Here is a 144179-nt window from a genome sequence, read left to right on the forward strand (position 1 = left end):
CATACCCTGCTGTATTCTCCATATATTATAATTCACCCCATAGTTCTCCATATATTATACTGCACCACATAGTCCCCAATGTTTTATAATGCACCCCCATAGTCCATGTACAAGTTAGCCTCCATAGTCCTCCATATATTATAATGTAGCCCCCATAGTCTTATATGTATTATAACGCAACCCCATAAAACTTCATATTGCATTATGCAGCCCCATACTCCTCCATGCATAAGGCACCCCTATATTCCATGTATAAGGTGTCCTTCATTTTGTATTATGCAGCCCCCCCAGACCTCCATATATAATAATGCAGCCAGCCTCTCCAGGCCTCCATGTATAATAATGCAGCCAGCCTCCTCAGGCCTCCATGTATAATGTAGCAGCCAGCTTCTCCAGGCCTCCATGTATAACAATGCACCCAGTCTCCTCAGGCCTCCATGTATAATATAGCACCCAATCTCTCCAGACCACCTCCATGTATAACAATGCACCCAGCCTCCTCAGGCCTCCATGTATAATATAGCAGCCAGCCTCTCCAGGCCTCCATGTATAACAAGGCACCCAGCCTCCTCAGGCCTCCATGTATAATGCAGTATCTCTAGGCCTCCATGTATAATGCAGTATCTCCAGGCCTCCATGTATAATAATGCAGCTTCCCCAGACCTCCATGTATAAAGCAGCCTCTCCAGGCCTCCATGTATAATAATGCAGCCACCCCAGACCTCCATGTATAAAGCAGCCTCTACAGGCCTCCATGTATAAAGCAGCCTCTCCAGGCCTCCATATATAATGCAGCCTCCTAAGACCTCCATGTATAAAGCAGCCTCTCCAGGCCTCCATATATAATGCAGCCTCTTCAGACATCCATGTATAAAGCAGCCTCTCCAGGCCTCCATGTATAAAAATGCAGCTACCCCAGACCTCCACATATAATGCAGCCTCCTTAGACCTCCATGTATAAAGCAGCCTCTCCAGGCTTCCATATACAATAATGCAGCTTCCCCAGAACTGCCTTCCCAAGCCTCTAGCCACCGGTTACTCACTTATATTAAAAAAAACCCCAAGTACTCACCTTCTCTCTTCCTTCCACCACTGCTGTCTTCCCCGCTGATCGTTCTCCCTGTGCTGCGGTCGGCGTCCTCCTGTCCTGCACTCTGTGCACTCAGCACAGCAGTCGCTCGGGAGTGACGTCATCGCACAGGGGGAGAATGATGATGCATAGCGCGGCACCGGCCGCGCTATGCTTCATCATTACTGTGCGCGGTGATGGGGGAGAAGCTGCAGCCGCTGACACCAGGCAGGGGGCCCCGGTGCCGCCGCTGAATCAGGCAGGGGGGCCCGGTGTCGGCGGCGGCAGCGGGTCAAATAGCAGCCGCGAGGTCTGTGACAGATCAGCGCAGCTCCTCTCACACTGACAGGAGCTGGCTGCTGATCTGCCTGGCGGCCGCCGGGCTCCTAACCTCGCGGGCCCGGTTGCGATCGCGACCGCTGCGACCGCGGTAGTTACACCACTGTATAGAACATACTATATATGGTGAGACACACTCAGATGCAAGAACTTTGCTACTTTTTGTGGTGAGGAAACAGAATGATTAGTTTCAATTTCATGCACATCCACAGCAGGTGAAGGCTACTTGTAGACGAACTATGGGGTTTGAAGCAATGTAAAGACAAGTAGCAATGATAAGTTGGTGTGCCTGATATAAAAAGGGGGCATTTCTGAAATTGGATACCATATGAGATGTGTGTTCATTTTACCTAATTTTTAGGTTTCGTTATTTTTTTTTTTATTTTGCTAAACCTTTTAAGTAAAAGTATTTACACTGCAGTCAATATTACTTCTAGAGATGAGCAAATTGATTGAATACTAATCAATTTTGCTATGCATTTTGAGAAATTACTGTAACTGAAATTGGTAAATCGACAGACTTTACAATATTCTGTCCTTGTGTGAATTGTTAGTCCAAGAGCAAAGATAAGAAAAAAAGAAGGATAAACAACATTGAATGACATTGGGTGCTGTTCCCCATATTATCTTGCGGTTACAGCACAGAAGCCAATCAGGAAAGGTCACAGCCACTATTAAAGTCAAAGCAGGAGATGATGAAGCCATTATGTGGGGTAGGTGAATAAGAGAGTACCTCAGAGCTCAGTCCTATAGATTGATTAGAGATATAATACACAAAATATACTGTATACAGATAGTGTGTGACAGCAGGGTGTCATAGTGTAACATGTGAGGAGAATTTAAAGAGTTTAGCCACTACTTTAACTTGATGGCCTGTCCTTCGGATAGGTCATCAATGTCTGATAAGCCGGGGTATGATACTCAAGTGAAATGATCAGTTCTGAAGATGTCAAAAGTGACGGCAGCATCAATCTGGCTGTAGCTGAAGGAAACCCTCTCTCTGCTCTGATTGTGTTGTGCTGATGGTGTCCTTAGTGACCCTTGGTCAAATATTAACAGCGGTAGTCACCCAGATATGGGGGCCTGTAAATCTGTGTCTTGAGTAGAGGTGAGCGATGTTCGAGGTTTGCCAATTTCATGTTCGAGTGATTTTGGGGGGTGTTCGAGCTTGAACTCGAGCTTTTTGCTAAAAGTTCGACAGTTCGAGTTAGGTTCGAGAACGTTTCGATCAACAAAAACGTGGCTTTTCACAGTAAGGCTATGCGCACACGTTGCTATCTGCATGCATCCTGCGTCCCCAGCACAATCCCTCTATCTTTCCTACACACCGATCACGGGTGTCTCGCTGCATGGCTTTCAGAAATCTGCGGCGTCTTTTCCTCTTTAGAAAATGGCTGCCGCTTCATTATTCAATCAGGTATGCCGTGCTTTCCCCGCCCACCGGCGCCCATGATTGGTTGCAGTCAGACACGCCCCAACTATGAGTGATAGCTGTCTCACTGCAACCAATCACAGTCGGCGGGATTATATCGGGTAGTAAAATAAATAAATAAATAAATATTTTTTAAAAAAATAAACAAAAAATGCGGTTCCTCCCATATTTGATACCAGCCAGGATAAAGCCACATGGCTGGAAGCTGGTACTGTCAGGATGGAGAGCACCACATTATGGGGAGCCCACCACCCTAACAATATCACCCAGCAGCCGCCCGGAATTGCCGCATCGATTAGATGCGACAGTCCCGGGACTCCACCCAGCTCATCTCAAATTGCCCTGGTGCGGTAGCAATCGGGGTAATAATGAGTTAATCATGCCAGGCGTCTCCCCGAGATACCGTGCATCCATGCTTAAACTGTAAATGAAAGTAAAGAATTACACACAACGAAAAATCCTTTATTTGTAATAAAAGACAAAAAAAATCCTCTTTCACCATTTTATTAATCCCAAAACAACAATCCAGGTCCGAAGTAATCCACACGACACTGTCAGCTCTGCTAGCTCTGCTACATGAAGATGACAGGGAGCGTTCTGTGTCCTCTCCACATAGCACATGAAGAGAATCGCGCTGTAATCTGAGATTTCAGTCTGCAATGCAGAAGTCAAGATTACCAAATCTGCCCATGTAATTCATTAGAGCCAGTAGCTCAATGGTTAGAGCACACGCATCAGAAGCATTAGTTCACAAGTTCTAGCCCCGGCCATCCCGGTAAAAAATTAAATTTAAATTAGAATTAATTATTTATAATTCTAATTTAATTTAATTATGCACTGAGGGGAGGAACCGGACATCAGCTGTGAGCCGCACCTCTAAAATCGGAGCAGTTCACAGAATGAGGCTGCATTGCTCTATCTCTTTCTCTCAGTCAGTCAGTCTCAGTCAGTCAGTCAGTCAGTCTCAGTCAGAGTCAGTCTCAGTCAGTCAGTCAGTCAGTCTCAGTCAGTCAGTTTCAGTCAGTCAGTCTCTCTCCTCTCTCTCTCCTCTCTCTCTCCTCTCTCTCTTCTCTCCTCTTCTCTGTCTCTCTCCTCTCTCTTCTCTCTCTCCTCTCTCTCCTCTCTCTTTCCCTATCTCTCTTCTCTCCTCTTCTCTCTCTCTCTCAATCTCTCTCTTCTCTTTTCTCTTTCTTTTCTCTCACTTTTCTCATTTTTTTCTCTCTCTCTTTACTCTCTCTTTTCTCTCTCTCTTCTTTCTCTCTCTCTCTCTCAGATCTAGCGATGATCAGCTGATGTGGTCACCTGACGGATTCAGCTGACACTATAAGTTGAGCGGTGAGGCCGGCTTTTTACTGCCCGGCCGGCTAAACTATCAGCTGATGCTGTCGGACAGGAGTCTGCACAGAAGTTTGTAGTTTTTTGGGGGGTTTTTTGCACTGATGCATCATCTGATTGTATAAAAGCCATTTATACAATCAACTGCTGTGTCATGTGATTCAGGCCCTTGAACCTGACAAATCATCTGATCGCTTTGTCTTCCAGCAAACCGATCAGATGACATTGGATCCGGATTGGACGGCGCGGGACCCTTGACCCAGGATTACTGCAGAGGGGGGTTCTTTATTTCAATAAAGATGGAGTCACTAATTGTGTTGTGTTTTATTTCTAATAAAAATATTTTTATGTGTTGTGGTTTTTTTATCTGTACTAGAAATTCATGGTGGCCATGTCTAATATTGGCGTGACACCACGAATTTCAGGCTTAGGACCAGTTGATATTATACAGCTAGCCCTAACCCCATTATTACCCAGCGAGCAACCCGTCACCAGGGCAGCTGGAGAAGTTGGATACAGCGCCAGAAGATGGCACTTCTATGAAAGCGCCCTTTTCTGGGGTGGCTGCGGACTGCAATTCACAGCAGGGGTGCCCAAAAAGCTTGGGCACCCTGAGCTGCGGATTCCAATCCCCAGCTGCCTAGTTGTACCTGGCTAGACACAAAAATTGGGCGAAGCCCACGTCATTTTTTTTAAAAAATTATTTCATGAAATTCACGATTTAATTAAAAAAAAAAGGTCTTCCCTATATATTTTGTTCCCAGCCGGGTAAAAATAGGCAGCTGGGGGTTAAGTGCAGCCCGTAGCTGCCTGCTGTACCTGGCTAGCATTCAAAAATATGGCGAAGCCCACGTAATTTTTTGGGGGGGCAAAAGACTCCTGCATACAGTCCTGGATGGATAGTAAAAAAGTTTTTTACCCAGCTCACCTGTGCAATGGAAGCCAAAAACCTGGGCTGTGCACGGAGAAAAGGTTTGGAGAGCCAGTCCATGTGCATAGAGAGTAGTTGAGGGATTTCACCAGCACAAAACTCCAGGCATCATATTCTTTAAAATAAAACTTCTTTATTTCTTGTCATTAAAAAGTCCATGCTATAGTGGTTAAGCCCACGTCTAACATGGGCTTAACCACTATAGCATGGACTTTTTAATGACAAGAAATAAAGAAGTTTTATTTTAAAGAATATGATGCCTGGAGTTTTGTGCTGGTGAAATCCCTCAACTATAGTCCTGGATGGAGTATGCTGAGCCTTGTAGCTCTGCAGCTGCAGTCTGTCTGGATGGAGGAGAGCAGACAGCAGCTGCAGAACTACAAGGCTCAGCATGCTCCATTCACTAGTGTATGCAGGAGAGCAGACAGCAGCTGCAGAACTAGAAGACTCAGCATACTCCATCCAGGACTGTATGCAGGAGTTTTTTGCCCACCAAAAAAATGACGTGGGCTTCGCCATATTTTTGTATGCTAGCCAGGTAAAGCAGGCAGGTACGGCTGCCCCCAACCCCTAGCTGCCTATTTGTACCCGGCTGGGAACAAAAAAAATAGGGAAGCCCTTTTTGTTAATTATTTCATAAATTTCATGAAATAATTAAAAAAAAAATCAACATGAGCTTCGCCACATTTTTGTGTCCAGCCAGGTACAACTAGGTAGCTGGGGATTGGAATCCGCAGCACAGGTTGGCCTGAGCTTTCTGGGCCCCTCTGCTGAAAATTGCAGTCCGCAGCCGCCCCAGAAAATGGCGCTTTCATAGATGCGCCATCATCTGGCGCTGTATACAACTCTTTCAGCTGCCCTGAAGCCGGGTGGCTTGCTGGGTAATAATGAGTTAATACTAGCTTTGTTTTACTAGCTAGTATTAAGTCAGAGATTCTTAATGTCAGACAAGTTTGACCCGGCCATTAAGAATCTCCAATAAAGGGTTAAAAAAAAGACACCACACAGAGAAAAAAAACTTTAATAGAAATAAATACACAGACACATTAGAGACTCCATGTTTATTAATCCCTCTTATCCCTCCACGATCCACTATCTTTTGTCTTCTTTCTCCTTCAACCCATGCAGCTCTGCTACATCAGACAGCGCTGCATGGGAGGAAGGACGTTGCTGCTCCCCGTGCACTGCAATCTATTCACTCAGTCAGTGAGTAGCAGAGGCTGCAGGCTCTAAGCGGTGACGTTACCGCTGACAGGCGGGTTCCTATAGCAACGGTGATCTCCGTTATTAACCGGCTGTGGCAGCCGTTGAATGATGGAGTGGGGAAGCGGAACGTATGTGAGGGTACTGAGAATGTAGAGTCCCTATGGGTGGAGATAAGGGGGGGAGAATGAATAATAAAATACTGATAGGGGTGTGTTATAAGACGCCGAATATTATGGAAGAGGTAGAGAATCTCCTCATAAAGCAAATTGATAAAGCAGCGAGTCTCGGAGAGGTAATTATTATGGGGGACTTTAACTATCCTGATATAAATTGGGGAACAGAAACTTGCAGTTCCAGCAAAGGAAATAGATTTTTGATAACAATGAAAGATAATTACCTTTCACAAATGGTACAGGACCCCACAAGAGGGGGAGCATTACTAGACCTTGTACTAACCAATAGGCCAGACCGCATATCAAATATACAAGTTGGGGGTTACTTGGGGAATAGTGATCACAAAATAATAAGTTTTCATGTATTCTTTAGTAAGATGTTGTCAGGGCAGGGAGGACTGGTAAGCCCAGGAGGTGGATCCACTGGACCGAGTATCCCACCGGAGGGCAGGGTACACGGCAGCCGGAGCACTGGCGTGGCCGGGACAGGTATAACCAGGTCAGCAGAGTCACAAAGTTCTTCAGGACGGTAAGGAAGACAGGCACAGGTACCAGGGAGCAAAGACAAGAAGTCTACAGGACACGGCACCAGGGGGGCCTGAGCACCTAGCACAAAAGACAAAGCTTCTAGACACGTTGATCAGGCCACGCCCCTATGGAAAGGCCAGTCTTATATATCCAGCACAGCCGTATGTCACATCCTGCTTCAGGTGTGCTGGGTCCATAAAACCAGGAGAGTGGGCGCGGCCTGGTCCTATACAGAGGCATGAGGCTAATACTCAGAGTCAGACTCATGAGACCAGGAGCAGGACACAGGAGAGCACGAGCGGCAGCCATGACCGGTGGACACGTGGAGTGGATCAGTGGGTAAGGAGCAGTGCAATGACGGTGAGGCCGGATCGGTGGGTACGGAGCGGTGGTGCGATGCAGGTGCGACTGGATCAGTGGGTACAGAGCGGTGGTGCAATGCAGGTACGACTGGATCAGTGGGTATGGAGCGGTGGTGCGATGCAGGTGCGACTGGATCAGTGGGTACAGAGCGGTGGTGCAATGCAGGTGCGACTGGATCAGTGGGTACAGAGCGGTGGTGCAATGCAGGTACGACTGGATCAGTGGGTACAGAGCGGTGGTGCAATGCAGGTACGACTGGATCAGTGGGTATGGAGCGGTGGTGCGATGCAGGAACCGGCTCAGTGGGTAAGGAGGGCTGCTGGGACACCGGGAGCGTGACAGATGTATAGTAGAGGGGCTACAAGGACACTAAACTTCAGGAAAGCAAATTTTAAACGGTTGAGAGATGATCTTAGTGCAATAAACTGGGATGATGTACTAAGTAATAAAAGTACACAAAGCAAATGGGAGACTTTTATGAGCATCCTGAATAGGGCTTGTGCAGAAAATATACCCTATGGGAACAAACATGCTAGAAATAGGAGGAAACCCCTATGGCTAAATAGAGCTGTAAGGGAAGCAATAAAAGAAAAACAGAAAGCCTTAAAAGAATTAAAGAGGGTAGGTAGTGATGAGGCATTATATAATTATAGAAAATTAAATAAAATATGTAAAAAGCAAATTAAGTTAGCGAAGTTTGAGACAGAGAGACTCATTGCGAGAGAAAGTAAAAATAATCCTAAAATATTCTTTAACTACATAAACAGTAAAAAACTGAAAAGCGATAGTGTTGGCCCCCTTAAAAATAGTCTTGGTGAAATGGTGGAAGGGGATGAGGGTAAAGCCAACCTGCTGAATGACTTTTTTTCTACGGTTTTTATACAAGAAAATGCCATGGCAGATGACATGACCAGTGATGCCATAAATTCACCCTTGAATATTACCTGCTTAACCCAGCAGGAAGTACGCCGCCACCTCGAAATCACTAAGGTTGACAAATCTCCGGGCCCGGATGGCATACACCCCAGAGTACTACATGAATTGTGTTCTGTGATAGATAGACCATTATTTTTAATCTTCTCAGATTCCTTAATAACAGGGTCGGTACCGCAGGACTGGCGCATAGCAAATGTGGTGCCAATATTCAAAAAGGGGACAAAAACTGAGCCGGGAAATTATAGGCCGGTAAGTTTAACCTCTACGGTTGGTAAAATCCTTGAGGGTTTCTTGAGAGATGCTATACTGGAGTATCTCAAGAAAAATAACCTTATGACAGAGTATCAACATGGGTTTATGAGGGATCGATCCTGTCAAACTAATTTGATCAGCTTCTATGAAGAGGTAAGTTCAAGCCTGGACCAGGGAAATGCAGTGGATGTTGTGTATATGGACTTTTCAAAAGCTTTTGATACGGTGCCACACAAAAGGTTGGTACATAAAATGAGAATAATGGGGATAGGGGAAAATATGTGTAACTGGGTTAAAAACTGGCTCAGTGATAGGAAACAAAGGGTGGTTATTAATGGTACGTACTCGGACTGGGTCTCAGTTCATAGTGGGGTACCACAGGGGTCAGTATTGGGCCCGCTTCTTTTCAACATATTTATAAATGACCTTGTTGGGGGCATGCGGAGTAGAATTTCAATATTTGCAGATGATACTAAACTCTGCAGGGTAATCAATACAGAGGAGGATAATTTTATATTACAGGGAGATTTATGTAAATTGGAGGATTGGGCTGAGAAGTGGCAATTGAAGTTTAATGTAGATAAATGTAAGGTCATGCACTTGGGTAGAGGAAATAACATTTATGATTATGTACTTAATTGTAGAACACTGGGTAAAACAGACACAGAAAAAGACTTGGGTGTATGGGTGGATGGTAAACTTCACTTTAGTGGACAGTGTCAGGCAGCTGCTGCCAGGGCTAATAAAATAATGGGATGTATTAAAAGAGGTATAAGTGTTCATGAAAAAAATTCAAATTGTCTCTCCAGTAAAGGAGACAAACTCTAGCACAGCGCCACCTATTGGAAGTGAAAAAAATATAGTTCTACCTCTGTACAAGTCACTAGTGCGACCGCACGTAGAATACTGTGTACAATTCTGGTCACCGATATATAAGAAGGACATAGCTGAACTGGAGAGGGTGCAAAGAAGAGCGACCAAGATTATTAGAGGAATGGGGGGGCTGCAATACGAAGACAGGTTATTAAACTTGGGGTTATTTAGTCTGGAAAAACGAAGGCTTAGGGGAGATCTAATCACAATGTATAAATATATGAGGGGACAGTACAGAGACCTTTCCAAAGATCTATTTACACCTAGGCCTGCGACTGGAACACGGGGGCATCCGCTACGTCTTGAGGAAAGAAGGTTTAATCATAATCACAGACGAGGATTCTTTACTGTACGAGCAGTGAGACTATGGAATTCTCTGCCGCATGATGTTGTAATGAGTGATTCACTACTAACATTTAAGCAGAGCCTGGATGCCTTTCTTGAAAAATTTAATATAACCAGTTATGTATATTAGATTTTATGACAGGGTATTGATCCAGGGAACTAGTCTGATTGCCGGATGTGGAGTCAGGAAGGAAATTTTTTCCCCATTGGAACTTGTTTGCCACATTGGGGTTTTTTGCCTTCCTCTGGATCAACATGTTAGGCTACGGGTTGAACTAGATGGACTTAGAGTCTCCCTGCAACCTTAAAACTATGATACTATGATGATACTATGATACTATGAACGGGGAGTCGACCATGTGCCAGAGCATTTTGCCGGTATACGGAGATGCTGGAACGATCACCGCGTACTGGAGAGTGCAATATCAGGACCTAGCATGACATCATAGCCATGTGACTAGTCTGTAGCCAATGAGATAATAGACACGTGACTGGTCACATGCTTTTTTTGATGTCACGAAAGGTCCTATCACGAAAGGTCCTATCATCAGTGCTGGTTACCGAGAGAACGCAGCGATTATCGGAAGGAAAAGCGGCGGGAGACAGAGTGCAGGATGCTTCGCGGGGACCTGTAAGTGTTATGGCAATGTTTATTAACTGTATATGTACATTTATAATGTGTTTTTATGTGTTTGCCTCCCATTTATTTCAATGGGTTTGAGAGGTTCGTCAAATGGTTCGACGAACCGAACTCGAACGCGGCCTCCGTTCAACGAACAAAACCGAACTCAAGCCTTTAGAGGCTGGCGCATCTCTTGTCTTGAGCAGGAGCTGATATGCTTCCTTGTGTTTCAGTCACTGATTTAATGCCCTACAATGAAGAAACATTGTAGAGTATTAAAAAGCTATTCGTATCACACTAAAAAAAGTTGATGTACCATCCTGGGACTAGTTAAAAAAGTTACAAAAAATGGTTACAATTTTTTAAAAAATCTAAAAAAACCCCACAAAATTGTGAAAAAAAGAAAAACATTTTAAACCACTAAAATCACATTTTTCTGTAAAAACAAAAATAAACAATAAAAGCACACATATTTGATATCAACGCATTTAAAATGACTTTCTCTAAAAAACTGTCACAATAGTTAACCTCTTCAGTAAACAGTGTAAAAAAAATATGGCAAAAAAGAATGCTTTTTCATTTGACCACCCCGCAAAAAAGTGGAATAAAACGCAATCAAAAAGTTGCATGTAGATAAAAATAGTATAGCGGAAAACTACCTCTTATCACACAAAAATAAGCTTCAAAGAAGGTCCATCGGCTGAAAAATAAAAAAAATCTATAGCTCTCAGAATATAGTGATGCAAAAACAACTATATTTTCTATAAAATAGTTTTTTTTACGTAACAGTGGCAAAAAAACCCATAAATGTGCTATCATTGTAGTTGTACTGACCCAAAGAATAAACCTGTCTAATTAAATTTACCACACAGTGAACAACATAAAAATCATCACAAAAACAAGTCCTTAATTGCTGTTTTATGTTCATTCCAACTCCCAAAAATCTGAATAGAAAGTGCACAAAAAACATTATGTACCCAAAAATGGTACAAAAAAAATTCAACATGTCCCACAAAAACAAGTCCTCACATGACTCTGTTGGCAAAAATGCAGAAAAATTATAGCTTTAAAAATATAGTGATAAAAAAACCTTTTTTGGTAAAAAAATTAATTTTTTTTAGTGTGTGATAGTAGCCAAACATAATATATAATAAAATATTTATTCATTTATATAGCGCTATTAATTCCACAGCGCTTTACACACATTGAAAATACTGTCCCCATTGGGTCTCACAGTCTAGAGTCCCTACCTGTATGTTTTTGGAATGTGAGTGATAACTGGAGGAAACCCACGCAAACATGGGGACAACATACAAACTGCTTGCAGATGTTGTCCTTGGTGGGATTTGAACCCAGGACCCCAGTGCTAACCACCAAGCCACCATACCGCATATAAATATATATATAGTCATATGAAAAAGTTTGGGCACCCCTATTAATGTTAACCTTTTTTCTTTATAACAATTTGGGTTTTTGCAACAGCTATTTCAGTTTCATATATCTAATAACTGATGGACTGAGTAATATTTCTGGATTGAAATGAGATGTATTGTACTAACAGAAAATATGCAATCCGCATTTAAACAAAATTTGACCGGTGCAAAAGTATGGGCACCTCAACATAAAAGTGACATTAATATTTTGTAGATCCTCCTTTTGCAAAAATCACAGCCTCTAGTCGCTTCCTGTAGCTTTTAATGAGTTCCTGGATCCTGGATGAAGGTATATTTGACTATTGCTGTTTACAAAACAATTCCAGTTCAGTTAAGTTTGATGGTCGCCGAGCATGGACAGCACGCTTCAAATCATCCCACAGATTTTCAATGATATTCAGGTCTGTGGTCTGGGATGGCCATTCCAGAACATTGTAATTGTTCCTCTGCATGAATGCCTGAGTAGATTTGGAGCGGTGCTTTGGATCATTGTCTTGCTAAAATATCCATCCCCTGCGTAACTTCAACTTCGTCACTGAATCTTGAACATTATTGTCAAGAAGCTGCTGATATTGAGTTAAATCCATGCGATCCTCAACTTTAACAAGATTCCCGGTGCCGGCATTGGCCACACAGCCCCAAAGCAGGATGGAACCTCCACCAAATTTTACTGTGGGTAGCAAGTGCATTTTTTGGAATGCTGTGTTTTTTTGCCTCCATGCATAACGCCTTTTTGTATGACCAAACCACTCAATCTTTGTTTCATCAGTCCATAGGACCTTCTTCCAAAATGTAACTGGCTTGTCCAAATGTGCTTTTGCATACCTCAGGCGACTCTGTTTGTGGCGTGCTTGCAGAAACAGCTTCTTTCACATCACTCTTCCATACAGCTTCTCCTTGTGCAACGTGCGCTGTATTGTTGACCGATGCACATTGACACCATCTGCAGCAAGTCTGTGGATTGTCCTTGACTGTTCTCACCATTCTTCTTCTCTGCCTTTCTGATATTTTTCTTGGCCTGCCACTTCTGGGCTTAACAAGAACCGTACCTGTGTTCTTCCATTTCCTTACTATGTTCCATACAGTGGAAACTGACAGTTTAAATCTCTGAGACAACTTTTTGCATCCTTTCCCTGAACAACTATGTTGAATAATCTTTGTTTTCAGATCATTTGAGAGTTGTTTTGAGGAGCCCATGATGCCACTCTTCATAGGAGATTCCAATAGGAGAACAACTTGCAAGTGGCCACCTTAAATACCTTTTCTCATGATTGGATACACCTGCCTATGAAGTTCAAAGCTCAATGAGGTTACAAAACCAATTTAGTGCTTTAGTAAGTCAGTAAAAAGTAGTTAGGAGTGTTCAAATCAAGAAATTGATAAGGGTGCCCATACTTTTGCACCTGTCAAATTTTGTTTAAATGCGGATAGCACATTTTCTGTTAGTAAAATAAACCTCATTTCAATCCAGAAATATTACTCAGTTCTTCAGTTATTAGATATATGAAACTGAAATAGCTGTTGCAAAAACCCAAATTGTTATAAAGAAGACACAGGTTAACATTAATAGGGGTGCCCAAACTTTTTCATATGACTGTATATATATATATATATATATATATATATATGTATGTATATATATATATATATATATATATATATATATATATATATATATATATATATAATGTGTGTATATAATATATATATATATATTTTTTTCATATCCTTGTAATCACACCAATTCAAAGAATGAAGCTCTGATCACTTTTACTGCATGATGAAAGGCAATAAAATGAAATAAAACCAATTCTTGACAGACTACTGATTTGTTCATTCGTCTCCCCCAAAGATCGCAATAATGCTCAGCTGTCATTTTTCCTGTGCCCCGCGCTGAGTGCTTACATTGAGGTTTACGTGTAAATCACTGAAATACATGATTTTGACAGTACCACTGATGGAAGATTCCCTATAATAAGGAACCTTGGACTCAGTCTGTTATATGATCCAGCAGTGTCTCTCTTTTCAGTGAGGCATAAAAGGTGGTTGACCACAGTTTTGTGCAGTTTTAAAAAGGACAACGCTGAACAGAGGCCAGAAAAAGTCCAGAGTAACTCTGCTGCCTCAGTAGAGTAAACGGATCCCTCAGGAGTTTCATCCGAATCATATGGGTCACTACAGCAGGACGCTGCTCCTAGCAACCAGGAAAACAACTGCTGTAGGAAGGAGGGAAATAGGAGTGCAGCAAAGCCCAGACAGATGTTAGTGGTAGGGGACTCTATAATTAGGAGGACAGACAGTGTCATCTGTCGCCGAGACCGTGAATGCCGAACAGTGTAATGTCTGCCGGGTGCTCGGGTTCGGCATATTGTGGATCGGATAGACAGATTGCTGGGTGGGGCTGGGGAAAACCCAGAGGTCATGGTGCACATTGGTACTAATGACAAAGTTAGAGGCAGGTGGAAGGTCCTTAAAAATGATTACAGGGAACTAGGAGAGAAGCTGAAGTCCAGGACCTCCAAGGTGGTGTTTTCAGAAATACTACCGGTGCCACGAGCGTCACTAGAAAGACAGCGGGAGCTTAGGGAGATAAACACGTGGCTTAGAAATTGGTGCAGGAAGGAAGGGTTTGGGTTCATGGAGAACTGGGGTGACTACTCAGTCGGCTACAGGCTCTACGGTAGGGACGGGCTGCACCTCAATGGGGAAGGTGCAGCTGTGCTGGGGGAGAAAATGGTCAGACGGATGGAGGAGCTTTTAAACTAGGATCTGGGGGGAGGGAGGGTAGTGGAGCAAAAAAGGGAATAGATAGAGCAGATAGAGACAGTGAGATGGTAGGGGTCAATGAAGGATTAGGGGGGATGGGACATGCAAGGAACGTAGGGAGGCTAGGAGTAATAAAGGTGTTAATAGGATTAAATGTCTACTGGCAAATGCAAGAAGTCTTGCAAACAAAATGAATGAATTGGAGACTCTTATGTCAACCATGGATTATGATGTGGTGGGTATTACGGAAACCTGGCTGGATGAAAGCCATGACTGGGTGACAAACATACAGGGTTATAGTACATTTAGGAGGGACAGGAAAGACAAAAAAGGTGGTGGGGTGTGTATATTTATCAAATCTAACCTAAAACCTGTGTTGAATGATGACATTGGGGGGAACTGCAACAATGTAGAGTCAGTATGGGTAAATGTACATGGGGAGGAGAATAATGGAAAAATGCTAATTGGAGTTTGATATAAGCCTCCTAACATACTTGAACAAATAGAGGGTGAAATGCTGGAACAAATTGAAAAGGCAGCTAATAATAATAATCGGGTTCTTATTATGGGGGATTTCAACTATCCAGACATACAGTGGGACATAGAATCTTCTGGTTGTGCTAAAAGCTGTAAATTCTTATCTACCATTCAAGACCATTTCCTCTCTCAGATGGTAGATGAACCGACGAGGGGAGATAATTTGCTAGATTTGGTCCTGTCAAATAGACCGGATACAATTTCAGATCTACAGGTCCGGGAGCACTTGGGAACCAGCGATCATAATATGGTAAGCTTCAACGTAATATTCAATAGAACATTTCAAAGGGGAAATGCTAAAACCTGGAATTTTAGGAAAGCTGATTTCAACAAATTAAGTCAAGAGCTTAAATGTGTAGATTGGGACAAAGTCATGGTAACTGGGGATACTGAACATAAATGGGGAAAGTTTAAGGATATATTGCTAGAGTCCTGTAAAAAACTTATACCCTATGGTAATAAAACGTCCCGGAATAAAAAGAAACCACTATGGATAAATAAGACTGTACAAAGTATAATAAAACAAAAACAAAGGGCGTTTAAAATCTTGAAGGCTGAGAATACAGAAATAGCATTGCAGGAGTATAAAGATATCAATAGGCAATGCAAAAAAGAAATCAAACAAGCAAAACTAGCTACTGAAACAAAAATCGCCAATCACATTAAAATAAATCCCAAAATCTTTTATAAATACATTAATGCCAAAAGGAAAACAAAGGATAGTATTGGCCCCTTAAAATATAATAACAAGTTAGTTATAGAGGACAAACAAAAGACTGAGATATTAAATAGGCATTTCTCATCTGTGTTCACCAAGGAACTGACTGTACCAGGCATCATTCAACAAGTGAAAAATCAAAGTTCCCCACCAGATATAATCAATTTAACACAAGAAGAAGTACGCCTACGTCTGAGAAAATTAAACATTGACAAATCCCCAGGGCCAGATGGCATTCATCCACAAATATTGAGGGAATTGAGCTCCATAATTGACAGACCGCTGTATCTCATATTTTTAGACTCGCTTGTAACAGGGTTGGTGCCTCAGGATTGGAGGATTGCTGATGTGGTACCGATATTTAAGAAAGGTAAGAGGGTAGATCCAGGCAACTACCGTCCAGTAAGCCTGACATCAGTAGTATGCAAAGTTTTTGAGGGCATTTTAAGGGATGACATGCAAAAATATGTTGCAGAAAATAATATAATAACTGACAGACAGCATGGATTCATGAAAGATAAGTCGTGTCTAACCAACCTGTTGGGGTTCTATGAGGGGGTAAGTGCAAACCTGGATATTGGTAATGCGGTTGATGTGATTTATTTGGACTTTGCAAAGGCATTTGATACTGTACCACATAATAGGCTTATACTAAAGCTCCAGAAGCAAGGACTGGGGAAAACTATATGCAACTGGGTAAGGAATTGGCTAAAAGATAGGAAACAAAGAGTAGTCATAAATGGAACATTCTCTAAATGGGCCATAGTCAGCAATGGGGTGCCGCAGGGATCTGTGCTAGGACCAATTCTTTTTAATCTCTTTATTAATGACCTTGTGGATGGGATTGATAGTAAAGTGTCAGTCTTTGCTGATGACACCAAACTATGTAGGATATTAAAAACTGACCTTGATAGTATAATATTACAAAAGGATCTGGATAAGATGTCAGAATGGGCAGATACTTGGCAAATGAGATTTAATGTTGATAAATGTAAAGTAATGCACCTAGGACGGAGTAATCCTATAACTGCGTATACATTAAATGGAAGTAAACTCGGGACTACAGAACAGGAGAAGGACTTGGGTATTCTCATTACAAATAAGCTGAGCAGAAGCACTCAATGTCAAGCAGCAGCTGCAAAAGCAAACAAGATTCTAGGGTGTATAAAAAGAGAGATTAGATCCCGCGATCCCAACGTATTATTACCCCTCTATAAATCACTTGTAAGGCCACATCTGGAATATGGGATCCAGTTTTGGACTCCACATTTTAAAAAGGACATTCAGAAGTTAGAGTCAGTTCAAAGGCAGGCAACTAGACTACTACAAGGAATGGAAGGCCTCCCATATGATGACAGGTTGAAAAAGTTAGATATGTTTAGCTTAGAAAAAAGACGTCTCAGAGATCTCATTTATATGTATAAATATATGTGTGGTCAATATAAAGGACTGGCACATGACTTATTTCTTCTGAAGACAATACTAAGGACCAGGGGGCACTCACTGCGAGTGGAAGAAAAGCGATTCCGACAGCTAAATAGGAAAGGGTTCTTTACAGTTAGAGCAGTCAGACTGTGGAATACCCTACCACAAGAGGTAGTAATGGCAGATACTATAACAGCTTTCAAAAAAGAGCTGGATTATTTCCTCAGTACACACAACATTGTTGGTTATAAATGACTTAGTGACCAAATGTAGAACTGATGGAGGAAGGTTGAACTAGATAGACCTAGGTCTTTTTTCAACCTTAGTTACTATGTAACTATATAATTTAGAGATTTAGATGGAAACTACGATGCTTTTTTGTCATGTCAAAGGCTTTTCAAATGTGACATGGTGTCCGCAATTGATTTAAATCATAAAATGTAAGAGTTGGATGAGGCCTTCAGGGTCATCAGGCCCAACCTATTGCTCAATGCAGGATTCATTAAATCATCTCAGAAACATATCTGACCAGCTTTGGTTTCAAGCCTTCCAATGAGGAAGAACTAACCACGACTCATGGCAGGCTTTTCCAGTCATTGATCACAAAGCTACCTAGCGCTAGAGGGGAAATACAGTCATATATAGTTAAAATGACCATTCATAGCCCAAAAATACCAGTTCTGGGGTGACTGAGGGCTTGTAATTTTTAGCTGTGAGGGGGCCAAATAACCATGGGCCCTTCCAGCCTGATAATACCATCCCCTAGCTGTTAGCTTTACCTTGGCTGGTTCTTAAAAATAGGTGGGACTCTACTGCATTTTTTAAATTATTTATTTGAATATGTTCACACACTGCCTTTTTTACTGCATTTTTGGTGCATTTTTGAAGTCACAAAGATGCACCAAAATGAATGCATTTCCTTCCCACAGCAAAATCTATTAGGTTTCTATTTTGCCGTCCACACAGTGCATCTTTTTTAGGCTGTGTTTTTGAAGATGCAGCCAAGATGCAAAATGTCAATTCTTTTTGCATTTTTTTGCCAGTGTTTTTGAGCTTTTCCAGTCAATAGATTTGACTTAAAAATTGCATTGGGCAAAATGCGGTAAAAATGCGTAAAAAATGCATGCTTTTTTATGAGTTTTTGCCGCAGGTGCATTTTTTTGGGGCCAAAAAATCTGCATCTTTGTGGTTAAGAAAAGATGCAGTGTGTGAACATAGCCTTATAATGATTTCAAAAAGCAGCTCTGGGTCCTTTCTAGTTTAAAAAACTAGCCAAGATAACGGTCAACAGCTAATGGTTGCAGCCCCCAGCTGCCTGCTTCATCTGTACTGGTTATCAAAATAAGCTGGGAGCACAAGCCATTGTTTTTTTTCTTTGCTGATCACAGCAACATGTAGGCTATTGCCGCATGCAATAAATTTAGTTGATTGGCTGCGTTCCAGTCTTTCAACACTCTTTGTTAACAAACGAACAGTATTCAAACACCAAACTTGGACACATATTTTTTAAAATGTTTATGTTCAAATCCGATACCTTGACACCCAGTATCGGTACGAACCCCTAACTTTACAGTTTGGGTTTGCTGATCCATAGCTGTCACCTCCACGTCAACAGTAGTGGTAGTCTTCTCAGGTTTTTCCTGAGCAGGAAGGAGAGGGAGATATACATCTATTAGACCTACTAGGCTGCATGCTTGCATCTAGAGAGGCTGTCTAATAAGCCTAAGCTATAGTACCAGACATAATACATGGACAAACTGTGCACAGTTTCTGGAAAAAAGGATACCCTTTCCTTCTATCTTCTTCAATCCACTTATTGAATGTTTTGATTGGAAAGAATGTACATAAAAGTCGTGATCTATGACTTTGACACAGAAAACGTATATATTTTTCACTTTTAATCTATTATTATGCCACAAATATACAGTACTTACTACAAAGGTATGAAAAATATGAATGTTATGCAATACATGAAATCCTATAAATCTGCATAGTTAACAGACATTATAATCAGCAAGCCATAACATACACATTACATTTCTTAAGATGTCTCTATAACTGTTAGAAGATTTGCTTTCCCTAGAGAGACATTTAATAAATAGGAATTTGAGAAAAGAGAGGTTCCTGATATAAATCTATTTGTCATTAGAATAGAAATTGCCATCTCGATGAACAATGACATGATTCACTGTAGCTGAAATTAAGCTTTTAAAAAGCCAGACACAGTTCTTCATTTAAATGGGATGAATTCTGTTAAAAATAATATGAGAAAATGAGAAAAAACCCTTTCAATATGTATGCAAATGTTCATATTTTAATTTACTGGACAAATACATTGTGAAAAAGAAAGAAATATACTGTGGCTAGGTTTTCATTAAAGACTTAAGCTTGTGGAAGATTGCATTGAGGTAAACGTCCATAGTACTGTATACAATTTCCTGATCAAGAGAAAGATGTTTGTCTCTATTAATAATATAATAAAAACCCCAGGCTCACAAAATGTAAACTGGAGTCATATACCATTGATGCCTGCAGTGCAGTTTTACTAAATCTGAAGGGTGAGTATACAAATCAGTTAATATACAACACTTTGCCTAGCATGGTCGATATTAAGGATATTTATATGAGAAAAATCATCAGAACATAAAACATACAGCAGTATATGAAAATTGTGCAACAAATACAGAACATATGTGCAAAATATACAAAAAAGACAGATATAATGCCCAGGGGAGGGATTAAAATATTCAACTAAAGGTTCCCTGTTTGTCTTTAGAAATCACATTCATCTTAACCCCTTCACCCCTGAGCCCGTTTTCCCCTCAAAGACCAGGCCATTTTTTCTAATTCTGACCAGTGTCACTTTGACAGGTTAAAACTCAGAAACGCTTTAACAGATTCTGGTAATTCTGAGAATGTTTTTTTTCATGACATATTGTACTTCATGATAGTTGTAAATTTGGCCAGATAATTTTTGTGTTTATTTGTGAAAATATCAGAAATTTGGTAAAAATTTAGCAATTTTAAATTTTTTTTGAATTTTTATGCCCTTAAACCAGAGAGATTTGTCACATAAAATAGTTGCTACATAACATTTCCCACATGTCTACTTCACATCAGCAAAATTTTTGAAAGATAACTTTTTTGTTAGGAAGTTAGAAGGGTTCACATTATATCAGCAATTTCTCATTTTTGAAACAAAATTTACAAAACAATTTACACACGTGGTGAAAATTGTTGGTACCCCTTGTTTAATGAAAGAAAAACTCACAATGGTTACAGAAATAACTTGAATCTGACAAAAGTAATAATACATAAAAAATCTATGAAAATGAAAAAATGAAAGTCAGATATTGCTTTTCAACCATGCTTCCACAGAATTTAAAAAAAAAATAAAACTCATGAAGCAGGCCTGGACATAAATGATAGTACCCCTGAAAATAATGCAACAAAAGGGACATGTTAAATCAAGGTGAGTCAACTAATTAGCATCACAGGTGGCTACAATCTTGTAATCAGTCAGTGTTTATAGGGCTACAGATACTCACTCTGCTGTTTGGTGACATAGTGTGTACCACACTCAACATAGACCAAAGGAATTGAAGGAAAGAGTTGCCTCAGGAGATTAGAAATAAAATTATAGACAAGCATGTTAAAAGTAAAGGTTATGAGACCATCTCCAAACAGCTTGATATTCCTGTGACTACAGTTGCACATATTATTCAGAAGTTTAAGATCCATGGGACTGTAGCCAACCAGACTGTAGCAGGAGCAAAATTGATGACAAATCAAAGAGACGGAAAATACAAATGGTAACAAAAGAGCTCAGAAAAACTTCTAAAGAAATTAAAGGTGAACTTCAAGCTCAAGGAACATTAATGTCCGATCGCACTATTGTTTGAGCCAAAGTGGACTTCATGGGAGACGACCAAGGAGGACACCATGGTTGTAAAAATATCATAAAAAAAGCCAGATTGGAAATTTCCAAACAACATGTTGATAAGCCACAATGGTTCTGAGAGAATGTCCTATGGACAGATCAGACAAAACTGGAACTTTTAGCAAGGCACATCAGCTCTATGTTCACAGATGGAAAAATGAAGCATATCAAGAAAAGAACACTGTCCCAACTGTGAAACATGGAGCAGGTTCTGTTATGTTCTGGGGCTTCTTTGCTGCATTTGGCAAAGGGTGTCTTGAATATGTGCAGGGTACAATGAAATCCCAAGACAATCAAGGGATTATAGAGAGAAATGTTCTGCCCAGTGTCCGAAAGCTTGGTCTCAGTCGCAGGTCATGGGTCTTGCAACAGGATAATGACCCAAAACACACAGCTAAAAACACCCAAGAATGGCTAATAGGAAAACATTCGGCTATTCTGAAGTGGCCTTCTATGAGCCCTGACATAAATCCTATTGCACATATTTGGAAAGAGCTGAAACATGCCGTGTGGAAAAGGCAATATTCAAACACGAGACAACTAAAGCTGTTTGCTCTTGAGGAGTGGCCAAAATACCTGTCGAGAGGTGCAGAAGTCTCATTGACAGTTAAGGAAATTGTTTGATTGCAGTAATTGCATCAAAAGGTTATGCAACAAAATAATAAGTTAAGGTTACCATAATTTCTGTCCAGGCCTATTTCATGAGTTTTATTTTTAAAACAATTCTGTGGAAGCAGAAAAGCAGCAATGTCTGATTTTCATTTGTTCATTTTCATAGATTTTTAATTTATTTTTTTACTTGTGTCAGATTCAAGTTATTTCTGTGACCATTGTGTGTTTTTCTTTTATTAAACGAGTGGTACCAACAATTTTGACGACGTGTGTATTTAGAGACTACATCACATATGAAGTGACTTTGAGCAGACTAGGTGACAGAAAATACTCAAATGTGACACCATTCTAAAAACTGCATTCCTCAAAGTGCTCAAAACCACATCCAAGAAGTTTATTAAACCATTAGGTGCTTCCCAGGAACTAAAGTACTGTGGAATGAAAAATTGAAAATTTACCTTTTTCCTACAGAAATGTTATTTTAGTCATAAAATTTTGCATTTTCACAAGGGTAACATGAGAAAATGAAACATAGATTTTTTTTTTTGTGTAATTTCTCCTGAATATGCAGATACTTCACATTTGGTGGAAATCAACTGTTTGGGTGCACAGCAGGGTTTGGGAGAGAATGAGTGCCATTTGAATTTTTAAACTCAAAATTAGCTGGACCCAATAGCAGACACCATGTCATGTTTGGAAAGCCCCTGATGTGCCTAAACAGTGGAGCTTCCCAACATGTTACCCCATATTGGAATCTATACCCCTTAAGGAAGTTATTAAGATGTTTGGTGAGCATCTTTATCCTTCACTGTCTATATCATGGTTGTTTACATCTAGTTCCATAACTATTTTTTATGAATTTTCAATAAAGACTTTTTAATCTACTCACCTGTGCCTTCAGTGGATGCTAAAGACATCCCCTTTCTTTCTTCTCTGCAAGATTTTGTCCGAAGTCAGGGTGGTTCCATGCACTATGACATTCTCCGTTGAAGTGGGTGAGCTGATTTTTTTAAGTTTTCATAACATTGATTCTGGGTCCGATCGTTAGCTCTCATACAATTTTACGGCTTTCGTCACCAACCATCAGTCCTGGCATCTGTAATTGGTTGTAATAAGACCATGCCCCTACTTTCTGGAACAGTGTCTGTGATTGGTTGGATCCACACACGCTATCTGCGTCCCTATAGTGGTGTAAAAATAAATAAATACATTTTTAAAAATTGACAGAAAAGCCCTTGTATATTGATACGCAGCAACCCAGCACAGATAAAACTGCAGCCCCCAGCAGTGCACATTATTTATCTTGACTGTGCATAAAAATACAAGAGACCCCATGAGACTTTTTTAAATTATTTAAATAAATAATTTTAAAAAATGACATGCTGTCTCTCCAATTTTGATAAAGCCAACAGCTGGTGGCTGGTACTCCCCAGGTGGGGAGGCCCATGGATATTGGGCCCTCCATCCTAAAAATAGCAGCTTGCAGCAGCCCAGAATTGTTACATGCCATAGATAGAGATAAGGAGTTAATAACATCTGGGGTTTATCAAAAATCAGAGCTGCCAACAAACCCTGTAAGTAACAAGAAATAAACAAAAAACACCCAGATAAATCCTTTATTTAAAAACACCCTCTTTCTCCATTTTATTATTAGTCAAAATAATAATAATAATAATAATCATCATCTTTATTTCTATAGCGCCAACATATTTTGCAATGCTTTACAATTCAAAGGTTCATATACAAGCAAACATAAGTAACAGTTATAGAAGATACAATACAATAAGTAAAGCAAAAGTAAAGACAACCATGCTCGTAAGAGCTCACAATCTACAATAGAGTGAGGTTACACATAATTCAAGTGCTTGTTTACAATGATGGTCTAGCCATCACCAAAAACATGGGGATAGATAAAGGCTGTATGAACCCATCTTCACCCAATCTTGTAATTTTTTGTTTATTTTATTACTTTATTTTTTGAGCAGTAAATATGAATTGATATTGTTTAGGGAGGAACATCTGAAGCTGTGCAAGTTTTGGATCCTCCTATTTTCTTAGGGTAGAGCATTCCAGAGGATTGGGGCAGGTCAGGAGAAGCCTTGCAACCAGGAGTGGAAGGTTCAGATTAGTGTGGATGTTAGTCAAAGGTCATTTGCAGAGTGTGGAGAATTGGTAGGGTAGGGTGATAGACAGAGATGGGGTAGAGATGTAGGGGGGTGCAACATTGTGAAGAGCTTTTTGGATGAGAAAAGCACTTAAAATTGGATCTTATAATGTATGGGCAGCAAATGCAATGACTGGCACAGAGCGTAAGCGTCCGAATAACGATTAGACAGGTAGGTGACCCTGGACGCAGCATTAATGATGGACTGGAGATGAGAAGTCTAGTGAAGGGGAGGCCAATTAGTAGAGAATTAGGGTAACCAAGGTGGGAATGGATTGGTGCCACAGTGAGGTTTTTGTTATTTCTATTATGAGAAAGGGGTGAAGGAAAGATTGGTGTCAAGCATATCACATAGATAGCGGGCCTGTGGCCTTGGCGTTATCGTGGTACCGCACATGAGAGAGAGATGTCAGATTTAGGGAGGTTAGTACACTGTGTGCAGAATTATTAGGCAAATGAGTATTTTGATCACATAATACTTTTTATACATGTTGTCTTACTCCAAGCTGTATAGGCTTGAGAGCCAACAACCAATTAAGTAAATTAGGTGATGTGCATCTCTATAATGAAGATTAATGTGGTGTAATGACATTAACACCCTATATAAGGTGTGCTTAATTATTAGGCAACTTCCTTTCCTTTGGCAAAATGGGTCAGAAGAGAGATTTGACGGGCTCTGAAAAGTCCAAAATTGTGAGATGTTTTGCAGAGGGATGCAGTAGTCTTGACATTGCCAAACTTTTGAAGCGTGATCAATGAACAATCAAGCGCTTCATGGCAAATAGCCAACAGGGTTGCAAGAAGCGTGTTGGGCAAAAAAGGTGCAAAATAACTGCCCATTGAGGAAAATCAAGCGTGAAGCTACCAAGATGCCATTTGCCATCGGTTTGGCCATATTTCAGAGCTGCAATGTTACTGGAGTATCAAAAAGCACAAAGTGTGCCATACTCAGGGACATGGCCAAGGTAAGGAAGGCTGAAAAACGACCACCTTTGAACAAGAAACATAAGATAAAACATCAAGACTGGGCCAAGAAATACAGTGCCTACATGTAGTATTCAACCCCCTGCAGATTTAGCAGGTTTGATAAGATGCAAATAAGTTAGAGCCTGCAAACTTCAAACAAGAGGAGGATTTATTAACAGATGCATAAATCTTACAAACCAACAAGTTATGTTGCTCAGTTAAATTTTAATAAATTTTCAACATAAAAGTGTGGGTCAATTATTATTCAACCCCTAGGTTTAACCCCTTCAGCCCCCAGCCTGTTTTCACCTTAAAGACCCGGCCATTTTTTGCAATTTTGACCAGTGTCACTTTGACAGGTTATAACTCTGGAACACTTCAACGGATCCTGGCGATTCTGAGATTGTTTTTTCGTGACATATTGTACTTCATGTCAGTGGTAAATTTAGGCCGATATGTTTTGCGTTTATTTGTGAAAATTTCGGAAATTTAGCGAAAATTTTGAAAATTTTGCAATTTTCAAAATTTTAAATTTTATGCCCATAAATCTGAGAGATATGTCACACAAAAAAGTTACTAAATAACATTTCCCACATGTCTACTTTACACCAGCGCAATTTTTGAAAAAAAAAAATTTCCGTTAGGAAGTTAGAAGGGTTCAAAGTTCATCACCAATTTCTCATTTTTCCAACAAAATTTACAAAAAAAAATTGTTTAGGTACCACATCACATTTGGAGTGATTTGAGAAACCTAGGCGACAGAAAATACCCAAAAGTGACCCAGTTCTAAAATCTGCACCCCTCACTCTGCTCAAAACCATATCCAAGAAGTTTATTAACCCTTTAGGAGCTTCACAGCAACCAAAGCAATGTAGACGAAAAAATGAAAATTTTACTTTTTTAACACAAAAATGTTACTTTAGCTATAAAAATTAGTATTTTCACAAGGGTATCAGGAAAAATGCATCATAAAATGTATCGTGCATTTTCTCCTGAGTACGCAGATACCCCATATGTGGTGGTAATCAAATGATTGGGCACACAGCAGGACTCGGAAGGCAAGGAGCGCCATTTGAATTTTTGAGTGCAAAATTAGCTGCACTCATTAGCGGACGCCATGTCGGGTTTGAAGACTCCCCGAGGTGCCTAAACAATAGAGCTCCCCCACAAATGACCCCATTTTGGAAACTAGAGCCCTCAAATATTTTTTCTAGATGTTTGATGTGCACTTTGAACCCCTGGGGGCTTCACAGAAGTTTATAACGTTGAGCCGTGAAAAGAAAAAAAAAAATTTTTACCACAAAACTGTTGCTTCAACCAGGTAGCTTTTTTTATCACAAGGGTATCAGGAAAAAATGCACCATAAAATTTATGGTGCATTTTCTCCTGAGTACGCAGATACCCCATATGTGGTGGAAATCAAATGTTTGGGCGCACGGCAGGACTCGGAAGGCAAGGAGCGCCATTTCACAGCAAAATTGGTTGGAATTATTAGCGGACGCCATGTTTCATTTGGAGACCCCCTGAAGTGCCTAAACAATGGAGCTCCCCCACAATTGACCCCATTTTGGAAACTAGACCCCTCATGGAATTTATCTAGCTGTTTAGTGAGCACTTTGAACCCCTGGAGGCTTCACAAACGTTTGTAATGTTCAGCCGTGAAAATATTTTATTCTTTTTTTTACCACAAAATTGTTTTTTCAAACAGGTAGCTTTTTTTTCCACAAGGGTATCAGAAAAAAATGCACCATAAAATGTATTGTGCAATTTCTCCTGAGTACGACGATACCTCATATGTGGTGGAAATCAATTGTTTGGGCGTACGGCGGGGCTCAGAAGAGAAGGAGCGCCATTTCACAGTAAAATTGATTGGAATTATTAGCAGACGCCATGTTTCATTTGGAGACCCCCTGAGGTGCCTAAACAATGGAGCTCCCCCACATGTGATCCCATTTTGGAAACTAGACCACCCCCATACAAAAAAAATTAGTTTGGCGAAATAAAAAATACAGACATCAGTAAAAAAAAAAAAAAAAAAAAAAAAAAGAGCGCCTGCCACTAAGACCAGTGCCAAACGTGAGAGCAATGCACGAGTCTCGCATCGCATCATCCACTGCAGTCTGGAAGCGAGCAACTGCGCTGGATAATGCGATGCGAGAGGGCGGAGCGGCAGATGAGAAAGGGCGCAGCGGATGGAAGATGGGAAAGGGCGCAGCGGATGGAGGAGCGGCAGAGGATGGGAAAGGGCGCAGCGGATGGATGATGGGAAATGGCGCAGCGGATGGATGGGAAATGGCGCAGCGGATGGATGGGAAATGGCGCAGTGGATGGAGGAGCGGCAGAGGATGGGGGGGGTGAGATGAGGATACCTACCTTACAGGATGGATCTAGGCAGCAGGATCACAGCAGACAGAAGAGGCAGCAGATGAAGGAGGCAACAGATCGAGGAGGGTGAGAGGGGGCAGTAGATGGAAAATGGGAGAGAGCAGGCAGCAGATCGGGGAGGGGGGCAGAGTCTGATGGGAGAGAGAGATGGCACATGTAGGGGAAGGGAGGGGGGCTTGCAGCACATGTAGGGGGAGGGAGGGGGGCTTGCAGCACATGTAGGGGAAGGGAGGGGGGCTTGCAGCACATGTAGAGGGAGGGAGGGGGGCTTGCAGCACATGTAGGGGGAGGGAGGGGGGCTTGCAGCACATGTAGGGGGAGGGTGGCTGGCTTGCAGCACATGTAGGGGGAGGGTGGCTTGCAGCACATGTGCTGCAAGCCAGCCACCCTCCCCCCACATGTGCTGCAAGCCAGCCACCCTCCCCCCACATGTGCTGCAAGCCAGCCAGCCACCCTCCCCCCACATGTGCTGCAAGCCAGCCAGCCACCCTCCCCCCACATGTGCTGCAAGCCAGCCACCCTCCCCCCACATGTGCTGCAAGCCACCCTCCCCCCACATGTGCTGCAAGCCACCCTCCCCCCACGTGGGGGGAGGGTGGCTTGCAGCACATGGAGGGATAGGTGGTGTGGCGATGGAGAAGGGGCAGCCGATGAAGGAGGGCAGCAGCGGCTGAAAAAGGTGGGTGCGACGGCGGCGAGGACAGTGGTGAGCATGGCGGCGGGGACGGCGGTGGATCGGGAGCGGCGGCGGGGACGGCGGTGGATCGGGAGCATGGCGGCGGGGACGGCGGTGGATCGGGAGCGGCGGCGGAGACAGCGGTGCAGCGGGAGCATGGCGGCGGAGATAGCGGTGGAGCGGGAGCATGGCGGCGGATCGGGAGCGGCGGCGGAGACAGCGGTGCAGCGGGAGCATGGCGGCGGGGACGGCAGTGCAGTGGGAGCATGGCGGCGGTGCAGCGGGAGCATGGCGGCGGGGACGGCGGTGCAGCGGGAGCGGCGGCGGAGACAGCGGTGCATCGGGAGCATGGCGGCGGGGACGGCGGTGCAGCAGGAGCATGGCGGCGGGGACGGCGGTGGATCGGGAGCGGCGGCGGAGACAGCGGTGCAGCGGGAGCATGGCGGCGGAGATAGCGGTGGAGCGGGAGCATGGCGGCGGGGACGGCGGTGGATCGGGAGCGGCGGCGGAGACAGCGGTGCAGCGGGAGCATGGCGGCGGGGACGGTGGTGCAGCGGGAGCATGGCGGCCGGGACGGCGGTGCAGCGGGAGCATGGCGGCGGGGACGGCGGTGCAGCGGGAGCGGCGGCGGAGACAGCGGTGCATCGGGAGCATGGCGGCGGGGACGGCGGTGCAGCGGGAGCATGGCGGCGGGGACGGCGGTGGATCGGGAGTGGCGGCGGAGACAGCAGTGCAGCGGGAGCATGGCGGCGGGGACGGCGGTGCAGCGGGAGCATGGCGGCGGGGACGGCGGTGCATCGGGAGCATGGCGGCGGAGACAGCGGTGCAGCGGGAGCATGGCGGCGGGGATGGCGGTGGATCGGGAGTGGCGGCGGAGACAGCAGTGCAGCGGGAGCATGGCGGCGGGGACAGCGGTGCATCGGGAGCATGGCGGCGGGGACAGCGGTGAAGCGGCAGCAGCGGCGGGGCGATCGGAGACAGCGGCAGCAGCGGCGGGGCGATCGGAGACAGCGGCGGGGACAGCGGTGAAGCGGGAGCAGCGGCGGGGACAGCGGTGAAGCGGGAGCAGCGGCGGGGCGATCGGAGACAGCGGCGGTGAAGCGGGAGCAGCGGCGGGGACAGCGGTGAAGCGGGAGCAGCGGCGGGGCGATCGGGGACAGGGGCGGGCGGCGGGGCGATCGGGGACAGGGGCGGGCGGCGGGGACAACAACTTACCGCTCTCCTCGGCTTCCAGGGACGGTCACAGGCCGCAGATCCACATTGATTGGAGAGAGCGGTCACAAGACCGGTCTCTCCAATCAGAGCTGGGGGCGGGTGAAGCATCGATCACCCAGCTCCAGCCAATGGCCAGTGCTACAGCAGCACTGATCAGGGCTGGATTTCAATGTCCCAGCCATTTTCAATGGCTGGAACATTACAGTGGCTGTAATTGGCTGAGCGGCATTCGTCAGCCAATCACAGCCTCTGTAGGTTCGGGGAGGAGGCACCACCCCTCCTGAGGTAAGGCAGAGGTCCCCTCCTTCCCGAATCTACCGTTTAAGTAAATAAATTTCACTCCCCGGGGCTCCGGGACCGCGATTTCGCCAGGACGTACTGAGTACGTCATGGGTCGTTTAGCAACATGTCACCATGACGTACTCAGTACGTCCAAGGTCGTTAAGGGGTTAATATTTTGTGGAATAACCCTTGTTTGCAATTACAGCTAATAATCGTCTTTTATAAGACCTGATCAGGCCAGCACAGGTCTCTGGAGTTATCTTGGCCCACTCCTCCATGCAGATCTTCTCCAAGTTATCTAGGTTCTTTGGGTGTCTCATGTGGACTTTAATCTTGAGCTCCTTCCACAAGTTTTCAATTGGGTTAAGGTCAGGAGACTGACTAGGCCACTGCAACACCTTGATTTTTTCCCTCTTGAACCAGGCCTTGGTTTTCTTGGCTGTGTGCTTTGGGTCGTTGTCTTGTTGGAAGATGAAATGACGACCCATCTTAAGATCCTTGATGGAGGAGCGGAGGTTCTTGGCCAAAATCTCCAGGTAGGCCGTGCTATCCATCTTCCCATGGATGCGGACCAGATGGCCAGGCCCCTTGGCTGAGAAACAGCCCCACAGCATGATGCTGCCACCACCATGCTTGACTGTAGGGATGGTATTCTTGGGGTCGTATGCAGTGCCATCCAGTCTCCAAATGTCACGTGTGTGGTTGGCACCAAAGATCTCGATCTTGGTCTCATCAGACCAGAGAACCTTGAACCAGTCTGTCTCAGAGTCCTCCAAGTGATCATGAGCAAACTGTAGACGAGCCTTGACATGATGCTTTGAAATTAAAGGTACATTACGGGCTCGTCTGGAACGGAGACCATTGCGGTGGAGTACGTTACTTATGGTATTGACTGAAACCAATGTCCCCACTGCCATGAGATCTTCCCGGAGCTCCTTCCTTGTTGTCCTTGGGTTAGCCTTGACTCTTCGGACAAGCCTGGCCCCGGCACGGGTGGAAACTTTCAAAAGCTGTCCAGGCAGTGGAAGGCTAACAGTAGTTCCATAAGCCTTCCACTTCCGGATGATGTTCCCAACAGTGGAGACAGGTAGGCCCAACTCCTTGGAAAGGGTTTTGTACCCCTTGCCAGCCTTGTGACCCTCCACGATCTTGTCTCTGATGGCCTTGGAATGCTCCTTTGTCTTTCCCATGTTGACAAAGTATGAGTGCTGTTCACAAGTTTGGGGAGGGTCATAATTAGTCAGAAAAGGCTGGAAAAAGAGATAATTAATCCAAACATGTGAAGCTCATTGTTCTTTGTGCCTGAAATACTTCTTAATACTTTAGGGGAACCAAACAGAATTCTGGTGGTTTGAGGGGTTGAATAATAAATGACCCTCTGAATAAACTTTTCACAATTTTAAAAAAAACTAAAAAAAGAAATAACATTCTTTTTTGCTGCAGTGCATTTCACACTTCCAGGCTGATCTACAGTCCAAATGTCACAATGCCAAGTTAATTCCGAATGTGTAAACCTGCTAAATCTGCAGGGGGTTGAATACTACTTGTAGGCACTGTATCTTTAAACTGATTTTTCAAAGGTTTTATTGACTGATGAAATGAGAGTGACTCTTGATGGGCCAGATGGATGGGCCAGAGGCTGGATCAATAAAGTGTAGGGAGCTCCACTCCGACTCAGACGCCAACAAGGTGGAGGATGGGGGGGTACTGGTATGGGCTGGTATCATCAAAGATGAAGTTGTGGGACCTTTTTGGCTTGAAGATGGAGTAAAGCTCAATTCCCAGACCTCCTGCCAGTTTCTGTAAGACAACGTCTTCAAGCAGTGGTGGAGGAAGAAGTTGGTATCGTTCAAGAAAAACATGATTTTCATGCAGGACAATTCTCCATCGCATGCATCCAACTACTTCACAGCGTAGCTGGCCAGTAAAGGCTTAAAAGATTAAATAATAATGACATGGACCTCTTGTTCACCTGATCTGAACCCCATAGAAAACCTGTGGTCCCTCATAAAATTTAAGATCTACAGGTAGGGAAAACAGTACACCTCTCGGAACAGTGTCTGGGAGGCTGTGGTGGCTGCTGCACGCAATGTTGATTGTAAACAGATCAAGCAAATTACAGAATCTTTGGATGGTAGGCTGTTGAGTGTCATCATAAAGAAAGGTGGCTATATTGGTCACAAATTTTTTGAGGTTTTGTTTTTGCATGTCAGAAATGTTTATTTCTAAATTTTAGATATTGGTTTATCTTATGTAAATAAAGACGTGAGATGGGATTATATTTGGTTCTTATTATGTTGCCTAATAAGTCTGCACAGTATTAGTTATCTGCACAAATAGATATCCTACTAAGATAACCAAATCTAAAAAAAAAAACCACTCCAACTTCCAAATATATTAAGCTTTTATATTTATTAGTCTCTTGGGTTGATTGAGAACATAGTTGTTGATCAATAAGGAAAAAAAGTCCTCTAAAATACAACTTGGCTAATAATTCTGCACACAGTGTAGTTGGAGGGAGTAGAAGCTCAATTTTGGAAAGGATAAGTTTCAGATAATAAGCAGATATGATGTTTGAAACTGTGGACAGACACTCATTGGTGTTCTGTAGTATAGTGGGGGTGAGGTCAGGGGATGAAGTGTATAGTTAATATATGTCTAATAATTGATATCGGTAATAAACTGTATTTACCCCCAAAACACCCAGGTCCGATGTAATCCACACCACAAACTCCCAAGACAATCCCAGCTCTGCTACACACTGAAGTTGCAGCATACTTTAGAGAACCTGACAGCTCGCTGCGGCTTCAGGCAGCCACTGACTGAGCTGCAGCTGTGAGCAGTGATGCCACTGAGTGTACCTGCAGTCACAGCTGGAGGTTCCTAATACCACACCTGTGACTGCTTTTAAACTCACCTCAGGTGAACTCATTGAACTTAATGAGACCTACATCAATACTGCATTTCTTGGCAAAAAAATCATCAAATGCAAAGCGGTTTTGATGTGTTTTTTGCCATAAGATGAAAATCTGATGCAGGAATTTGGTGTATAAATGCCAACATCAAATCTACATTTCCTGGCAGAAAACAGCACAAAAAATGTGGTTTTGACAACGTTTTGGTGCGATTTTCTGCCAGGAGATGCAAATTTGGTGCAGAACTCTTGTGCAGATGTTTTTGCATCTCCTGGAAGAAAACTGCACCAAAACTGCATTTTTTTTGCTAGGACATACAGCTTTGGTGCTGAAATTTATACACAAAAATATTGCACAAAATTTGCACTTACTGTCAAAAAAACGCTTCAAAACACAATATGGTTTTGATGCATTTTTTGGCCAGGAGATGCAAATTTGGTTCAGGAATTTGGTGCACAAATTTCAGCACCAAATATGCACCCCCTGGCAGAAAACCACTCAGAAAACACAGTTGTGACACAATTTCGGTTTTCTGCCAGGAGATGTAAATTTGACGCAGAAAACTGGTGCAGATATTTTTGCATGAAATTTGCATCTTTGCAGAAAACCACACCGAAACTGTGTTACTTTGCCAGAAGATGCAGATTTGTTGCTGAAATTTTTACACATCTTTTGGCAAAAAAATGTATCAAAACGCAATGCAGTTTTGATGCGGTATTTTGCCTGGATATTCAGGTCTCAATAAACTCAATGAGTTCACCTGTAGTGATGTCCCTGAGTTCAATGAGTTCACTTAAGGTGAGTTTACCTGTGGTCACAGGTGAGGTATCGGGGTGAACTCCAGCTGGGACCACAGGTATACTCAGGGATGTCACTGCTGGCAGCTGGGATGTCGTGGCATGGAAGTTGGACCTTGATGTTTTGAGGGTTAATAAATTGGAGAAATAAGTAAAGAATTTTTCTGTGTTTTCTTTGTTTATTTCTTTTTACTTACAAGATTAGTAATGGGCCAGAATTGTTGTACCTAATGGATGTGACAATTTTCGTTAGCTGCAGGCTGCTATTTTTAGGCTTTGAGGGGTCCCATTAACCATGGCCCTCCCCAGCCTGATAACATCAGCCACCAGATGTCGGTTTTATCTTGGGGTACTGCATGTCATTTTTTAAATTATTTATTTAAATAATTTACAAAAGCAGAATTGGGGTTCCTTGCATTTTTAAACACAGGTAATACACACAGCTGGGGTCTGCAACCTGTTGCCGTCTGCTTTATTTGCGCTGGGTATCAATATATGGGGGACCCAACATTATTTATTTATTTATTTATTTATTTTTATACTCCATTAGGGCACCTAGACAGCCTCTGTGAGGGCAAGCAGTCAGAGACACCAGCAGTCTTTCTACAATAAATCATAAACGCTGTCACAGATGGTTGGTGAGGAAGCAGTGACTATGCATGAGTTATAATGAATGGACATGGAAGCAAAGTGAAAGCCGCACAAGTGGAGACTGATAAGTAATCATCTCCCATCATCAAACGCCTCCCCTCTGCTCATCATACAGCATAACTATGTTTGCCAAAGTCATAACAAGGCAGAAGCATAGCATTAGTTCAAATGCGAAAATAACCAAAGAAAGGCCGAATTTTACTGATTTTGAGAAAAGTATTCATGAATCCAAATGCAAATGGGCAAGGCTCGTGTCAAATTTTAGATCTGCAAACTTTTTCGAACAGGTTCGCTCATTGCTCGTTATTATATCTCTCTTTACCTCCTTTTACTCCTGCCCGAAAAAAAGCTTGAAGTGGAGCTATGCTAATACATGTTTTTTGAACATAATATTCTGGTTTAGAAGTGGCAGCACATGTGATCACCCAGCTATCGGCATCCTGCAGCTGCTGGGTGATCGCATGCTAAAATTAAAGAGAACAATTATTATCAGCTCTCCATATCCATAATCCGTGGTATTTGGAGCAGCGACAATGTCGGCAGCGGACGCAGGTGTAAGTGGGTGCGCCAGGAAGTGATGTCATGCGCTGAGCCGCTAACACACTGAATCAGTTGCTAACATGCCAGCATCAGAGGAGGACACTGGGGGAGTGGAGTGAATGTGAGTATAATCGTTATTTTTTTTACTGAGTTCAGCATGATGGGAATCATATTTATTAGGATGAGGACATATGATACCAGGGTGGGGCCATATAATACCAGGATGGAGCCATATGATACCAGGATTGGGCTTTGTAATACCAGGATGAGGCCACATAATACCAGTATAGGGCCAAAGAATACCGGATAGGACTATACAATACCAGGATAAGGGCCACATAATAAGAGGATGGGGGCCATATAATACCAGAATGGTGGCAATATAATACCAGGATGCGGACACAAATACAAGGATGGGGAAAAAGATACAAGCATAGGATGGGAACGCTAGTTGCTGATGGAAAGAAGTTCTTTCCCTCACCACCCAGCTTTTGCATGCTGTTACGGTTCGGGATTCTCCTGAGCCTTGAGCCGCTCCTGCCCCATCCTCATCCCCTGCGGTGGTGTCGACTGACTCCCCTGTGCCACCTGTCCGCCGCTCTAGGTGCTGGGCTGCTAGGTAGAGTTGAGCGATTTTCAAGTCGAATGGTTCACCAATTTCAAATTCGAGTGATTTTGGGCGACGTTCGAGTCGTTCGACAAACTCAAAAGATTTGCTTCAAGTTCGGCAGTTCGATTTACCGTTCGATAACGGTTCAATCACCAAAAGTGTGGCTTTTCACAGTAAGGCTATGTGCGCATGTTGTGTATTTGTATGCGTCCTGCGTCCCCAGCACAATATCTCTCTCTTTCCTACTCACCGATCACGGGCGACTCGCTGCACGACTGTCACAAAACTCCGGTAGCTTTTCCTCTTTCGAAAATAGCTGCCGCTTCAGCATTCAATCAGCTATTCCCTGCTTTCCCCACCCACCGGTGCCCATGATTGATTGCAATCAGACACACCCTCATAATGAGTGACAGCTGTCTCACTGCAACCAATCACAGCCACCGGCGGGTGGGTCTAAATTGTGCAGTAAAATAAAAAAATAAATAATTAAAAAAAAAACTGCGGTTCCCCCCAATTTTGATACCAGCCAAGATAAAGCCACACGGCTGGAGGCTGGTATTGTTAGGATGGGGAGTGCCACGTTATGGGGAGCCCACCACCCTAACAATATCAGCCAGCATCCACCTGGAATTGCCGCATCCATTAGATGCGACAGTCCCAGGACGCTACCCAGCTCATCCCGAATTGCCCTGGTGCAGTGGCAATCGGGGTAATATGGAGTTAATCATGGCAGGCGTCTCCCCGAGATACCTTCCATGATTAACCTGTAAGTGAAAGTAAATAAACACACACAACGAAAAATTGGAATAAAAGACAAAAAAAACCTCATTTACCTCTTTATTAATCCCCAAACAACAATCCGGGTCCGAAATAATCCACACGACACTGTCAGCTCTGCTACATGAAGATGACAGGGAGCGATGTGGAACACGAGCGCTCTGTGTCCTCTCCACGCAGCAACTGAAGTGAGCCGCGCTGTCAACGGAGACTTCACTCTGCAATGCAGAGGTCAAGATTACCAAATCTTTGTATGCTCCTCATTAGAGGCAATGGCTCAATGGTTAGAGCTACTGCCTAAGGAGCAATAGTTCACGAGTTCAAGTCCCAGCCTCCCTGGTAAAGAATTTAATTTATTTTAAATTATTATTTATTTATAATTATAATTTAATTTAATTATGCACTGTGGGGAGGAGCCGGACATCAGCTGTGAGCCTCGGGACACACCTCTAAAATCGGAGCAGTTCACGGAATGAGGCAGCAATGCTCTCTCCTCTCTCTCTTCTCTCTCTCTTTGCTCTCTATTTTCTCTCTCTCTCTCATCTCTCTTTCTCTTTCTCTTTTTCTCTCTTTTTCTCTCTCTCTCTTGTTCTCTCTTTTTCTCTTTCTCTCTTTCTCTTTTTCTCTCTTTCTCTCTCCTTTTCTCTCTTTCTCCCTCTCTCTCTTTTTCTTTCTCTCTCTTTTTCTCTTTTTTTCTCTCTCTCTTTTTCCCCCTCTTTCTCTCTTTTCTCTCTTTCTTTCTCTCTCTTTCTCTCTCTTTTTCTTTCTTTTTCTCTCTTTTTCTCTCTTTTGCCCTCGCTCTCTCCTTTTTGTAGCTGAATAATCCACTTATGGATGCATCAATTTTCATTAGAGGCAGTGGCCCAATGGTTATAACTACTGCCTAGGGAGAATTAATTCAAGAGTTTGAGTCCCGGCCGCCCCAGTAAAGTATTTAATTTATTTTAAATTCTAATTATTATTTATTTACAATTATAATTTAATTGAATTATGCACTGAGGGGAGGAGCCGGACATCAGCTGTGAGCCGCGGAACACACCTCTAAAATCGGAGTTTACGGAATGAGGCTGCAATGCTCTCTCCTCTCTCTTCTCTCTCTCTCCTCTCTCTCCTCTCTCTCTCTTCCTTTCTCTTCTCTATCCTCTCTCTCTTCTCTCTCTCCTCTCTCCTCTCTCTCTTCTCTCTCTTCTCTCCTCTTTTCTCTCTCCTCTCTTCTCTCTCTTCTCTCTCCCTCTCTCTCTTCTCTTTTCTATCTCTTTACTCTCTCTTTTCTCTCTCCCTCTCTGTCAGCTGTCAGCTTCACGTAGCAGAGCTGAAAGCATCGTGTGTATTACTTCGGACCTGGATTGTTGTTTGGGGATTAATAAAGAGGTAAATGAGGGTTTTTTTTGTCTTTTATTCCAAATAAAGGATTTTTCATTGTGTGTGTTTATTTACTTTCACTTACACGTTAATCATGGAAGGTGTCTCGGGGAGACAACTGTCATGATTAACCTCTTATTACCCCGATTGCCACTGCACCAGGGCAATTCGGGATGAGCCGGGTAGAGTCCTGGGACTGTCACATCTAATGGATGCGGCAATTCCGGGCGGCTGCTGGGTGATATTGTTAGGGTCGTGGGCTCCCCATAATGTGGCGCACTCAATCCTGACAATACCAGCCTCCAGCCGTGTGGCTTTATCTTGGCTGGTATCAAAATTGGGGGGTACCGCAGATTTTTTTATTATTATTTATTCATTTATTTTACTGCACGATATATACCCAAGCGACTCACCAAGAGGATGTAGCATACGTACTAGGGTGGCTGCGCGAAAATGCACTCTATGCTAAGTTGGAGAAGTGCATTTTCGAGCAAGAGTCTATACCTTTCCTGAGTTATATCGTCTCCGGCTTGGGTTTGTCTATGGATCCTACAAAGGTGGAGGCTGTCATGAACTGGCCTGAACCCCGGTCGCTGAAGGCGATACAGTGTTTCTTGGTGATCGTGAATTACTATCGATGTTTCATACTACACTTCTCCACCTTAATTGCACCCCTAGCAGCCCTGACCAAGAAGGGTGCGAACCCCAATGCCTGGACGAAGGAAACATCTCATTCCTTCACCTCCCTTAAAGCCCTCTTCTCAGGTACTCCCATACTCCACCATACAAATGTGGATAAGCACTTCATCTTAGAAGTGGATGAAAGTGGATGCAGGGGTGGTCCTTTACCAAAAGGACCACCAGGGGTGAAAACATCCTTGTTTTTTCTTTTCTAAGACATTTTCCCCTGCTGAGAAGAACTACTCCACCAGAGATTGGGTGCTGCTGGCCATGAAGCTGGCATTCTCCGAGTGGAGGCATTTACTTGAGGGAGCTAAGCACCCTTTTTTTGGTGTACATAAGAATGTATTATATATGCAGTCCGCTGAGCGTTTAAACCCCAGAAAAGCTTGGTGGTCCCTCTTCTTCTTCCTATCGCGGATGTGCTTTCTAGATTCGTGTACACAGACGACGAGGAGCTTCACCTCATTATCCCCCCTGACAGCCTGAGGACGGTCTCTCCTGAGTCTCTTGACCAGGTACCCCCCAGGAAGACCTATGTGCCTCCTGAGAGGAAAGTGGAGGTGTTAGGTTAAGTTCACAAAGTGCATTTTTCGCAGCGTTTTTGCGCGTTTTTCGGGTGCATTTTTGCTCAGAAAACTGCATGACTTTGCTTCCCCAGCAAAGTCTGTGAGTTTTCATTTTTGCTGTCTGCACACAGCGGTTTTTTTTTAGCTGTGTTTTTGTGGTGCCTACAAAAACGCAGCATGTCAATTATTTTTACGTTTTTCACTGCGTTTTCCACCCATTGAGTTCAATGAGATGTTCAAAAACGCAATGAAAACCGCAAATTGCAAATATAGCTGTGTTTTAGTGCGTTTTTATGACTAAAAACGCAGCTATAAATGCAAGGGATGGGTAGAAAAGTGACATGTACAGGAAGAGGATTCCTTCTGTCAGTAAACACAGAAGCGTGAATCCTCCCAGTACCGCCACCGCTGCTTGCATTTCTTGCCCGGTGCCATGTCCGCTCCCATGCAGGAGGTGGGAGAGGCTGCTAAATCAAAAGTGAACAGTAGAAAAATGTCATACTCACCTGTCTGCAAACTCCCGGTGCCATGTCCGCTCCCAGCTCCTCTTCCCGATACCGCCACCCCCGCTCCGGCTGTGTTCCAGCTCCCAGGCACGTAAGATAGCTACAGGACCTGGGGGTGAGGACCTGGCGGTGACCACCTGATGCGGTCACCTGACGCATCAGCTGATCGTAAGTCTCGCGGTGACGCCGGCTTTTTACCGCCGGGCCAGCTATCAGCTGATGCCGTCGGGAGACTTCATCAGCTGATTACCGGCAGCACCTGCAGCGGTCGGACGCGGGAGTCAGCACGGACATGTGTAGTTTTTTTTTCTGCACTGATGCATCAGCCTAGACTGTACAGCGAGCGAGCGCTGAGTTACTGATTCCCCGGCGCTTTTAGTCAGTTCATGACAGCTGCAGACAGGCCGAGGTGATCTCTGGAGTTCAGGTGAGAGCACCGGAGATTAGCCCGGGATGTCTGCAGCTGTCATGAACTGAACCGCAGGTGTCGGGGAGTCAGTCACTCAGCGCTCGCTGTACAGTCCAGGCTGCACTCTGGAGCTCAGGTGAGAACTCCGGAGTGCAGTGCAGGTACCTGAATCCAGGCCCGGCATTACTGGAAATTACTCCGGTAGCCAGTCCAATGCTGCACAGAAGTGTGTTTTTTTTTTTTTTGCACTGATGCATCAGCTGATTGTATAAAAGCTGTTTATACAGTCAGCTGCTGTGTCATGTGATTCAGGCCCTTGAACCTGACACATCATCTGATCGCTCTGCCTTCCAGCAAACCAATCAGATGATATTGGATCCGGATTGGACTGCACGGGACCCTTGACCCAGGATTACTGCGGAGAGGGGTTCTTTATTTCAATAAAGATGGAGTCACTAATTGCGTTGCGTTTTATTTCTAATAATGAGTTGTGGTTTTTTTTATCTTTACTAGAAATTCATGGTGGCCATGTCTAATATTGGCGTGACACCATGAATTTCGAGCTTAGGACCAGTTGATAATACACAGCTATCCCTAACCCCATTATTACCCAGCGAGCCACCCGGCATCAGGGCAGCTGGAAGAGTTGGATACAGCGCCAGAAGATGGCGCTTCTATGAAAGCGCTATCTTCTGGGGTGGCTGCGGACTGCAATTCACAGTGGGGGTGCCCAGAAAGCTTGGGCACCCTGCATTGTGGATTACAATCCCCATCTGCCTAGTTGTACCTGGCTGGACACAAAAATTGGGCAAAGCCCACGTCATTTTTTTTTTAATTATTTCATGAAATTCATGAAATAATTTAAAAAAAGTACTTCCCTATATTTTTGGTTCCCAGCCTGGTACAAATAGGCAGCTGGGGGATGGGGGCAGCCCATATCTGCCTGCTGTACCTGGCTAGCATACAAAAATATGGCGAAGCCCATGTAATTTTTTTGGAGGGCAAAGAAATCCTGCATACAGTCCTGGAAGGAGGATGCTGAGCCTTGTAGTTCGGCAGCTGCTGTCTGCTCTCCTGCATACACTGTTGGATGGAGGATGCTGAGCTTTGTAGTTCTGCAGTTGCTGTCTGCTCGCCTGCATCCACTAGTGGATGGAGTATGCTGAGCCTTGTAGGTCTGCTCCCCCTGACTTTCCCTCCAGCATACAGTCCTGGATGGAGCATGCTGAGCCTTTTAGTTCTGCAGCTGTCTGCTCTCCGGCATACACTAGTGGAGAATGAAGAACATATTGAAGAAGGAAATGACATCAGACCTTTTTTCTTTTTTTTTTTCAACAATCTTTAATGACAATGTTCACTAATAAAAAACACATAAAAACGCAGTAAGCAAAAACACAGCAAAACGCAGCCAAAAACTCATGCGTTTTTTTTTTTGCGGCAAAAAAGCACAAAAACGCAGCGTTGAAAAAACGCAGTGTGGGAACTTAGCCTTAACTTGGACCCACACTTCCAAGCTAGGAGGTCACTTCAAAGCCAAGAGAACACAGGAACTCTTAGAGAGATTCTTTTGGTGGCCATGACTCGCACAGGACATGCAAGAATACGTCCAGGCATGTATGTCGTGTGCCACCAACCATCCTTACGGGCAGAGACCCGCAGGCCCGTTGCATCTAAACCCGGGTTCTGACTGCCCTTGGGAGATAGTGGGGATGGACTTAGTTGGGGACCTGCCCAAGTCCAAGGGCAATGAGATCATCTGGGTGGTGACTGACTCTTTTTCTAAGATGGTTCATTTTATCCATCTGCCACATTTACTGAGCTCTGGGGCACTGGCATCCCTATTCATCAAGGACATCTTCCGCTTGCATGGGATGCCAGACAAGATTGTTAGTGACCTCAGTTTGCCTCCTGGTTCTGGAGAGATGTCTGCTCCCTGTTGGAGATAGAGCTGAATCTCTCCACCTCCTACCATCCGGAGACTAACGGTCTTGTTGAAAGGATGAACCAATTAAAGCTAACTGGGCTGCACCAACTGACCCGGTCTGCACCCTATGCACATGGACGGTTTCCTGCAGGATTCCCTGTGCTGCTAACAGGAGAGATCCAGTACTCGGTGGTGTGCTGCTAACACCCCCGATTGTATTTTTGTTTTCCACTGAAGTTGTGCTTTCCGGCTGCTTGTCTATCTGTGGCAGTGCTATCTTCCCAGAGGACCTTGGGAGACAATAAAGCTGTTATTAGTTTTGCTCTAACTGTACTCCACATAACACATGCTCTGTTAGATATCTTTCTCTCAGCCCACAGCTTTTTCATCCTTTGATATGTGAAAGCTGCGTGCTGAGGGAAAGATGTATAGCAGAGTATGGGAAAGCTGGGTGCTGAGGGAAATATGTATAGCAGAGCATGGGAAAGACGGCTTCTGAAGGAAAGATGGATAGATAAGCATGGGAGAGCTGGGGGATGCGGGAAGTTGGATAGTGGAGCATGGGAAAGCTGAGTGCTGAGGCAAACATGTATAGCAAAATATAGGAAAGCTTGGAGGGCAGGTCCAAATGTTGTATTGGGGCCCACCGAGCTCTATTTACGCCACTACTCATCTCTACTACACTTATCAGTTATAGAAGACATTGCATTTTTTACTGCTTTCTCTTTCTTTCTCTGTTGCTGAGCTGTGACCTCTGATGTTCTCTCACTATCCTAAAATCAATGTATAATGGCTGCTACATTACCTGCTTAGGATTTTACACTGGGTATTATAGTCTCACCTGACTGGCTGCACTACATCATGTGATGTCATTAGCCAGAAGTCATTATAGCCTATACTAACTTTTGCGATCTTCTATAATGTGTATAAAGGAGGTGAGCATTCTTTTGTCAAGTTGCATGAATTGAATCGCAAATTGTTTGAATTCACTTGAACATTTGAATTGTATCTTCCACAATCTTTATCATCTTCTTGTCTTTTTAGAACATTTCTTAAATGTTGTACTCTTTTCTTACTCATTCCTTTATCATGCAGACTCTCATGAAGCAGACTCTGTGATCTGAAAACTTGCAAATATATTTTTCTGTTCGCCTAGAATACTTTTGTCTTTTTTAGCTATAAAATTCTTCCAGCAATAAAGTTCGACTCAAATTTGATATTCATTGACTCGATCATCTCTAGCTCCTACATCAAATTATGAATGGTGTAATGGAATTTTGTTGATGTTTCATGTTGGTAAGTGATTTATACAGGTTTGAAAGGACAGAACTAATATGGCCACCATATGTGTGGAGACAGTTTTAAACTGTTTTATAGAATTCTAAGTGTATCAATCTAATGGCTACTTATCAAATAATGAAAATATACTATAGATTTTATTTCCGATACTTGTTTGGTCATTTTCTAGTTTAATTTGTATTGTTACAAACTTACCTCACAATGCTTCAGCACCATCTGGATATGATGTCAGATCCCAAGAAATTATTAAGTGCATAGCGCTTAAATTGGAGGAGGAAGAGATAATTATAAATAAGACGTGCTCAAATGACATCACATGACCAATGGCAAGAAGGTCAGGAATACCATTTTCAGAGACCAATCACAGGGCTTGCTTCAGTTGATTCTTTCATTAGTTCTGTCTATATGGTTAAATCTAGACAACTATCTTCACTGCTTTCCTGTTTCTTAGTTAGGACATTAGTTTTGTCCTTCTAGTTTTTACCCTGCTGGTAATACCTGCTACGACTAACTCGCTCCATTGGCCGGCAAGTACTCTGTGAATGCATCTAAGGACCTTAGCAGCAGACAAGATACCTCTAAAGATTGAAAGAATTAATATCGGAATGTTCACAATAAAGTTGAGCGCGGTTCACGGTTCTCCAGTTCGCAGTTCGAGTGATTTTGGGGGGTGTTCTAGTTAGAACTCGAACTCGAGCTTTTTGCTAAAAGCTCGACAGTTCGAGTTACGTTCGAGAACGGTTCTAGCAGCAAAAGCAGGGCTTTTTACAGCTACAGTGTGCAGGGAGATATCGCTGGCAGCCTGCCAGAAGCTGGAAACCAAGATAAACATCGGGTATCCAAGCAAAGTGCTTTGTTTAGTAACCCGATATTTATCCTAGTTACATGTGCAGAAAGACAACACTTCCCCGCTCAGCTCGTTCCACCCCCCTCCTGCACGCGGCATGTACACATACATACACACACACACACACACTCACACTCACCTGTCCCCAGCCATGCAGTCCACGACACTGACGTCCTCAGCGCCACATGGCCCCGCTATACTCCACCCACTTCACACTCCGCCGCCCGCACACATGGCCCCGCTAGGCTCTGCCCACGTGGCACTCTGCACACATGGCCCCGCTAGGCTTCGCCCACCTGGCACTCTGCACACATTACCCCGCAAGGCACCGCCCACCTGGCACTCTGCACACATTACCCCGCTAGGCTCCGCCCACATGGCCCCGCTAGGATGCCACCACATGGCACTCTGCACACATGGCCACGCTAGGCTCCACCCACCTGGAACTCTGCACACATGGCCCCTATAGGCTCCGCCCACCCGGCACTCTGCACACATGGCCCGCTAAGCACCGCCCACCTGGAACTCTACACACATGACTGCTCCAGGCTCCGCCCACCTGGCACTTTGCAGACATGGTTTGCTAGGCTCCGCCCACCTGGCACTCTGCACACATGGCCCTGCTAGGCTCCACCCACCTGGAACTCTGCACACACTACCCTGCTAGGCTCTGCCCACCGGGCACTCTGCACATATTACCCTGCTAGGCTCCACCCACCTGGCACTCTGGACACATTACCCTGCTAGGCTCTGCCCACCTGGCACTCTGCACACATGGCACCACTAGGCTCCGCCCACCTGCACTCTGCACACATGGCCCACTAGGCTCTGCCCACCTGGCACTCTGCACACATTACCCCTCTAGGCTCCGCCCACCTAGCACTCTGGACACATTACCCCACTAGGCTCCACCCACCTGACACTCTGCACACATAGCCCCGCTAGGCTCCATCCTCCTGACACTCTGCACACATGGCCCCGCTAGGCTCCACTCACCTGGCACTCTGGACACATTACCCGGCTAGGCTCCGCCCACCTGGCACTCTGCACACATGGCCCCGCTAGGCTCTGCCCACCTGACACTCTACACACATGGCCCCAACAGGCTCCACCCACCTGGCACTTTGCACACATTACCCCTCTAGGCTCTGCCCATCTGGCACTCTGCACACATTGACCCTCTAGGCTCTGCCCATCTGGCACTCTGCACACATGGCCCCGCTAGCCTTTGCCCACCTGGCAATCTGCACACATGGCCCCGCTAGGCTCCGCCCACCTGGCACTCTGTACACATGGCCCCGCTAGCCTCCGCCCACCTGGCACTCTGCACACATTACCCCGCTAAGCTCCGCCCACCTGGCACTCTGCACACATCACCCCGCTAGGCTCCGCCCACCTGGCACTCTGCACACATTACCCCGCTAGGCTCCACCCACCTGGCACTCTGCACACATGGCCCCCCTAGGCTCCGCCCACCTGGCACTCTGCACACATTGATCCTCTAGGCTCTGCCCATCTGGCACTCTGCACACATGGCCCCGCTAGCCTTTGCCCACCTGGCAATCTGCACACATGGCCCCGCTAGGCTCCGCCCACCTGGCACTCTGTACACATGGCCCCGCTAGCCTCCGCCCACCTGGCACTCTGCACACATTACCCCGCTAGGCTCCGCCCACCTGGGACTCTGCACACATCACCCCGCTAGGCTCCGCCCACCTGGCACTCTGCACACATTACCCCGCTAGGCTCCACCCACCTGGCACTCTGCACACATGGCCCCCCTAGGCTCCGCCCACCTGGCACTCTGCACACATTACCCTGCTAAGCTACGCCCACCTGGTACACTGCACACATAGACCCACTAGGCTCCACCCACCTGGCACTCTGCACACATGGCCCCGCTAGGGTCTGCCCAGCTGGCAATCTGCACGCATGGCTCCGCTAGGCTCTGCCCACCTGGCACTCTGCATACATTACCCCGCTAGGCTCCGCCCACCTGGCACTCTGCACACATTACCCCGCTAGGCTCCACCCACCTGGCACTATGCACACATGGCACCGCTAGGCTCCACCCACCTGGCACTCCGCACACATGGCCCCGCTAGACTCCGCTCACCTGGCACTCTGCACACATGGCCCTGCTAGTCTCCGCCCACGTGGCACTCTGCACACATTGCCCCGCTAGGCTCCGCCCACCTGGCACTCCGCACACATTACCCCGCTCGGCTTACTTGCGGTGATGAAGTCCCGCCCTCCCGACCTCAGCGCTGTCACTGTCCTCCATGGCTGCCGCTTCACATCTGTCACTGCGGCCTGAGACTGTCACTAGCAGTGACGTCACAGGCTCTCGCGATACTTGGCTGTGTAGGTCATTGAACTCAGTGACAGGTCTGCTGTCAGCAGTGCAGGAGACCGTCACCGCAGGTAATGTACCTCGCTCCTGACAGCAGCACTTGTCATGCCCTGCAGTGACCTGGGCTGAACTATTGATGTTAGCTCAGGTCACTGCATTGCTCTCCCAGCCATTGGGGAACATTCTGTTCTTCATGGACTGTAACAGTGACTATGGTATGGATCGTCATGGGAACCCCTTATATTACAGCAGAACTGGATTTCAAGAGGGAATGTATTGGGGAGTGTTTTTTCAAATAAAAATGTGTTTGTCGTCTATTTTTTTTTTTATTACTGACTGGGTTGGTGATGTCGGGTATCTGATAGACGCCTGACCTCACCAACCCCAGGGCTTGATGCCAGGTGACATTTCACATCTGGTATTAACCCCATATATTACCCCGTTTGCCACCGCACCAGGGCACGGGATGAGCTGGGGCAAAGCACCAGGATTGGCACATCTAATGGATGCGCCACTTCTGGGGCGGCTGCAGCTGGCTATTTTTAGGCTGGGGAGAGTCCAATAACCATGGACCTCCCTAGTCTGAGAATATTAGACCCCAGCTGTCCGCTTTAGCTTGGCTGGTAATCCAATTTTGGGGGGCCCCCAAAGTGGTTTTTTTTTTATTATTTATTTAATTTAAAATAACAGCGTGGGGTGCCCTCAGTTTTGGATTACCAGCCAAGGTGAAGCTGCTGCTGTGGCCTGCAGGCTGCAGCTGTCTGCTTTACCCTAGTTGGCTACAAAAATAGAGGGAACCCAACGTTATTTTTTTTTTTAAATTTATTTATTTTTTTGGTAAATACAAGGCAAAGCACCCCTTAGTGCCACAAGAAAAGCACTAAAGGGTGCAAAATTACAAAATGCAGGAGAGTGGGACATTATGTGTCTTTCTGCCATTATAATGACAGAAAAGAATGATATGAAGTGTACAAATTTATGTATTTTCCCTCCTTGAGTTTTTTGGCAGTACGCAAAAGAAACGGAAGGTGCACGGATGACAAACGGATGACATATGGACCTTATACGTGTCATGCTCCCAATGCCTCGGCACCACTCCTTACCCACTGATCCGGTCGCACCTGCACAGCACCGCTCCTTACCCACTGATCCGGTCCATGTGTCCACCGGTCACGGCTGCCGCTCCCGCTCGTGCTTTCCTGTGTCCTGGCCCCAGTCTCATATGTCTGACTCATGCTTCTGTATAGGGTCGGGCCGCGCCCACTCCCCTTGTCTTATGGGCCCAGCACTGCTGCAGCAGGATATGACATGAGGCTGTGCTGGGTATATAAGACTGGTCTTGCCATGTGGGCGGGGCCTGATCAACGTGTCTTGTAAGCCTTGTCTTGAAAGCTAGGTGCTCAGGTTCCCCTTGTGCCGTGTCCTGTGATCAATACTATTGCCTGACATTCCTACCCGGCACCTGTGCCAGATTCCTGCACTGTCTCCAGGAACTTTGAAGCCCAAGTGACTGTTCTACCCATCCCCTGTGGGACGCAGTCCCTGCCATGCTAGTGCTCCGGCTACTGTGCACCCAGACCTCCGGTGGGGTGCACGGCCCAGTGGATCCACCACCCGGACCTAACAATACGGAACGGAAACGGATGCCACATGGATGCACCCGTGAAAAAAACAGACCATTTTTTGCGGACCGCAAAAACGGATCGGTTGTGTGAATGTAGCCTTATTCTAATCTGCCGTTTATAAACAGCAGGCAGAAATAAGTGAACAGTGCCCCCCAGCATCAGAAAATCTCTGGGGTTTTAGGGGTAGCTGAGACCCTGGAGATCATGATTCAGGCCGTTTTTTCCGATTCCCGCTGCAGAACTACAAGGCTCAGCGTACTCCATCCAGGACTGTATGCAGAAGTTTTTTGCTCCCTGAAAAAAAATTATGTGGGCTTCGCCATATTTTTGTATGCTAGCCAGGTACAGCAGGCAGCTACGGGCTGCCCTCAACCCCCAGCTGCCTATTTGTATCCGGATGGGATCCAAAAATAAAGGGAAGCCCTTTTTTTATTATTTCATGAATTTCATGAAATAATTAGAAAACAAATGACATAGGCTTCGCCATATTTTTGTGTCCAGCCAGGTACAACTAGGCAGCTGGGGATTGGAATCCGCAGCACAGGTTGGCCTGAGCTTTCTGTGCCCCTCTGCTGCGAATTGCAGTCTGCAGCCACCTCAGAAAATGGCACTTTCATAGAAGCGCCATCTTCTGGCGCTGTATCCAACTCTTCCAGCTGACCTGGTGAAGGGTGGTTCGCTGGGTAATAATGGGGTAAGGCCTAGCTGTATATTATCAACTGAAATCATTATTACCCAACAAGCCACCGGCATCAGGGCAGCTGGAAGAGTTGGATACAGCGCCAGATGATGGCGCTTCAATGAGAGCACCATTTTCTGGGGCGGCTGCGGACTGCAATTCGCAGCAGAGGGGCCCAGAAAGCTCGGGCTAACCTGTGCTGCGGATCCAATCCCCAGCTGCCTAGTTGTACCCGGCTAGACATAAAAATGGGTCGAAGCCTACATCGTTTTTTTTTTTTAATTATTTCATGGAATTCATGAAATAATTAAAAAAAGGACTTCCCTATATTTGTAGTTCCCAGCCGGGTACAAATAGGCAGCTGGGGTTTGTGGGCAGCTCGAAGGTGCCTGCTGTATCTGGCTAGCATACAAAAATATGGCGAAGCTCACATCATTTTTTTTGCAGTTTTTTGGCAACAAAAATAAAAAATGCTTCCCTGGATTTTCCATTGCCAGTGAAGGTAACACCAAGCAGTGGGGTTTAGCAGCCAGTAGCTGCTTTGATTACCCTTAGTTAGCAATACAAAAAATGCAGCGGGTGCCCATATATAAATTTTTTAATTATTTATTTAAATAACTAAAAAAAAGGGCTTCCGTGTATTTTGATTGCTGGACATGACAGTGCTGTAAAAAATATTCTTTAAAAAAAATGACGTAGCGCTCCGTGGTAGTATTGATTCTCAGCACAGATAAAGCAGACAGCTATGGGAAGGCACCCCCATCTGCCTGGCATTACCTTGGCTAGCAATCAAAATACAGGGAAGCCCTCTAATTTTTTTTATTTAAAAAAATAGTTGAAAAAAATGACGTTTGGTCCCCTTATTTTTGATAGCCAGCTAGGGTAAAGCAGACGGCTGTAGCCTGAAAACCACAGCTGGCAGCTTTACCGTGGTTGGGGATCCAATGTGGAGGTCACCCTAGGCTCTTTTTTTTATAATTATTTTATAAATATTAATAATTACAAAAAAAAGTAGGGTCCCCCCCAAATTGGATCACCAGTCAAGGTAAAGCGGACAGCTGTGGTCTGGTATTCTCAGGGTGGGAAGGTCCATAGTTATTGGGCCTTCACAGCCTAAAAATAGCAGGCCACAGGCACCCCAGACGTGGCGCATCCACTAGATGCGCCAATCCTGGCGCTTCACCCCAGCTCATCTCGTGCCCTGGTGCGGTGGCAAACGGGGTAATAAATGGGGTTGATACTAGCTGTAAAGTCACCTGACATCAAGCCCAGCAGTTTGTGATGTCCTTGCGTCTATCAGATACCCGACATCACAAACTGTCAGCACTAACAAAACAAATAGACAAAAAAAAATGTATTTGAAAAAACACTCCCCAAAGCATTCCCTCTTTCACCAATTTATTGTATGGAAAAAAAATAAGGGGGTACCACGATGACTCTGGACCGTCTAGAACAGACCTGGGCAATGGACGGCCCTCGGGCCACATCCGGCCTGCCTACTCTCTGTGACCGGCCCGCCTGTTTCAGGGCGTCCTTGCTGGCCGGTCAGTGATGAGAGCAATCTGACCTGTTGACGGAGCTCCAGGCTCCGGGGAGGTCCCTGGTCAGATCGCCGTCATCACAGGCTGCGTGCCATGCAGGGAACAGATCCTGCAGCGCTGCACAGTGCAGGCAGCGGAACACAGGAATCTGTCCTCTGTTCCCTGCTCGGCAGATGCTCTGTGTGACACATGTGCGCCCTGATGTCGTCAGTACGGCACGCGTGTGTCATTTGAAAAGTTCACACCCGGCAGGAAAAGAAGCTGCCGCAGCCAGGGCCTCCTAGGAATACAGCATCGGCGCAGCCTGGGCATGCAAAAGAGAAGCAGCTCAGCGGGGGGCACATACGGAGGTGCCTGAGGAGGGACAGTAAGAAGGGAGAGGTGTGTGGTTACTAATAACCTGCGGGGACAATGGGGGGAGGGGGGTCGCCCGGCTATCTGTCTCATTGGTGTGTGTGGCCGCTCCAGCCCTGAAGCTCCCTGTCTGCAGTGACAGGAGGCCGGCAGCTGCACACACAATGCTTTACGGAAGCTGCATTCAGCCTCTCATACGGAGCAGACCTGGGGGCGGGGCCAGAGCTTTACTTCAAAGAAGCTGATTCCTGAATTCCTGCTTCTGCTCTCCGCTGAGGCCGGCTCCACTGCATGTACAGACCCTTTTTTTTTAAGGTAAATACGTGGTTGTGTGTATGTGTGTGTGTGCGTGTATATATGTATGCATGTGTATAGGAGGCCTGGCTGTGTGTATGTATGTAGGAGGCCTGGCCTGTGTGTGTGTGTGTGTTTGTGTGTATGTAGGAGGGCTGTGTGTGTGTGTGTGTGTGTGTGTGTATATAGTGATGGGCAGTCCGGCCCTTTTTAGTGATCCGGTTCCCATGGCTCCGCTCACTAAAAAGAGCCGGATCTTTCAGATCGTTCTCGGCTCCTAATTAAATATGTGTTCACCCCAGGTGAACACATATTTAAGATTATAGTAACGCCACCAAAGCCCCGCCCACTTACAAGCAGCCAATTAGATTGCTGAGTAGGCGGAGTTTAGCCGCGGGTGGGCGGGGTTTTGACGGCGAAAAGAGCCATTTAGATATTTAAGTGGCTCACACCGGCGATCCGGCTCCTGTCGTTCACAGCAGGGAGCCGGATCTTCGTGTCGGATCGTTCGCGACCGACACATCACTAGTATGTACAGTGCCTACAAGTAGTCTTCAACCCCCTGCAGATTTAGCAGGTTTGATAAGATGCAAATAAGTTAGAGCCTGCAAACTTCAAACAAGAGCAGGATTTATTAACAAATGCATAAATCTTACAAACCAACAAGTTATGTTGCTCAGTTAAATTTTAATAAATTTTCAACATAAAAGTGTGGGTCAATTATTATTCAACCCTTAGGTTTAATATTTTGCGGAATAACCCTTGTTTGCAATTACAGCTAATAATCGTCTTTTATAAGACCTGATCAGGCCGACACAGGTCTCTGGAGTTATCTTGGCCCACTCCTCCATGCAGATCTTCTCCAAGTTATCTAGGTTCTTTGGGTGTCTCATGTGGACTTTAATCTTGAGCTCCTTCCACAAGTTTTCAATTGGGTTAAGGTCAGGAGACTGACTAGGCCACTGCAACACCTTGATTTTTTCCCTCTTGAACCAGGCCTTGGGTTTCTTGGCTGTGTGCTTTGGGTCATTGTCTTGTTGGAAGATGAAATGACGACCCATCTTAAGATCCTTGATGGAGGAGCGGAGGTTCTTGGCAAAAATCTCCAGGTAGGCCGTGCTATCCATCTTCCCATGGATGCGGACCAGATGGCCAGGCCCCTTGGCTGAGAAACAGCCCCACAGCATGATGCTGCCACCACCATGCTTGACTGTAGGGATGGTATTCTTGGGGTCGTATGCAGTGCCATCCAGTCTCCAAACGTCACGTGTGTGGTTGGCACCAAAGATCTCGATCTTGGTCTCATCAGACCAGAGAACCTTGAACCAGTCTGTCTCAGAGTCCTCCAAGTGATCATGAGCAAACGTGTAGATGAGCCTTGACATGACGCTTTGAAAATAAAGGTACCTTACGGGCTCGTCTGGAACGGAGACCATTGCGGTGGAGTACGTTACTTATGGTATTGACTGAAACCAATGTCCCCACTGCCATGAGATCTTCCCGGAGCTCCTTCCTTGTTGTCCTTGGGTTAGCCTTGACTCTTCGGACAAGCCTGGCCTCGGCACGGGTGGAAACTTTCAAAGGCTGTCCAGGCCGTGGAAGGCTAACAGTAGTTCCATAAGCCTTCCACTTCCGGATGATGCTCCCAACAGTGGAGACAGGTAGGCCCAACTCCTTGGAAAGGGTTTTGTACCCCTTGCCAGCCTTGTGACCCTCCACGATCTTGTCTCTGATGGCCTTGGAATGCTCCTTTGTCTTTCCCATGTTGACCAAGTATGAGTGCTGTTCACAAGTTTGGGGAGGGTCTTAATTAGTCAGAAAAGGCTGGAAAAAGAGATAATTATTCCAAACATGTGAAGCTCATTGTTCTTTGTGCCTGAAATACTTCTTAATACTTTAGGGGAACCAAACAGAATTCTGGTGGTTTGAGGGGTTGAATAATAAATGACCCTCTGAATAAACTTTTCACAATTTAAAAAAAAAAAAAAAAGAAATAACATTCTTTTTTGCTGCAGTGCATTTCACACTTCCAGGCTGATATACAGTCCAAATATCACAATGCCAAGTTAATTCCGAATGTGTAAACCTGCTAAATCTGCTGGGGGTTGAATACTACTTGTAGGCACTGTATGTAGGAGGGCTGTGTGTGTGTGTGTGTGTGTGAGTGTGTATGCATGTATGTATGTAGGAGGGCTGTGTGTGTGTGTGTGTGTGTGTGTGTGTGTGTGTGTGTGTATGTATGTATGTATGTATGTAGGAGGGCTGTGTGTGTGTGTATGTATGTATGTAGGAGGGCTGTGTGTGTGTGTGTGTGAGTGTGTGTGCACATGTCGGAGGCCTGGCTGTGTGTTTGTATATGTATGCATGTGTATAGGAGGCCTGGCTGTGTATGTGTGTGTGTATGTATGCATGTGTATAGGAGGACTGGCTGTGTGTGTGTGTGTGTGCGCATGTAGGAGGCCTGTCTGTGTGTGTGTGTGTGCATGTGTGCATGCGTGCTTGTATGTAGGTGGCCCAGCTGTGTGTGTGTATATACACACACACATATATACACACATGCATACACATACATACACACATTCATGCACACACATACACACACATACACACATACATATACATGCACATATACACACACACTTATACACACACACACATATATACATATATACATATATATATATATATATATATATATATATATATATATATTTACATACAGATATATACATATATATATATATATATATATATATATATACATACATACATATACACATATACATACACATATACATATATATATATATATATATATATATATATATATATATATATGATGTCGGACTACTATAACTAACTCGGTTCTACATCATTATATATATATATATATATATATATATATATATATATATAAATGATGTAGAACCGAGGTAATTATATTAGTCCTACCCTTTAAAACCATCCCAATTTCTTATGTGGCCCCATGGAAAAATTAATTGCCCACCCCTGGTCTAGAATATGGGGAGACACGCTCAGTATCCCCCATTTTGTAGGAGTGCAGACCCTCCATGTGAGGAGTGTGGGTGCAATGAATCTGCACCCACTCTCCCCGGATCCACAGCAGCAGAGTCCATGTCGTAACTGTTGCTACCAAAGCTGCAATGTCCTGCTCATGAGGTAAGGGCATGCCTAATCAGGAGAACAATTCTACATTTCCAAATATTGGTATTTGCTGATATTATTGCTATTCCACCTACTATATATTGGGGATAGGATCATGGAGATGGAATACCCCTTTAAGTCCAGTTATCCAGCTGAATGAATACTAAACAGAGCTCGCTATTTAGACATGTTTTCTTGTGGCGTATAACGGACTCTCATGTTTGGTAGTCGTTCAGCAGGGCAACAGAAATAGCAAATCCCTCCATTTGTAAATGTAGTATAACTCTCCTGATCAACTATGTTCCTTACCTCATGAGCAGGGCATTGCAGTAGCTTACAGAGGCATGGTTACCACCACTCACTGTGTCTGAACACAGGAAGCTGAGTTGACAGCTGCTCTGTGCATTTGGCAGCGTCTATTGTGAAGGATAGGGCCGCGGGGGATCAACGCTTTACAGGTACCGTGGGAAACCGGGGAACACCGGTGGGGTTATAGGGGGTGACCTTGCATGGCCTGGGGAGGAGTTTTCTGTCGCATGTGTCATGGCACATGCGACAGAAATCAGAGGAGTAGGGTGAATGCGGCCGGCGCGCTGCTGTGCGCGTGCCCATCTTGGATTTTCGGGAGGGTGTTGGGGGGGCACTTTGGCGACACCAGGGGACCGAAGGGGACCGAGGAGGAGATTTATCTCCCATCTGACATGTTTGTTCATGCCAGATTGGAGATAAATAACTTTTTACCGGCACTGTTATTTACTGTAACATGATCACTGGTATACGGTGTATACTGGTGATCACGTGAGTGGGGACCGGAAAAAACGGCCTGAATCATGATCTCCAGGGTCTCAGCTACCCCTAAAACCCCGGAAATCTTCTGACGCTGGGGGGCGTTATTCACTTATTTCTGCCTTCTGTTTATAAACGGCAGATTAGAATAAGGCTACATTCACACGACCGATCCTTTTTTGCGGTACGAAAAAAACGGTCTGTTTTTTCACGGGTGCATCCATACGGCATCCGTTTCCGTTCCGTATTGTTAGGTCCAGGTGGTGGATCCACTGGGCGGTGCACCCCACCGAAGGCCTGGGTGCATGGTAGCCGGAGCAGTAGCGTGGCAGGGACTGTGTCCCACAGGGGATGGGTAGAACAGTCACAGGGGCTTCAGAGGTCCTGGAGACAGTGCAAGGGTAGGAATGTCAGGCAATAGTATTGATCACAGGACACGGCACAAGGGGGACCTGAGCACCTAGCTTTCAAGACAAGGCTTACAAGACACGTTGATCAGGCCCCGCCCACATGGCAAGGCCAGTCTTATAAACCCAGATCACCATCATGTCATATCCTGCTGCAGCAGTGCTGGGCCCATAAGACCAGGTGAGTGGGTGCGGCCCGACCCTAAACAGAAGCATGAGTCAGACACATGAGACTGGGGACAGGACACAGGAAAGCACGAGCGGGAGCGGCAGCCGTGACAGGTGGATACGTGGACCAGATCAGTGGATAAGGAGCAGTGCCGGGGCATCGGGAGCTTGACACGTATACGGTCCGTATGTCATCCGTTTGTCATACGTGCGCCTTCCGTTTTTTTGGCGTACTGCCAAAAGACTGAGGGAGGGAAAATACATAAATTTGTGCACTTCATATCAGTCTTTTCTGTCATTATAATGGCAGAAAGACACATAATGTCCCACTCTCCTGCATTTTGTAATTTTGCACCCTTTGGTGCCTTTCATGTGGCACTAAGGGGTGCTTAGCCTTCTATTTACCAAAAAAATAAATACATTTTAAAAAAAAATGACGTGGGGTTCCCCCTATTTTTGTAGCCAGCTAGGGTAAAGCAGACATCTGCAGCCTGCAGACCACAGCTGGCAGCTTCACCTTGGCTGGTAATCCAAAACTGAGGGCACCCCACGCTGGTATTTTAAATTAAATAAATAATAATAAAAAAACATGCTGGGGTCCCCCCAAAATTGGATTACCTGCCAAGCTAAAGCGGACAGCTGGGGTCTGATATTCTCAGACTAGGGAGGTCCATGGTTAATGGACTCTCCCCAGCCTAAAAATAGCAGGCAGCAGCCACCCCAGAAGTGGTGCATCCATTAGATGTGCCAATCCTGGTGCTTTGCCCCAGCTCATCCCGTGCCCTGGTGTGGTGGCAAACGGGGTAATATATGGGGTTAATACCAGATGTGTAATGTCACCTGGCATAAAGCCCTGGGGTTGGTGAGGTCAGGCGTCTATCAGATACCAAATATCACCAACCCAGTCAGTAATAAAAAAAAATAGACAACAAACACATTTTTATTAGAAAAAACACTCCCCAATACATTCACTCTTTCACCAATTTATTAGGAAGAAAAACAAATCCAGGTCTGCTGTAATCCAAGGGGTTCCCATGACGATCCATACTATAGTCACTGTCTCAGTCCATGAAGAACAGAATGTTCCCCATTGGCTGGGAGAGCCATGCAGTGACCAGAGCTAACAACAATAGGTCAGCCCAGGTCACTGCAGGGCATGACAAGTGCTGCTGTCAGGAGCGAGGTACATTACCTGCGGTGACAATCTCCTGCACTGCTGACAGCAGACCTGTCACTGAGTTCAATGACCTTCCAAGCCAAGTATTGCGAGAGCCTGTGATGTCACTGCTAGTGACAGTCTCAGGCCGCAGTGACAAATGTGAAGCAGCGGTCATGGAAGACAGTGTCAGCGCTGAGGTCGGAAGGGCGGGACTTCATCACCGCAGGTAAGCCGAGCGGGATAATGTGCGGAATGTGAGGTGGGCGGAGCCTAGCGTGGTAATGTGTGCAGAGTGCCAGGTGGGCAGAGCCTAGCGGGGCCATGTGTGCAGATTGCCAGGTGGGCGGAGCCTGTTGGGGCCATGTGTGCAGAGTGCCAGGTGGGCGGAGCCTAGTGGGGCCATGTGTGCAAAGTTCAAGGTGGGCGGAGCCTAGTGGGGCAATGTGTGCAGAGTGCCAGGTGGGCGGAGTTTACAGGGGTGATGTGTGCAGAGTGCCAGGTGGGTGGAGCCTAGCGGGGCCATGTGTGCAGAGTGCCAGGTGGGCGGAGCCTAGCGGGGTAATGTGTGCAGAGTGCAAGGTGAGTGGAGCCTAGCGGGGCCATGTGTGCAGAGTTCCAGGTGGGCGGAGCCTAGTGGGGCCATGTGTGCGGGCGGCGGAGTGTGAAATGGGTGGAGCCTAGCAGGGCCATGTGGCGCTTAGGATGTCAGTGTTATGGACTGCATGGCTGGGGACAGGTGAGTGTGAGTGTGTGTGTGTGTATGTGTGTGTACATGCCGGGTGCAGGAGGGGGGCGGAGCAAGCTGAGCGGAGAAGTTTCGGCCTCCTGCACACGTAACTAGGATAAATATCGGGTTACTAACCAAAGCACTTTGCTTGAATACCCGATGTTTATCTTGGTCACCAGCTTACCGCAGGCTGCCAGCGATGGCTCCCTGCAAACTGTAGCTGTAAAAAGCCACGCTTTTGCTGATAGAACCGTAACTCGAACTGTCGAGCTTTTAACAAAAAGCTCGAGTTCGACTTCTAACTAGAACACCCCCCAAAATCACTCGAACCGCGAACTGGAGAACCGCAAACCGCGCTCAACTCTAGCCATGACACATGCGACAGAAAACTCCTCCCCAGGCCCTGCCAGGTCAGCCCCTATAACCCCACCGGTGTTCCCCGGTGTCCCACGGTACCTGTGCAGCGTTGATCCCCCGCGGCCCTCTCCTTCACAATAGACACTGCCGCATGCACAGAGCGGCTGTCAGCTCAGCTTTCTGTGCTCAGACACAGTGAGTGGTGGTAACTATGCATCTATAAGCTACTGCAATGCCCTGCTCATGAGGTAAGGAACATAGTTGATCAGGAGAGCTATACTACATTTACAAATGGAGGGATTTGCTATTTCTGTTGCCCTGCTGAACGACTACCAAACATGAGAATCCATTATACGCCACAAGAAAACATGTGTAAATAGCGATCTCTGTTTAGTATTCATTTAGCTGGATAACTGGACTTAAAGGGGTATTCCATCTCCAAGATCCTATCCCCAATATATAGTAGGTGGAATAGCAATAATATCAGCAAATACCAATATTTGGAAATGTAGAATAGTCCTCCTGATTAGGCATGCCCTTACATCATGAGCAGGGTATTGCAGCTTTGGTAGCAACAGTTACGACATGGACTCTGCTGCTGTGGACCCGGGGAGAGTGGGTGCAGATTCATTGCACCCACACTCCTCACTAGAGTTGAGCGCGGTTCGTGGTTCGTGGTTCTCCAGTTCTAGACTCGAGTGATTTTGGGGCATGTTCTAGATCGAACTAGAACTCGAGCTTTTTGCAAAAGCTCGATAGTTCTAGAAACGTTCGAGAACGGTTCTAGCAGCCAAAAAACAGCTAAATCTTAGCTTGGTTTCTGCTGTAATAGTGTAAGTCACTCTGTGAATCAAACTATTATCACATTTCAGTGTATAGTGTGCGTGAACAGCGCCTTCAGATCACTGCTGTTTCTATAATGGCGATCGCCATTTTTTTTTTTTTTTTTTCTTGTCTTCCTTCCCTAAGCGCGCGCGTCTTGTGGGGCTGGCCAGCATGTCAGCCAATCACAGACACACACACACCTAAGTGGACTTTGAGGCAGAGAAGCAACGGCATGTGTGATAGGATCTGCATGTCACATGTCCCTGCATTATAAAACCGGACATTTTCTTCACGATCGCCATTATCTGCCTTCTGCGTCTTTGGTGTCAGACATCACTGTCGCAGTTCCGTCCTTTGTCCTATCGCCGATACAGCTGTATGCGCTGCATACACAGCGTTAGACAGCTTAGGGAGAGCACATTCTAGCAGTCCTTTTAAGGGCTCGTACCGGCAGGGTCAGAGAGCCATAGGTGACAGGTCCTGCAAACAGCAACAGCGTCTGTGTAGCCAAGGTCAGGGATTTCCTCCCTGCATTTCACCATTAGGAGGGAATAGAAAGGCAGGCTTCCATTACTCTACCCAGAGCACCACAATCCTGCCACTGTACCCTCTTGTCCTCTGCACACTCCAACTCATTATAACTAAGCCATTATACTAGCAAACACTCAGTGTACCTAGTGGCATCCTATACGTGGCTATTGGACTTTGCTATAGTCCCACTAGTGCAAAGACATTTGCAGAGCACATCTGCCTGCATTGCACACTCCAAGTTTTTTAAACTAAGCAATTTTACTAGCAAACACTCAGTGTACCTAGTGGCATCCTATACGTGGCTATTGGACTTTGCTATAGTCCCACTAGTGCAAAGACATTAGCAGAGCGCATCTGCCTGCATTGCACACTCCAAGTTTTTTAAACTCAGCCATTATACTAGCAAACACTCAGTGTACCTAGTGGCATCCTATACGTGGCTATTGGACTTTGCTATAGTCCCACTAGGGCCAAGACATTTGCAGAGCGCATCTGCCTGCGTTGCACACTCCAACAAATTATAACGAAGCCATTATACTAGCAAACACTCAGTGTACCTAGTGGCATCCTATACGTGGCTATTGGACTTTGCTATAGTCCCACTAGTGCAAAGACATTAGCAGAGCACATCTGCCTGCATTGCACACTCCAAGTTTTTTAAACTCAGCCATTATACTAGCAAACACTCAGTGTACCTAGTGGCATCCTATACGTGGCTATTGGACTTTGCTATAGTCCCACTAGTGCCAAGACATTTGCAGAGCGCATCTGCCTGCGTTGCACACTCCAACTAATTATAACGAAGCCATTATACTAGCAAACACTCAGTGTACCTAGTGGCATCCTATACGTGGCTATTGGACTTTGCTATAGTCCCACTAGTGCCAAGACATTTGCAGAGCGCATCTGCCTGCGTTGCACACTCCAACAAATTATAACGAAGCCATTATACTAGCAAACACTCAGTGTACCTAGTGGCATCCTATACGTGGCTATTGGACTTTGCTATAGTCCCACTAGTGCCAAGACATTTGCAGAGCGCATCTGCCTGCGTTGCACACTCCAACTAATTATAACGAAGCCATTATACTAGCAAACACTCAGTGTACCTAGTGGCATCCTATACGTGGCTATTGGACTTTGCTATAGTCCCACTAGTGCCAAGACATTTGCAGAGCGCATCTGCCTGCGTTGCACACTCCCAACAAATTATAACGAAGCCATTATACTAGCAAACACTCAGTGTACCTAGTGGCATCCTATACGTGGCTATTGGACTTTGCTATAGTCCCACTAGTGCCAAGACATTTGCAGAGCGCATCTGCCTGCGTTGCACACTCCAACTCATTATAACTAAGCCATTATACTAGCAAACACTCAGTGTACCTAGTGGCATCCTATACGTGGCTATTGGACTTTGCTATAGTCCCACTAGTGCCAAGACATTTGCAGAGCGCATCTGCCTGCGTTGCACACTCCAACTCATTATAATTAAGCCATTATACTAGCAAACACTCAGTGTACCTAGTGGCATCCTATACGTGGCTATTGGACTTTGCTATAGTCCCACTAGGGCCAAGACATTTGCAGAGCGCATCTGCCTGCGTTGCACACTCCAACTAATTATAACGAAGCCATTATACTAGCAAACACTCAGTGTACCTAGTGGCATCCTATACGTGGCTATTGGACTTTGCTATAGTCCCACTAGTGCCAAGACATTTGCAGAGCGCATCTGCCTGTGTTGCACACTCCAACTAATTATAACGAAGCCATTATACTAGCAAACACTCAGTGTACCTAGTGGCATCCTATACGTGGCTATTGGACTTTGCTATAGTCCCACTAGTGCCAAGACATTTGCAGAGCGCATCTGCCTGCGTTGCACACTCCAACAAATTATAACGAAGCCATTATACTAGCAAACACTCAGTGTACCTAGTGGCATCCTATACGTGGCTATTGGACTTTGCTATAGTCCCACTAGTGCCAAGACATTTGCAGAGCGCATCTGCCTGCGTTGCACACTCCAACTCATTATAACTAAGCCATTATACTAGCAAACACTCAGTGTACCTAGTGGCATCCTATACGTGGCTATTGGACTTTGCTATAGTCCCACTAGTGCCAAGACATTTGCAGAGCGCATCTGCCTGCGTTGCACACTCCAACTAATTATAACGAAGCCATTATACTAGCAAACACTCAGTGTACCTAGTGGCATCCTATACGTGGCTATTGGACTTTGCTATAGTCCCACTAGTGCCAAGACATTTGCAGAGCGCATCTGCCTGCGTTGCACACTCCAACAAATTATAACGAAGCCATTATACTAGCAAACACTCAGTGTACCTAGTGGCATCCTATACGTGGCTATTGGACTTTGCTATAGTCCCACTAGTGCCAAGACATTTGCAGAGCGCATCTGCCTGCGTTGCACACTCCAACTAATTATAACGAAGCCATTATACTAGCAAACACTCAGTGTACCTAGTGGCATCCTATACGTGGCTATTGGACTTTGCTATAGTCCCACTAGTGCCAAGACATTTGCAGAGCGCATCTGCCTGCGTTGCACACTCCAACAAATTATAACGAAGCCATTATACTAGCAAACACTCAGTGTACCTAGTGGCATCCTATACGTGGCTATTGGACTTTGCTATAGTCCCACTAGTGCCAAGACATTTGCAGAGCGCATCTGCCTGCGTTGCACACTCCAACTCATTATAACTAAGCCATTATACTAGCAAACACTCAGTGTACCTAGTGGCATCCTATACGTGGCTATTGGACTTTGCTATAGTCCCACTAGTGCCAAGACATTTGCAGAGCGCATCTGCCTGCGTTGCACACTCCAACTCATTATAATTAAGCCATTATACTAGCAAACACTCAGTGTACCTAGTGGCATCCTATACGTGGCTATTGGACTTTGCTATAGTCCCACTAGGGCCAAGACATTTGCAGAGCGCATCTGCCTGCGTTGCACACTCCAACTAATTATAACGAAGCCATTATACTAGCAAACACTCAGTGTACCTAGTGGCATCCTATACGTGGCTATTGGACTTTGCTATAGTCCCACTAGTGCCAAGACATTTGCAGAGCGCATCTGCCTGTGTTGCACACTCCAACTAATTATAACGAAGCCATTATACTAGCAAACACTCAGTGTACCTAGTGGCATCCTATACGTGGCTATTGGACTTTGCTATAGTCCCACTAGTGCCAAGACATTTGCAGAGCGCATCTGCCTGCGTTGCACACTCCAACAAATTATAACGAAGCCATTATACTAGCAAACACTCAGTGTACCTAGTGGCATCCTATACGTGGCTATTGGACTTTGCTATAGTCCCACTAGTGCCAAGACATTTGCAGAGCGCATCTGCCTGCGTTGCACACTCCAACTCATTATAACTAAGCCATTATACTAGCAAACACTCAGTGTACCTAGTGGCATCCTATACGTGGCTATTGGACTTTGCTATAGTCCCACTAGTGCCAAGACATTTGCAGAGCGCATCTGCCTGCGTTGCACACTCCAACTAATTATAACGAAGCCATTATACTAGCAAACACTCAGTGTACCTAGTGGCATCCTATACGTGGCTATTGGACTTTGCTATAGTCCCACTAGTGCCAAGACATTTGCAGAGCGCATCTGCCTGCGTTGCACACTCCAACTAATTATAACGAAGCCATTATACTAGCAAACACTCAGTGTACCTAGTGGCATCCTATACGTGGCTATTGGACTTTGCTATAGTCCCACTAGTGCCAAGACATTTGCAGAGCGCATCTGCCTGCGTTGCACACTCCAACAAATTATAACGAAGCCATTATACTAGCAAACACTCAGTGTACCTAGTGGCATCCTATACGTGGCTATTGGACTTTGCTATAGTCCCACTAGTGCCAAGACATTTGCAGAGCGCATCTGCCTGCGTTGCACACTCCAACTCATTATAACTAAGCCATTATACTAGCAAACACTCAGTGTACCTAGTGGCATCCTATACGTGGCTATTGGACTTTGCTATAGTCCCACTAGTGCCAAGACATTTGCAGAGCGCATCTGCCTGCGTTGCACACTCCAACTCATTATAACTAAGCCATTATACTAGCAAACACTCAGTGTACCTAGTGGCATCCTATACGTGGCTATTGGACTTTGCTATAGTCCCACTAGGGCCAAGACATTTGCAGAGCGCATCTGCCTGCGTTACACACTCCAACTAATTATAACGAAGCCATTATACTAGCAAACACTCAGTGTACCTAGTGGCATCCTATACGTGGCTATTGGACTTTGCTATAGTCCCACTAGTGCCAAGACATTTGCAGAGCGCATCTGCCTGCGTTGCACACTCCAACTAATTATAACGAAGCCATTATACTAGCACACACTCATTGTACCTAGTGGCATCCTATACGTGGCTATTGGACTTTGCTATAGTCCCACTAGTGCTAAGACATTTGCAGAGCACATCTGCCTGCATTGCACACTCCAAGTTTTTTAAACTCAGCCATTATACTAGCAAACAGTCAGTGTACCTAGTGGCATCCTAAACGTGGCTATTGTACTTTTGTCAATTCACAGTATTGGAACGTTATTTGCAGCACGTCTGCCTGCATTGCACACTCTAACTTTTTTAAACTCAGCCATTATACTAGCAAACAGTCAGTGTACCTAGTGGCATCCTAAACGTGGCTATTGTACTTTTGTCAATTCACAGTATTGGAACGTTATTTGCAGCACGTCTGCCTGCATTGCACACTCTAACTTTTTTAAACTCAGCCATTATACTAGCAAACACTCACTGTACCTAGTGGCATCCTAAACGTGGCTATTGTACTTTTGTCAATTCACAGTATTGGAACGTTATTTGCAGCACGTCTGCCTGCATTGCACACTCTAACTTTTTTAAACTCAGCCATTATACTAGCAAACACTCACTGTACCTAGTTGTATCCTAAACGTGGCTATTGTACTTTTGTCAATTCACAGTATTGGAACGTTATTTGCAGCACGTCTGCCTGCATTGCACACTCTAACTTTTTTAAACTCAGCCATTATACTAGCAAACACTCACTGTACCTAGTTGTATCCTAAACGTGGCTATTGTACTTTTGTCAATTCACAGTATTGGAACGTTATTTGCAGCACGTCTGCCTGCATTGCACACTCTAACTTTTTTAAACTCAGCCATTATACTACCAAACAGTCAGTGTACCTAGTGGCATCCTAAACGTGGCTATTGTACTTTTGTCAATTCACAGTATTGGAACGTTATTTGCAGCACGTCTGCCTGCATTGCACACTCTAACTTTTTTAAACTCAGCCATTATACTACCAAACAGTCAGTGTACCTAGTGGCATCCTAAACGTGGCTATTGTACTTTTGTCAATTCACAGTATTGGAACGTTATTTGCAGCACGTCTGCCTGCATTGCACACTCTAACTTTTTTAAACTCAGCCATTATACTAGCAAACAGTCAGTGTACCTAGTGGCATCCTAAACGTGGCTATTGTACTTTTGTCAATTCACAGTATTGGAACGTTATTTGCAGCACGTCTGCCTGCATTGCACACTCTAACTTTTTTAAACTCAGCCATTATACTAGCAAACACTCACTGTACCTAGTTGTATCCTAAACGTGGCTATTGTACTTTTGTCAATTCACAGTATTGGAACGTTATTTGCAGCACGTCTGCCTGCATTGCACACTCTAACTTTTTTAAACTCAGCCATTATACTAGCAAACACTCACTGTACCTAGTTGTATCCTAAACGTGGCTATTGTACTTTTGTCAATTCACAGTATTGGAACGTTATTTGCAGCACGTCTGCCTGCATTGCACACTCTAACTTTTTTAAACTCAGCCATTATACTACCAAACAGTCAGTGTACCTAGTGGCATCCTAAACGTGGCTATTGTACTTTTGTCAATTCACAGTATTGGAACGTTATTTGCAGCACGTCTGCCTGCATTGCACACTCTAACTTTTTTAAACTCAGCCATTATACTAGCAAACAGTCAGTGTACCTAGTGGCATCCTAAACGTGGCTATTGTACTTTTGTCAATTCACAGTATTGGAACGTTATTTGCAGCACGTCTGCCTGCATTGCACACTCTAACTTTTTTAAACTCAGCCATTATTCTAGCAAACAGCCAGTGTACCTAGTGGCATCCTATACGTGGCTATTGTACTTTTGTCAATTCACAGTATTGGAACGTTATTTGCAGCACGTCTGCCTGCATTGCACACTCTAACTTTTTTAAACTCAGCCATTATACTAGCAAACAGTCAGTGTACCTAGTGGCATCCTATACGTGGCTATTGTACTTTTGTCAATTCACAGTATTGGAACGTTATTTGCAGCACGTCTGCCTGCATTGCACACTCTAACTTTTTTAAACTCAGCCATTATACTAGCAAACAGTCAGTGTACCTAGTGGCATCCTATACGTGGCTATTGGACTTTGCTATAGTCCCACTAGTGCCAAGACATTTGCAGAGCGCATCTGCCTGCGTTGCACACTCCAACAAATTATAACGAAGCCATTATACTAGCACACACTCAGTGTACCTAGTGGCATCCTATACGTGGCTATTGGACTTTGCTATAGTCCCACTAGTGCAAAGACATTTGCATAGCACGTCTGCCTGCATTGCACACTACAACTTTTTTAAACTAAGCAATTTTACTAGCAAACACTCACTGTACCTAGTTGTATCCTAAACGTGGCTATTGTACTTTTGTCAATTCACACTACTGCAAATCTATGTGCAGCACCTCTGCATGACAACCTCGTGCTCTGTTTTTAATAAGCTATAATGATAGCACAAAATACTGCCATTTTGTGGCATCATAGAACTGGCTGTTGTATTCCATTAGTGCCCCACTGGTGACAAGCTATTTCTAGCACCTCTACATCACACCCTCATGCACATTTTGCTACGCTAATGTTATAGCAAACTCATGGAATTCATTGCTGCATTTCATAATTCGGAGGGATAGAAAGTCAGGCTTCCTTTAGCTTTTCCTTCTGTTCATAGACAGCATCTCCAAGACAAATTTCCCCTCCACGTCTAAGTGTGGAGAGGCAGCTAGTGCGCATGCGTGTGCCGATGTACCCCAGCTGCAGCATAATTACAGTGTTTCGCCTAGTGAGTATGCTCAGCCTGACTGTGCCATTCCTGACGCTAAGTTTTCATTTCGGGATACAGCGCATGCTCCCACACTAAGTGTGAAAAGCCTCTTTGCACAGGTGCTTGCATTCCGTGCCGGGTCTAAGTCCTGTTTTGGGCATAGACACCATGCTAAAGCTGATAGTCTTTTTTCAGAGACTGTATTTCATGCTACTGAGCATGCTCAGGCACTTCCTGCATCAGAGACTAGGTCCGGTAATGAACTCTTTGGCCCTGGCCCTGATGTGGGGGTCCCATATAGACCACAGGGCATCAGGTGTCCTCCCAAATGGCTTGCAGAGGCCCACACCTATGACTTGTCACCGCATTATTGATGCTCAGACGATGACTGGTGAGGTGTTTGGGTCATGGCAGCCATGAGGTCATCATTGAAGTTGCGTTTCCAAATAGGACGCTAGTTATGCCACTCATGACGTGTCACTCTACTTTTGTCTCCAGGAGGTGCATTGTGGTTCACCCTGGTTTGGGGCGGACCCAGGTTATAAAAGGGGCTGGAGCCAACAAGGAGGTGCGCAGTCTTCTATTATGCTCCGAAAGAGCACACCTCCATGTGTTGAACCCATTGCGGCTTTAGGCCAGAGGTAGGCAGGGATCGGGTGGTGGATGCAGGCCACCACCACAGTTGGTAACGCAGAACGGTTAAGACCAGCTCCTGTCCTAACAGTCCTGCTTGTGCAGCCCAGTGGCATTAACAGGCCTGCTGCTGCTGATGCGCCTGCTGTCCACAGGTGTGGCCCCTACGCACACGGTCAGCGTACTCAATGGCCCCTGTGTTGTTAACAGGGAGTTCCTGGGCTGGGTGGGCATGTGGACCCTGTGACGCTAACAGGGCTCACAGTCTCCAGATCCGAATGGCGTCTAACTCGGTTCAGGCTACTATTAGTTTCATAGCCACACAGCTCTGTATCCTCCACCAAACCTTCAAGTTGCCAACCTCTCCTTTTCCAACTGGGAGCACGGTGGACACTGACTGCTGATGGGGATATATACCTTTCTCTTTCTTTTCTTATTAATTTTCGTTATATAGCGGTCACAGATTATATACCACTTTATCCAAATCTGCCAGTCCCACTGTAACAGATGTTGTTTCTGCAGCAAATGTTACAGTTGCTTAACCACCAAATCCACGGACCAAAACTTTTTTCCCCTTTCCAACACACCTGTTCCCCTTTCCAACAGCATCTGTCCTTTTTCAACTCATTTTGGGATATGACCAAAAGTGCAACTGTGCAGGGACACCGTACTCAACGCCATCTCAGCACAGCAGCCATCCCTCGGTCCCTCCGATGTGGACAAGTAAAAGACCATTTCCTCCTATCCATGACAAAGCGTTGAGATTCACTCTGTGCAGCACTGGTGTTTAGTGGACAAGTAGATCTAAGATTGCGTACCACATTCTGCAGATACTCCTGTATACGTGCGTCTATTTCTATGGCAGGAATTAGTTCGCCAAATTTTGTCTTGTACCGGGGATCTAACAGTGTGGCAACCCAGTATTCAGGATTAGTTCAAATTCATACAATCCGAGGGTCATGTAGGTAGTGCAGCAAGAAGGCGCTCATGTGTCTTGTGCATCCAGGAGGACCAAGTCCTTGGTGTGTTGGTGGCAGAGAGGTGAGAATCGTGCATCCTTCCTCTGCCCTCTACCCACAACCTCGCACAACCGAAATGTGAGCAAGCTCTCACTCATCTGCTGAGTCTTCCATGCCCATCGCCAGTTCGTCCTCCATTTCTTCATGGGCTCCTGCACTTTCATCAACACTTTTTGCTGATACTATGCGCCCTTGTTAATCCCTCTCCCTCACCATGAATGCCGCATAGGTGCCGCTGACCATCTGGACCTCGTAGATCTTGTTATCCCTTCCGCATATGACTCCTCCTGTACTTCCTCCCCTTCCTCTTGTCCCAACACCTGACTCAGAATAATAATTACAGTGTGCTCCATCATGTAGATGACCAGAATTGTCACGCTGAGAATGACATTGCCAGTGCTAAACATCTTCGTCGACATTTCAAAACTGTGTAGCAGGGTGCATAGGTCCTTGATCTGACACCACTCCAGCAGCGTGATCTGCACCACCTCTGGATCAAGTTATCCCAGGCTATATGTCTTACCGTATTTCAGCAGGGCTCTGCGGTGCTGCCACACACGCTGCAACATGTGCAGATTCCAATTCCTGCGTGTCGAAACATCGCATTTACGGTGTTTAACTGCCAGACCCTAAGACTTCCGGAGTGATGAAAGTTGTTGAGCTGCTGTGTGCGCACGATGGAAGTGAGCACATAGCGAGCGTGCCCACTGCACAAGGCCATGTAGGCCGTGATGGTGTTTTAAAAATTGCTGGCGAATTCGGTTCAACACGTGAGCCCTAAAAGGCACGTGTGTCACATTGCCCTGAGGATGGCCCGCAGCCAGGTTTGCATCATTGCCGCACACGGCTGTTAAGTCACCAACGTAGTCCGCTCCGTCAATTTGTACTCCGGTTGCCAGGTGACAACGTGTTCCTTTCATGAATAGTGCTGATGATGTGAGAGTAGTCGATGCCAGCGGCGCAGGTGGACGCAGGTTATGCTCACCCACTGGGCTGCATTACCTTGACAGATGCAGAATCTCTGGCTGAATGTAGCTGGTGGGTATCTCACAGATGAAATACCATCATTCAGCTACAACCAATGGGAAGACACCACACCCTTTTTTATGCCCATCCTGTCTGCAGACCACTGCCAGACATAGCTATGAACCTCTGGTTAATTTTACCCCCAGTTCAGTTTTATGATTTTGTGTGCTTGTTACCTGACTACTTTTCCTGCTTGCTGTTTATGTACCTTGTTGGCCGATACGCATTTCAACTCTGCTTGTTTTCTGATTCTTTCCTGGCCGTCCCATTCTGTTCCTGTTCCTCAATTAATGTTTTGACCCTGCCTGACTACTATTCTCTGTAATAGCGGTGTGACTCACATTTCCCATACATTTCAAAGTAAAGCTTTGACCGCCTGATGGCATTGAGCTCTGCTGCCAGCATAGTAAGGAGGTGTGTGGTAGTCCTTGTGCGCAGTTGCAAGGAAGGGTGGCCTGACCACACAGGGTTTGCGCCAAGGTAGAGGACCCACACGAGGTTGAAGAGGCAGAAGCAGTGTATTAACTTCTACATACAGAACAAGGATTGAAACAACTCGTGGGGACGGCAAGACTTGTACAGCAGACCCTTCTCCATCTCTCACCATAGTTTGCCAGTGCCCAGTCAGTGACATGTAATGACCCTGTCTATGCTTACTGGTCCAAGTATCTGTGTTGAAATGCACCCTGTCGCACAAAGATTTTCTCAAGGAAGTGGTGATGTTGTGTGCGACATGCTGGTGTAGCGCGGGCATGCTTTTCTTGGAGAAGCAGTGGTGATTGGGCATGTGGTACTGGGGCACAGCGACAGACATAAGGTCTGTAAAATCCTGTGTGTCCACTACGCGTAAAGGCAGCATTTCGGTAGCCAACAGCTTACAGAGGGATAGAGTCAACCACTTAGCTTTGTCATGGGTCGCAGTAAGTGGCCTTTTATTTGACCACATCTGAGGGAAAGAGATCTGGCTGCTGTCTGTAGACGGTGTTGAGTAGGGTGTCCCTGGAAAAATGCAGGTTTGTGAGAAAAGTGCAGGCGGAGACATGATGTTGCCTTCATCTTGCCTTCAGATCTGTTTATCTTGTATCATTTTTAAAAAACACATCAAGCAAGGGTTACTCCAAGCGGAGTCTACCTTTTTTCCCAACATTGGGCACACAGACACCCCATCAGTGGCAGCACTTGTGCCCTAGTTGCAAACAGGATGTTTTGATTTGCATCAAGCACATTCCAAATCCACAAGCATTTACTCTCCCCAGGCTGACACAGGGGTAGTAAATTCCTTCTGGATCCATGACTTGTTCATTTTGATGAACGTCAGTGTGTCCACATTGTCACTGGACAGACGCGTGCGCTTATCTGTCAGCACACACCCAGCAGCACTGAAGAAGACACGTTCAGAGACAACGCTGGTAGCTGCACACGACAAAATCTCCAAGGCGTAACTGGAGAGCTCTGTCAATTTTTCTAGATTTGAAGCCCAAAAGGAGCAAGGCTCCATTTGCAAAGTCATTGCATCGATGTTCATTTGGAGATACTCCTGTATCATCCTCTCCATCCGTTGACTATGTGTCAGACTTGTTGTCTCTGGTGGCCTTGCAAAGGAGGGTCTAAAAAAATTATGAAAATATTCCATAAAATTGCTGTTACCAGCACCAGATACGGTCCTACTGGTACGGGTAGACTGTTGAAGATGACGATGCCGTCCCATGTTTGTCAAGTTACAACTGGGAGAATCACTCCCTTCACCTGCACGGTTGTTTGGTGTAAAAGCCGAGCTAAGATCGAGTAACAGCTTATGCTGATACTCCAGCATACGTGCGTCCCTTTCTATGGGTGGAATTATGTCACAAAATTTGGACTTGTCCCGGGGATCTAATAGTGTGGCAAGCCAGTAGTCATCATCACTTCTAATTTTGACAATCCGAGGGTCATGTTGGAGGTAGTGCAACAAGAAGGCACTCATGTGTCTTGCGCAGCCATGCGGACCAAGTCCACGCTGTGTTTGTGGCATAGAGGTGCTAACCGTTCTTTCTTCCTCTGACATCTCCCCCCAACCTCTTTCAACTGAATTTTGACCAAGGTCTCCCTCATCCGCTGAGTCTTCCATGTCCATGGACAGTTCGTCCTCCATATCTTCATGTCCTCCTGCACCTTCCTCAACATCTCGCCTGCTACCATGCGCCCTTGTTGATCCCTGTCCCCCATGGTCCCATGCCTGCCGCGTTGGTGATGATGAACGTCTGGACCTTGGTGATGTTGTTGTGTCTTGCGCATATGAATCCTCCTGTAGTTCCTCCCCTTCCTGTTGTCCCACCCCCTGACTCCGAATAGTGTTTAGCGTGTGCTCCAGCATGTAAATGACTGTAATCGTCATGCTGATAATGGCATTGTCAGCGCTAAACATATTCGTCGCCATGTCGAAACTGTGCAGAACGGTGCATAGGTCCTTGATCTGAGATCACTCCATCAGGGTGATCTGCCCCACTTCTGCATCTCGTTGGCCCAGGCTATACATCATGACGTATTGCACCAGGGCTCGCCGGTGCTGCCACAGTCGCTGTAACATGTGGAGAGTTGAATTCCAGCGTGTCGCCACATCGCATTTCAGGCGATGAACCGGCAGGCCGAAAGACTTCTGGAGCGATGCAAGTCGCTCAGCTGCGGCGGTTGAACGGCGGAAGTGAGCACTGCAGACAGTTTACGTGCCCTGGTCAGAAGGCCATCTAGGCCGGGATAGTGTGTTAAAAATTGCTGGACAACAAGGTTCAACACGTGAGCCATACAAGGCACGTGTGTCACCTTGCCCAGGCGAAGGGCCGCACCCAGGTTTGCAGCATTGTCGCACACGGCCTTACCAGGCTGCAGGTTGAGTGGAGACAACCATTTATTAAACTCGGACCGCAGAGCTGACCACAACTCCTCAGCTGTGTGACTCTTATTCCCAAGACATGTCAAGCTAAAGACCGCCTGATGCCGTTGCGCTCTGCTGCCAGCATAGTAATGAGGGGTGCGTGATTCCTTCTGCGCAGTGAGAACGCTGGTGGCCTGACCAGGCAGGCTTGGGGCGGAGGTGGAGGACCAAGATGAGGTGGAGGATGCAGAAGCAGTGGCGGAACTTGGACAGACAGAGGATTGACACACAAGTCGTGGGGACGGCAAGACTTGTGCAGCAGACCCTTCACCATCTATCAACATGGTTACCCAGTGCCCAGTCAGCGACATGTAACGTCCCTGTCCATGCTTACTGGTCCAAGTATCGGTGGTGAAATGCACCCGTTCACACACAGAGTTTCTCAAGGAAGCGGTGATGTTGTGTGCGACATGCTGGTGTAGCGCGGGCACACCTTTCTTAGAGAAGTAGTGGCGACTAGGCATCTGGTACTGGGGCACAACGACAGACATAAGGTCTCTAAAATCCTGTGTGTCCACTAGGCGGAAAGGCAGCATTTCGGTAGCCAACAGCTTACAGAGGGATAGAGTCAACCTCTTAGCTTTGTCATGGGTCGGAGGAAGTGGCCTTTTATTTGACCACATCTGAGGGACAGAGATCTGGCTGCTGTGTGTAGACGGTGTTGAGTAGGGTGTCCCTGGAAAAATGCAGGTTTGTGAGGAAAGTGCAGGCGGAGACATGATGTTGCCTTCATCCAACGTAGGTGCTATCGATGTCTGAGAGAGCTGTACACACTCACTTGTTTCCCCTTCCAAACCAACTGACGACCTACCAAGCAAACTGCCTGTTGCGGTTACAGTGGTGGAAGTTTTGCGTGGAAAAACAGGTGTGACAGCTGTCCCCACAGTCCTAGAAGATGAAGAGCGCGCGGATGCACTGGAAGGGGCGGGCGGTGGATGGTTCGCTCCGCTAGGCCGCATTGCAGCACAGTGAGCTTCCCACCGGGACCTATGATATTTATTCATGTGACGATTCATGGAAGAAGTTGTCAAACTGCTGAGGTTTTGACCTCTACTAAGAGAATCATGACAAATTTTACATATCACATGATTTGGGCGATCTTTTTCTATGTCAAAAAAGGAACAGGCTAGGCAAGGCTTAGAGGCCATGCGACCTGTTGATGCACCCCGAATAATGCTCATAGGCAGAGTGGTGGCTGAGGATGCAGTTGTAGACGTGCTACCAGTGCTCCGACTCTGTCCAGGAAGGCGCAAGGTAATTTCGTCGTCGGTTGCATCCTCCTCCACCTCCTCTGTTGACCTCCTCGAGTGCCTGACTGGGGGTTGACAGTAGGTGGGATCTAGAACTTCATCATCAATTGTTGTGTTTGCACTCCCCTCCCCCTCAGACCGAGCCTCTTCTTGCCCTGACCGAATATTTAAGTTGTCATCCCAATCGGGTATCTGCGTCTCATCTTCATCAGTATGTTCCTCATTGCCTATAACCACAGTTGTTGGAAAGGCAGCATTTTGGTAGCCAACAGTTTGCATTTTATGAAAGTCAACCTCCAAGCCATGTCATGCCCTTCTAAAAGCATGTATAACACAGCGAGGGGACTCCAACCACAGTCTCCCTCGTTTCCACTCACTGGGCCACACACACCCCACTTGACTGGCATCGGTTGAGCTCCCTTTTGAAAAAGAAAAAGATGCTTTGCATGAAGCACTCTCAAAAATACGCGTGCCTTTCCCGTCCCCTGGCTGACCCAGGGGAAGAAAAGTCCTCTGAGAGCCATGACTTGTTCATCTTGGTTCTTTTAGAGACACAGCGAGGGGACTCCAACCACAGTCTCCCTCGTTTCCACTAACTGGGCCACACACACCCCACTTGACTGGCATCGGTTGAGCCCCCTTTTGAAAAAGAAAAAGATGCTTTGCATGAAGCACTCTCAAAAATACGCGTGCCTTTCCCGTCCCCTGGCTGACCCAGGGGAAGAAAAGTCCTCTGAGAGCCATGATTTGTTCATTTTGGGTCTTTTAGAAACACAGCGAGGGGACTCCAACCACAGTCTCCTTCGTTGCCACTCACTGGGCCACACACACCCCACTTGACTGGCATCGGTTGAGCTCCCTTTTGAAAAAGAAAAAGATGCTTTGCATGAAGCACTCTCAAAAATACGCGTGCCTTTCCCGTCCCCTGGCTGACCCAAGGGAAGAAAAGTCCTCTGAGAGCCATGACTTGTTCATCTTGGTTCTTTTAGAGACACAGCGAGGGGACTCCAACCACAGTCTCCCTGGTTGCCACTCACTGGGCCACACACACCCCACTTGACTGGCATCGGTTGAGCTCCCTTTTGAAAAAGAAAAAGATGCTTTGCATGAAGCACTCTCAAAAATACGCGTGCCTTTCCCGTCCCCTGGCTGACCCAGGGGAAGAAAAGTCCTCTGAGAGCCATGACTTGTTCATCTTGGTTCTTTTAGAGACACAGCGAGGGGACTCCAACCACAGTCTCCCTCGTTGCCACTCACTGGGCCACACACACCCCACTTGACTGGCATCGGTTGAGCTCCCTTTTGAAAAAGAAAAAGATGCTTTGCATGAAGCACTCTCAAAAATACGCGTGCCTTTCCCGTCCCCTGGCTGACCCAGGGGAAGAAAAGTCCTCTGAGAGCCATGACTTGTTCATCTTGGTTCTTTTAGAGACACAGCGAGGGGACTCCAACCACAGTCTCCCTCGTTTCCACTCACTGGGCCACACACACCCCACTTGACTGGCATCGGTTGAGCTCCCTTTTGAAAAAGAAAAAGATGCTTTGCATGAAGCACTCTCAAAAATACGCGTGCCTTTCCCATCCCCTGGCTGACCCAGGGGAAGAAAAGTCCTCTGAGAGCCATGACTTGTTCATCTTGGTTCTTTTAGAGACACAGCGAGGGGACTCCAACCACAGTCTCCCTCGTTTCCACTCACTGGGCCACACACACCCCACTTGACTGGCATCGGTTGAGCTCCCTTTTGAAAAAGAAAAAGATGCTTTGCATGAAGCACTCTCAAAAATACGCGTGCCTTTCCCGTCCCCTGGCTGACCCAGGGGAAGAAAAGTCCTCTGAGAGCCATGACTTGTTCATCTTGGTTCTTTTAGAGACACAGCGAGGGGACTCCAACCACAGTCTCCCTCGTTTCCACTCACTGGGCCACACACACCCCACTTGACTGGCATCGGTTGAGCTCCCTTTTGAAAAAGAAAAAGATGCTTTGCATGAAGCACTCTCAAAAATACGCGTGCCTTTCCCGTCCCCTGGCTGACCCAGGGGAAGAAAAGTCCTCTGAGAGCCATGACTTGTTCATCTTGGTTCTTTTAGAGACACAGCGAGGGGACTCCAACCACAGTCTCCCTCGTTTCCACTCACTGGGCCACACACACCCCACTTGACTGGCATCGGTTGAGCTCCCTTTTGAAAAAGAAAAAGATGCTTTGCATGAAGCACTCTCAAAAATACGCGTGCCTTTCCCGTCCCCTGGCTGACCCAGGGGAAGAAAAGTCCTCTGAGAGCCATGACTTGTTCATCTTGGTTCTTTTAGAGACACAGCGAGGGGACTCCAACCACAGTCTCCCTCGTTTCCACTAACTGGGCCACACACACCCCACTTGACTGGCATCGGTTGAGCCCCCTTTTGAAAAAGAAAAAGATGCTTTGCATGAAGCACTCTCAAAAATACGCGTGCCTTTCCCGTCCCCTGGCTGACCCAGGGGAAGAAAAGTCCTCTGAGAGCCATGATTTGTTCATTTTGGGTCTTTTAGAAACACAGCGAGGGGACTCCAACCACAGTCTCCTTCGTTGCCACTCACTGGGCCACACACACCCCACTTGACTGGCATCGGTTGAGCTCCCTTTTGAAAAAGAAAAAGATGCTTTGCATGAAGCACTCTCAAAAATACGCGTGCCTTTCCCGTCCCCTGGCTGACCCAGGGGAAGAAAAGTCCTCTGAGAGCCATGACTTGTTCATCTTGGTTCTTTTAGAGACACAGCGAGGGGACTCCAACCACAGTCTCCCTGGTTGCCACTCACTGGGCCACACACACCCCACTTGACTGGCATCGGTTGAGCTCCCTTTTGAAAAAGAAAAAGATGCTTTGCATGAAGCACTCTCATAAATACGCGTGCCTTTCCCGTCCCCTGGCTGACCCAGGGGAAGAAAAGTCCTCTGAGAGCCATGACTTGTTCATCTTGGTTCTTTTAGAGACACAGCGAGGGGACTCCAACCACAGTCTCCCTCGTTTCCACTCACTGGGCCACACACACCCCACTTGACTGGCATCGGTTGAGCTCCCTTTTGAAAAAGAAAAAGATGCTTTGCATGAAGCACTCTCAAAAATACGCGTGCCTTTCCCGTCCCCTGGCTGACCCAGGGGAAGAAAAGTCCTCTGAGAGCCATGACTTGTTCATCTTGGTTCTTTTAGAGACACAGCGAGGGGACTCCAACCACAGTCTCCCTCGTTTCCACTCACTGGGCCACACACACCCCACTTGACTGGCATCGGTTGAGCTCCCTTTTGAAAAAGAAAAAGATGCTTTGCATGAAGCACTCTCAAAAATACGCGTGCCTTTCCCGTCCCCTGGCTGACCCAGGGGAAGAAAAGTCCTCTGAGAGCCATGACTTGTTCATCTTGGTTCTTTTAGAGACACAGCGAGGGGACTCCAACCACAGTCTCCCTCGTTTCCACTAACTGGGCCACACACACCCCACTTGACTGGCATCGGTTGAGCCCCCTTTTGAAAAAGAAAAAGATGCTTTGCATGAAGCACTCTCAAAAATACGCGTGCCTTTCCCGTCCCCTGGCTGACCCAGGGGAAGAAAAATCCTCTGAGAGCCATGACTTGTTCATCTTGGTTCTTTTAGAGACACAGCGAGGGGACTCCAACCACAGTCTCCCTGGTTGCCACTCACTGGGCCACACACACCCCACTTGACTGGCATCGGTTGAGCTCCCTTTTGAAAAAGAAAAAGATGCTTTGCATGAAGCACTCTCAAAAATACGCGTGCCTTTCCCGTCCCCTGGCTGACCCAGGGGAAGAAAAGTCCTCTGAGAGCCATGACTTGTTCATCTTGGTTCTTTTAGAGACACAGCGAGGGGACTCCAACCACAGTCTCCCTGGTTGCCACTCACTGGGCCACACACACCCCACTTGACTGGCATCGGTTGAGCTCCCTTTTGAAAAAGAAAAAGATGCTTTGCATGAAGCACTCTCAAAAATACGCGTGCCTTTCCCGTCCCCTGGCTGACCCAGGGGAAGAAAAGTCCTCTGAGAGCCATGACTTGTTCATCTTGGTTCTTTTAGAGACACAGCGAGGGGACTCCAACCACAGTCTCCCTCGTTTCCACTCACTGGGCCACACACACCCCACTTGACTGGCATCGGTTGAGCTCCCTTTTGAAAAAGAAAAAGATGCTTTGCATGAAGCACTCTCAAAAATACGCGTGCCTTTCCCGTCCCCTGGCTGACCCAGGGGAAGAAAAGTCCTCTGAGAGCCATGACTTGTTCATCTTGGTTCTTTTAGAGACACAGCGAGGGGACTCCAACCACAGTCTCCCTCGTTTCCACTAACTGGGCCACACACACCCCACTTGACTGGCATCGGTTGAGCCCCCTTTTGAAAAAGAAAAAGATGCTTTGCATGAAGCACTCTCAAAAATACGCGTGCCTTTCCCGTCCCCTGGCTGACCCAGGGGAAGAAAAGTCCTCTGAGAGCCATGACTTGTTCATCTTGGTTCTTTTAGAGACACAGCGAGGGGACTCCAACCACAGTCTCCCTGGTTGCCACTCACTGGGCCACACACACCCCACTTGACTGGCATCGGTTGAGCTCCCTTTTGAAAAAGAAAAAGATGCTTTGCATGAAGCACTCTCAAAAATACGCGTGCCTTTCCCGTCCCCTGGCTGACCCAGGGGAAGAAAAGTCCTCTGAGAGCCATGTCCACATTGTCAGTGGACAGACACGTGTGCTTATCTGCCAGCAGACCCACAGCAGCACTGAAGACAGGTTCCGAGAGAACGCTGGCTGCAGGACACGACAAGATCCCCAAGACGTACGTGGCGAGCTCAGGCAATTTATCAAGATTGGAAGCCAAGAATGAGCAGGGCTCAAGTTGCACATTAATGGAATCGATGTTTCCTTGCATATACTCATATATCTGTGTGTCCTCCTCTTTTTCCTTGTCCAGCTCTTTTGTTTTCGCATGAGTATATGTCCTTGTCACTTTCCCATGTGTTATGAGTTGTTTGTGACCTTTTGGACACCTTTGAGGGTGTTTTCTAGGTGTTTTTCTGTGTTTGTGATTGCCTGCCATTGTTTCCTATGCAGTTCGAGTTCGGTTCGTCGAACGTTCGACGAACCGAACTCGAACGGGAGGTCCGTTCGGCGAACCAACCTCGAGCCGAACCGCGACCGGTTCGCTCATCTCTACTCCTCACATGGAGGGTCTGCACTCCTAGGAAATGAGGGATACATTCCCTGAGCGTGTCCCCCCATATTCTAGACGGTCCAGAGTCATCGTGGGACTCCATTATTTTTTTTCTTACAATAAATTGGTGAAAGAAATGTTTTGGGGAGTGTTTTTTCAAATACATTTTTTTTCGTCTATTTGTTTTGTTAGTGCTGACAGTTTATGATGTCGGGTATCTGATAGACGCCATGACATCACAAACTGCTGGACTTGATGTCAGGTGACCTTACAGCTAGTATCAACCCCATTTATTACCCCATTTGCCACTGCACCAGGGCACAGGATGAGCTGGGGTGAAGCGCCAGGAGTGCCACATCTAGTGTATACGCCACTTCTGGGGCGCCTGCGGCCTGCTATTTTTAGGCTGTGAAGGGTCAATAACTATGGACCTTCCCACCCTGAGAATACCAGACCACAGCTGTCCGCTTTACCTTGGCTGGTGATCCAATTTGGGGGGGACCCTACTTTTTTTTGTAATTATTAATATTTATAAAATAATTATTAAAATAGAGCCTGGGGTGAATAGAGCCTGGGGTGACTTCCACATTGGAACCCCAACCACGGTAAAGCTGCCAGCTGTGGTTTTCAGGATACAGTTGTCTGCTTTACCCTAGCTGGCTATCAAAAATGGGGGGACCCAACGTCATTTTTTTTAACTATTTTTTTAAATAAAAAAAATTAATGGGCTTCCCTGTATTTTGATTGCCAGCCAAGGTAACGCCAGGCAGATGGGGGTGGCAACCCATAGCTGTGTGCTTTATCTGCACTGAGAATCAAAAATACCGCGGAGCGCTACGTTATTTTTTTTAAAGATTTATTTTTACAGCACTGTGATGTCCAGCAATCAAAATACAGGGAAGCCCATTTCGTTTTTGGTTATTGAAATAAATAATTAAAAAAAATATGTGTGGGCTCCCGCTGCATTTTTTGTATTGCTTTTTTGTATTGCTAACTAAGGGTAATCCAAGCAGCTACTGGCTGCTAACCCCCACTGCTTGGTGTTACCTTCACTTGCAATGGAAAATCCAGGGAAGCATTTTTTATTTTTTTTTGCCAAAAAACTACAAAAAAAATGATCTGAGCTTCGCCATATTTTTGTATGCTAGCCAGGTACAGCAGGCAGGTACGGCTGCCCCCAACCCCCAGCTGCCTATTTGTACCCGGCTGGGAACTACAAATATAAGGAAGCCCTTTTTTTTAATTATTTCATGAATTTCATGAAATAATTAAAAAAAAAAAAACGATGTGGGCTTCACCCCATTTTTGTGTCTAGCCGGGTACAACTAGGCAGCTGGGGATTGGATCCGCAGCACAGGTTAGCCCGAGCTTTCTGGGCCCCTCTGCTGCGAATTGCAGTCCGCAGCCGCCCCAGAAAATGGCGCTCTCATAGAAGCGCCATCATCTGGCGCTGTATCCAACTCTTCCAGCTGCCCTGGTGCTGGTGGCTTGCTGGGTAATAATGGTTTCAGTTGATAATATACAGCTAGCCCTAACCTTATTATTACCCAGCGAACCACCCTTCACCAGGTCAGCTAGAAGAGTTGGATACAGCGCCAGAAGATGGCGCTTCTATGAAAGTGGTTCATTTGGTGGGCAAAACACTCCTGCATACAGTCCTGGATGGAGTGTGCTAAGCCTTGTAGTTCTGCAGCTGCTGTCTGTCTGTATGGAGGAGATCAGACAGCAGCTGCAGAATGATAAGGCTCAGCATGCTCCATTCACTAGTGTATGCAGGAGAGCAGACAGCAGCTGTAGAACTACAAGGCTCAGCATACTCTATCCAGGACTGTATGCAGGGGTTTTTTGCCCACCAAAAAAATGATGTGGGCTTTGCCATATTTTTGTATTCTAGCCAGGTACAGCAAGCAGGTAGGGAAGCCCGTTTTTTTTCATTATTTCACTTATTTCATGAAATAATTAAAAAACAAATGACGTGGGCTTCGCCCCATTTTTGTGTCCAGCCGGGTACAACTAGGCAGCTGGGGATTTGAATCTGCAGCACAGGTTAGCCCGAGGTTTCTGGGAGCCTCTGCTGCGAATTGCAATCCCCAGGTGCCCCAGAAAATGGCGCATTCATAGAAGCGCCATCATGTGGCACTGTATCCAACTCTTCAACAGCCCTGCTGACAGTGACCTTGCTGGGTAATAATGAGTTAATACTGGCTTTGTTTTACTAGCTAGTATTAAGTCAGAGATTGTTAACCCTGCTGTTCTGGTCACATTTGCTATACACTTGTTCTGTTCCCGGGTCAAGATGACCCGACCTTTTAATTCTTGATTTTTAGCTACTCTAATTGTTTTATTTGAATACTTTTTACATTGAAATACTGTATGTGAACATGCTTGATCATAAACAAATGAAAAATTTAAATTCAAACTTAATATTTTTTTTTTTTTTCATAAAAAGGTTACACAGACTTTTTGCAATTATCTTCGATTGTTGACATTCTGCACACAAATAATAAAGAAGCTTTACATTACTATTACTAAAACATGAAATTTAACTTTTTGAAAACAAATTTTATAAATCAACAAATGAAAAATCATAAAAACTTCAACCTTTTTAGAAAGAAAAAAGAAAAAAACTGAACATGTTCATGCGTTTTTACACTGAACACAATAATAAGACACATGTCCTTTACACAGATATTTTGAACATCCAACACATGTCAGATTAGTCTTATTGTCACAGGAAGATGGACAGAAGCTACATCTCTTCCTTTTTTTGCTGGTAGCTGTGCTGGTGGAGGTCGTGGATGTGGAGTCTCTTTCTTGAGCATGCTGGACACTTTTTACAATGGCTGTTGCTCCATCACTTCTGGGGGTCACTTTTCTGCTCTCAATATATGGCCTCACCAGGGATGTTCCCAATTCCTCAAGAAATAATCTTCTTTTATGCAGCTTATTCCGGTTCCAATCGGGGTCGATTTCTCTCCATAAGACAAATGCATTGTATGCAGAAACGTCCAGTATGTTATAAAATAAAATCATTGGCCACCGATTGGTTTTGCGTTTGCATGTATATGTTGATATTGCTTGGTCTAAAGTATCAACTGCTCCCTTTGTGGCATTATAATCCAAAATAATGTCAGGCTTTCTGTCTTCTCTATCACTTACAACATCTTCATGGTGCATTGTGCTCATTAGAATTACCTGTTTGTTTGTTTTTGGAACATAAGAAACAACAGTTGTATTTCCAGAAAAATAAAAAGTAGAACTGTACACCTCTCTATTGCTAAGGATACCTTGCGGTAGTTCAGGTTTGTTTTTTCTCATAGTACCCAGCATGGTAAGTTGTTTTTTCTTCATACCCTGATTTTTTTTAGGTCTTTCATCAGGGGTTTTTCCTGTATACACCATTTTGAGATGAAGTACACATAAAAAAACATAACTTTTGTAGTCAGAAATAATCAGAGACCTGTAGAACAGTATAAAATGCTATCGGGTCATATTGACCCGAACAGTACAAGTGTGACAATCAGCATGTAGCAAAAAGTAAACAAAAAAAAAAAAAACAAAAACAAAAAAAAAATGTAGAGCTCCACAAATGAGGAGAAGTCAAGGAACCACTAGTTTCAAATCCTCATTAAAAAAAATCTGCAGGGTCTCAAAAATCATTTCGGGTCATATTGACCCGAACAGTACAGCAGGGTTAATGTCAGGCATGTTTGACCCGGCCATTAAGAATCTCCAATAAGGGGTTAAAAAAAAAAAACACAAAGAGAAAAAATACTTTAATAGAAATAAATACACAGACACATTAGAGACTCCATGTTTATTACTCACTGTCAGCCCTCCACGATCCATGCTCTTCTGTCTTTCTCGTTCAACACATGCAGCTCTACTACATCAGACAGCACTGCATGGGGGAAGACGCTGCTGCTACCGTGCAGTCTCATCACTCCGTGAGTGATCAGTGCTGCTGGCTGTTAGCAGTAACATTACCGCTGACAGACGCGTTACCATAGCAACGGTGCTCCAATTATGTGATTCCCGGAGCCGCCGTTAGCTAGGACAGGGGACAGAGTGCAGGACGCATCGCGGGCACCGGTAAGTGTTATGGCAATGTTTATTAACTGTATGTATACATTTATAATGTGTTTTTATGTGTTTGTGATTGCCTCACATTGTTTCCTATGGGTTCGAGTGGTTCGCAGAACCGAACTAGAACCAGACCTCGGTTCGGCAAACCGAGCTCGAGCCGAACCGCGACCGGTTCGCTCATCATTAGTTCACAGTTAGTGATGGGCAAACCCCCCGATGTTCTCGTTCGGGAGCCTCGTCCAAACGTTTTGTAAAGTTCTAGATCGGGTTCTGATAACGCGAACATGTGTCCGAACACCGAAATTGCACTTTACAGTTATAAGATGGGGCGAGGGGATGTAAAGTAAAGAATATAGTTAATAATAAACATTGTTATTATACTTATAGGTCCCGCGACACGTCCTGCAGACTGTCTCTAGTCGGCTTGTGCTTGTGGGTCTGATCATTTCTGTGCCCTCCCAGTAACCAGCACTGACTAAATAACCTTCCGTGGTGTCATAGCCATGTAACCAGTCAGATGTGAATGTTGTATTACCTCATTGGTTACAGACTGGTCACATGGCTATGACGTCATGTAAGTACATTACACAGGGGCACAGCTGACCGCCATCTCAGCTATGCACTTGGGTGAAGTCTCTGACTGCTTTTAGCTGAGTCTGTGTGAGCTGACATGTGTTTGTCTTCTCATACAGGAAGCCTATACATTTTTTTTAAATTATTTTAAAAAATAATTTAAAAAATGCTTGGGCTCCCGCCGTATTTTGATCGCCAGTCAGGTGAAACCAGGCAGCTCTAGGCTGTGATTCTCTGCAGCCTACAGCCACCCCTGGAAATGGTGCATTGTTTCCTACCACTATTTCCAGGTCCTTTAACCCGGCTCATCCAGCAGCCTTAACGGCGGTGGCACACTGGGTAATAAAGGGGTAATACCAGCTTTGTATTCTCAGCTGGTATTAAGCCCGAAATTCATGGTGTCACTCCAAATTAGACATGGCCATCATGAATTTCTAGTAAACAAAAAAAAAACACAATACAGAGAAAAAAAAATTCTTAGAAACAAAAGCAAAAAAATTTAGAGATTTAGAGACTTTATCTTTATTATGAAAAAAATCCTTAGTCCGACATAGTCCGCAAGTGAAGCATTGTCAGCTCTGCTTCATCACACTGTACAGACAGCATCTATACAGAGTGTGAAGCAGAGAGAGCATTGTCAACTCTGCTTCAGAAACTCTGCACTGACAGTGTCTGTACAGAGTAAGTAGCAGGCTAACACAGAGGCCGGAGTTCCACTTACGTATGACTCATGCAGTCTCGCATCACCCAACATGGACTATCACTCTCCGGACACGAGCGCCTCAGCTGTATGGAACTACATGCAGCCGACTGCTCCTGTCATGACAGTGTGCTGCCGTACCGGGTAATGCGAGACTCACACAGTGACAATCAAAGTTCAATTGATTCCATGAGCCATGGACTTGGGTGAACCCTGAAGTCACCATGAACACAGCCGAAAACAGCTGACGATTGCTGACTGATTAGCAGTGCATATCCCTGGAAGTTAACAGGACATGCCATGACATCATAGCCATGTGACCAGTCTAACCCGATTTCTGTACAACATTCAAACCAGACTGGTCACATGGCTATGATGTCATGGCAGGTCCCGTAAATCAGTGGTGGTTACCGGCTGCACAGCAATGATCGGAGACGGTAGCAGAATCGGCCGGGAGACAGTCTGCAGGATGTATCGTGGGACCTGTAAGTATAATCATATTGTTTTAGAATAATTTGCCTTTTTTTACAGCCCCTGGACTGAACCGGACCCGAAATGTAACAAGAACTTCCCAGAAAGCTCGTGTTTGGGATCGTGTGCACGATCACTATGTGTTAAGTACGTACCCCGAACTTTACAGTTTGGGTTCGTCCATCACTCTTCACAGTGACTTGCTAATCAGAGCGGCAATTGCAAGTTCTTTCCATGAAAGTCATATTAAATGATTTCATGTACAGTTTAGTCTCATAACATGTAATTCACAGATCTAATAATGTTACTATTGTAAAATATGTATTTAAAAAGAACAAAGAAAGCCTCTTCTTTGAGCAAGTGTGTCCAAACTTTTGACTTTGAAATAGGCTAACTTACTAGAATAATTTAAATTGGTTAAATTTCTTTAATGCTCCATATTTAGAAATTCTATAATAATACAAGTTAGGACTGGGACTCTTTGTATTGTAAATCATTTTAGTTTTGACAAGCAATTTGTGTTCACAAAAATAGACATTTGCATATGGAAACCAAGAAAAAAACAGTACACTTTGTCAGTCATTCCATTATGAAAGGTTGTCATATTTTGTAATGCAGTTTGAGTCAAGTTGACCAATTTTATATTCACAGTTTTAGTTTATATGTGCAGAGATCTGAATGCTACAAAGCAATTGGTTTCACGGGAAATCTAAAAGCAAATCCTGTTGTCAACACTGTCAGTGAGGATAAATGATGACAAATGAAGGTTTGAAAAACCAATGGTCTATAGAATTGTTTAATTTCCTACTTGTGTTTTTTTCTGTGTTTAGTTTATTTAAATAAATTTGAAGTATCAGAGTTTGCAAGGAAAATAGATGAACTGTCAAATATCTCAATATACCAGCAATATACGCCTGTAATGAATCGTGAATTACATCAAGGATTATTAGCTTAACTCAAAACATTGACTATTATTGTGGTAAAGGGGTTTCCATAAAGCTAATGATAAAGCAAATGCAAAAAGTTTGTAGCTGGAGGGTTAAATGGGTAAATTCAGCATCTGGCTTGGGAGCTGAATGCCAGATGGGACTACAACATAACAATTTTTCCTGTCCCAGGTTATTAGATAAAGAAACAAGGCATAAAACTAAACTTTAGCCACTAGTGAGAAAAACACTAGCTACAGCTCTGCTTTGGACCATGTATTCATGCAATTACCCTGGTGTAGTTCCATTAAAAAACACACAATTAGCAAAACTACAGAATATACAGTTGAAACCAAAAGTTTACATACACTATCTAAAAAGACACATATGCATGATTTGCTCACTATCTGACATGAAATCAGAACAAACCTTTCCCATTTCAGGGCAATTAAGTTTACCAAAATTATTTATATTTACGAAAAGCTAGAGGAATGATAGAGAGAGAATGTTTTAAGGCATTTTTATTAGTTTCTATAAAGTCGAAAGTTTACATACATTTCATTTGGTTCCATTGCTTTTAAACTGTATGACTTGGGTCAAACGTTTTGGATATCCTTCCACAAGCTTCTCACAATAGTTGGTAGGAATTTTGGCCCATTCCTCCTGACAGAACAGGTGTAACTTAGCCATGTCTATAGAGCGACTTGCTCACATCTGCCTTTTCAGCTTTGCCCATAAATTTTCAATATGATTGAGATCAGGGCTTTGTAATGGCCACTCCAAAATATTGACTTTGTTATCCTTAATCCACTTTGAAACCAGTTTGGCAGTATACTTTGGGTCATTGTTCATTTGGAAGACCCATTTCCACCCTAGCTTTAAGTACCTGGCTGATGTCTTGAGTAGGGTTGAGCGCGGTTCGCAGTTCTCCAGTTCGCGGTTCGAGTGATTTTGCGGGGTGTTCTAGATCGAACTAGAACTCAAGCTTTTTGCTAAAAGCTCGACAGTTCGAGTCACGCTCGAGAACGGTTCTATCAGCAAAAGCGTGGCTTTTTAGAGCTACAGTGTGCACGGAGCCATCGCTGCCAGCCTGCGGTAAGCTGGTAACCAAGATAAACATCGGGTATCCAAGCAAAGTGCTTTGGTTAGTAACCCAATATTTATCCTAGTTACGTGTGCAGTAAGTCGACACTTCCCCGCTCAGCTCGCTCCACCCCCTCCTGCACGCGGCATGTACACACACACACTCACACTCACCTGTCCCCAGCCATGCAGTCCACGACACTGACGTCCTCAGCGCCACATGGCCCCGCTAGGCTCCACCCACTTCGCACTCTGCCACCCGCACACATGGCCCCGCTAGGCTTCGCCCACCTGGCGCTCTGCACACATCGCCTTGCTAGGCTCCTTCCACCTGGCACTCTGCACACATGGTCCTGCTAGGCTCCGCCCACCTGGCACTCTGCACACATTACTCCGCTAGGCTCCGCCCACCTGACACTCTGCACACATTACCTTGCTAGGCTCCACCCACCTGGCACTCTGCACACATGGTCCTGCTAGGCTCCGCCCACCTGGCACTCTGCACACATTACTCCGCTAGGCTCCACCCACCTGGCACTCTGCACACATGGTCCTGCTAGGCTCCGCCCACCTGGCACTCTGCACACATTACCCCGCTAGGCTCCACCCACCTGGCACTCTGCACACATTACCCCGCTAGGCTCCGCCCACCTGGCACTCTGCACACATGGTCCCGCTAGGCTCCCCCCTGACACTCTTCACACATTACTCCGCTAGGCTCCGCCCACCAGGCACTCTGCACACATGGCGCCGCTAGGCTCCGCCCACCTGGCACTCTGCACACATGGTCCTGCTAGGCTCCGCCCACCTGGCACTCTGCACACATGATCCCGCTAGGCTCTGCCTACCTGGCACTCTTCACACATTACCCCACTAGGCTCTGCCCACCTGGCACTCTGCACACATTACCCCGCTAGGCCCACCCACCTGGCACTCTGCACACATGGTCCCGGTAGGCTCCGCCCACCTGGCACTCTGCACACATTACCCCACTAGGCTCCGCCCACCTCGCACTCGGCACACATGGCCCCGCTCGGCTTACCTGCGGTGATGAAGTCCCGCCATTCCGACCTCAGCGCTGTCACTGTCCTCCATGGCCGCCGCTTGTCACATCACCTTCTCTCGCTTCTGACCCGAGACTGACTAGCGGTGACGTCACGGGCCGCTCGCGATACTTGGCTGTGAAGGTCATTGATGCCAGTGAGAGGTGCTGTCAGCAGTGCAGGAGATCGTCACCGCAGGTAATGTACCTCGCTCCTGACCGCAGCACTTGTCATCCCCTGCAGTGACCTGGGCTGACCTATTGATGTTAGCTCAGGTCACTGCATTGCTCTCCCAGTCAATGGGGAACATCCTGCTCTTCATTGACTGGGACAGTGTGGATCATCATGGGAACCCTTTGGATTACAGCAGACCTAGATTTGTTTTTCTTTCTAATAAATTGATGAAAGAGGGAATGTGTTGGGCAGTGTTTTTTCAAATAAAAATGTGTTTGTCGTCTATTTTTTTTTATTACTGACTGGGTTGGTGATGTCGGGTATCTGATAGACGCGTGACATCACTAACCCCAGGGCTTGATGCCAGGTGACATTACATATCTGGTATTAACCCCATATATTACCCCGTTTGCCACCGCACAAGGGCACGGGATGAGCTGGGGCGAAGCACCAGGATTGGCGCATCTAATGGATGCGCCACTTCTGGGGCGGCTGCGGCCTGCTATTTTTAGGCTGGGGAGAGTCCAATAACCATGGACCTCCCTAGTCTGAGAATATCAGACCCCAGCTGTCCGCTTTACCTTGGCTGGTGATCCAATTTTGTGGCGACCCCTACATTTTTTTTTTTTAATTATTTATTTAATTTAAAATAACAGCGTGGGATGCCCTCAGTTTTGGATTACCAGCCAAGGTGAAGCTGCCAGCTGTGGTCTGCAGGCTGCAGCCGTCTGCTTTACCCTAGCTAGCTACAAAAATAGGGGGAAACCCACGTCATTTTTTTTCATTTTTTTTGGTAAATACAAAGCTAAGCACCCCTTAGTGCCACATGAAAGGCACCAAAGGGTGCAAAATTACAAAATGCAGGAGAGTGGGACATTATGTGTCTTTCTGCCATTATAATGACAGAAAAGATTGATATGAAGTGTACAAGCACTAGAAAATCACCAGAGCGCTCTACGCTGTGAAAAGCAGTAGAAAATGGCACTGGAGTGAACATGTGATTGCCTCATGTAGGTTGAAGCTATGGATCTGTATCGCCCTGGGGGCTCGGCTGCTCTCCGCCGAGCCGCTCGGATCCGGGCCGGGTTGTCGGTGGCTCGAGCGCCTCCGGACCGGGGGCCACGTCGCTCTGGAAAGGGAAGGGGGGTTTGGTTGTTTGGTTTGAGGTGGACCGGTTTTACGGCCGGAGCCGCGGTGACCGGTAACAGGTCGTGACTCCACCCTCGGGTCGTGGTGAGGTGATGGGCACCACCGCTGCAGTGAGGGTGCGGGGGCTCATCCGGGATCGGTGGTGGGCCGCAGCTAGGTGTTGACCCCTCCGTGGGTAGGGGGTTTGTTGGTCCCGGGGCCAGGTGGCAGGAGCGGGGGGTCGCAGGACGCAGGGGCTCGCTTGCAGCTCGGTGCCTGATGGCACTGGTGTACTCATGATTAAACCACACAGAGTCAATGGTAAACCAAGTTCGGTGTAGATCGGTGCCCGCAGTCGGCTGCGTGTGTCCCCAGTGAGGTTGGTGATGTCGCCTTTCTCCTGCACCTTTAAATTTGCTATAGTGACTCCTATGCTTCAGCAACGGTAGTCCGCTCCCCGGCTTTTGGGTACCGGAGGAGCCCTTTTGCCCGCAGGCGCTGGCCCTTTGGATCTCTGGCACTTGGCGGTGGCTCTTATCCGGAATCGGTGGGCTGTTGCCGTCTATCGGGACTTTGGGTGAGAATGAAACCCTGAGGTCCAGACCACAATCAGTAGATTTGTCTGAGCCCGGTTGTTTCTGGGCTAGAACGGGGTCTGAGTACCCTGCTTGGTGCTCCGGTTGACTTGTTAGCTCCCCTGTTCGGGTCCGAAGGGTCACCACCCTCTTCTCGATCCCTACGATTCCGCAGTTCAGTCCCTGACCGGACTCCTGCAGACAGCCACCACTGTTTGCCTGCCTGACCATTCCAAGGAGTCCTAGGCTCCATCCTAGGCCCCTGACTCTCAGCTCGCCACTTTTACTCCTCTCACTACTCCTCTCCCCACTCGACTCACTTGATCTTTCCCTGCCTCAGGCTAGCAGACTCCTCGGAGGGCGTGCCTATCCACCTGGCTCTGCCCACCTGGTGTGCCTTGCTAGACCTGAAGGAGGCGGTCAGGACTTGTTGACTGCTGATGCCTCAATGGGGTGGGGGTGTGTGTGGTGTAGTGTGTTGTTACCTGTGACCCCTGGGGGTCCAGGGCATCACAGATCCTGGGTAAATTTATGTATTTTCCCTCCTTCAGTTTTTTTGCAGTACGCAAACAATTTGAAGGCACACGTATGACATACGGATCGTATATGGAACAGAAACGGATGCCACACGGATGCACCTATAAAAAAAGGAACCGTTTTTTGCGGACCGCAAAAACGGATCGGTCGTGTGAATGTAGCCTTATTCTGATCTGCCGTTTGTAAACAGCAGGCAGAAATAAGTGAATAGTGCCCCCCAGCGTCAGAAAATCTCCGGGGTTTCAGGGGGTAGCTGAGACCCTGGAGATCATGATTTAGGCCGTTTTTTCCGGTCCCTGCTCACGTGATCACAGGTATACACCGTATACCGATGATCATGTTACAGTAAATGACAGCGTTGGTAAAAAATTATTTATCTCCCATCTGGCATGAACAAACATGATAAATCTCCTCCCCCCTGACCCCCTCCCGGAAATCCAAGATGGCCGCGCGCACAGCAGCGCGCCGGCCGCATTCACCCTACTCCTCTGATTTCTGTCGCATGTGCCATGACACATGCAACAGAAAACTCCTCCCCAGGCCCTGCCAGGTCACCCCCTATAACCCCACCGGTGTTCCCCGGTGTCCCACGTTACCTGTGCAGCGTTGATCCCCCCACGGCCCTCTCCTTCACAATAGACGCTGCCGCATGCACAGAGCGGCTGTCAGCTCAGCTTCCTGTGTTCAGACACAGTGAGTGGTGGTTATGCATCTGTAAGCTAAATGGGCGGCATGGTGGCTCAGTGGTTAGCACTGCAGTCTTGCAGCACTGAGGTCCTGGGTTCAATTCCCACCAAAGACACCATCTGCAAGGAGTTTGTATGTTCTCCCTGTGTTTGTGTGGGTTTCCTCCGGGTACTTCCGTTTCCTCCCACACTCCAAAGACATACAGATAGGGAATTTAGATTGTGAGCCCCAATGGGGACAGTGTTCCCAATGTATGCAAAGCGCTAAGTAATTAATAGCGCTGTATAAATGAATAAATTATTATTATTACTGCAATGCCATGCTCATGAGGTAAGGAACATAGTTGATCAGGAGAGCTATATACTACATTTCCAAATGGAGGTATTTGATTTTATAGTTGCCCTGCTGAACGACTACCAAACATGAGAGTCCGTTATACGCCACAAGAAAACACATCTAAATAGCAAGCTCTGTTGTTTAGTATTCATTCCGCTGGATAACTGGACTTAAAGGGGTATTCCATCTCCAAGATCCTATCCCCAATATATACTAGGTGGAATAGCAATAATATCAGCAAATACCAATGTTTGGAAATGTAGAATAATTCTCCTGATTAGGCATGCCCTTACCTCATGAGCAGGGCATTGCAGCTTTGGTAGGAACCGTTACGACATGGACTCTGCTGCTGTGGACCCGGGGAGAGTGGGTGCAGATTCATTGTGGATCCTGATTCATGATCTCTGGAAACTGCTTGATATGTTTTGCCTCCTTTTTTACTTATTAGACACACTTTACTATTGTCAAAATTGGAGGGGATGATGGTGTAGGGTTCATTCTCCCACTGATCATCTAATTTATGCATTCTCCGCTTTTTCTTGAGGACCTGTTCTCCAGGTGCTAAGGGAGTTGCTGGGGCTGTTTGATTGTAGTTTTTTCTTGTCTCATTCTGACGTGGGACAGGTTCCTTTCCACACATTCCTGAACTTGGCGGTATTGTTGTTGTCGCTCTGTATCCCAATCTTCTATCTGTTGAACCGCTTCGGTGACACAGTTCCCATTTCAAATTCTACAGGTAACTTGCCGGGTCTTGCTCGCATCAAGTAAGCAGGGCTGCAGTTGGTGGAATTTACTGGTATAAGATTGTACAAGTCCACTAGATCTGGTAACTTCTCTGGCCATTGGTTTCTTTCTTCTAGAGGTAGAGTCTTGAGCAAATCAATAACCACATGGTTCATCTTCTCGCACAATCCATTAATTTGAGGGTGGTACGGTGTTGTTCTTATTTTCTTACAGCCGTACATGTTACAGAATTCTTGGAACTCTTCTGCTTCGAATGCAGGGCCTTGATCAGTCAGTACTCTTTCAGGATAACCGTGGGGTTGACAAAAGTATGCTTGAAATGCCCTAGCTGCTGTTCTGGCTGTTTGGTCTTTCACAGGCACTACTACCAGGAAACGAGAGTAATGGTCTACTATGGTAAGGGCGTAGACATAGCTTAACCGGCTTGGTGTTAGTTACACGTGGTCCATGGCCACTAATTCAAGGGGCTGCTTCGTGATAATTGGCTGCAGGGACGACCTCTGGCTAGCATCATCTTTTCGCCTCAGGTTAAACGGACCACAGTCTCGGCACCACTTCTCGATGGCCTTTCTCATGTGTACTCAGTAGAACCGATCACGGTGTAGGACCTCCAACGTCTTCCACCCGAAGTGTCCTGCTTTATCGTGGTAAGCGGCTAGGACCATAGGGGCTTCCCTCTGTGGAACCACTATTTGCCAGACGAGTTCATTGGTTCGCCAGTTAACATATCTCTTGCATAACTTGCCTTTGTAGAGAAACAGTCGTCCCCTCTCCTTCCACAGCTGTTAGGCTTCTGTGGAGCATCTGGACCAAGATGGGTTTAAGCTTGTGCTAGCTTTTCTTTGATTAATCGAATGGCCGGGTCACTGTTCTGTGTTTCTTCCCATTTATGGTGGAGTAATGGGTTGATCGAGACCTCGTGCTGGCTCGAGTGCTTCCCTCTTACAGCATGCTCACACTGGGAGACACCTTGGTGATGGAAAGCCGGTAACTCTATCTCTTCGAGTTCATTGAGGTCTTCTCCAGACTTGGGTAAGTGAGGCATTCTGGACAGCGCATCAGCATTGTTATTCTTTCAGCCAGCCCGGTACTTGATGGTAATGTCAAAGTTGGACAGTCGAGCTTAAAGGAACTGTAGTTTTCTGGATTCCTTTCTGTTGGGTGAAGCTTTCTACTGGCGTAGGCTATCACTTTCGCTCTGCCTTCTTGTACCTGGGACAGAACTGCTCCCAATCCCATGTTGCTGGCATCTGTCTGTGTGTAGTACAAACAGCTGGCCATAGTCAGGGTAGGCCAGAATTTCTTCTCCAGTGAGAGCCATCTTCAACCAGATGAAGGATGTTTCTACTTGGCTGTTCCACTCGAAGGGAGGACTTTGCTTCTTAGCCTTCTTTGGCTGACCCACCAGGAGATCTTGAAGAGGCGCAGCTATTTTTGTGAAACCGTCAATGAACCTTCGGTAGTAGCCCACTAGCCCAAGGAACTGCCGCACCTCCTTTATCGTGGTGAGTCTTGGCCAGTCCTTGATTACTGTGACTTTCTCTGGATCAGATGCCACACCTTCTGCGCTGACTACATGACCAAAGTACTGTACTTTTGGCTTCAGGAGGTGACATTTGGACGGCTTTATCTTCAGGCCATACTCTGACAAGGACTCAAACACTTCTGCCAAGTGCCTCAGGTGGATGTCATAGGTCTTCCAGTAGACTATGACGTCATCCAGGTACAATAGTACGGTTTCAAGTTGTAATGGCCCAAGCAGCACTCCATCAGTCTTTGAAATGTCCCTGGGGCGTTGCAGAGCCCGAATGGCATACAGTTGAACTCGCAGAGGCCCATTGGTGTCGTGAATGCAGTCTTCTCCCTGTCCGCCTCTGCCACGGGAACCTGCCAATACCCACTGGTGAGATCCAAGGTGGAGAAATAGTTAGCTGATTTTTTAGGGTGCTAATGACTCTTCTATTCTGGGTAGTGGATAAGCATCTTTGTGTAATGCGGTTAATTTGCCTGTAATCAGTAGTACCGGTGTTTTGTTCCTGACCACTTGGAGTGTCTGCTACCTCAGTGTTGCTAGTAGGCCTAACCCTGATAGGTATGCGTGATTGTTGCCTACGGGGTCTTAGATTCGCCAAGGGTATGACAGGTTCACCACTGGCAGGGGGTTGATTCCCCTGTTCTACTGCTGGTGTGGCATCTTATGTTGGGATTGACAGTTCTTCAGGTGGATCTGGGTCTACTTCTGCTGCTGGTATGACTACTTGCGGGAATGTCAATACTGGTACCACTATAGCCTTATTTATTTGGCTCCATGTTTTGGGGAATATTCGGAGTATTGTTTGGATCATATCTTCCTCTTTTGCTTGAAGTTGGGGACCGTCTTTAACTTCTTCTTTGGTCTTACACCATTCAGGGCATATTTTCAGACCTCTCCTGAATCTGCAGGATCTTACACTCCTCACATGGAGGGTCTGCACTCCTAGAAAATGGGGGATACGTTCCCTGAGTGTCTCCCCCCATATTCTAGATGGTCCAGAGTCGTCGTGGGACCCCCTTATTTCTTTTCCTTACAATAAATTGGTGAAAGAGGGAATGTTTTGGGGAGTGTTTTTTCAAATAAATTTTTTATGTCGATTTTTTTTGTTAGTACTGACAGTTTATGATGTCGGGTATCTAATAGACGCCATGACATCACAAACTGCCGGGCTTGATGTCAGATGACTTTACAGCTAGTATCAACCCCATTTATTACCCCGTTTGCCACCGCACCAGGTAACGGGATGAGCTGGGCTGAAGCGCCAGGATTGGCGCATCTAGTGAATGCGCCACGTCTGGGGTGCCTACGGCCTGCTATTTTAAGGTTGTAAAGGCCCAATAACTATGGACCTTCCCACCCTGAGAATACCAGACCACAGCTGTCCGCTTTACTTGGCTGGTGATCCAATTCGGGGGGGACCCTACTTTTTTTTTGTAATTATTAATATTTATAAAATAATTATAAAAAAAGAGCCTGGGGTGACCTCCACATTGGATCCCCAACCACGGTAAAGCTTCCAGCTGTGGTTTTCAGGCTACAGCCATCTGCTTTACCCTAGCTGGCTATCAAAAATGGGGGGACCCAATGTCATTTTTTTTATAACTATTTTTTAAATAGAAAAAAATAATGGGCTTCCCTGTATTTTGATTGCTAGCCAAGGTAACGCCAGGCAGATGGGGGTGGCAACCCGTAGCTGTCTGCTTTATCTGCACTGAGAATCAAAAATACCGTGGAGCGCTACGTCTTTTTTTTAAAGATTTATTTTTACAGCACTGTTATGTCAGGCAATCAAAATACAGGGAAGCCCTTTTTTTTTAGTTATTTAAATAAATAATTAAAAAAAATATATATGGGCTCCCGCTGCATTTTTTGTATTGCTAGCTAAGGGTAATCCAAGCAGCTACTGGCTGCTAACCCCCACTGCTTGATGTTACCTTCACTGGCAATGGAAAATCCAGGGAAGCATTTTTTATTTTTTTTGCCAAAAAACTACAAAAAAAATTACGTGCGCTTCGCCATATTTTTGTATGCTAGCCAGGTACAGCAGGCAGCTACGGGATGCCCCCAACCCCCAACTGCCTATTTGTACCCGGCTGGGAACTAAAAATATAGGGAAGCTCTTTTTTTACTTGATTGATGAATTTTATGAAATAATTAATAAAAAACAAAAAAACAATGTAGGCTTTGCCCCATTTTTGTGTCCAGCCGGCTACAACTAGGCAGCTGGGGATTGGAATCCACAGCACAGGTTAGCCCGAGGTTTCTGGGCCCCTCTGCTGCGAATTGCAGTCCACAGCCGCCCCAGAAAATGGCGCTCTCATAGAAGCGCCATCATCTGGCGCTGTATCCAACTCTTCCAACAGCCCTGAAGTGGGGTGGCTTGTTGGGTAATCATGAGTTAATACTGGCTTTGTTTGACTAGCTAGTATTAAGTCAGAGATTCTTAATGTCAGGCAAGTTTGACCCGGCCATTAAGAATCTCCAATAAAGGGTTAAAAAAAACACCACACAGAAAAAAAATACTTTAATAGAAATAAATACACAGACACACTTAGAGACTCCATCTTTATTACCCCCTCTCAGCCCTCCACGATCCTGCTCTTATGTCTTCTTTCCCCTTCAACACATGCAGCTCTGTCTGCTCCATCAGACAGCACAGCTGCATGGGGGAAGACGCTGTGCTCCATGCAGAAATCACTCTGTGAGAGTGACCACAGGCTCCTGGCTGTAAGCGGTGGCACGGGTTGCCATAGCAACGCTGCTCCGATTACGTGATTCCGGTGCCGCTGCGTGCTGGTAGTGTGACGTCCCCATCACCGCTACCAAGCGCGTTGCTATGGCAACGGTGATCTCCGTTATTGACCGGCTGTGTCAGCCGGTAAGGAGCCGGCTTCTGTGGACACTGGTAACTACGGTAAACATCGGGTAACCAAGAAGCCCTTTCCTTGGTTACCCGATGTTTACCTTCGTTACCAGCGTCCGCCGCTCTCACGCTGCCAGTGCCGGCTCCCTGCACACATAGCCAGACTAAACATCGGGTTAAATTAACCCGATGTGTACTCTGGCTAGGAGTGCACGGAGCCAGTGCTAAGCGGTGTGCACTGGTAACCAAGGTAAATATCGGACTGGTTACCCAATATTTACCTTAGTTACCAGGCGCAGCATCGCTTCCACGCGTGCTGCTGGCTTTGGGCTGGTCACTGGTTGCTGGTGAGATCTGCCTGTGTGACAGCTCACAAGCAACCCGTGTAGCAACACTCCAGCGATCCCTGCCAAGTCAGGTTGCTGGTGGGATCGCTGGAGCATCGCTTAGTGTGACGGTACCTTAAGGGAATGGGGAAGCAAAGCGGGGAGTCGACCGTGTGCTAGAGCATGTTGCCGGTACATGGCGATACATAAACGTGCACCGTGCAACAGAGAGATGCAATGACAGGTCCTACATGACGCGTCATAGTCATGTGTCCAGTCTGTAGCCAATGAGATAATAGACACGTAACTGGTCACATGGCTATTTTGACGTTATGATAGGTCCTGCATTACTGCTGGTGTTCCCGGAGGACGCAGCGATTACCAATGGAAAAGCTGCAGGAGACAGAGGGCAGGACGCATCCCGGGGACAGTTAAGTGTTATGGCAATGTTTATTAACTGTATGTGTACATTTATAATGCGTTTTTATGTGTTTGTGATTGCCTCCCATTGTTTCCTATTGGTTCGAGTGGTTCGCCGAACCGATTCGCCGAACTGAACTCGAACCGAGCTCGAGCCAAACCGCGACTGGTCCGTTCATCTCTAGTCTTGAGATGTTGCTTCAGTATTGCCACATAATCTTCTTTCCTCATGATGCCATCTATTTTGTGAAGTGCACCAGTCCCTCCGGCAGCAAAACAACCCCACAACATGATGCTGCCACCCTCATGTTTCACAGTTGGGATGGTGTGCTTAGGCTTCAAAGCCTTTTTACTCCAAAAGTAATGATGGTCGTTATAGTCAAAAAGGTCAATTTTAGTTTTGTCAGACCACAGGACATGTCTCCAAAAATTAAGGTATTTTTTCCTGTGCTCAATTGCAAACATTATTCAGGCTTTTTTGTATCTTTTTGAGTAATGGCTTCTTCATTATTACTTTCTGCAAAGGCAAAAGTTTACATACACTAAGAGTATTATGCCTTTAAGTAATATGGGATAGACCGTATGATAATGTCATGTCTTTGGAAGCTTCTAGAGACACACCTGTGGATGTATTTTAATGCTCACCTGAAACACACTGCTTCATTATGTACCATCATGGGAAAGTCAAAAGAATCAGCTAAGATCCCTTGGAGAAAATTGTGGACTTGCACACATCTGATTCATTTTTGGGTGCAATTTCCAGATACCTGAAGTTGCCTTATTCATCTGTACAAACAATTATATGCAAATACAAACAAGATGGGAATGTCCAAACATTATACCACTCAGGAAGAAGACAGGTTGTGTGTACCACAGATGAAAGTGCTTTGGTCAAACATGTGCACATCAACCCAAGAACAAAAGCAAAAGACCTTGTGAAGATACTGGCAGAAGCTGGCAACACTGTGTTATTATCCACAATGAAAGAATTACTGAATCAACATGGGCTGAAAGGCTCTAAACAAGTGGGTGCTCAATCTTGAATGGTTTTCCCCAAGACAATAGTGAGGCACAAAGAGTACATCTCAGTTCTAGACTTCCAACCATTGTAACATCGAGTTGTCACCGCGAAAACATTAGCAGCAGCAGTTTAAGTGGCAGAATCAATTTTTATGAGTTGTGGTAAACATTTTTTAGACCATCCTGTACACCAGCAGAACAGAGTGCAAGTCTGACACATAGTGAACGACTGGAAAGGATGATGAAAAAGCATCTAGAGCTGAATATTGATGCATCCTTCTGCACTTTGGCCTAGACTCGCCTTGAAGGATTTGTCATGTTCGGTAGCCAGCGTTCTCTCAGAACTTGTTTTCAGCGCTGCTGGTTATGTTCTGATGGATAAGCATATCTGGCTGTCCACTGAAAGTGTAGACTGGCTAACTTTCATCTAGATGAACAAGTTATGGACCTCCAATGACTTTTCTACCAAGCTCGCATACTGTGTAGTTTTCAAATTTTCTGCATTGATCTTGTGTTATTACACTCTGTGACACCTTTGTCATGACTTATGTGGCTGCTGTTGCTACTGCTCCTGATGTTACTAACAAGTGCCTTGGTGGCACAGCAATAAAAAGGTGTGTCCACCACTGTTATTTTTTCAATTCGGCATTTTTGTATGTATGAATTATCTGATATTCCTCCTATTCCTCCTCCTTCTGCTTCCTGCTGAGTCACAACAAGCCAATTTTTTTGTAAATGGAGTCTCTTCTTAAGGTCTCCTTGTTGTATGTTGCCTGTAGTGGCAGGGGTCTCAGAGAAAAAGACTTACACCTGTCACTCATCCACCTCTTAATAATCAATACTTAAGCTAAAAATGCTGGACTAAGTCTTGTACTAGGCCGTGTCCCATGCAACCATGCTGCACAATTATACTACTTGTGTCTATCCCTAATTTTTGAAAATGTGACTCCAAGATGGGTCTGCATGTTGTGTGTTGCCTGTAGAGGAAGGGCTCTCAGAGCACCAGGCCTACACCTGTCACTCACTCACCCACCTCTTAATTTTAACTTAATTTGAAAGCTGTAAATGCTGACTTAGACTTTGTCTTATGCATGGCCCAACATGCATATGACTCATAGGTCTAGGGAATATATATTATCATAAGCAGACGAAATACTCCCAAGTATCATTAATTTATTAAATATATATTTTTATACAAAATACCACACCTTTAGTGAAATTTCAAAATTCATTTGTCATAGACATATTCCAATCGGTCACCTCTGACCTTGAATGCCAAGGACAGGGTTTAGAAAAGTTATATCAGACAAACAAAAACATTCAAATTGTCTAAAAGTTTATACAAGGAGTATGGATAAACACCGTACAAACAACTTAACTTAAGGACTTTATATATTCTTCTTCAGAACATTTGTGACATGAGCCACTTAGACATGCAGTCCAGAAGAGTCCAAAAAAGTCAAGGCGTACGATATCCAGTCCCAGTAATGTTAAATTGACCTGTCAATCATCAGATCAGTTGGAAACAGTCTCCACCTTGACGCGTTTCCCCACATAAAACACTGTGGTTCATCAGGAGGCATAAAGAAAAGATAGTTGGACATGCAGATCCATGGCGTCTTTCTCTGATAGAATCGGCAGCAGCAGAGAAGAATCCTGTAGCGATAAACAGCTACCACCGTCCCTGAAAGCGTCAAATGATGCTGTCGAGGTGGAGACTAGAGTTGAGCGCGGTTCGCGGTTCAAGGTTCTCCAGTTCGCAGCTCGAGTGATTTTGGGGGCTGTTCTAGATCGAACTAGAACTCGAGCTTTTTGCTAAAGGTCGATAGTTCTAGATACGTTCGAGAACGGTTCTAGCAGCAAAAAGTCCAGCTAATTCCTAGCTGGCTTTCTGCTGTAATAGTGTAATGCCTGCTTTACACGCTTCAATAAATCTTTCAATCAATCGTCGGGGTCAAGTTGTAAGTGACGCACATCCGGCATCGTTCGTGACGTATTTGCGTGCGACACCTACGTGCGATCAAGATTGAACGCAAATACGGTGATCGCATACACGTCGTTTATTCCTCATACATTGGACGTTTTGTTGCACGAACCTAGTCAATTGAAACGTGTGACATCCCTCATACGATTTTGATGTCTGAGGCTATGTACGCAGGTGTGCGCTCTGCACCGCAGCTTAAAAAAGGTCCGCTTCAGAGCGCAGCTGAAAAGCTGCGTTCTGAAGCGCCTCACAATGTCTGTCATGCACTAATCTCTGTCAGTCGGTCACTATCTCTGTCCCTCTCTCTCTGTCCATGTCAGTCTATCCCTCTTACCCCCTCTCTCATACTCACCGATCCCCGATCCCCGACGCGGCGCTGCATGGCATTCACACTGCTCCGGCGGCTTTTACTGTTTTGAAAAAGCCGGCCGCCCATTAAATAATCTCGTATTCCCTGCTTACCCTGCCCACCGGTGCCTATGATTGGCTGTCTGTGGATGGATACCATGTTTGGCATAGGTGGTCTCCTTGACTGGAGACTGCCCTTCCCGTGGTTGTTCCTTCCCGGTGAAAGACCTGGCTAGTTTCCTGCCAGCGTTGAGAAACACGTGATGGTGTCTCCGCAGGCCTTCTTGATTTGAATATTTCCCAGGGGGCATTGCTCTAGAATCACTGCGTTGAGAAACACGTGATGGTGTCTCCGCAGTGGTGGATGTTGATCTCCCTAAGGTCAACCATCCTTGCTCACATAGTCTTTTACTAGGCAATGTCCCACTAGCCAGATTCCTACTCCACACTGATGAGGGGCAAATACCCCGAAACGGCTGTCTGTGGATGGATACCATGTTTGGCATAGGTGGTCTCCTTGACTGGAGACTGCCCTTCCCGTGGTTGTTCCTTCCCGGTGAAAGACCTGGCTAGTTTCCTGCCAGCGTTGAGAAACACGTGATGGTGTCTCCGCAGGCCTTCTTGATTTGAATATTTCCCAGGTGGCATTGCTCTAGAATCACTGCGTTGAGAAACACGTGATGGTGTCTCCGCAGTGGTGGATGTTGATCTCCCTAAGGTCAACCATCCTTGCTCACATAGTCTTTTACTAGGCAATGTCCCACTAGCCAGATTCCTACTCCACACTGATGAGGGGCAAATACCCCGAAACGGCTGTCTGTGGATGGATACCATGTTTGGCATAGGTGGTCTCCTTGACTGGAGACTGCCCTTCCCGTGGTTGTTCCTTCCCGGTGAAAGACCTGGCTAGTTTCCTGCCAGCGTTGAGAAACACGTGATGGTGTCTCCGCAGGCCTTCTTGATTTGAATATTTCCCAGGGGGCATTGCTCTAGAATCACTGCGTTGAGAAACACGTGATGGTGTCTCCGCAGTGGTGGATGTTGATCTCCCTAAGGTCAACCATCCTTGCTCACATAGTCTTTTACTAGGCAATGTCCCACTAGCCAGATTCCTACTCCACACTGATGAGGGGCAAATACCCCGAAACGGCTGTCTGTGGATGGATACCATGTTTGGCATAGGTGGTCTCCTTGACTGGAGACTGCCCTTCCCGTGGTTGTTCCTTCCCGGTGAAAGACCTGGCTAGTTTCCTGCCAGCGTTGAGAAACACGTGATGGTGCCTCCGCAGGCCTTCTTGATTTGAATATTTCCCAGGGGGCATTGCTCTAGAATCACTGCGTTGAGAAACACGTGATGGTGTCTCCGCAGTGGTGGATGTTGATCTCCCTAAGGTAAACCATCCTTGCTCACATAGTCTTTTACTAGGCAATGTCCCACTAGCCAGATTCCTACTCCACACTGATGAGGGGCAAATACCCCGAAACGGCTGTGTGTGGATGGATACCATGTTTGGCATAGGTGGTCTCCTTGACTGGAGACTGCCCTTCCCGTGGTTGTTCCTTCCCGGTGAAAGACCTGGCTAGTTTCCTGCCAGCGTTGAGAAACACATGATGGTGTCTCCGCAGGCCTTCTTGATTTGAATATTTCCCAGGGGGCATTGCTCTAGAATCACTGCGTTGAGAAACACGTGATGGTGTCTCCGCAGTGGTGGATGTTGATCTCCCTAAGGTCAACCATCCTTGCTCACATAGTCTTTTACTAGGCAATGTCCCACTAGCCAGATTCCTACTCCACACTGATGAGGGGCAAATACCCCGAAACGGCTGTCTGTGGATGGATACCATGTTTGGCATAGGTGGTCTCCTTGACTGGAGACTGCCCTTCCCGTGGTTGTTCCTTCCCGGTGAAAGACCTGGCTAGTTTCCTGCCAGCGTTGAGAAACACGTGATGGTGTCTCCGCAGGCCTTCTTGATATGATTGGTTACAGTGAGACACGCCCCCCACGCTGAGTGACAGGTGTCACACTGCACCCAATCACAGCAGCCGGTGGGCGTGTCTATACTGTGTAGTGAAATAAATAATTAAATAATTTAAAAAAACGGCGTGCGGTTCCCCCCTAATTTTAAAACCAGCCAGATAAAGCCATACGGCTGAAGGCTGGTATTCCCAGGATGGGGAGCCCCACGTTATGGGGAGCCCCCCAGCCTAACAATATCAGTCAGCAGCCGCCCAGAATTGCCGCATACATTATATGCGACAGTTCTGGGACTGTACCCGGCTCTTCCCGATTTGCCCTGGTGCGTTGGCAAATCGGGGTAATAAGGAGTTATTGGCAGCCCATAGCTGCCAATAAGTCCTAGATTAATCATGTTAAGTGTCTATGAGACAACTTCCATGATTAATCTGTAAATTACAGTAAATAAACACACACACACCCGAAAAAATCCTTTATTAGAAATAAAAAACACAAACATATACCCTGGTTAACCACTTTAATCAGCCCCAAAAAGCCCTTCATGTCCGGCGTAATCCAGGATGCTCCAGCGTCGCTTCCAGCGCTGCTGCATTGAGGTGACTGGAGCTGCAGAATACACCGCCGCTCCTGTCACCTCCACACAGCAACTGAAGACATTTGTGCGATCGGCTGAGCTGTCACTGAGGTTACCCATTGTCACTGGATGCAGCAGTGGATGCAGCGGTGGCCGCGGGTAACCTCAGTGACAGCTCAGCTGATCGCGCTACTCACCTCAGTTGCTGCGTGGAGGTGACCGGAGCGGCGGTGAGTAGCGCGATCAGCTGAGCTGTCAGTGAGGTTACCCGCGGCCACCGCTGCATCCACCGCTCCATCCACCGCTGCATCCAGTGACAGCGGGTAACCTCAGTGACAGCTCAGCTGAACGCGCGGCTGTCTTCAGTTGCTGTGTGGAGGTGACCGGAGCGGCTGTGTCTGCTGCAGCTCCGGTCACCTCCATGCAGCAGCGCTGGATGCGACCCTGGAGCATCCTGGATTCCGCCGGACATGGAGGGCTTTTTGGGGCTGATTAAAGTGGTTAACCAGGGTATATGTTTGTGTTTTTTATTCCTAATAAATGATTTTTTCGGGTGTGTGTGTTTATTTACTGTAATTTACAGATTAATCATGGAGGGTGTCTCAAAGATGCTTAACATGATTAATCTAGGACTTATTGGCAGCTATGGGCTGCCAATAACTCCTTATTACCCCGATTTGCCAATGCACCAGGGCAAATCATGAAGAGCCGGGTACAGTCCCAGAACTGTCGCATATAATGTATGCGGCAATTCTGGGCGGCTGTTGGCTGATATTGTTAGGCTGGGGGGCTCCCCATAACGTGGAGCTCCCCATCCTGAGAATACCAGCCTTCAGCCGTATGGCTTTATCTAACTGGTTTTAAAATTGGGGGGACCGCATGCTGTTTTTTTTAATTATTTAATTATTTATTTCACTACACAGTATAGACACGCCCACCGGCTGCTGTGATTGGGTGCAGTGTGACACCTGTCACTCAGCGTGGGGGGCGTGTCTCACTGTAACCAATCATAGGCGCCAGTGGGCGGGGTAAGCATGGAATACGAGATTGTTTAATGGGCGGCCGGCTTTTTCAAAACAGTAAAAGCCGCCGGAGCAGTGTGAATGCCGTGCAGCGCCGGGGATCGGTGAGTATGAGAGAGGGCTGCTCAATTCAGTTACTCAGGAGTTTAGCGGTCACCGGTGAGCCCTTCACAGGTGACCGCTAATCAGGGCGCGACACAGACAGAGCCGCAGCATGACAAAGAAGTCGGGTGAGGTTCACCCGAGTTCATTCTGATCGTGCGGCTCTGTCTGTGTCTGCTGTCAACTACCATTCACCGCTGCTACAAGGCTGTCTGTGTCTGCTGTCAGCGGCCATGTAGCAGAGCTGAATGGCAGATGACATAATAAAAACGCATCCCTACACATTACACACGCTTGTCAAGTCAATAAATAAAAAAAAAAAAAGGTGCCCAATGCATACGTCACAGAACACATGATCTAAAGGATCGCACACAAAATTGATCAATTTAACATAGACTACTAACGCACGTGTGACAGCAAATGAACGACCTACGTGCAATCTCATTTAATCGCATATGCGACCTGGGCGTGTCACATCGCATACGAGATCGCACACCTAATTGTAAGGTGTAAAGCAGGCTTTAGTCACTCTGTGACTCACACTATTATGAAATTTCAGCGTATAGTGTGCGGGAACAGCGCATTCAGATCACTGCTGTATGTATAATGGCGATCGCCATTTTTTTTTTTTTTCCCTTGTCTTCCTTCCCTAAGCGCACGCGTGTAGTGGGGCGGGCCAGCATGTCAGCCAATCCCAGACACACACACAGCTAAGTGGACTTTTAGCCAGAGAAGCAATGGCATTTGTGATAGGATGTCCATGTCACATGTCCCTGCATTATAAAAACGGATATTTTCCTCCAGCACGCCATTATCTGCCTTCTGTGTCCTTGGTGTCAGTCATCACTGGCGCAGCTCCTATCTCCGATACTGCTGTGTACGCTCCATACACAGCGCTGTACAGAATAGGGATAGAAGTTTCTATCAGTACTTTTAAGGGCTAATACCGGCAGGGTCAGAGCCATAGGTGACAGGTCCGTGAAAAAAGAGTTTAACAGCTACACAAGATGACAGCGTCTGTGTAGCTAAGGTCAGGGATTTCCTCGCTGCATTTCCCCATTAGGAGGGATAGAAAGGCAGGCTTCCTTTACTCTACCCAGAGACGCACAACCCTGGCACTGTACCCTCCTGCCCTTTGCACACTCAAACTCATTGTTACTAAGCCATATTACTAGCAAACACTGAGTGAACTTAGTGGCATCCTAAACGTGGCTGTTGGACTTCTGTATTGTCCCACTAGTGCAAAGATATTTGCAGCACGTCTGCCTGCATTGGACACTCAAACTCATTGTTACTAAGCCATTATACTAGCAAACACTGAGTGAACTTAGTGGCATTCTAAACGTGGCTGTTGGACTTCTGTATTGTCCCACTAGTGCAAAGATATTTGCAGCACGTCTGCCTGCATTGCACACTCAAACTCATTGTTACTAAGCCATTATACTAGCAAACACTGAGTGAACTTAGTGGCATCCTAAAAGTGGCTATTGGACTTCTGTATTGTCCCACTAGTGTAAAGATATTTGCCGCACGTCTGCCTGCATTGAACATCCAAACTCATTGTTACAAAGCTATTATACTAGCAATTTATGCTGCCAGTTTAAGGGCCGCATTGTCAGGGATAATTATTGTTGTTTATTCTGCTGTTAATAAAGCTAGACCACCGCTGCAATCTACACCACCTCTCAATTTTTACTACCACATTTTAAGTGCACAATCTTGTCACAATCAACATGAGTGGCAAAATGACAGATGCTGGTGAAAAGGGGAAGAGGCGTGTTGGAAAAGGAAAAAAAGGATTTGTCCGTGGGGAAGGTGGCAAAGCTCCATTCACATCTGCTGAAGATGGACCATCTACAAGCAAAAGTAAGATGTCTACTACTTACCGTGGACAATCCGATGTGCTCCCTTTTTTACGGACACGAACAACTGGAACTAAGGTAGATGATGGCCAAAAAAGGAAAATGCTTGAATGGATCTCAAGTGGTCCAACAAGTGCCCTCTCAGCCACCTCAACTACCGCATCCAAAAAACACTAGTCCTCTGAGTTGTCATCCCAATCAAACTTGCTTTCTCCCAGCTCTTAAGTCTCTATCCGCCCTGCACAGTATGGTGGAACTGAGATGGCTGAGTCTGCAGAGCTGTTCAGTCACACTATAGCCTGGGAATCAGAGGTCTGCTCCCAAGCTACAGTGAGTACAGACCAGGAAATGGTCTGCAGTGATGCCAGAACCTTTGTGACTCTGATTCAGGCCGTGAGGACCAAGTTTCTGAGCATAATGTTGACCCTTTGTCAAAAACTGTAACACCTGTGGTTATAGACAATGAGGAACATACTGATGACGATGAGACGCAGATATCAGATTGGGGTGACAACTTAAATATTCGGTCAGGGCAAGAAGAGGCTCGGTCTGAGGGTGAGGGGAGTGCAAACACAACAATTGATGAGGAAGTTCTAGATCCCACCTACTGTCAACCCACAGTTAGGCACTCGAGGAGGTCAACAGAGGCGGTGGAGGAGGATGCAACCGACGACGAAGTTACCTTGAGCCTTCCTGGACAGAGTCGGAGCACTGGTAGCACGTCTACAACTGCATCATCAGCCACCACTCTGCTTCTGAGCACTAGTCGGGGGGGCTCAACAGGTCGCATGCCCTCTAAGCCTTGCCTAGCCTGGTCCTTTTTTGACATAGAAAAAGATCGCCCAAATTATGTGATCTGTAAAATTTGTCGTGATTCTGTTAGTAGAGGGCAAAATCTCAGCAGTTTGACAACTACTTCCATGAATCGTCACATGAATAAATATCATATGTCCCAGTGGGAAGCTCACCGTGCTGCAATGCGGCCTAGCGGAGCGAACCATCCACGGCCTGCCCCTTCCAGTGCATCCGCGCGCTCTTCATCTTCTAGGACTGTGGGGACAGCTGTCACACCTGGTATTCCACGCACAACTTCCACCACTGCAACCGAAACAGGCAGTTTGCTTGGTAGGTCGTCAGTTGGTTTGGAAGGGGAAACAAGTGCGTGTGTACAGCTCTCTCAGACATCGATAGCACCAACGTTGGATGAAGGCAACATCATGTCTACGCCTGCACTTTCCTCACAAACCTGCATTTTTCCAGGGACACCCTACTCAACACCGTCGACACACAGCAGCCAGATCTCTGTCCCTCAGATGTGGACAAATAAAAGGCCATTTCCTGCTACCCATGACAAAGCTAAGAGGTTGACTTTATCCCTCTGTAAGCTCTTGGCTACCGAAATGCTGCCTTTCCGCCTGGTGGACACACAGGATTTTAGAGACCTTATGTCTGTTGCTGTGCCCCAGTACCAGACGCCCAGTCGCCACTACTTCTCTAAGGAAGGTGTGCCCGCGCAACACCAGCATGTCGCACACAACATCACCGCTTCCTTGAGAAACTCTGTGTGTGAACGGGTGCATTTCACCACCGATACTTGGACCAGTAAGCATGGACAGGGACGTTACATGTCGCTGACTGGGCACTGGGTAACTATGGTGATAGATGGTGAAGGGTCTGCTGCACAAGTCTTGCCGTCCCCACGACTTGTGTGTCAATCCTCTGTCTGTCCAAGTTCCGCCACTGCTTCTGCCTCCTCCACCTCATCTGTGTCCTCCACCTTCGCCCCAAGCCTGCCTGGTCAGGCCACCAGCATTCTCACTGCGCAGAAGGAATCACGCACCCCTTATTACTATGCTGGCAGCAGAGCGCAACGGCATCAGGCGGTCTTTAGCTTGACATGTCTTGGGAATAAGAGTCTCACATCTGAGAAGTTGTGGTCAGCTCTGCGGTCCGAGTTTAATAAATGGTTGTCTCCACTCAACCTGCAGCCTGGTAAGGCCGTGTGCGACAATGCTGCAAACCTGGGTGCGGCCCTTCGCCTAGGCAAGGTGACACACGTGCCTTGTATGGCTCACGTGTTGAAACTTGTTGTACAGCAATTTTTAACACACTATCCCGGCCTAGATGGCCTTATGACCAGGGCACGAAAACTGTCTGCTCACTTCCGCCGTTCAACCACCGTAGCTGAGTGACTTGCATCGCTCCAGAAGTCTTTCGGCCTGCCGGTTCATCGCCTGAAATGCGATGTGGCGACACGCTGGAATTCGACTCTCCACATGTTACAGCGACTGTGGCAGCACTGCCGAGCCCTGGTGCAATACGTCATGACGTATAGCCTGGGCCAACGAGATGCAGAGGTGGGGCAGATCACCCTGATGGAGTGGTTTCAGATCAAGGACCTATGCACCCTTCTGCACAGTTTCGACATGGCGATGAATATATTTAGCGCTGACAATGCCATTATCAGCATGACAACTCCAGTCATTTACATGCTGGAGCACACGTTAAACATTACTCCCAGTCAGGGGATGGGACAACAGGAAGGGGAGGAACTACAGGAGGATTCAAATGCGCAAGGGACAACAACATCACCAAGGTCCAGACGTTCATCATCACCAACGCGACAGACATGGGACCATGGGGGACAGGGATCAACAAGGGCGCATGGTAGCAGGCGAAATGTTGAGGAAGGTGCAGGAGAACATGAAGAAATGGAGGACGAACTGTCCATGGACATGGAAGACTCAGCGGATGAGGGAGACCTTGGTCAAATTTCAGTTGAAAGAGGTTGGGGGGGATGTCAGAGGAAGAAAGAACGGTTAGCACCTCTATACCACAAACACAGCGTGGACTTGGTCCGCATGGCTGCGCAAGACACATGAGTGCTTTCTTGCTGTACTACCTCCAACATGACCCTCGTATTGTCAAAATTAGAAGTGATGATTAGAGTTGAGCGCGGTTCTAGGTTCGAGGTTCTCCAGTTCTAGGCTCGAGTGATTTTGGGGCCTGTTCTAGATCGAACTAGAACTCGAGCTTTTTGCAAAAGCTCGACAGTTCTAGAAACGTTCGATAATGGTTCTAGCAGCAAACAAACAGCTAATTCCTAGCTGGCTTTCCGCTGTAATAGTGTAAGTCACTCTGTGACTCACACTATTATGAAATTTCAGTGTATAGTGTGCGTGAACAGCGCCTTCAGATCACTGCTGTTTGTATTTTTTTTTTTTTTTTCCTTGTCTTCCTTCCCTAAGCGCGCGCGTCTTGTGGGGCGGGCCAGCATGTCAGCCAATCCCAGACACACACAGCTAAGTGGACTTTTAGCCAGAGAAGCAACGGCATGTGTGATAGGATGTCCATGTCACATGTCCCTGCATTATAAAACCGGACATTTTCCTCCAGCACGCCATTATCTGCCTTCTGCGTCCTTGATGTCAGACATCACTAGCGCAGCTCCGTCCTTTGTCCTTTTGCCGATACTGCTGTATGCGCTCCATACACAGCGCTGGACAGCTTAGGGATAGCACTTTCTATAAGTCCTTTTAAGGGCTCGTACCGGCAGGGTCAGAGCCATAGGTGACAGGTCCTGAAAACAGAGACAGCGTCTGTGTAGCTAAGGTCAGGGATTTCGTCGCTGCATTTCCCCATTAGGAGGGAATAGAAAGGCAGGCTTCCTTTCCTCTACCCAGAGCCCCACAACCCTGGCACTGTACCCTCCTGTCCTCTGCACACTCCAACTCATTATAAATAAGCCATTATACTAGCAAACACTCAGTGTACCTAGTGGCATCCTAAACGTGGCTATTGGACTTTTGTCTAGTCCCACTAGTGCAAAGATATTTGCAGCACGTCTGCCTGCATTGCACACTCCAACTCATTATAACTAAGCCATTATACTAGCAAACACTCAGTGTACCTAGTGGCATCCTAAACGTGGCTATTGGACTTTTGTCTAGTCACACTAGTGCAAAGATTTTTGCAGCACGTCTGCCTGCATTGCACACTCAAACTCATTGTTACTAAGCCATTATACTAGCAAACACACAGTGTACCTAGTGGCATCCTAAACGTGGCTATTGGACTTCTGTATTGTCCCACTAGTGCAAAGATATTTGCAGCACGTCTGCCTGCATTGCACACTCCAACTCATTATAACTAAACCATTATACTAGCAAACACTCAGTGTACCTAGTGGCATCCTAAACGTGGCTATTGGACTTTTGTCTAGTCCCACTAGTGCAAAGACATTTGCAGCACGTCTGCCTGCATTGCACTCTCCAACTCATTATAACTAAGCCATTATACTAGCAAACACTCAGTGTAAATAGTGGCATCCTAAACGTGGCTATTGGACTTTTGTCTAGTCACACTATTGCAAAGATATTTGCAGCACGTCTGCCTGCATTGCACACTCCAACTCATTATAGCTAAGCCATTATACTAGCAATCACTCAGTGTACCTAGTAGCATCATAAACGTGGCTATTGGACTTTTGTCTAGTCCCACTAGTGCAAAGACATTTGCAGCACGTCTGCCTGTATTGTTCACTCCAACTCATTATAACTAAGCCATTATACTAGCAAACACTCAGTGTACCTAGTGGCATCCTAAACGTGGCTATTGGACTTTTGTCTAGTCCCACTAGTGCAAAGATATTTGCAGCACGTCTGCCTGCATTGTACACTCCAACTCATAACTAAGCCATTATACTAGCAAACACTAAGTGTACCTAGTAGCATCCTAAACGTGGCTATTGGACTTTTGTCTAGTCCCACTAGTGCAAAGACATTTGCAGCACGTCTGCCTGCATTGCACACTCCAACTCATTATAACTAAGCCATTATACTAGCAAACACTCAGTGTACCTAGTGGCATCCTAAACGTGGCTATTGGACTTTTGTCTAGTCCCACTAGTGCAAAGATATTTGCAGCACGTCTGCCTGCATTGCACACTCCAACTCATTATAACTAAGCCATTATACTAGCAAACACTCAGTGTACCTAGTGGCATCCTAAACGTGGCTATTGGACTTTTTTCTAGTCACACTAGTGCAAAGATTTTTGCAGCTTGTCTGCCTGCATTGCACACTTAAACTCATTGTTACTAAGCCATTATACTAGCAAACACTCAGTGTACCTAGTGGCATCCTAAACGTGGCTATTGGACTTTTGTCTAGTCCCACTAGTGCAAAGACATTTGCAGCACGTCTGCCTGCATTGCACACTCCAACTCATTATAACTAAGCCATTATACTAGCAATCACTCAGTGTACCTAGTAGCATCCTAAACGTGGCTATTGGACTTTTGTCTAGTCCCACTAGTGCAAAGACATTTGCAGCACGTCTGCCTGCATTGCACACTCCAACTCATTATAACTAAGCAATTATACTAGCAAACACTCAGTGTACCTAGTGGCATCCTAAACGTGGCTATTGGACTTTTGTCTAGTCCCACTAGTGCAAAGATATTTGCAGCACATCTGCCTGCATTGCACACTCCAACTCATAAATAAGCCATTATACTAGCAAACACTCAGTGTACCTAGTGGCATCCTAAACGTGGCTATTGGACTTTTGTCCAGTCCCACTAGTGCAAAGATATTTGCAGCACGTCTGCCTGCATTGCACACTCCAACTCATAACTAAGCCATTATACTAGCAAACACTCAGTGTACCTGGTGGCATCCTAAACGTGGCTGTTGGACTTTTGTCTCGTCCCACTAATACAAAGATATTTGCAGCACGTCTGCCTGCATTGCACACTCCAACTCATAAATAAGCCATTATACTAGCAAACACTCAGTGTACCTAGTGGCATCCTAAACGTGGCTATTGGACTTTTGTCTAGTCCCACTAGTGCAAAGATATTTGCAGCACGTCTGCCTGCATTGCACACTCCAACTCATTATAACTAAGCCATTATACTAGCAAACACTCAGTGTACCTAGTAGCATCCTAAACGTGGCTATTGGACTTTTGTCTAGTCCCACTAGTGCAAAGACATTTGCAGCACGTCTGCCTGCATTGCACACTCCAACTCATTATAACTAAGTCATTATACTAGCAAACACTCAGTGTACCTAGTGGCATCCTAAACGTGGCTATTGGACTTTTGTCTAGTCCCACTAGTACAAAGATATTTGCAGCACATCTGCCTGCATTGCACACTCCAACTCATAACTAAGCCATTATACTAGCAAACACTCAGTGTACCTAGTGGCATCCTAAACGTGGCTATTGGACTTTTGTCTAGTCCCACTAGTGCAAAGATATTTGCAGCACGTCTGCCTGCATTGCACACTCCAACTCATAACTAAGCCATTATACTAGCAAACACTCAGTGTACCTAGTGGCATCCTAAACGTGGCTATTGGACTTTTGTCTCGTCCCACTAGTGCAAAGATATTTGCAGCACGTCTGCCTGCATTGCACACTCCAACTCATTATAACTAAGCCATTATACTAGCAATCACTCAGTGTACCTAGTAGCATCCTAAACGTGGCTATTGGACTTTTGTCTAGTCCCACTAGTGCAAAGACATTTGCAGCACGTGTGCCTGCATTGCACACTCCAACTCATTATAACTAAGCCATTATACTAGCAAACACTCAGTGTACCTAGTGGCATCCTAAACGTGGCTATTGGACTTTTGTCTAGTCCCACTAGTGCAAAGATATTTGCAGCACGTCTGCCTGCATTGCACACTCCAACTCATAACTAAGCCATTATACTAGCAAACACTCAGTGTACCTAGTGGCATCCTAAACGTGGCTATTGGACTTTTGTCTAGTCCCACTAGTGCAAAGATATTTGCAGCACATCTGCCTGCATTGCACACTCCAACTCATAAATAAGCCATTATACTAGCAAACACTCAGTGTACCTAGTGGCATCCTAAACGTGGCTATTGGACTTTTGTCCAGTCCCACTAGTGCAAAGATATTTGCAGCACGTCTGCCTGCATTGCACACTCCAACTCATAACTAAGCCATTATACTAGCAAACACTCAGTGTACCTGGTGGCATCCTAAACGTGGCTGTTGGACTTTTGTCTCGTCCCACTAATACAAAGATATTTGCAGCACGTCTGCCTGCATTGCACACTCCAACTCATAAATAAGCCATTATACTAGCAAACACTCAGTGTACCTAGTGGCATCCTAAACGTGGCTATTGGACTTTTGTCTAGTCCCACTAGTGCAAAGATATTTGCAGCACGTCTGCCTGCATTGCACACTCCAACTCATTATAACTAAGCCATTATACTAGCAAACACTCAGTGTACCTAGTAGCATCCTAAACGTGGCTATTGGACTTTTGTCTAGTCCCACTAGTGCAAAGACATTTGCAGCACGTCTGCCTGCATTGCACACTCCAACTCATTATAACTAAGTCATTATACTAGCAAACACTCAGTGTACCTAGTGGCATCCTAAACGTGGCTATTGGACTTTTGTCTAGTCCCACTAGTACAAAGATATTTGCAGCACATCTGCCTGCATTGCACACTCCAACTCATAACTAAGCCATTATACTAGCAAACACTCAGTGTACCTAGTGGCATCCTAAACGTGGCTATTGGACTTTTGTCTAGTCCCACTAGTGCAAAGATATTTGCAGCACGTCTGCCTGCATTGCACACTCCAACTCATAACTAAGCCATTATACTAGCAAACACTCAGTGTACCTAGTGGCATCCTAAACGTGGCTATTGGACTTTTGTCTCGTCCCACTAGTGCAAAGATATTTGCAGCACGTCTGCCTGCATTGCACACTCCAACTCATTATAACTAAGCCATTATACTAGCAATCACTCAGTGTACCTAGTAGCATCCTAAACGTGGCTATTGGACTTTTGTCTAGTCCCACTAGTGCAAAGACATTTGCAGCACGTGTGCCTGCATTGCACACTCCAACTCATTATAACTAAGCCATTATACTAGCAAACACTCAGTGTACCTAGTGGCATCCTAAACGTGGCTATTGGACTTTTGTCTAGTCCCACTAGTGCAAAGATATTTGCAGCACGTCTGCCTGCATTGCACACTCCAACTCATAACTAAGCCATTATACTAGCAAACACTCAGTGTACCTAGTGGCATCCTAAACGTGGCTATTGACTTTTGTCTAGTCCCACTAGTGCAAAGATATTTGCAGCACGTCTGCCTGCATTGCACACTCCAACTCATAACTAAGCCATTATACTAGCAAACACTCAGTGTACCTAGTGGCATCCTAAACGTGGCTATTGGACTTTTGTCTCGTCCCACTATTGCAAATATATTTGCAGCACGTCTGCCTGCATTGCACACTCCAACTCATTATAACTAAGCCATTATACTAGCAATCACTCAGTGTACCTAGTAGAATCCTAAACGTGGCTATTGGACTTTTGTCTAGTCCCACTAGTGCAAAGACATTTGCAGCACGTCTGCCTGCATTGCACACTCCAACTCATTATAACTAAGCCATTATACTAGCAAACACTCAGTGTACCTAGTGGCATCCTAAACGTGGCTATTGGACTTTTGTCTAGTCCCACTAGTGCAAAGATATTTGCAGCACGTCTGCCTGCATTGCACACTCCAACTCATAACTAAGCCATTATACTAGCAAACACTCAGTGTACCTAGTGGCATCCTAAACGTGGCTATTGGACTTTTGTCTAGTCCCACTAGTGCAAAGATATTTGCAGCACGTCTGCCTGCATTGCACACTCCAACTCATAACTAAGCCATTATACTAGCAAAAACTCAGTGTACCTAGTGGCATCCTAAACGTGGCTATTGGACTTTTGTCTAGTCCCACTAGTGCAAAGATATTTGCAGCACGTCTGCCTGCATTGCACACTCCAACTCATAACTAAGCCATTATACTAGCAAACACTCAGTGTACCTAGTGGCATCCTAAACATGGCTATTGGACTTTTGTCTAGTCCCACTAGTGCAAAGACATTTGCAGCACGTCTGCCTGCATTGCACACTCCAACTCATAACTAAGCCATTATACTAGCAAACACAGTGTACCTAGTGGCATCCTAAACGTGGCTATTGGACTTTTGTCTAGTCCCACTAGTGCAAAGATATTTGCAGCACGTCTGCCTGCATTGCACATTCCAACTCATAACTAAGCCATTATACTAGCAAACACTCAGTGTACCTAGTGGCATCCTAAACGTGGCTATTGGACTTTTGTCTAGTCCCACTAGTGCAAAGATATTTGCAGCACGTCTGCCTGCATTGCACACTCCAACTCATTATAACTAAGCCATTATACTAGCAAACACTCAGTGTACCTAGTGGCATCCTAAACGTGGCTATTGGACTTTTGTCTAGTCCCACTAGTGCAAAGACATTTGCAGCACGTCTGCCTGCATTGCACACTCCAACTTATTATAACTAAGCCATTATACTAGCAAACACTCAGTGTACCTAGTGGCATCCTAAACGGGGCTATTGGACTTTTGTCTAGTCCCACTAGTGCAAAGATATTTGCAGCACGTCTGCCTGCATTGCACACTACAACTCATTATAACTAAGCCATTATACTAGCAAACACTCAGTGTACCTAGTAGCATCCTAAACGTGGCTATTGGACTTTTGTCTAGTCCCACTAGTGCAAAGACATTTGCAGCACGTCTGCCTGCATTGCACACTCCAACTCATTATAACTAAGCCATTATACTAGCAAACACTCAGTGTACCTAGCGGCATCCTAAACGTGGCTATTGGACTTTTGTCTAGTCCCACTAGTGCAAAGATATTTGCAGCACGTCTGCCTGCATTGCACACTCCAACTCATAACTAAGCCATTATACTAGCAAACACTTAGTGTACCTAGTGGCATCCTAAACGTGGCTATTGGACTTTTGTCTAGTCCCACTAGTGCAAAGATATTTGCAGCACGTCTGCCTGCATTGCACACTCCAACTCATAACTAAGCCATTATACTAGCAAACACTCAGTGTACCTAGTGGCATCCTAAACGTGGCTATTGGACTTTTGTCTAGTCCCACTAGTGCAAAGATATTTGCAGCACGTCTGCCTGCATTGCACACTCCAACTCATAACTAAGCCATTATACTAGCAAACACTCAGTGTACCTAGTGGCATCCTAAACGTGGCTATTGGACTTTTGTCTAGTCCCACTAGTGCAAAGATATTTGCAGCACGTCTGCCTGCATTGCACACTCCAACTCATTATAACTAAGCCATTATACTAGCAAACACTCTGTACCTAGTAGAATCCTAAACGTGGCTATTGGACTTTTGTCTTGTCCCACTAGTGCAAAGACATTTGCAGCACGTCTGCCTGCATTGCACACTCCAACTCATTATAACTAAGCCATTATACTAGCAAACACTCAGTGTACCTAGTGGCATCCTAAACGTGGCTATTGGACTTTTGTCTAGTCCCACTAGTGCAAAGACATTTGCAGCACGTCTGCCTGCATTGCACACTCCAACTCATTATAACTAAGCCATTATACTAGCAAACACTCAGTGTACCTAGTGGCATCCTAAACGTGGCTATTGGACTTTTGTCTAGTCCCACTAGTGCAAAGATATTTGCAGCACGTCTGCCTGCATTGCACACTCCAATTCATTATAACTAAGCCATTATACTAGCAATTTATGCTGCCAGTTTAAGGGCCGTAGTTGCATTGTCAGGGATATTTATTCTTTATTATTCTGCTGTTAATAAAGCTAGACCAAAGCTGCAATCTACACCACCTCTCAATTTTTACTACCACATTTTCAGTGCACAATCTTGTCGCAATCAACATGAGTGGCAAAATGACAGATGCTGGTGGAAAGGGGAAGAGGCGTAGTGGAAAAGGAAAAAAAGGTTTTGTCCATGGGGAAGGTGGCAAAGCTCCATTATCATCTGCTGAAGATAGACCATCTACCAGCAAAAGTAAGATGTCTACTACTTACCGTGGACAATCCGATGTGCTCCCTTTTTTACGGACACGAACAACAGGAACAAAGGTAGATGATGGCCAAAAAAGGAAAATGCTTGAATGGATCTCAAGTGGTCCAACAAGTGCCTTCTCAGCCACTTCAAGTACCGCATCCAAAAAACAGCTGTCCTCTGAGTTTTCATCCCAATCAAACTTGCTTTCTCCCAGCTCTGAAGTCTCCATCAGCCCTGCACAGTATGGTGGAACTGAGATGGCTGAGTCTGCAGAGCTGTTCCCAGAGTCAGAGGTCTGCTCCCAAGCTACAGTGAGTACAGAACATGAAATGGTCTGCAGTGATGCCCAGAACCTTTGTGACTCTGATTCAGGCTGTGAGGACCAAGTTTCTGAGCATAATGTTGACCCTTTGTCACAAACTGTAACACCTGTGGTTATAGACAATGAGGAACATACTGATGAAGATGAGACGCAGATACCCGATTGGGATGACAACTTAAATATTCGGTCAGGGCAAGAAGAGGCTTGGTCTGAGGGGGAGGGGAGTGCAAACACAACAATTGATGATGAAGTTCTAGATCCCACCCACTGTCAACCCACAGTGAGGCACTCGAGGAGGTCAACAGAGGTGGTGGAGGAGGATGCAACTGATGACGAAGTTACCTTGCGCCTTCCTGGACAGAGTCGGAGTACTGGTAGCACGTCTACAACTGCATCCTCAGCCACCACTCTGCCTCTGAGCACTAGTCGGGGTGGATCAACAGGTCGCATGCCCTCTAAGCCTTGCCTAGCCTGGTCCTTTTTTGACATAGCAAAAGATCGCCCAAATTATGTGATCTGTAAAATTTGTCATGGTTCTATTAGTAGAGGTCAAAACCTCAGCAGTTTGACAACTTCTTCCATGAATCGTCACATGAATAAATTTCATATGTCCCGGTGGGAAGCTCACCTTGCTGCAATGCGGCCTAGCGGAGCGAACCATCCACCGCCTACCCTTCCAGTGCATCCGCGCGCTCTTCATCTTCTAGGACTGTGGGGACAGCTGTCACACCTGTTTTTCCACGCACAACTTCCACCACTGTAACCGCAACAGGCACTTTGCTTGGTAGGTCGTCAGTTGGTTTGGAAGGGGAAACAAGTGAGTGTGTACAGCTCTCTCAGACATCGATAGCACCAACGTTGGATGAAGGCAACATCATGTCTCCGCCTGCACTTTCCTCACAAACCTGCATTTTTCAAGGGACACCCTACTCAACACCGTCTACACACAGCAGCCAGATCTCTGTCCCTCAGATGTGGTAAAATAAAAGGCCACTTCCTGCGACCCATGACAAAGCTAAGAGGTTGACTCTATCCCTCTGTAAGCTCTTGGCTACCGAAATGCTGCCTTTCCGCCTGGTAAATACACAGGATTTAGAGACCTTATGTCTGTCGCTGTGCCCCAGTACCAGATGCCTAGTCGCCACTACTTCTCTAAGAAAGGTGTGCCCGCGCTACACCAGCATGTCGCACACAACATCACCGCTTCCTTGAGAAGCTCTGTGTGTGAACGGGTGCATTTCACCACCGATACTTGGACCAGTAAGCATGGACAGGGACGTTACATGTCGCTGACTGGGCACTGGGTGACTATGGTGATCGATGTTGAAGGGTCGGCTGCACAAGTCTTGCCGTCCCCACGACTTGTGTGTCAATCCTCTGTCTGTCCAAGTTCCGCCACTGCTTCTGCCTCCTCCACCTCATCTGGGTCCTCCACCTCCACCCCAAGCCTGCCTGGTCAGGCCACCAGCGTTCTCACTGCGCAGAAGGAATCACGCACGCCTCATTACTATGCTGGCAGCAGAGCGCAACGGCATCAGGCGGTCTTTAGCTTGACATGTCTTGGGAATAATAGTCACACAGCTGAGGAGTTGTGGTCAGCTCTGCGGTCCGAGTTTAATAAATGGTTGTCTCCGCTCAACCTGCAGCCTGGTAAGGTCGTGTGCGACAATGCTGCAAACCTGGGTGCGGCCCTTCGCCTGGGCAAGGTGACACACGTGCCTTGTATGGCTCACGTGTTGAACCTTGTTGTCCAGCAATTTTTAACACACTATCCCGGCCTAGATGGCCTTCTGAACAGGGCACGAAAACTGTCTGCTCACTTCCGCCGTTCAAGCGCCGCAGCTGAGCGACTTGCATCACTCCAGAAGTCTTTCGGCCTGCCGGTTCATCGCCTGAAATGCGATGTGGCGACACGCTGGAATTCAACTCTCCACATGTTACAGCGACTGTGGCAGCACCGCCGAGCCCTGGTGCAATACGTCATGACGTATAGCCTGGGCCAACGAGATGCAGAGGTGGGGCAGATCACCCTGATGGAGTGGTCTCAGATCAAGGACCTATGCACCCTTCTGCATAGTTTCGACATGGCGACGAATATGTTTAGCGCTGACAATGCCATTATCAGCATGACAATTCCAGTCATTTACATGCTGGAGCACACGCTAAACACTATTCGGAGTCAGGGGGTGGGACAACAGGAAGGGGAGGAACTACAGGAGGATTCATATGCGCAAGGGACAACAACATTACCAAGGTCCAGACGTTCATCATTACCAACGCGGCAGGCATGGGACCATGGGGGACAGGGATCAACAAGGACGCATGGTAGCAAGCTAAATGTTGAGGAAGGTGCAGGACAACATGAAGAAATGGAGGACGAACTGTCCATGGACATGGAAGACTCAGCGGATGAGGGAGACCTTGGTCAAATTTCTGTTGAAAGAGGTTGGGGGGAGATGTCAGAGGAAGAAAGAACGATTAGCACCTCTATGCCACAAACACAGCGTGGACTTGGTCCGCATGGCTGCGCAAGACACATGAGTGCCTTCTTGTTGCACTACCTACAACATGACCCTCGTATTGTCAAAATTAGAAGTGATGATGACTACTGGATTGCCAAACTATTAGATCCCCGGTACAAGTCCAAATTTTGTGACATAATTCCAGCCATAGAAAGGGACGCACGTATGCAGGAGTATGAGCAGAAGCTGTTACTCGATCTTAGCTCGGCTTTTCCACCAAACAACCGTGCAGGTGCAGGGAGTGATTCTCCCAGTTGTAACTTGCCAAACATGGGACGGTCTCGTCATCTTCAACAGTCTACCCTTACCAGTAGGACCGTATCTGGTGCTGGTAACAGCAATTTTATGGAATCTTTTCATAATTTTTTTTAGACCCTCCTTTGCAAGGCCACCAGAGACAACAAGTCTGACACATAGTCAACGGCTGGAGAGGATGATACAGGAGTATCTCCAAATGAACATCGATGCCATGACTTTGCAAATGGAGCCTTGCTCATTTTGAGCTTCAAATCTAGAAAAATGGCCAGAGCTTTCCAGTTACGCCTTGGAGATTTTGTCGTGTCCAGCTGCCAGCGTTGTCTCTGAACGTGTCTTCAGTGCTGCTGGGTGTGTGCTGACAGATAAGCGCACGCGTCTGTCCAGTGACAATGTGGACAGACTGACGTTCATCAAAATGAACAAGTCATGGATCCAGAAGGAATTTACTACCCCTGTGTCATCCTGGGGAGATTAAATGCTTGTGGATTTGGAATGTGCTTGATGCAAATAATAAACATACTGTTTGCAACTAGGGCACAAGTGCTGCCACTGAAAGGGGTGGGTGTGTGTGGGGCCCAATTTTTGGAAAAAAGGGAGACTCCGCTTGGAGTAACCCTTGCTTGCTGTGTTTTTTAAAAGGAGCCAAGATGAACAAGTCATGGTTCAGCAAACACTTTATCTACCTACCCCGGTGTCATCCTGGGGACGGTTAATTATGGCGTATTTTTTAATGTGCTCGATGCAAATCTAGCTGTGAAGTGTACAACTGGGGCACAACTGCTGCCACTGAAGGGGTGGGTGTGTTTGGGGCCCAATTTTTGGAAAAAAGGGAGACTCCGCTTGGAGTAACCCTTGCTTGCTGTGTTTTTTAAAAGGAGCCAACATGAACAAATCATGGTTCAGCAAAGACATTTACCTACACTGTTGTCATCCTGGGGACGGTTAATTATGGCGTATTTTTGAATGTGCTTGATGCAAATCTAGCTGTGAAGTGTACAAATGGGGCACAACTGCTGCCACTGAAGGGGTGGGTGTGTGTGGGGCCCAATTTTTGGAAAAAAGGGAGACTCCGCTTGGAGTAACCCTTGCTTGCTGTGTTTTTTAAAAGGAGCCAACATGAACAAGTCATGGTTCAGCAAAGACTTTTACCTACCCCGGTGGCATCCTGGGGCCGGTTAATTATGGCGTATTTTTGACTGTGCTTGATGCAAATCTAGCTGTGAAGTGTACAACTGGGGCACAACTTCTGCCACTGAAGAGGTGGGTGTGTGTGGGGCCCAATTTTTGGAAAAAAGGGAGACTTCACTTGGAGTAACCCTTGCTTGATGTGTTTTTTAAAAGGAGCCAAGATGAACAGAGCTGGGATCAGGAAAGACTTTGCTACCTATCCCGGTGTCATCCTGGGGACGGTTAATTATGGCGTATTTTTGAATGTGCTCGATGCAAATCTAGCTGTGAAGTGTACAAGTGGGGCACAACTGCTGTCACTGAAGGGGTGGGTGTGTGTGGGGCCCAATTTTTGGAAAAAAGGGAGACTCCGCTTGGAGTAACCCTTGCTTGATGTGTTTTTTAAAAGGAGCCAAGATGAACAGAGCTGTGATCAGGAAAGACTTTGCTACCTATCCCGGTGTCATCCTGGGGACGGTTAATTATGGCGTATTTTTGAATGTGCTTGATGCAAATCTAGCTGTGAAGTGTACAACTGGGGCACAACTGCTGCCACTGAAGGGGTGGGTGTGTGTGGGGCCCAATTTTTGGAAAAAAGGGAGACTCCGCTTGGAGTAACCCTTGCTTGATGTGTTTTTTAAAAGGAGCCAAGATGAACAGAGCTGGGATCAGGAAAGACTTTGCTACCTACCCCGGTGTCATCCTGGGGACAGTTAATTATGGCGTATTTTTGAATGTGCTCGATGCAAATCTAGCTGTGAAGTGTACAACTGGGGCACAACTGCTGCCACTGAAGGGGAGGGTGTGTGTGGGGCCCAATTTTTGGAAAAAAGGGAGACTCCGCTTGGAGTAACCCTTGCTTGATGTGTTTTTTAAAAGGAGCCAAGATGAACAGAGCTGGGATCAGGAAAGACTTTGCTACCTACCCCGGTGTCATCCTGGGGACGGTTAATTATGGCGTATTTTTGAATGTGCTTGATGCAAATCAAGCTGTGAAGTGTACAACTGGGGCACAACTGCTGCCACTGAAGGGGTGGGTGTGTGTGGGGCCCAATTTTTGGAAAAAAGGGAGACTCCACTTGGAGTAACCCTTGCTTGCTGTGTTTTTTAAAAGGAGCCAACATGAACAAGTCATGGTTCAGCAAAGACTTTTACCTACCCCGGTGTCATCCTGGGGACGGTTAATTATGGCGTATTTTTGAATGTGCTCGATGTAAATCTAGCTGTGAAGTGTACAACTGGGGCACAACTGCTGCCACTGAAGGAGTGGGTGTGTGTGGGGCCCAATTTTTGGAAAAAAGGGAGACTCCGCTTGGAGTAACCCTTGCTTGCTGTGTTTTTTAAAAGGAGCCAACATGAACAAGTCATGGTTCAGCAAAGACTTTTACCTACCCCGGTGTCATCCTGGGGACGGTTAATTATGGCGTATTTTTGACTGTGCTTGATGCAAATCTAGCTGTGAAGTGTACAACTGGGGCACAACTTCTGCCACTGAAGAGGTGGGTGTGTGTGGGGCCCATTTTTTGGAAAAAAGGGAGACTCCGCTTGGAGTAACCCGTGCTTGATGTGTTTTTTAAAAGGAGCCAAGATGAACAGAGCTGGGATCAGGAAAGACTTTGCTACCTATCCCGGTGTCATCCTGGGGACGGTTAATTATGGCGTATTTTTGAATGTGCTCGATGCAAATCTAGCTGTGAAGTGTACAAGTGGGGCACAACTGCTGCCACTGAAGGGGTGGGTGTGTGTGGGGCCCAATTTTTGGAAAAAAGGGAGACTCCGCTTGGAGTAACCCTTGCTTGCTGTGTTTTTTAAAAGGAGCCAAGATGAACAAGTCATGGTTCAGCAAAGACTTTATCTACCTACCCCGGTGTCATCCTGGGGACGGTTAATTATGGCGTATTTTTGAATGTGCTCGATGCAAATCTAGCTGTGAAGTGTACAACTGGGGCACAACTGCTGCCACTGAAGGGGTGGGTGTGTTTGGGGCCCAATTTTTGGAAAAAAGGGAGACTCCACTTGGAGTAACCCTTGCTTGATGTGTTTTTTAAAAGGAGCCAACATGAACAAATCATGGTTCAGCAAAGACATTTACCTACCCTGTTGTCATCCTGGGGACGGTTAATTATGGCGTATTTTTGAATGTGCTTGATGCAAATCTAGCTGTGAAGTGTACAAATGGGGCACAACTGCTGCCACTGAAGGGGTGGGTGTGTGTGGGGCCCAATGTTTGGAAAAAAGGGAGACTCCGCTTGGAGTAACCCTTGCTTGATGTGTTTTTTAAAAGGAGCCAAGATGAACAGAGCTGGGATCAGGAAAGACTTTGCTACCTACCCCGGTGTCATCCTGGGGACAGTTAATTATGGCGTATTTTTGAATGTGCTCGATGCAAATCTAGCTGTGAAGTGTACAACTGGGGCACAACTGCTGCCACTGAAGGGGAGGGTGTGTGTGGGGCCCAATTTTTGGAAAAAAGGGAGACTCTGCTTGGAGTAACCCTTGCTTGATGTGTTTTTTAAAAGGAGCCAAGATGAACAGAGCTGGGATCAGGAAAGACTTTGCTACCCACCCCGGTGTCATCCTGGGGACGGTTAATTATGGCGTATTTTTGAATGTGCTCGATGCAAATCTAGCTGTGAAGTGTACAAGTGGGGCACAACTGCTGCCACTGAAGGGGTGTGTGTGTGTGGGGCCCAATTTTTGGAAAAAAGGGAGACTCCGCTTGGAGTAACCCTTGCTTGCTGTGTTTTTTAAAAGGAGCCAACATGAACAAGTCATGGTTCAGCAAAGACTTTTACCTACCCCGGTGTCATCCTGGGGATGGTTAATTATGGCGTATTTTTGACTGTGCTTGATGCAAATCTAGCTGTGAAGTGTACAACTGGGGCACAACTTCTGCCACTGAAGAGGTGGGTGTGTGTGGGGCCCAATTTTTGGAAAAAAGGGAGACTCCACTTGGAGTAACCCTTGCTTGATGTGTTTTTTAAAAGGAGCCAAGATGAACAGAGCTGGGATCAGGAAAGACTTTGCTACCTACCCCGGTGTCATCCTGGGGACGGTTAATTATGGCGTATTTTTGAATGTGTTTGATGCAAATCAAGCTGTGAAGTGTACAACTGGGGCACAACTGCTGCCACTGAAGGGGTGGGTGTGTGTGGGGCCCAATTTTTGGAAAAAAGGGAGACTCCACTTGGAGTAACCCTTGCTTGCTGTGTTTTTTAAAAGGAGCCAACATGAACAAGTCATGGTTCAGCAAAGACTTTTACCTACCCCGGTGTCATCCTGGGGACGGTTAATTATGGCGTATTTTTGAATGTGCTCGATGTAAATCTAGCTGTGAAGTGTACAACTGGGGCACAACTGCTGCCACTGAAGGAGTGGGTGTGTGTAGGGCCCAATTTTTGGAAAAAAGGGAGACTCCGCTTGGAGTAACCCTTGCTTGCTGTGTTTATTAAAAGGAGCCAACATGAACAAGTCATGGTTCAGCAAAGACTTTTACCTACCCCGGTGTCATCCTGGGGACGGTTAATTATGGCGTATTTTTGACTGTGCTTGATGCAAATCTAGCTGTGAAGTGTACAACTGGGGCACAACTTCTGCCACTGAAGAGGTGGGTGTGTGTGGGGCCCAATTTTTGGAAAAAAGGGAGACTCCGCTTGGAGTAACCCGTGCTTGATGTGTTTTTTAAAAGGAGCCAAGATGAACAGAGCTGGGATCAGGAAAGACTTTGCTACCTATCCCGGTGTCATCCTGGGGACGGTTAATTATGGCGTATTTTTGAATGTGCTCGATGCAAATCTAGTTGTGAAGTGTACAAGTGGGGCACAACTGCTGCCACTGAAGGGGTGGGTGTGTGTGGGGCCCAATTTTTGGAAAAAAGGGAGACTCCGCTTGGAGTAACCCTTGCTTGATGTGTTTTTTAAAAGGAGCCAAGATGAAAAGAGCTGGGATCAGGAAAGACTTTGCTACCTATCCCGGTGTCATCCTGGGGACGGTTAATTATGGCGTATTTTTAAATGTGCTTGATGCAAATCTAGCTGTGAAGTGTACAACTGGGGCACAACTGCTGCCACTGAAGGGGTGGGTGTGTGTGGGGCCCAATTTTTGGAAAAAAGGGAGACTCCGCTTGGAGTAACCCTTGCTTGATGTGTTTTTTAAAAGGAGCCAAGATGAACAGAGCTGGGATCAGGAAAGACTTTGCTACCTACCCCGGTGTCATCCTGGGGACAGTTAATTATGGCGTATTTTTGAATGTGCTCGATGCAAATCTAGCTGTGAAGTGTACAACTGGGGCACAACTGCTGCCACTGAAGGGGTGGGTGTGTGTGGGGCCCAATTTTTGGAAAAAAGGGAGACTCCGCTTGGAGTAACCCTTGCTTGATGTGTTTTTTAAAAGGAGCCAAGATGAACAGAGCTGGGATCAGGAAAGACTTTGCTACCTACCCCGGTGTCATCCTGGGGACGGTTAATTATGGCGTATTTTTGAATGTGCTTGATGCAAATCAAGCTGTGAAGTGTACAACTGGGGCACAACTGCTGCCACTGAAGGGGTGGGTGTGTGTGGGGCCCAATTTTTGGAAAAAAGGGAGACTCCGCTTGGAGTAACCCTTGCTTGCTGTGTTTTTTAAAAGGAGCCAACATGAACAAGTCATGGTTCAGCAAAGACTTTTACCTACCCCGGTGTCATCCTGGGGACGGTTAATTATGGCGTATTTTTGAATGTGCTCGATGTAAATCTAGCTGTGAAGTGTACAACTGGGGCACAACTGCTGCTACTGAAGCAGTGGGTGTGTGTGGGGCCCAATTTTTGGAAAAAAGGGAGACTCCGCTTGGAGTAACCCTTGCTTGCTGTGTTTTTTAAAAGGAGCCAACATGAACAAGTCATGGTTCAGCAAAGACTTTTACCTACCCCGGTGTCATCCTGGGGACGGTTAATTATGGCGTATTTTTGACTGTGCTTGATGCAAATCTAGCTGTGAAGTGTACAACTGGGGCACAACTTCTGCCACTGAAGAGGTGGGTGTGTGTGGGGCCCAATTTTTGGAAAAAAGGGAGACTCCGCTTGGAGTAACCCTTGCTTGCTGTGTTTTTTAAAAGGAGCCAACATGAACAAGTCATGGTTCAGCAAAGACTTTTACCTACCCCGATGTCATCCTGGGGACGGTTAATTATGGCGTATTTTTGAATGTGCTTGATGCAAATCTAGCTGTGAAGTGTACAACTAGGGCACAACTGCTGCCACTGAAGGGGTGGGTGTGTGTGGGGCCCAATTTTTGGAAAAAAGGGAGACTCCGCTTGGAGTAACCCTTGCTTGCTGTGTTTTTTAAAAGGAGCCAAGATGAACAAGTCATGGTTCAGGAAAGACTTTTACCTACCCCGGTGTCATCCTGGGGACGGTTAATTATGGCGTATTTTTGAATGTGCTTGATGCAAATCTAGCTGTGAAGTGTACAACTGGGGCACAACTGCTGCCACTGAAGGGGTGGGTGTGTGTGGGGCCCAATTTTTGGAAAAAAGGGAGACTCCGCTTGGAGTAACCCTTGCTTGCTGTGTTTTTTAAAAGGAGCCAAGATGAACAGAGCTGGGATCAGGAAAGACTTTGCTACCTACCCCGGTGTCATCCTGGGGACGGTTAATTATGGCGTATTTTTGAATGTGCTCGATGCAAATCTAGCTGTGAAGTGTACAACTGGGGCACAACTGCTGCCACTGAAGGGGTGGGTGTGTGTGGGGCCCAATTTTTGGAAAAAAGGGAGACTCCGCTTTGAGTAACCCTTGCTTGCTGTGTTTTTAAAAATGATCCTAGATGAACAGATCTGGGATCAGGAAAGACTTTGCTACCTAAACCGGGGTCATCCTGGAAACGGTTAAGTATGGCGTATTTTTGAATGTGCTTGATGCAAATCTACCTGTGAAGTGTACAACTGGGGCACAAGTGCTGCCACTGAAGGGGTGAGTGTCTGTGTGGCCCAATTTTTGGAAAAAAGGGAGACTCCGCTTGGAGTCACCTTGCGGTGTTTTACATGATTTTAGAAGGGCGTGCCATGCCTATATCTGTGTCTCCTCTTTTTCCTCGTCCTGCTCTTTTGTTTTCGCATGAGTATATATCCTTGTCACTTTCCCATGTGTTTGTGTTGTGTTGTGAGTTGTTTGTCACCTTTTGGACACCTTTGAGGGTGTTTTCTAGGCGTTTTTTATGTGTTTGTGAATGAATGCCATTGTTTCCTATGCGGTTCGAGTTCGGTTCGTCGAACGTTCGACGAACCGAACTCGAACGGGGCCTCCGTTCGGCGAACCGACCTCGAGCCGAACCGGGACCGGTTCGCTCATGTCTAGTGATGATGACTACTGGCTTGCCACACTATTAGATCCCTGGTACAAGTCCAAATTTTGTGACATAATTCCAGCCATAGAAAGGGATGCACGTATGCAGGAGTATCAGCAGAAGCTGTTACTCAACCTTAGCTCGGCTTTTCCACCAAACAACTGTGCAGGTGCAGGGAGTGAATCTCCCAGTTGTAACTTGACAAACATGGGACGGTCTCGTCATCTTTATCAGTCTACCCGTACCAGTAGGACCGTATCTGGTGCTGGTAACAGCAATTTTATTGAATCTTTTCATAATTTTTTTAGACCCTCCTTTGCAAGGCCAACAGAGACAACAAGTCTGACACATAGTCAACGGCTGGAGAGAATGATACAGGAGTATCTCCAAATGAACATCGATGCCATGACTTTGCAAATGGAGCCTTGCTCATTTTGGGCTTCAAATCTTAAAAAATGGCCAGAGCTCTCCACTTACGCCTTGGAGATTTTGTCATGTCCAGCTGCCAGCGTTGTCTCTGAACGTGTCTTCAGTGCTGCTGGGTGAGTGCTGACAGATAAGCGCACGCGTCTGTCCAGTGACAATGTGGACAGACTAACGTTCATCAAAATGAACAAGTCATGGATCCACAAGGAATTTACTACCCCTGGGTCATCCTGGGGAGAGTAAATGCTGGTGGATTTGGAATGTGCTTGATGCAAATCAAAACATCCTGTTTGCATTTAGGGCACAAGTGCTGCCACTGATGGGGTGTCTGTGTGGCCCAATTTTTGGAAAAAAGGGAGACTCCGCTTGGAGTAACCCTTGCTTACAGTGTTTTTAAAAAGGAGCCAAGATGAACAGAGCTGGGATCAGGAAAGACTTAGCTACCTACCCCGGTGTCATGCTGGGGACGGTTAATTATGGCGTATTTTTGAATGTGCTTGATGCAAATCAAAACATCCTGTTTTCAACTAGGGCAGAAGTGCTGCCACTGATGGGGTGTGTGTGTGGCCCAATTTTTGGAAAAAATGGAGACTCCGCTTGGAGTAACCCTTGCTTGCTGTGTTTTTTAAAAGGAGCCAAGATGAACAAGTCATGGTTCAGCAAAGACTTTACTACCTACCCCGGTGTCATCCTGGGGACGGTTAAGAATGGCGTATTTTTGAATGTGCTTGATGAAAATCTAGCTGTGAAGTGTACAACTGGGGCACAACTGCTGCCACTGAAGGGGTGGGTGTGTGTGTGGCCCAATTTTTGGAAAAAAGGGAGACTCCGCTTGGAGTAACGCTTGCTTGCTGTGTTTTTTAAAAGGAACCAAGATGAACAAGTCATGGTTCAGCAAAGACTTTGCTACCTACCCCGGTGTCATCCTGGGGACGGTTAAGAATGGCGTATTTTTTAATGTGCTTGATGGAAATCTAGCTGTTAAGTGTACAACTGGGGCACAACTGCTGCCACTGAAGGGGTGGGTGTGTGTGTGGCCCAATTTTTGGAAAAAAGGGAGACTCCACTTGGAGTAACCCTTGCTTACATTGTTTTTAAAAATGATCCAAGATGCACAGCGCTGGGTTCAGGAAAGACTTAGCTACCTACCCCGTTGTCATGCTGGGGACAGTAAATTATGGCGTGTTTTTGAATGTGCTTGATGCAAATCAAAACATCCTGTTTGCAACTAGGGCACAAGTGCTGCCACTGATGGGGTGTCTGTGTGGCCCAATTTTTGGAAAAAAGGGAGACTCCGCTTGGAGTAACCCTTGCTTACAGTGTTTTTAAAAAGGAGCCAAGATGAACAGAGCTGGGATCAGGAAAGACTTTGCTACCTACCCCGGTGTCATCCTGGGGACAGTTAATTATGGCGTATTTTTGAATGTGCTCGATGCAAATCTAGCTGTGAAGTGTACAACTGGGGCACAACTGCTGCCACTGAAGGGGTGGGTGTGTGTGGGGCCCAATTTTTGGAAAAAAGGGAGACTCCGCTTGGAGTAACCCTTGCTTGATGTGTTTTTTAAAAGGAGCCAAGATGAACAGAGCTGGGATCAGGAAAGACTTTGCTACCTACCCCGGTGTCATCCTGGGGACGGTTAATTATGGCGTATTTTTGAATGTGCTTGATGCAAATCAAGCTGTGAAGTGTACAACTGGGGCACAACTGCTGCCACTGAAGGGGTGGGTGTGTGTGGGGCCCAATTTTTGGAAAAAAGGGAGACTCCGCTTGGAGTAACCCTTGCTTGCTGTGTTTTTTAAAAGGAGCCAACATGAACAAGTCATGGTTCAGCAAAGACTTTTACCTACCCCGGTGTCATCCTGGGGACGGTTAATTATGGCGTATTTTTGAATGTGCTCGATGTAAATCTAGCTGTGAAGTGTACAACTGGGGCACAACTGCTGCTACTGAAGCAGTGGGTGTGTGTGGGGCCCAATTTTTGGAAAAAAGGGAGACTCCGCTTGGAGTAACCCTTGCTTGCTGTGTTTTTTAAAAGGAGCCAACATGAACAAGTCATGGTTCAGCAAAGACTTTTACCTACCCCGGTGTCATCCTGGGGACGGTTAATTATGGCGTATTTTTGACTGTGCTTGATGCAAATCTAGCTGTGAAGTGTACAACTGGGGCACAACTTCTGCCACTGAAGAGGTGGGTGTGTGTGGGGCCCAATTTTTGGAAAAAAGGGAGACTCCGCTTGGAGTAACCCTTGCTTGCTGTGTTTTTTAAAAGGAGCCAACATGAACAAGTCATGGTTCAGCAAAGACTTTTACCTACCCCGATGTCATCCTGGGGACGGTTAATTATGGCGTATTTTTGAATGTGCTTGATGCAAATCTAGCTGTGAAGTGTACAACTAGGGCACAACTGCTGCCACTGAAGGGGTGGGTGTGTGTGGGGCCCAATTTTTGGAAAAAAGGGAGACTCCGCTTGGAGTAACCCTTGCTTGCTGTGTTTTTTAAAAGGAGCCAAGATGAACAAGTCATGGTTCAGGAAAGACTTTTACCTACCCCGGTGTCATCCTGGGGACGGTTAATTATGGCGTATTTTTGAATGTGCTTGATGCAAATCTAGCTGTGAAGTGTACAACTGGGGCACAACTGCTGCCACTGAAGGGGTGGGTGTGTGTGGGGCCCAATTTTTGGAAAAAAGGGAGACTCCGCTTGGAGTAACCCTTGCTTGCTGTGTTTTTTAAAAGGAGCCAAGATGAACAGAGCTGGGATCAGGAAAGACTTTGCTACCTACCCCGGTGTCATCCTGGGGACGGTTAATTATGGCGTATTTTTGAATGTGCTCGATGCAAATCTAGCTGTGAAGTGTACAACTGGGGCACAACTGCTGCCACTGAAGGGGTGGGTGTGTGTGGGGCCCAATTTTTGGAAAAAAGGGAGACTCCGCTTTGAGTAACCCTTGCTTGCTGTGTTTTTAAAAATGATCCTAGATGAACAGATCTGGGATCAGGAAAGACTTTGCTACCTAAACCGGGGTCATCCTGGAAACGGTTAAGTATGGCGTATTTTTGAATGTGCTTGATGCAAATCTACCTGTGAAGTGTACAACTGGGGCACAAGTGCTGCCACTGAAGGGGTGAGTGTCTGTGTGGCCCAATTTTTGGAAAAAAGGGAGACTCCACTTGGAGTAACCCTTGCTTACATTGTTTTTAAAAATGATCCAAGATGCACAGCGCTGGGTTCAGGAAAGACTTAGCTACCTACCCCGTTGTCATGCTGGGGACAGTAAATTATGGCGTGTTTTTGAATGTGCTTGATGCAAATCAAAACATCCTGTTTGCAACTAGGGCACAAGTGCTGCCACTGATGGGGTGTCTGTGTGGCCCAATTTTTGGAAAAAAGGGAGACTCCGCTTGGAGTAACCCTTGCTTACAGTGTTTTTAAAAATGAGCCAAGATGAACAGAGCTGGGATCAGGAAAGACTTTGCTACCTACCCCGGTGTCATCCTGGGGACAGTTAATTATGGCGTATTTTTGAATGTGCTCGATGCAAATCTAGCTGTGAAGTGTACAACTGGGGCACAACTGCTGCCACTGAAGGGGTGGGTGTGTGTGGGGCCCAATTTTTGGAAAAAAGGGAGACTCCGCTTGGAGTAACCCTTGCTTGATGTGTTTTTTAAAAGGAGCCAAGATGAACAGAGCTGGGATCAGGAAAGACTTTGCTACCTACCCCGGTGTCATCCTGGGGACGGTTAATTATGGCGAATTTTTGAATGTGCTTGATGCAAATCAAGCTGTGAAGTGTACAACTGGGGCACAACTGCTGCCACTGAAGGGGTGGGTGTGTGTGGGGCCCAATTTTTGGAAAAAAGGGAGACTCCGCTTGGAGTAACCCTTGCTTGCTGTGTTTTTTAAAAGGAGCCAACATGAACAAGTCATGGTTCAGCAAAGACTTTTACCTACCCCGGTGTCATCCTGGGGACGGTTAATTATGGCGTATTTTTGAATGTGCTCGATGTAAATCTAGCTGTGAAGTGTACAACTGGGGCACAACTGCTGCTACTGAAGCAGTGGGGGTGTGTGGGGCCCAATTTTTGGAAAAAAGGGAGACTCCGCTTGGAGTAACCCTTGCTTGCTGTGTTTTTTAAAAGGAGCCAACATGAACAAGTCATGGTTCAGCAAAGACTTTTACCTACCCCGGTGTCATCCTGGGGACGGTTAATTATGGCGTATTTTTGACTGTGCTTGATGCAAATCTAGCTGTGAAGTGTACAACTGGGGCACAACTTCTGCCACTGAAGAGGTGGGTGTGTGTGGGGCCCAATTTTTGGAAAAAAGGGAGACTCCGCTTGGAGTAACCCTTGCTTGCTGTGTTTTTTAAAAGGAGCCAACATGAACAAGTCATGGTTCAGCAAAGACTTTTACCTACCCCGATGTCATCCTGGGGACGGTTAATTATGGCGTATTTTTGAATGTGCTTGATGCAAATCTAGCTGTGAAGTGTACAACTAGGGCACAACTGCTGCCACTGAAGGGGTGGGTGTGTGTGGGGCCCAATTTTTGGAAAAAAGGGAGACTCCGCTTGGAGTAACCCTTGCTTGCTGTGTTTTTTAAAAGGAGCCAAGATGAACAAGTCATGGTTCAGGAAAGACTTTTACCTACCCCGGTGTCATCCTGGGGACGGTTAATTATGGCGTATTTTTGAATGTGCTTGATGCAAATCTAGCTGTGAAGTGTACAACTGGGGCACAACTGCTGCCACTGAAGGGGTGGGTGTGTGTGGGGCCCAATTTTTGGAAAAAAGGGAGACTCCGCTTGGAGTAACCCTTGCTTGCTGTGTTTTTTAAAAGGAGCCAAGATGAACAGAGCTGGGATCAGGAAAGACTTTGCTACCTACCCCGGTGTCATCCTGGGGACGGTTAATTATGGCGTATTTTTGAATGTGCTCGATGCAAATCTAGCTGTGAAGTGTACAACTGGGGCACAACTGCTGCCACTGAAGGGGTGGGTGTGTGTGGGGCCCAATTTTTGGAAAAAAGGGAGACTCCGCTTTGAGTAACCCTTGCTTGCTGTGTTTTTAAAAATGATCCTAGATGAACAGATCTGGGATCAGGAAAGACTTTGCTACCTAAACCGGGGTCATCCTGGAAACGGTTAAGTATGGCGTATTTTTGAATGTGCTTGATGCAAATCTACCTGTGAAGTGTACAACTGGGGCACAAGTGCTGCCACTGAAGGGGTGAGTGTCTGTGTGGCCCAATTTTTGGAAAAAAGGGAGACTCCGCTTGGAGTCACCTTGCGGTGTTTTACATGATTTTAGAAGGGCGTGCCATGCCTATATCTGTGTCTCCTCTTTTTCCTCGTCCTGCTCTTTTGTTTTCGCATGAGTATATATCCTTGTCACTTTCCCATGTGTTTGTGTTGTGTTGTGAGTTGTTTGTCACCTTTTGGACACCTTTGAGGGTGTTTTCTAGGCGTTTTTTATGTGTTTGTGAATGAATGCCATTGTTTCCTATGCGGTTCGAGTTCGGTTCGTCGAACGTTCGACGAACCGAACTCGAACGGGGCCTCCGTTCGGCGAACCGACCTCGAGCCGAACCGGGACCGGTTCGCTCATGTCTAGTGATGATGACTACTGGCTTGCCACACTATTAGATCCCTGGTACAAGTCCAAATTTTGTGACATAATTCCAGCCATAGAAAGGGACGCACGTATGCAGGAGTATCAGCAGAAGCTGTTACTCAACCTTAGCTCGGCTTTTCCACCAAACAACTGTGCAGGTGCAGGGAGTGAATCTCCCAGTTGTAACTTGACAAACATGGGACGGTCTCGTCATCTTTATCAGTCTACCCGTACCAGTAGGACCGTATCTGGTGCTGGTAACAGCAATTTTATTGAATCTTTTCATAATTTTTTTAGACCCTCCTTTGCAAGGCCAACAGAGACAACAAGTCTGACACATAGTCAACGGCTGGAGAGAATGATACAGGAGTATCTCCAAATGAACATCGATGCCATGACTTTGCAAATGGAGCCTTGCTCATTTTGGGCTTCAAATCTTAAAAAATGGCCAGAGCTCTCCACTTACGCCTTGGAGATTTTGTCATGTCCAGCTGCCAGCGTTGTCTCTGAACGTGTCTTCAGTGCTGCTGGGTGAGTGCTGACAGATAAGCGCACGCGTCTGTCCAGTGACAATGTGGACAGACTAACGTTCATCAAAATGAACAAGTCATGGATCCACAAGGAATTTACTACCCCTGGGTCATCCTGGGGAGAGTAAATGCTGGTGGATTTGGAATGTGCTTGATGCAAATCAAAACATCCTGTTTGCATTTAGGGCACAAGTGCTGCCACTGATGGGGTGTCTGTGTGGCCCAATTTTTGGAAAAAAGGGAGACTCCGCTTGGAGTAACCCTTGCTTACAGTGTTTTTAAAAAGGAGCCAAGATGAACAGAGCTGGGATCAGGAAAGACTTAGCTACCTACCCCGGTGTCATGCTGGGGACGGTTAATTATGGCGTATTTTTGAATGTGCTTGATGCAAATCAAAACATCCTGTTTTCAACTAGGGCAGAAGTGCTGCCACTGATGGGGTGTGTGTGTGGCCCAATTTTTGGAAAAAATGGAGACTCCGCTTGGAGTAACCCTTGCTTGCTGTGTTTTTTAAAAGGAGCCAAGATGAACAAGTCATGGTTCAGCAAAGACTTTACTACCTACCCCGGTGTCATCCTGGGGACGGTTAAGAATGGCGTATTTTTGAATGTGCTTGATGAAAATCTAGCTGTGAAGTGTACAACTGGGGCACAACTGCTGCCACTGAAGGGGTGGGTGTGTGTGTGGCCCAATTTTTGGAAAAAAGGGAGACTCCGCTTGGAGTAACGCTTGCTTGCTGTGTTTTTTAAAAGGAACCAAGATGAACAAGTCATGGTTCAGCAAAGACTTTGCTACCTACCCCGGTGTCATCCTGGGGACGGTTAAGAATGGCGTATTTTTTAATGTGCTTGATGGAAATCTAGCTGTTAAGTGTACAACTGGGGCACAACTGCTGCCACTGAAGGGGTGGGTGTGTGTGTGGCCCAATTTTTGGAAAAAAGGGAGACTCCACTTGGAGTAACCCTTGCTTACATTGTTTTTAAAAATGATCCAAGATGCACAGCGCTGGGTTCAGGAAAGACTTAGCTACCTACCCCGTTGTCATGCTGGGGACAGTAAATTATGGCGTGTTTTTGAATGTGCTTGATGCAAATCAAAACATCCTGTTTGCAACTAGGGCACAAGTGCTGCCACTGATGGGGTGTCTGTGTGGCCCAATTTTTGGAAAAAAGGGAGACTCCGCTTGGAGTAACCCTTGCTTACAGTGTTTTTAAAAAGGAGCCAAGATGAACAGAGCTGGGATCAGGAAAGACTTTGCTACCTACCCCGGTGTCATGCTGGGAACGGTTAATTATGGCGTATTTTTGAATGTGCTTGATGCAAATCTAGCTGTGAAGTGTACAACTGGGGCACAACTGCTGCCACTGAAGGGATGGGTGTGTGTGTGGCCCAATTTTTGGAGAAAAGGGAGACTCCGCTTGGAGTAACCCTTGCTTACATTGTTTTTAAAAGAAGCCAAGATGAACAAGTCATGGTTCAGCAAAGACTTTGCTACCTACCCCGGTGTCATCCTGGGGACGGTTAAGTATGGCGTATTTTTGAATGTGCTTGATGCAAATCTAGCTGGGAAGTGTACAACTGGGGCACAAGTGCTGCCACTGAAGGGGTCGGTGTGTGTGTGTGTGGCCCAATTTTTGGAAAAAAAGGGAGACTCCACTTGGAGTCACCTTGCGGTGTTTTGCATGATTTTAGAAGGGCGTGCCATGCCTATATCTGTGTCTCCTCCTCTTTTTCCTTGTCCAGCTCTTTTGTTTTCGCATGAGTATATGTCCTTGTCACTTTCTCATGTGTTTGTGTTGTGTTGTGAGTTGTTTGTCACCTTTTGGACACCTTTGAGGGTGTTTTCTAGGTTTTTTTCTGTGTTTGTGATTTCCTGCCATTGTTTTCTATGCGGTACGAGTTCGGTTCGTCGAACGTGCGACGAAGCGAACTCGAACGAGACCTCCGTTCTGCGAACCGAACTCGAGCCGAACCGGGACCGGTTCGCTCATCTCTAGTGGAGACTGTTTCCAACTGATCTGATGATTGGCAGGTCATTTTAACATTACTGGGACTGGATATCGTACGCCCTGTCTTTTTTGGACTCTTCTGGACTGCATGTCTAAGTGGCTCATGTCACAAATGTTCTGAAGAAGAATATATAAAGTCCTTAAGTTAAGTTGTTTGTACGGTGTTTATCCATACTCCTTGCAGGGCCGGATTATAGGCGGGGCAGGAGGGGCTCCAGCCCAGGGGCCCCCACCAAAAGAGCTTCTAAGGGGGCCCCCACCACCAGGGCCATACTTGTCAGCATTTTTTTTTTTCTTCACACCCTCTCCCCCTCCGTAAAGACAGTCTAATAAATCAGCTGTGTTTTCGGAGGGGGGGGAGTGGGGCGGTGCACCGGCATTTATTTGTATCTGCGTCTTTAAGACGCAAAAACAAACTGCGGGCACAGGACGCTGAATGACCCCGGAAGTACCAGTGCTTGCACTTCCGGGGTCAGAGGTGTGCCAATGAGCTCCCTATGTGCTGCGGCCGTCATCGGCGTACCCAGCGAGGGGCGGGGGGGCACCTGCCCCCCCCAGAAGCAGGGACACGGTGTAATGGGCCACTGTATGTGCAGCCATGCTCCTCCGCAGTGTGTGCATGCAGGCCCGACACACTGGCTGCAGCAGGAGCAGTAGGCAGCGCTGTGCCGGCTCTCCTGTGTGCAGTGTGTCCGGCATGCACACAATGCAGAGGAGCGCAGCGGAGCCAGAGCCGGAGCTCGCAGCTTCGTCCTTCTTCCAATTCAAATGTATTTGCGTCTTTCAGACGTAAATACATTTGAACAGCGCGCCGGGACTGGGCCCCGCCCCCGACGTGCAGCAACGTGATGAGATCAGCACCTTGCTGACGTCATCACGGTGCTGCGGGCGCCGGCACATGGGACATCAGATGGTAAGCGCTCCATGAAGGAGCCGAAGAGACAGGTTTAATTAATGATGATGAGTGGGGAGGGGCTGAGGACATATAACGGGGAACATCTGTGAAGGAAGTGGAACACAGCTTTGTGGCAGGCAGAGGAGGAGTACTGTGTTCCGAGGGAGGGGGGAGGCAGGAGTGTGTAGGGATGGGGCAGTGTGATTTGTGTGTGTAGGGGGTGATGAGGGTTGCATTGTATTGTGTGTGGGGGGAGGGGTAATGGGGGGGTGCATTGTGTGTGTGTGTGTGTGTGTGTAGAGGTGATGGGGGATGCATTGTGTGTGTGTGTGTGGGGGGGGTGATGGGGGGATGCATTGTGTGTGTAGGGGGTGATGGGGAGATGCATTTTGTGTGTGTAGGGGGTGATGGGTGGGTGCATTGTGTGTGTGTGTGTGTGTGTGTGTGTAGGGGTTGATGGGTGGGTGCATTGTATGTGTGTTTTGTGTGGGGGGAGTTATGGGGGGTGCATTGTATTTGTGTGTGTGTAGGGAGGAATGGTGGGTGAATTGTATTTGAGTGTGTGTGTGTGTGTGTGTGTAGGGGGTGATGGGGGGTGAATTGTGTGTGTGTGTGTGTGTGTTTGTAGGGGGTGATGGGTGCATTGTGTGTGTAGGGGGTGATGGGGGGTGCATTGTGTGTGTAGGGGGTGATGGGGGATGCATTGTGTGTGTGTGTGTGTGTTTGTGTGTGTGTGTAGGGGGTGATGGGGGGTGAATTGTGTGTGTGTGTGTGTAGAGGTAAAGGGGGGTGCATTGTGTGTGTGTGTAGAGGTAAAGGGGGGTGCATTGTGTGTGTGTGTAGGGGGTGATGGGGGGTGCATTGTGTGTGTGTGTGTGTGTGTGTGTGTAGGCGGTAAAGGGGGGTGCATTGTGTGTGTGTGTGTGGGGGGGTGATGGGTGGGTGCATTGTGTGTGTCAGAGCTGTGTGTGTGTGTCAGAGCTGTGTGTGTGTGTGTCAGAGCTGTGTGTGTGTCAGAGCTGTGTGTGTTAGAGCTGTGTGTGTCAGAGCTGTGTGTGTCAGAGCTGTGTATGTGTGTCAGAGCTGTGTGTGTGTATGTGTTTCAGAGCTGTGTGTGTGTATGTGTGTCAGAGCTGTGTGTGTGTCAGCTGTGTGTGTGTCAGAGCTGTGTGTGTGTGTCAGAGCTGTGTGTGTGTGTGTGTGTCAGAGCTGTGTGTGTGTCAGAGCTGTGTATGTGTGTCAGAGCTGTGTGTGTGTATGTGTGTCAGAGATGTGTGTGTGTCAGAGGTGTGTGTGTCAGAGCTGTGTGTGTGTCAGAGATGTGTGTGTGTCAGAGGTGTGTGTGTCAGAGCTGTGTGTGTGTCAGAGATGTGTGTGTGTCAGAGGTGTGTGTGTCAGAGCTGTGTGTGTGTCAGAGCTGTGTGTGTGTCAGAGCTGTGTGTGTGTCAGAGCTGTGTGTGTTTGTGTGTGTGTGTGTGTCAGAGCTGTGTGTGTGTGTGTCAGAGCTGTGTGTGTGTCAGAGCTGTGTGTGTGTGTGTGTATGTCAGAGCTGTGTGTGTGTGTGTGTGTCAGAGCTGTGTGTGTGTGTGTGTGTGTCAGAGCTGTGTGTGTGTGTGTGTGTGTGTCAGAGCTGTGTGTGTGTGTCAGAGCTGTGTGTGTGTGTCAGAGCTGTGTGTGTGTGTCAGAGCTGTGTGTGTAAGAATCAGTCTGTGCAGCACCCCAGAACTATATGGGTCCCCCAGAGCGCTATGTCACCTATCCCAGTAATGAGTGCACCACCAGAGCTGTTTGCCACTCCAGTAACGTCTATGCCCCCTGCCCCTCCTGTAATGTATATATTGTAGCCCCCAGCCCCTCCTGTGATGTATATACAGCAGTGCTGTCAGTGTGCAGTCATGTCTGTTAGTGACAGCCATCGTGAAACACAGCCACATGTCCTAAAGGAGCTGGACGGAAACAAGCGGGAGAGGTGAGTGAGGCTGCTGGCGATTTCCCCATATTAATACCTGTAAAGGCTCATGCAAACGTAACTGCTGAATATTCTGCAGCGATTTGACAGCACATGTGCGCGTCAAATCGCTGCAGAAACACTGCATAATGGATGCAGTTTTTCTTTACAAAAAATGCCGATTTCATGCGCTCTGGCTGCTGCCCCCACCATAGACAGAGCGGGAGCTGCATCCATAGCACACGGAATAATTGACATGCTCATTTTATGAACTCACAGATTTGGGTCAACATTTTAGCACCCAAATCGCTGCGTTCATAAAAGCAACGTGAGCACGTTGCATGCACAATCTACGTAGACCGTGCTGGGGACGCAGGACACATGCATTTACACTGCAGTGCTATACGCAGTGTAAATGCATGGAATTACGCAACGTGCGCACGAGCCCTAATGCGTCTGTGTCTGCATGTGTGTCAGTGTATATGACTGTGCATATATTTGTCTGTTTATATGTATTTTTCTGAATTTGTCTTCAAATATGTATATATACGTATGCCTGTATGTGTATGTGCGTGTCTGTGTGTGTATGTGCGTGTCTGTGTGTGTATGTGCGTGTCTATGTGTGTATGTGCATGTCTGTGTGTGGATGGGGTCCACTGAGACTCTTTCACCCGGAGGCCACAAAAACCTGAAGCCGGCCCTGGCTGCCTTAACATTGGGATCAATAAAAAGTATGTGAGTAAGGTTCTGTACGCACGTTGCGTATTTGCATGCAGTTACGCTGCGATCTGCACCTCAGCGTAACTGCATGCGTCCTGCGTCCCCAGCACAATCTATGAAGATTATGCAGGAGCCGTGTGCACGTGGCGTATTAGAGTGTAGTGATTCGGCTGCTGCCTGAAGCGCTGCGCTCTAAGAAGTGACATGTCACTTCTTTCATGTGCTTTGGATGCAGCCCCTGCTCTGTCTATGGGAGGGGCTGCACTCAGAGCGCATGAAATTGGCTTTTCATTACGGACTCTTTCTGTAGCGATTTGAAGCGCACGTGTGCTGTTCAAATTGCTGCAGAAATTTCTGCAGAGACAAACGCAACGTGCGCACATAGCCTAACTCTACTATCTGTGTATAAGTGACGGATGTGAGTGATCCTGGACTGTGTCTGTATTATAGTACTGTAAATCTGAATGTGGCAGAACAGGATAAGATAAATGTTCATTGGATTTATATCTAAATGCTACGGTTTACGCTCTACTGTTATGGCTAAAAATTTTAACGTTATGGGGCCCCCACCAGATTTTCTGCCCAGGGGCCCCCACCAACATTAATCCGGCCCTGACTCCTTGTATGAACTTTTAGACAATTTGAATGTTTTTGTTTGTCTGATATAACTATGTAAACCCTGTCCTTGGCATTCAAGGTCAGAGGTGACCGATTGGTATATGTCTATGACAAATGTATTTTGAAATTTCACTAAAGGTGTGGTATTTTGTATAAAAATATATATTTAATAAATTAATGATACTTGGGAATATTTCGTCTGCTTATCTTATGCATGGCCCAAGCCTGACTGCTGCACTATTATTCTGTTTGTAGTCTGGGGCAATTCATGCTACTTTCCTGATGTCAGCCCCTAATTTTGGTAAATTGGGATGAGGACTCATAGTTACGTCTCCTTGTTGTGTGTGCCTGTAACAATAGACCTCTCAGACTGGTAGGCATGCAGTTACCTTTCATTAATCTATACTATCCTTAAATGTGTCTAGCAACAACAGTCTATGAAGCTAATATTGGTGCCACCCCAGTGTGGCTGAGCAGACAAAGCAGTTTGAGCTGTTGCATGAGTAATGAGTAGGGATGGGCGAACCCGAACTGTAAAGTTCAGGGTCCGTACCGAACATATGGTGTCGTGCACACAACCCCAAACACAAGCTTTCTGGGACGTTCATGTTACAGTTCGTATTACAGTTTGGGTCCAGGGGCTGTTAAAAAAAAAAGCACGTTATTAAAAAAACATTATGATCATACTTACAGGTCTCGTGACGTCCTGCAGACTCTGTCTCAAGGCACTTCTTCTTCCGCGTCTGTCCGATCATTGCTGTTCCCGCTGGTAAGCACCTCTGGCTAAAAGGACCTTCCGTGACCGTGACATCATACCCATGTGACCAGTCACATGTGAATGTTGTATTACCTCATTAGCTACAGACTGGTCACATGAGTATGACATCATCAAAGGTCCTGGTGCGCCGAGATGCGAATATCATCGCATCACGGCGCACAATCTCTTGACGCCAGAGGGTCAGCTGCATGTATTTCAACAGCTGAGGCGCTGCTGTCAGAAGAGTGGGGTGATGCAATGCGAGACTGAACGAGTCATACCCTCACTGTCAGCATCTGCTTCATTGCTCTGTCCAGAGTGATGTAGCAGACCTGACATGACTCTCTGTGGTTCTCACTATGTATAGACAGTGTCTATACACAGTGATGAAGCAGAGTTGACATTGTCCTTTGCTTTTCACTTTGTATACACTGTGTCTGTACAGAGTGATGAAGCTGACATTGCTGTCCCTGTGGATTACATCGGACTAAGGATTTTTTTTAAAATAAAAGTGGAGTCTCTAAATGTTTTTTTGTTTTATTTCTAATAAAAAAAATTCTCTGTGTTGTGTTTTTTTACTGTTTTCTAGAAATTCATGGTGGCCATGTCTAATTTGGCATGACACCATGAATTTTGGGCTTAGTATCTGAGAATACACAGCTGGTATTAACCCCTTTATTACCCAGCAAGCCACCGCCATCACGGCCGCTGGACGAGCCGGGTAAAGCACCTGGAAATAGCGCTAAGAAAGAATGAGCCATTTCCAGGGGCGGCTGCGGGCTGCTGAGAATGCCAGCTCCCAGCTGCCTAGCTTTACCTCACTGGCAATTAAAATACATCGAGAGCCAACACATTTTTTTTTTAAATATTTTTTTAAATAAAAAAAAAAATAATGGGCTTCCCTGTATTTTTATTGCCAGCCAAGGTAACGCCAGGCAGATGGGTGTGGCAGCCCGTGGCCATCCACATTATCTGCACTGAGAATCAAAAATACCTCGGAGCGATACATCATTTTTTTATTGATTTATTTATTTTTACAGTACTGTGATATCAGGCATTTAAAATACAGGGAAACCCGTTTTTTTTAGTTATTTAAATAAATAATTAAAAAAAAATGTGTGGGCTCCCCCTGCATTTTTTATATTGCTATCTAAGGGTAATCCAAGCAGCTACTGGCTGCTAACTCCAACTGCTTTGTGTTACCTTCACTGGTAATGGAAAATCCAGGGAAGCATTTTTTTTTAAGTTTTTTGCCAATAAACTAAAAAAAAAATGACGTGAGCTTCACCATATCTTTGTATGCTAGCCAGGTACAGCAGACAGGTACGGGCTGCCCCCAACCCCCAGCTGCCTATTTGTACCCAGCTGGAAACTAAAAAGAAAGGGAAGCCCTTTTTTTAATTATTTCATGAATTTCATGGAATAATTAAAAATTGGATTGGAATCCGCAGCGCTGGTTTACCCAAGCTTTCTGCCCTCCCACTGCAAAATGCAGTCCGCAGTCGCCCCAGAAAATGGCGCTTTCTTAGAAGTGCCATCTTCTGGTGCTGTATCCAACTCTTCCAGTGGCCCTGGTGACAGGTGGCACGCTGGGTAATAAGGGCTTAATACTAGCTTTGTTTTACCAGCTAGTATTAAGCCAGAGATTCTTAATGTCAGGCAAGTTTGACCCGGCCATTAAGAATCTCCAATAAAGGGTTAAAAAAAGACACCACATAGAGAAAAAATACTTTATTAGAAATAAATATACAGACACACTCCGGGACTCCATGTTTATTACTCTCTCTCACCCCTCCATGATCGTGGTCTTCTGTCTTCTTTCTCCTTCAACCCATGCAGCTCTGCTACATCTGACAGCACTGAATGGGAGGAAGACACTTCTGCTGCTCCCCATGCAGTCTAATCACTCAATGAGTGAGCACAGGCTGCGGGTTGGTAAGCGGTGATGTCACCGCTGCCACCGTTGCAATAGTAACATGACAGGTGGGTTACTATAGCAACGGTGATCTCCAATCACCTGATTCCCGGCGCCGCTATTCACCGGCTGTGGCAGTCAACCCCTGCATGTGGGATGACTCTGTAAAGACCACCGACATGCAGGGACAGGGAGCCGACCATGTGCCCGAGCATCTAACTGGTACACGGCACTCGCCGAGTATACCAAGTACTGAGATGCTTGGGCGAGCGCCGTGTACCAGCGAGATGCACTGACAGGACCAACCATAACGTCATAGCCATGTGACCAGTCTGTAACCAATGAGGTAATACAACCCAAACACCGAACATTGGGGGTTCGCCCATCCCTAGTAATGAGGGCTCCCAGCAGAACAGGCCTACACTTGGTGTCTAACCCTACTTTGGTGAAATGGAGATGTAGACTTATAGTTGGGTCTCCTTGTTTTGTGTTATCTGTAGCCATAGTGCTTGCAGACTGGTAGGCATGCAGCTACCTTTCAATCATTTACCTGTCTTACTATCCTTAAATGTGTCTAGCAATAATTATATATGAAGCTAACATTAGTGCTACCTGAGTGTGGCAAAGCAGAAAAGTAGTTTGAGCTATTGCATCATGTACGAGGGGTCCCAGCCCACCAGGTGTACACCTGTCACTCATTGACCTCAATATTTCTTTTGTGAATAGTCTAGGAAGCTAATGGCTGTGCTTTGAGCTGTTTTGTGAGCATTTGCCTCCCCACCCCATCCCCGAAGGTGTTGTCTATGCCTTTGGTTTAGCATTCCACTTAATACAATGGGATTTGGATATGTTCGTTGAATTGTTCGTCGATCACAGGGAAAATTGGTAAACTGAACCGAACCGGATCTTGAAAAGTTAGCTCATCTCTAGTTGTGAATGAGTTAAAAAGGAAGTACCTGTTTTTTGGCAAATTAATTTTCATGTAAAATTGATTTATATTTATTTCTGTTTGCATTAAATTGTTATTCATAAATAATTTCATTTTGCTTTGGCCTTATTCATACTGTTTAATATTCATATCAAGGACCTTCTATTCCTTCTGTTCTTGTGATTTTTTTTAGTATTGGTGTATGTATGTATTTTTTAATCATGTATCTAGAATCATTGCATATTTTATCATATGATCTTGCATCTTTTCAAATTAAGATATTGATAAACACCTGTGGTTCATATAAAGTACTCAGCACATGAAAGAACAGCCACGGAAAGTGGCAAACTAATAGATATACCATAATTACAAATCCATAGTATACTTTCTAATTTGAAACAAGACAAACACCACATATTAACAGTTTGCATTATGTCTTATTAAAAAAAAATAATTCCAACAATTGCTTAGTCTGGGATTGGTGAATTGGTGAATTCAGTAGCATGAGAATTATTAGTCTTTGGGCTCTTCTCTACTTGCATTTACAAATTCACAGCGACACTCGGCTACAAATGTGAGTCGAGTGTCCTGTGTATGTCTTGCGTGTGGTCTGGGCACGGTGTGTGTTTTTTTCCTCACATAGCATTTGTATGACATGCGAACATCATGCGAGTTCTATGTGAGTGTTTATGCATGCCGCGTCAGACTGGCTACCGGAGGAATCTCCAGTAATACCAGGCCTGGCCGCGGTTACCTGCACTGAACCACGGATCTGTCACCTGAGCTCCAGAAATCAGCCCGGTCAGTCTGCAGCTGTGCTGAATTGAACAGCAATCGCCGGTGAATCAATCACTCGGCGCTCGCTGTTCAGGCTGCACTCTGGAGCTCAGGTGACAGCTCCGGAGTTCAGTGTATGTAACCGCGGCCAGGCCTGGTATTACTGGAGATTCCTCCGGTAGCCAGTCTGACGCGGTATGCAAGTGTCAAGGATCCGTGTGACATGCGTATTCCATCTGTATGACATGCGCATGACACCCGGATTCTGATTTTTTTCTTGCTCCCATAGAATTGCATGGGGGAGCGAGAGCTGAGACTTGGTGAAATCGCAGCATGAGACGTGCCATAAAACATTTAGCAAGAGGACACGGCCTCATTGATTAACACTGGTGCGAGTGCGATCCGATTTTCTATCAGATCGCACTCGCACATAGAAATCGCAAGTGGAGAAGAGCCCTTTGGAACAGCCTACTTTATGAGCATTAGAATTTTTAGTCTTTAGAATGGCCTGCTTCAGGAGCATTAGAATTATTAGTCTCTGGAATGGCCTATTTCAGGAGCATGCACAAGAACTATTAGTCTTTGGCATGGCCTACTTCAGGAACATGCACAGAACTATTAGTCTTTGGAAGGGCCTACTTCAGGAGCATAAGAACTATGAGTCTTTGGAGCAGCCTACTTCAGGAGCATCAGAAATATTTGTTTTTGGAATGGCCTACTTCAGGAGCAAGAGAACTATTAGTCTGTGGAGTGGCTTACTTCAAGAGCATGAGAACTATTAGTATCTATAATGGCCTACTTCAGGAGCATGAGAACGATATGGCTATGTGCCCACGAACAATGTACCCACGGATTTTGCCGCAGAATACC

Source organism: Anomaloglossus baeobatrachus, chromosome 1 (genome assembly GCF_048569485.1).
Source record: "Anomaloglossus baeobatrachus isolate aAnoBae1 chromosome 1, aAnoBae1.hap1, whole genome shotgun sequence".
Classification (NCBI taxonomy): domain Eukaryota; kingdom Metazoa; phylum Chordata; class Amphibia; order Anura; family Aromobatidae; genus Anomaloglossus; species Anomaloglossus baeobatrachus.